The 124,473-nt window shown below is 38.3% G+C and overlaps 3 protein-coding genes and 1 long non-coding RNA gene across 8 annotated transcripts; 2 read left to right on the top strand and 2 right to left on the bottom strand.

Annotated features, from left to right (window-relative positions):
* Positions 1 to 19,127: 19,127 nt before the first annotated feature.
* On the top strand, positions 19,128 to 31,356 carry SDE2 (spliceosome associated SDE2). The gene is made up of 7 exons (XM_007436391.4): positions 19,128 to 19,260; positions 20,898 to 21,015; positions 21,824 to 21,935; positions 24,090 to 24,259; positions 24,831 to 24,939; positions 25,584 to 25,935; positions 26,499 to 31,356. Exons 1-7 carry the CDS (start codon positions 19,153 to 19,155, stop codon positions 26,712 to 26,714), a joined length of 1,185 nt encoding a protein of 394 aa, XP_007436453.1. The 5' UTR covers positions 19,128 to 19,152; the 3' UTR covers positions 26,715 to 31,356.
* Positions 31,357 to 45,241: 13,885 nt separating this feature from the next.
* LOC103066233 (left-right determination factor 2-like) lies at positions 45,242 to 49,610 on the bottom strand. Its single transcript, XM_007436395.2, has 4 exons — positions 49,343 to 49,610; positions 47,789 to 48,032; positions 46,754 to 46,993; positions 45,242 to 45,914 (listed from the first exon to the last, which is right to left on the bottom strand). The coding sequence occupies exons 1-4, from the start codon at positions 49,608 to 49,610 to the stop codon at positions 45,575 to 45,577; spliced, it is 1,092 nt and encodes a 363-aa protein (XP_007436457.1). The 3' UTR covers positions 45,242 to 45,574.
* Positions 49,611 to 65,234: 15,624 nt separating this feature from the next.
* Positions 65,235 to 115,155, top strand: TMEM63A (transmembrane protein 63A). 5 transcript variants are annotated; one of them, XM_088146068.1, is made up of 24 exons: positions 65,235 to 65,418; positions 66,555 to 66,799; positions 68,443 to 68,637; positions 69,180 to 69,253; positions 72,569 to 72,623; positions 76,347 to 76,384; positions 77,782 to 77,924; positions 82,073 to 82,124; positions 83,398 to 83,506; positions 85,790 to 85,860; positions 93,117 to 93,197; positions 94,751 to 94,874; positions 95,815 to 95,948; positions 96,291 to 96,428; positions 98,865 to 99,018; positions 99,707 to 99,813; positions 101,766 to 101,852; positions 103,144 to 103,203; positions 104,250 to 104,412; positions 105,733 to 105,838; positions 109,283 to 109,450; positions 110,144 to 110,259; positions 110,471 to 110,536; positions 113,709 to 115,155. In XM_088146068.1, exons 3-24 carry the CDS (start codon positions 68,452 to 68,454, stop codon positions 113,862 to 113,864), a joined length of 2,388 nt encoding a protein of 795 aa, XP_088002194.1. In that variant the 5' UTR covers positions 65,235 to 65,418; positions 66,555 to 66,799; positions 68,443 to 68,451; the 3' UTR covers positions 113,865 to 115,155. The 5 variants fall into 5 exon arrangements, with proteins under 5 accessions (XP_088002194.1, XP_088002220.1, XP_088002207.1 ...); XM_088146094.1 differs by having other exon boundaries at positions 68,446 to 68,637; XM_088146081.1 differs by having other exon boundaries at positions 66,607 to 66,799.
* On the bottom strand, positions 101,922 to 106,761 carry LOC148217148 (uncharacterized). The gene is made up of 2 exons (XR_015797123.1): positions 106,717 to 106,761; positions 101,922 to 102,236 (listed from the first exon to the last, which is right to left on the bottom strand). It is a non-coding gene; the product is annotated as an uncharacterized LOC148217148 (long non-coding RNA).
* Positions 115,156 to 124,473: the final 9,318 nt, after the last annotated feature.

A 124,473-nucleotide genomic window follows, 5' to 3' on the forward strand; every position in this document is an offset into this window, starting at 1 on the left:
TTACACCCTACTACTATGTGTTGGACTATCTCTGAGGCCTCTCTGCTCAGTCTGTACCTTGAGCCCTGTCTAGAGTGGTAGACCTCTGCTTCTATGGATCTGGTGCTTAGTGCCTGTTCTTGTGCTGCTATGATCAGTGCTTCAGTGCTGTCTTTTAGTCCAGCCTTTTTCAGCCACTAGTAGAATTTCCCAATGTCAGCCACCTCAGCTATCTGTCGATGGAACATCCCATGCAGGGTCTTGTCTTGCCATGGTACTTCTGCTTGAACTTCCTCCTTTGTCTGCTGTCATGTACTCCTGGGTTTCATCCAGAACAATGGTTTTAACACTCACCAAACCTCACCTGCCCTCCTTCCGGCTGGTACACAGTCTCTAGGTGTTGGACATGGGGCGGAAACCTCCGTACATTGTGAGGAGCTTCTGGGTCTTCACATTGGCAGCCTCCATGTCCTCCTTTGGCCAGCCTACTATATCGGCAGGGTATCTGATGACTGGTAGGGCATACATGTTGATGGCGTAGAACTTGTTCTTCCCATTGAGCTGGCTCTTCAGGACCTATCTTATCTTTTGATGGTACTTAGATATTGCTGTCTTCCTTGCCTCCTCATTGTGGTTCCCATGTGACTGTGGGATACCAAAGTACTTGTTGCTGATCTGTATGTCTGCTATGTGGCCCGCTGGTAGTTCCACCCCATCAGTCTTAACTACCTTCCCTCTCTTTGGTACCATCTGGCCTCACTTCTCCAGTCCAAATGACATCCCAATGTCCTCACTGTAGATCCATGTCCAGTAGATCAGCAAGTCGATGTCTCGTTCACTCTTAGCATACAGCTTGATGTCATCCATGTAGAGGAGGTGGCTGATGGTAGTTCCACTCTTGAACTTGTATCTGTATCCAGTCCTTGTGATTATCTGGCTGAGGGGGTTCAAGCCTATGCAGAACAGCAGCAGGGACAGTGCATCACCTTCGTAGATGCCGCACTTGATGGCCACTTCCGTGAGGTGTCTTGAGTTGACTTCCAGTGTTGTCTTCCACAGTCCCATAGAGTTCTTGAGGAAGGTCCTTAGTGTCCTGTTGACTTTGAGTGCCAGGGATTCACAGATCTATGTATGTGGCATTGAGTTGTAGGCTTTCCTGTAGTCAATCCAGGCTGTGCTCAGATTGGTTTGTCTAGATCTTGAGTCTTGGACAACTGCTCTGTCTATGAGCAACTGGTGTTTTTTTGAGCCTCTGGTGTTGTTCCCAATGCCCTTCAGAGCTGTGCTCATTTACTGGCTCATATGGTCCTATAGCTTGGCGGCTATGATGCCTGATAGGACTTTCTATATTGTGGGGAGCCAGGTTATTGGCCAGTAGTCAGATGGTGCTGTTCCCTTGTGGGGGTCTTTCATGACCAGCATTGTCCTTCCTTGTTAGCCAGTCTGGGTGGGAGCCTGCTGCTAGCAGCTGGTTCATCTGTGCTGTTAGGCATTCATGCACTGCTGTTAATTTTTTTAGCCAGTAGGTGTGGATCATGTCCGGGCCAGGTGCTGACATTCACATTCTTGACCTGCTGTTGGATGTCTGCTACTGTAACGGTAACTGGTTCCTGTTCTGGGAGATTGCTGTGGTCTGCTCTCAGGTCCTGCAGCCACTTTGCACTGGTATTATGTGTCTTCTCTTTCTCCTATATGTTCTTCCAGTACTGTTCAGTTTCTGCTGTTGGTGGCTCTGCTGTTACTGTGTTCTTGCACTGCAGTTGGGCTTTATTGTGCTTTATATTGCTTCCTGTTTGTTCTTTTAATCCTTATTTTTGCTATACATGCTTAGAACTGTTTGAAGTAGACTGGTCTAGAAATACCAGTAATAAACTAAAAGTAACATAAATGTCCTGCCCATAAGATGTTTCTCACCACCCTATTTCAAGATTCTCAAGATGTTCCTTCCCATGTCAGATTTTTCTCTTCTTTTCTTTTCCAGGGCATCTGGGCTCACTTGAAAACAAAGCACTGGACTGCAGTCTCCTAACAACCTGATTTTTGACGAATGCCTCTGAGGTCTCACACACACACACACACACACATACACACACACCACCTTCTCCAACCCCCACATAGACATACAGTGGACAACCCCCTAATATCAATATTTTATGTCAAGACAGTAGCTAATGTGATGTATGGTTTGAATGAATAAAACTCAAGTTCAGGTATTCACTCAGTTATGATTGTAACCTTGGGAAAATTAAAAAGTTCTAATGATCAGGCTATCATTAATGGAGTACTGTTAAGATAAATCAGATGAGTGTTACAAAGCTTGTGCTATACAAATATCTAACAAAAGAGACATTCAAAGGTATGGCTTTAATCTGTGTGGAATAAAGGATTTATAAATGCATCCATTCATGTCACAAATATGCCCGAGGGAATTTGGAAGTGTGGCAGGATGATGATAGGACTCCCAACTCAGAAGGACAGCAGACCTCATCTACGTAGTGCTGTGCTTTGGAGATGCTTCAAGTGACTTGGAGGCAATAACCGGACAAGCACACCAACCTTTAGTCAAGAATTTAATGCTGGGGAGGAACACAGATTTTGTCTTTCATTGTGTCTCTGCTTCAGAGATGCTCTGTTTATTCTCCACTAAAAAACAATCAAAATATTGCAGCATCTATTTTTTAAAAAATTAAAGATACTTAGAAAGATAACCCCTTGACCATCCTGTTGCAACAAAAACACAACTGTTTGTAAGACAGCCTTAGTGTTAATCAGTTAATCCACCTTTCTGGATTTGAAACACATTGACTCATAAACTAATTACACACAGGCTGGGTTCACATAGCATGGTAGGCTTAAATGTACTTGGCTAATTTGTGGCTCAGTACACTGTAGAAACACAACCGTAAAGTCTTGTGGTGCCTTAAAGAGTGCAATCCTGCACAAATCTACTCACAAATAACTCCACTGAATTCAAAGAATATTATTCCCAGATAAACTGATTGCGATCCTAAATACACCAGGAAGCAAATCGCATAGCCCACAGAGGCACTTACTACTGAATATGTATAGCTGTGACTGCACTGTAATGTACAAATTATCACATAGGCTTCCTGTGGCTGACGTAGATGTTGGTCTAGGAAATATACTAGCTATTTCTTCTTTACAAACTGATCAGACATGCATTTCTTAGGGGAAAAGAGGTAGATGCAAGTCAACATTTGTAAAAATAGGAGTTTCTCTATATGAAGCAATTCAAACCTATCAAAATAAAATAGGGGTCTTTTAAAAAGTAAACCCTGAGCCTTTTGCATTTAACATTCCTCTTGGTGATTGAGGGAATCCAGTTTACAAGACAGTGTCTTTTAACCTCCTGGTCCCCTTAGAAATCCTCTTGCTTTCAGAGACTTTGTTTAGGCTGGGAGGACTGTAGCCTTAAAGCTTCCTAGTTTGCTTGTTGGATTCCCTGTCTGACTTTTTATGTTCATAGTAAAGCTGTAGTAAGGAATGAGATTTAAAAATAGAAGAATTCCTGTGGGAAGACATCCCACTACAGCTCAATCTGCCAGCTTCCTCCTATTGTCAAGCAATGTGATTTTTTTTCCTTTACAGTCTTCGCGGGGGTGCCTCTATTCGAGATTCCCGCAGCCACATCTCTTCAATTTGCAGGCCCCTCATTTCCTCCCCTTGGTTGACCTCTGCAACGAAGCTGTCAAAAGCTCCTGGAAGCGTCTTTCGCGACTGCTTGGCAGCCAGTCATTCAGCAGAAAACCTGCCCCACATTAGAGCCCAGCGAGCCCATGACGTCACCCCGAGGGCTTACTTTCCATAAGAGGACATCAGCCTGGGCGGAGCTTTTCGTTCCATGGTTGCTCCTGCATTCGGCCGCCTCCTTAGCGCAGGCGCTTGGAAGCCTCTGCAGCGCGCGGCTAAGTCTGCCTCAATAGAGAGAAAGGCGATGTCTGACAGGCTCGGGGAAAGTAACGCAACGTGCGTTTATCCTTGAATTCCTGTTGAAAAGCCGTGGCGCACAAACTGAACACAATCGTTACTTTTCCGAATAAAGGGCGATGTCCCGGGTTTGCCGGAGATGGAAAAGAACAACCGCTAAAATATTTCAGCTCCATTTTAGCGGTAATTCTAATCAAAGCATCACATTAGAATCATAGTGTTGGAAGGGATCTTGGAGGTCTTCTAGTATGATTAAAAAATAAATAAAATATGCCCTCTTTCCATGTCAGATCTCTAAAGTTCCACTCCATACAAAGGGAATGTCTCCATTTTGCTGTTGGAAGCTTCTCCTTCTGCCTCATTCCTTTGAATTAGGAATTACTAAGAAAAAAAAAAGTATTTCTGTTTCTGACCTGCACTGGAGATGCCAGCCATCTAGCACAGCTTCTTTCTAAAATCTCTGCCAAAAAGGGGACAGCTGCTGGTTCCAGATGCACAGGGCTAATCATAAGGGAAGGTATTTAGTACTGCAGGGAAAACAATCCCACGTGATGCTGGAATAAACATGAAAAAATGGGCCTGGATGTAAAACCTGCACACAGGAAGGATAGTTGCAATCTGGTCCTGCGCAAGCTTAATTCAAACAGCTTATTTGCACCTAAGAGTGTACCTGAAACAATTAACAGTAGCAATTTTAGGCATATCTAATCTCACAAGGGATCTGGCACTTGCACTCTTTCTGAAAGCTAGGTACATTTAATCCTGAGAAGAAAAAGTTGAGGGGGAATGTGACAGTGCTTCTCAAATACTGAAAGAATTTCAGAGAGAGACTATTTACTCAGTATCATCCAAGACAGCAGGATTCTAAATAATAGTCTTGGGTTATAGGAAGGCACATTCTCTTTAAATTATAGGAAAAATGTCCTAAAGGCCAAAGCAGTGGAATGGTAGAACCTAGGAAGGAGGCAGCCTTTTTTTGCTGGCTGTGTGCAAGCAGAGGCTGAACAGCCATCTGGCTATGATGCTTTAATTTGGATTCCTGCACTGAACAGGAGCTTGGACTTCGTGGCCTATCTCTTCCAGTCCTATGATCGTGTGATAGAGGTACTTCCTCTATACTGTATCAAAATGTAAGTAGACTCATAACTTTTTCAGATGTATACAGCGGAGGAGAACACTTGTAACACTGGAATGAGTTCCAGAAAATGCAACTGCATTCTCAGAAAACAGAGAGGTTCAAAAGTTGACTTGAGGAACTCCAGAAGGGGAGAGACGAAGAGACTGGTACTGGTTATACTGAACTGTAATCTCTAACAATGAAACTAAAGTTTAGGTACTGTACTGTATTTTGAATAGATGATGTGAAGGCAAGAGTCACAGAGAAGATTGGAAAAATGGAAGGACATCGAAAAAGAGGCCAAAAGAAGGCAAGATGGCAAGATGACCCTTCCTATCACAATGACCCAAGCAGGAGCTTAGGAGAACTTGAAGAAGCCATTCTTCACTGGCAATCCTGGCAAAATGATTTCCATCATGTCACAGAGTTGAAAGTGAATGAACAACTGAACAACAACCAAATGTGTCTTGGGGGGGGGTGTCAAAAAACTCAAGATAGAGGCTGCGATCACCTAAGGGTGCTGATAAGAAAATAATAAAGGGATGTATGTGGCTTCCAACATGCAGTAATGGCTGCCATCTTATTTCAACTGCAGATGCCACTGACAATATAAAAGACAGCAAGAGCAAGTGAATGTTCACTGAAACCTATAGTAAGAATGGAGGAAACAGAGCAATAGTATGTAGTGCTGAATCAGAATAACACAATCAGTTATTTGTATGGAAGCTAGGATCAATGACATGTCCAGCCATTTTGTACTTCTATGAAGACAGTATTCATCAGACTTTTTCACACACAATTCCATACATAGAAATTATTTCCATGTAGAGAATTGTGCAATCTCTCCAATTTCTCTATAAGATATGCTATCTTGTATGAAGTTATTCCATACATTTGGTGAAAGAAAAATAGGGCTTTGTTTTATTAAATGTTATAAACTGATGTACTTTTAAAATATGGGTAAAAAGTTAAATGTTGCTCACTAGTCTTATAAAGGTTTCCTACTTTAAAAAATGTCATGTCTATATTTAACTAGTAGTTTCTAATATTCCTAGAATCTACATATGTCTGAACTAGCAGCAATAATTTCTAATACAACTTTGTTTATCTGATATTAAAAATAGTTTCATTTTAAAGTTTAGTTTTCTGTTTTTAATATGTAAGAAAAACTTAATATTCTTTTTTTGCAGTCATTATTTGAGATTTTACCATACAATCTATTATTCTATATATTATATAGCACATGTGGTAGCATTTAGCCAAACCTGGCTTATTGCCAGAAAGCTATGCAAGGTAGGATCTACTTAATACTTGGATGAGACCAGAAGGAAATCGCAGGGTTACAGGCTAGCTGGGAAGTCAGAAAAACATCCTTGAAAAGGACAATGGTGAACCTCTTGTAATGCTGCCAAGAAAATTGAACTTGACTCAAGAGAGCTTTTACTTTTACATTTTTGTAAGTTTTAGTTGTGTTGCTCTCCTGTTTTATGACAATTTTTAGCAAAGGGTTTTCTGTAGCAATCTATTTTCTTTTTCTTATTTGTAATGCTGATCAAAGTCTGTAATAATAAAGAAATCAAAATTTCATAAGTTTGCATCATATGTGTGTATACACACACAGAATTATTATCAGTCCCAATCAATCCACTGCAGCTGAAGGTTATGGACCATAATCCTGGTCCAGTGCAGGTTGATAGATAGATGTTTAGCAACTTCTCAGCCTAGAAATTAGAGTTACTAGCCTAAAGTCACCCACCTGGCTTCCCTACCTAAGAGAAGACTGGAACCTGGGATTCCTCCCTGCTTCTAGTGAGGGACTTTAACCACTATTTTATTTTTATTTATTTATTATTAAATTTGTATGTTGCCCATCTCCCCCCAACGGGTGACTCTGGGCGGCTCACAGTTAAAATCAGAAACCCCATCAACAATTAAAAATCCCCCATAAATAGTGAAAATAAATAATCCATCAAAAATCAAATCTAAACAACAAACCTTGTACATAAATACTAAAAACATTCAAGATGGCGGGGGAGGCAAGGTCAATCACCCCACAAGCCACCTCCACTATACCACCTTGGATCTCTCCCACACACACACATATACACACCTTGCCTTTTTCCCCATAATTCATCAATACCATCTCAGAAAACATGTATTACATATTAAACAGATATTTAATATTACTGTTAACTAATAATAGTAATATTAACATTTCTGTTTAATATTGTCATTTAAACTATCAATTTTCTTCTGAAAGTATTTTGTTAATATTTTCATTTCTCAACTTTCTTTTCAAATTTCTCAACTTGTTTTACTCTGAAATACATATGAAAGATTGATTGACTATCACCACATCAAGCTTATTAGGAGTTTGTAATTCTACTGAATATGGGGAAATTCCACTGAAAGAGTAAAGGGAAATTAACTAGCCTGTCCATCCAGGCTTGCTTGCTCATTCATTCATACAACCCACTCTAGTCCTAAAGGACTTTACTGTACACAGCATTTAGCAATCAAAACAAAATGTAAGAACATAAAGTTAAGAGAGGGAAGGTGGCCTCCATGTTGCCTTTGTCCTTTTAGACTTGTATTTTTTTTTCCTGCAAGTCTGGCAAAAAGCAAGATAAAGCAACAACGGGGCTAGAGCTCATGGATTTGGGCAGAAAGCTAGGATCAGAAAGCTAACTGTGGTATTGATTCTGTCTTCATTTATGGACTGAAATCTGGGCTCTGTGATCCTGTTCTGTGTTTTGGGGGGGAATCTTGTGGCTGAGGGAACAGCTAGCCTTTGAATTAAAAGTGAGATTAACTTCATCAGAAAGCAATTACTCATTCCTTGTTTTTATTTTCAACTTTCTTCTAAGTATCTGACCGTATTATTTATAACAAAGATGTAAATTCTTAATGAACCAGTGGTGTTCATTCTGGGAAAGGGATCTAGTCCTTTAGCATGTGCCTTCCTGCCAGAACAGGCTATTAAAGAAAGGGGGTTGCTACTTGCCTTCTCCCTGGTAAAGTGGAAGAGATTATTTATCTGGACTAAAGTGGTTGGTAGCAGTTTATCTAGCCAGTTCTGCTCAGGAGTTTCAGGAAGGGAACAGCAGGATTGTAGGAGGAAGATTTGGAGATGGAAAATGCAGGACTCTAAGTCATATCCCATCCATGCACATGCTCCATTAAGATAACACTATTAACAAACAATTCTATGTTAGAAAAGTCAATATGTTGTATGCAGATATGCTGGACAGCCAAGGGGATAAGTCTTAGCAATGGCAGAAGCAGCTATACTTGGCAGGTAACAAACTATTGCTACCAACAGAGACAAGTGAGCTGTTGCAAAGGTTTGGCTGCCTGGAGATAGATATTAGGCTGAAAGGAAGTCAGTGTCTGGAATCAGATTGTGCTAAGCCCTAGTTGCCAAAGTATGGTTTACTGAATACATCATAATTCAAAAATCTTGTTTCAAGTTCAGAATACAACCATCTTCAGTTCAGGTTACTTCTGAAATGATTGAAACTGTATCAGCATACCTTTGGTAAGGTTAGGGCAATTAATTTTGATCTCTAAAGAGCTGTTTTGAGCAATTTATTTTGAGTACCTCATGGTGTACTAACCACAGTCATTTAGTTCATGTGATATACTTGGCTCTTAAGAAACTATATGATAGGATCATGGAGTTGCAAGAGGCCACTTTGGTCATGAAGTCTAACGCTGCTCCTGCAGGAATCCAAATCAAAGTCTCCATCACTTGAACACATTCAGTGAAGGGGAGTTCATCACTGGTTTGGGTAATTAATATGTAATATGATCCAAACAACTGTTAAATTCAGCAGTTTTTCCAACTTCTGTACTACATTTATCTAGAAATAAACTTCATTGAACTCTATCTTATTTCTGAATAGACATACTGTATTTAGGATAGTACACCTCTAAGGATGCATACAGTACTATTAGATACATGCCCAATTTGTCCTTTCATAAAGATGGTGCTTCCTCAATTACAACACAATGAAGAACACTGTTTTAAAATTCAACCCCCAACTTAGAAAATCCTTGATAGTAAAGTAAGTCCCACAATGTTTAATGGGATTTACTCCCAGGTAGGCGCATCTTCAAGCTAAAGGATCCCCTTCTTTCTCATAACTTAAAGGACTGAAGATGATGCATCACTCAACCCCCTTCCAAATTACAGTACATACCTTAACCCTATCTTCTGTATTGCTCTGAACCTTTCTACAAGCAAAACATTATGTCACAGACAAATGAATATCAAGAGCTGCTGACTGACCATGGATTGTTTCTGTTACCATGCAATTAAGTGAATTGTTAAGCACTGTGAATTCAAAATGGTGGAAAACTGTAAAACAGAACAGTTATAGTTCATTTTATCATCTAAAACTATTGAGTTTGGTGAATGTTTTAATTATATATATATTTAAAAGAATATAGGAAATAGATTATACAAATACAAGTACAAATTTAAACAAATATAAAAATAGATAATACAGATAAAGAACCAAATATAAGCAGTGAAATATGGGCAGATAGCCAACAAATCTGAAATCTCATAGAGTATAACTATGCTAATGCATCATTAAAAACTTATATTATACTACCCATTAATACTATACTAGCCCTATTCTTCAATATTATTCATTTTCTAATAAAACATGTCCTTATTAAACTTTAAAGATACTTGGTTAACACAATACAGCTCATTAAAAAAGAGAAAAGGAAGAGAGAATCTATAAGTGATAAACAATACATTAAAATAATACTGTAGATCATACAGTATATAGATGATATGTCAAACTGAGATATAAACACTAACATCCAAGTTCTGTGGTAAATTCTATGTATAAAGTTATAATCTAAAAATGGTTTCCAGATAGAATTGAATTCTACATCAAATTTACTTTTTAAATATGAAGTTATTCTATACACTTGAAGCATACCACAATTTGGTTACCCATTCTTCTGAAGGGCAGTTCAAAGATCTTTTCCAATAAAAGGCATATAGAATCCCTGCAGCTGTTAACATATACAATGTCAATTCAATATATTTTGAAGGAATATATGGTTTAGTGAAATTTAACAAAAACATCTCAGGATGAAGTGAGATTACAACTTTCATACTTTGTTCCATTCTACAATGAATTATTTTCCAGTATTGTTGAGTTTTGCAACATTGCCACCATATATGGGAAAAAAGGATCCAACTTGTTCACTACCTTTCCAGCATTTTTTAGAAAAGGAATTACTCATTTTAGCAATCAAAACTGGAGTGATGTACAATGGTAAAACATGTACCAGTTCTGAGTATAATATTTAAGGTAAATATTCTTTTTCAGCTGAAATTCCTAATGTTGTATCTCTATAACTGCGTTCAAATTCTGCATCCATTTAATCATAGAGTTTTTGACTTGTTTGGGTTCTGATTTAAACAGGTAGTCCCCCATTTAAGAACGAGTTCTGTTCCCAAGGTTTGTCCTTAAGTTGAATTTGTATGTAAGCCAGAACAGTATTGTATAATTCTGTATAAGTAGTGTGTTTCGCTAGGAAATTATAAATTGTGCTTAATATTCAATATTTTATAGAATTTTCAAATTCAGTCAAATTTCTCAATGTTCCACCTTTTGCTGCTGTGCTGCTTATTTGAAAATATTGGAACCAATTAAGTGTAGAACACTGTGTTAAGAAACTCGATCTTTGTCCTATTAACAATAAAATTTTGCAATCTAAATAAATGTCTCTTCACTTAACAAATTTATTAGTGCCTTCATCTTTGTAAAGATAAGACATTCAATGGCATAGCAAGAGGGGAGAGATCTGGACCTTTCCTGTACAGATAATCCTCACTTACCGACCACAATTGGTACTGGCAACTCCATTGCTAAGTGCTGCTGTTGCTAAGCAAAAAATCACATGACTGCATGGGACTTATGTCATTTCTGCTTCTGTTAAGTGAATCACTGCAGTCGTTAAGTGAGACATCACATGATCACAACTTGCAATTTCAGTTGTGTGTTCACCATCAATTCTGCTTGTTGGAAACTGGTTGTGAAACTTGCAAATGTCTTGGATTGGATACAAGATGGCGGCCGCCAGCGAACGCCGGTTGTTGCCGCTGCATTAGGGGGTTTGTAGTTTTGACCCCTTTCCCCCCGGGACTTTCCATCTTTTAGGGGATGGACTGGGTGAGGAGGAGACCTCGACGGGGGGGGTTTACCCCTTTGGTGTGTCTCCTTGGGCGCAACCCTGGACAGAGTGGCAGGGTGCGAGCAGAGAGTGGCAGTCACAGCGGAAAGCAACAGCCTCGGACAAGCCTCAGGCGAGCTCTGGTGCGGCGCGGTCCCTGTATGGTGTGTCGAGCCCCCGGAGTGGAGAGCTTGGCTGGTCCTTGGCATGACATACCCCAAGGGGGCGCCAGTGTAACATGGCGAGCCAACTGAGCCCACGTGGGTGTGGCACAGCAGAGAGAGCCCTCACAGACCTTGGTGTGGGCAGCGACCTTCGGCGAGCCTGAGCCAACGGGGCCCCAGAGGGGTGCAACAAGCCGCGGCGAGTCCTAGAGAGCTCTAGCGCAGCACGGGAAGTCTTGGCGAGCCCTAGCACAGTGCGGCGAACTGCAATGGACCCCGGTGCGGAACATCGAATTCCAGGTCTAGAGGCCCAGTAAGACCCAGTCGCAGTGGACCCAATCCAAGATCCAGCAGATGCAGCAGACCCTAATGTGGCACAGCGAGCCCTAGGGGCCCCTGGAGCAGTGCTGTGAGCTCCAACGACCTCGGGGCCACATGTTGTGTTTTAGTGAGCCCCGGAGCAAGGCAGCAATCTCCAGGGATGTGGGAACCCACAGGCAGCTGGAGTCCTGGGAACTTGATGGTCTGGCGCAAGGACGCTGGGTGGGTTGAGGGGGCCGAGGCCGTTGTGGACTTGGAGTCCAGCTGCGGAGGAAGATCGTTGGCATCAGAGGAACAGCTGGACTGGGGAGCAGCCGGACAGCAAAAGAAATCAACAGCCCTTGGTTTTAAGACCAGTAAATCGGAAGCTTTCCACCCCCACCTACCGCCCCCAGGGCCAGTGGAGAACCGCAGGGTCCCTCCAGTGTGAGTCTGGGACTCCCTCCCAGGAGTGAGAGTCTAGGAGGGAGTATGGGGAGTGCATGAGGATATTGGGGTTAGGATCCACCTTCTGGGTGGGAGACAGGAGATGCGAGGGAGTGAATGGGAGGTCCACCCTGCCAACTAGTGAGAGAGGTCATGCAGGGTGGCAGAGGGTGTGTGGGAGTGTAAGGTTTGGTGGGGGGTGGGTCCTGGTGGCGCCGAGAGCGTGAGCTTGTGTGCCAGGGTGACCCTCCCTCACCTGTGAGTGTTTGGGTGTGAATGAGGATGAGTGGCTGGAAGGAGGGACCCTTACCCCGGGTTAGAGAACCCAGAGGTTCAGGAGTGGAGGCATCTGGGCCTACAGCCCCTGGGGATTATGCGGTGGGGTACTCTATCAAGGTGGTGACAGGTAGGGGACAATATGGCAGGAGCTGGAGGGCAAGCCATCTTCGTGGAAGACGCCCCCGGTGCATGTTACCGGTGGTGTGTTCCAGCCCTCCTGGCTCATTTCCAGAGCCTGGTCAGCAGGTTCATAGGGGCCCTGGCCTTCGGCTGCTGCTGCTTAATGCCAGGTCGGTTAACAACAAGGACCCCTCATATGTGACTTGACCATCGAGGAGGGGGCAGACCTGGCATGTGTTACTGAGACCTGACTGGGGCCCAAGGGGGGGGTGCCCCTCTCAGAAATGTGCCCAGCTGGGTTCTCGGTGTGGCACCAGCCGAGAGGCCAGGGCAGGGGAGGACGGGTGGCTGTTGTGATCCGGGAATCTCTAGTGGCCTTCAGGGGCATTGCTCCACAAGTTTATGGCTGTGAGACACTGTTTATTAGGTTGGGCGCCTATGAACAGTTGGGAGTTCTGCTATTGTACTAGCCTCCCTGCTGCGTGGCAGCCTCCTTGCCTAAGCTGCTGGAGGCCATCTTGGGGCTTATGGTTCTGGGGGACTTCAACCTACCGTCCCTGGGGCAGTCTTCGGAGGCGGCTCGGGAGTTCATGGCTACCATGGCAACCATGGGCCTGTCTCAAATTGTGCGGGACCCAACCCGAGACAGTGGCCACATGCCAGATTTGGTTTTCTTGTCTGAGCAATGGCAAAGTGATCTGAAGGGAGATCTACAGTTTTCCCCGTTGTCATGGTCAGATCACGTCCTGGTGACCCTCAGTTTCTCCTATACCATCCCCCTCTGCAGGGAGGCAGGACCCATGCGATTGGTCTGCCCCTGGCGCCTGATGGACCCGTCAGGGTTTCAGAAGGAGCTGGGGGATATTCCCACGGATCTGCTGCACAGTCCAGTGGAGGCCTTGGCTGCTGCCTGGAATAGGGAAGTGGCCGGGGCCTTGGACAGGATTGCACCTACGCGACCTCTCTTGCCACATCGGTCCCGACACTCCCCGTGGTTCATGGAGGAGTTGAGGGTGCTGAAGAGGGTTAAGAGATGTCTAGAGCACCACTGGAGGAAAACAAAGACTGAATCTGACCGAACACAGGTTAGAGCCGCTATCAAGGCCTACCTTGTGGCAATAAGAGTGGCGAAACGCCTCTACTCCTCCGCCCTTATTGCATCCGCAGAATGCCGCCCGGCGGCCCTGTTTAGGATCACTAGGTCCCTCCTTGGTAAGAGAGATGTGGGGGTTCATTTGCAGGGCTGTGCAGAGGAATTTTCAGAACATCTGCAGGACAAAGTCGTTCGGATTCGTTCCAAGTTAGACTCCAAGCGTGGGGCAGGGTCTGGGGAGACACTGAGGGACTCTTCTTACCCAGTTATCTGGGAATGTTTTGATCCTGTTGCTCCTGAGGAAGTGCACAGGATCCTGGGGACTGTGAAGGCCACCACTTGCCATCTTGACCCATGCCTGGCTGGTGAAAGCAGCTTGGGAGGTGACATGTGGTTGGATCCAGGCAATGGTTACTACATCCTTGCAGGAGGGAGTGTTTCCACCTGCTTTTAAGGAGGCATTGGTGCACCCCCTCCTCAAGAAACCCTCCCTGGATCCTACTGTACTGGACAATTTTCGTCCAGTCTCCCACCTCCCCTTTTTGGGGAAGGTGATTGAGAAAGTGGTGGCATCACAGCTCCAAAGGGTTCTGGAGGAAACAGATTATCTGAATCCCTTCCAGTCAGGTTTCAGGCCTGGATATGGAACGGAAACGGCATTGGTCACACTTATGGATGAGCTCTGACGGGAGCGGGATGGTGGAAGTGCGACCATCCTTGCTCTCTCAGCGGCTTTCGATACCATCGACCATGGTATCCTGTTGGGACGGCTCAGGGAATTGGGGGTGGGCGGCACAGTCTTGTGCTGGTTCGCCTCCTTTCTCCGGGGCCAATCCCAATTGGTGGTGATAGGGAGCGAGAGGTCCCATCCTTGGCCCCTCCTCTGTGGGGTGCCGCAAGGTTCGGTTCTCTCTCTGCTCCTTTTCAACATCTACATGAAACCACTGGGTGAGATCATCCATCATCATGGGATGAGGTATCATCAGTATGCTGATGATACCCAACTATACATCTCCATCCCTGGTGAAGTAAGTGATGCTGTGGCCACCCTTTCGCGGTGTCTGGAGGCTGTAAGGGTCTGGATGGGGAACAACAGGCTTCGGCTGAACCCTGGTAAGATGGAGTGACTGTGGGTTAATGGCTCCTCTGTTTCCGGGATTTTGTCATCTTTGGTGCTGGATGGGGTGGCACTGCCCCAGACAGACCCAGTGCATAATCTGGGGTCCTCCTAGACTCATGGCTCCTGCTTGAAGAGCAGGTGGCAGCCATGGCAAGGAGGGCCTTTGCACAACTTTGGGTTGTGCATCAGTTACGCCCTTTCCTGGATCGGGATGCCTTTCGAACAGTCACTCACACCCTTGTTATCTCCCAGATAGACTACTGCAATGCGCTCTACATGAGGCTACCCTTGAAGAGTATCCGAAGCTACAGCTGGTCCAGAATGCAGCCGCGCGGGCTATTGTTGGTGCCCCAAGGAGGGCCATGTAACGCCTCTGCTCCACAAGCTGCATTGGGTGCCAGTTTGCTTCCAGGTCCAATTCAAAGTGTTGGTTATCACCTTTAAAGCCCTACATGGCATGGGACCAGGTTATCTAAGGGACCGCCTCTCCCCTATGACTTCAACCCGTCCCACCCGATCACACAGAGAGGGCATGCTTCGGACCCCCTCAGTGAAAGAACTTCAACTGGCAGGGTCCAGAAGGCGGGCCTTCTCTGCGATAGCCCCTGCTCTTTGGAACATCCTGCCTCCGGAAGTGCTATTAGCCCCCACACTCCTGGCCTTCCGTAAGGCTTTGAAGACCTGGTTCTGCCACCTGGCCTGGGGTGGGGTGAGAATACCTCAAGCATGGGGATGGCTAGCCCCATAGAGTTTTCTGCCTTCAGCCTCAGATTTTCCATCCTCTTGGTCTCTCCTTTTTAGTAATGTTTCAAATTAAGATTTTATGTGTTTATATATTTTATGTTCTAATGTTTGTTGTGAATCACCCAGAGTTCCCCCATTGGGGGGAGATGGGCGGTTGAAAAATTTAATAAATAAAATAAATAAATAAAAACAGCGATCATGTGACCATGGGACGCTGCAATAGTGGTAAATTAGTCGCAAAGCTTTTAACTGTTGTAACTTCAGTCACTAAACAAGACAGATGGTAAGCAAGGACCACCTGTATTTATTGCAAACATCCAATGGATTACTTGGTATTGCTTAGTCTCTTATGAATTGTTTATTTTTATGTGTATCAATCCAAATGTATCTGTGCAATCCTTCTGAGAGAACTGCCCTTTCCACAGAAGTAATGGAACCAAAAGGAAATATAATCCATTCTGAAATTCATGTTAGGCAGCTAGCATGATAGTATAATCTGAAGTTCAGAACTGCTAGATCACCTTTTGAATCCTGCAAATACTTAAACTTGACCCTTGGCCTTTTATTGGATCATATATAATTCCTTACTTGTCTATGCCAGTTCAGTGTGGTGAATTTTAAAAGGTTTCATTTAGGTATTAGTGGACACCTGTCAAAAAAAATCATTGTAACTAAGGGTGCATATAGCTGTGCAATTATTATGTTTAGGTAGTCATATAATTATCTTCTCCACATCAAACTTACAAGAAACCAGTTTGTAAAGTTTGTAGGTGAAACTACTTTGCACAACACTGTTGATTAGCCATTGTATTAATGTACATATATACTTTCATGCATAGATACACACTCCTTGGAGCAATTTTTCAAGAAAGGATTTGAATGTTTTAAACTGATAGGCAAACCCAAAACTCAATTATTTGAGAAAAAAATAGTAAGGCTATATCTTTATTAAATGATTCCTCATTTAGAAGACTTCTAAGTGCAGGGGAGGAAAGATGGTTCAGAAGTTTACACATGATCTTCCCTCACATAGCTTCTCATAATAGCTAGGTAGAGGTGGAGACATTAGCAATTTATTTTCTTTTTTGGTGGAGAGGGAATGAGGTTTTGTTACTCTGAGACCTATGAGCATGACACTGATTGCTCTCACCAGTTAGTCAGCTGGAAGGAACATAATTGGGTCCTGGTAATCTCTACAGGTACTCAGCATTTGAAGACTAGGATAAGTTATTGCAGTCAACTTCAAACTGCTTTAGAGGGCTAGTAGTAGTAGTAGTAGTGATGTGGAAGTGTCCTATGAGGCTACCAAGAAGGCTTTTTCTCTATACTTCAGATGTTGCTGGAACAAAGCAGCAGTTATTTACAGGGTGTCCTGTTTTACCTTACAACAATGTTTCTCAACCTCAGTTTTAAATTGGGTGGACTTCAACTCCCAGAATTCTGGCTGGCTGGGGAATTCTGGGAGTTGAAGTCCATACAGCTTAAAGTTGCTGAGGCTGAGAAACACTGCCTTACAATAAGATAATAAAATAATAAAACATATCTATATATATAGATATTAAAAATTACCCAGATGGCATGCCAATCCCTAGACAGAATGAAGAGCCAGCCCCCGACATTTTATTAAACTGACCTCTCAAACAAATAATAGGTAGTCCTCTTGAGCATGTACAATTAGCTTTGACACCTCTCATACAACTGAATTTGGGATGTTCTGAGGCATGTTCCCCAGTTCTTTCAATTTTTAAAAAAGAAATGAGTAATTGGCTGCTACATACATTTATCTTGTTTTGAATCGTATGTTAGCTGCCCAGAGCTGCATTTTGCAAGTCAGGCAACCATACAAATAAATAAATCACATTAAATCATGGTTTGTTGAATAATCCATGGTTGCCTAGCTCACATACAAAATGCTAAGGCATAAAATCATGTATTTATAAACCACAACTGCATTTACACATTGCACTAAGTCAAAATCAAACAAACCACATTACAGTTTCAGATGGCATCTAAGTTCAGTTAATGTCTCCTTTTAAGGATTCAAATTCAAGGTATATCTACTTTACAACTGTTCTCATTAGGTATACAACATCTATTTGTTTAGAAAATCATATCATGATAAGCACTGGTATAACATGAACTTAATGGTAGATCAAGGTCTTCAGAGCCTTTATGTACACTTGGAGCATTTATTTTATATGACATTTTTATTGTTTATTCTTGATCAGATTTTTTGGGGTGGATTGACTCTAAAAAATATTTTCAGCATTAGAACTTGAATCTTTCCTGTAATATTTGGCAACTACCTCAGACTGGCTGTTTTGAGTATGTGCATCATGGTTTCTGCATACTTAGCAAACATCACCAGTATTCATTATTTTGAGATTAACTTTTAACTGCAGAGAGGACACCCACCACACCTCACCATAAGTAGTCATTAGTGAGTTGATCTTTTATCTGCAGACTGTTCCACTGTCCTGTAAAACTACACACATTTGTGCCCTGCTTCATTGTTTTTAAAAGCTGAATGGCCAGGCTGTGCGCATGTACACACTTGGGATTTGCAACCTTTGACGAAAACTGATAGGATGAAGGAGCCTCAGCTTGGCTAGCAGCGCTGTGTAATTCGAGTTGTACTTTCCCCTATTTAGTTACTTCTTCGTGCCTTGGCGTTTAAACTCATTCTCCAGGAAAGGCGGCTAGCTAGCTCACCGACAGCTTCGAATCAGCAGACTGTATGCATGGTCTCCGAGACGAACACAATCGTTCCTCTTGTCGCCGTTGCAATTGGCAGAGTGACACGAGCAGCCTTATTTGCTATGCTACCGCCTGAAAAGAGATTGAGAGGCTGAGACCGTTGCTCCCAAGCTGACATTGGCAGTGAATATGGCGTTTGCAAACCAACACAACACAATGAAGTGTGTGGGCACAGAGCGGTGGGGAGGGAGGAGCAGAGTGCTCCATTGCGGGTTTATAAATATCACAACTGCCCCAATTTTCCGCGCCTGAAACCAGTGAAAGACAAATTGCAAATGCTGCTGCACTAGGTTGCATTTTCAATTCAGCCTCAGCTTGGTCACTTTTAAGAAGCAAGACGTCCATGACGGTAACAGCACCGAGGGACTTTCCCGCCTTCCGCCCTCTGGCTGATAAAGCAACGCAAAGAAATTTCCGTGCGTTGTAGAGCAATGGAAGCTTCGAGGAGCAACGAAATGTAAACAGAGAAGGTTGATGAGCCGACAGTCTGCCAAGAAAAACCAGGCGGATAATATCCTGCTTTAATCTCAAAAGGGCAATAACTCGATGAAGCAGGAAAAGCGGTACCTCCAGGCGCTCAGCAACGCCATTCCACCCATTCACTCCCCTCCCCTGTTAGTTTCCCCCATCCCCCACCCTCTTTATCAGCCTCCTTCAGGCGGTATTCACGGAAAGTCTCTGCGCATGCGCGCACATTCCCCATCGCTCCCTGTCACGTGGCTGGAGGAGAACCTGCAACGGAACTCTTCTGCTGGCAAAATTTCTTATGCCCTACTTCCTGTTTACTTCGTAGACGTCACTTGGGTGTTCTAATAAGCCCTCCCTTTCTTGCGTCTTGCCGGAAAGCAGGGAGTTTGCTTGTGTCGTTACAGGAAGTCAGAAAATGGCGGTGTTGGTAAGGGATCCCTTGCGCTCGAAGGTGCAATTTGTGATGTTGCCAGCTGAAGACTGGTCAGTTCGAGATTTTCTCCGCTCCTGGTGCCAGGCGCAGGTAAATGAGTTCATATGAAAGAAGTCGGTGGCGTAGGCTCCCCACTGTACAAGGAATGTTTCTCGTTTCTTTCAATGTCGCTGGAATAAACAAGTTAGGGGGAGCAGAAAGTTCTGTGTTTTCTCTTTCAGAGCTGAAGGTGATCATAAATCACCTTTCCCCAGCCTGGTGTGCATTTATTTATTCATATAGGTAATAGGTAATATAGGTAATGGGCAGATTTATATAGGTATTCTCAATCCCTGGCCACAATAAACATTGTTGATGTGATACTACTTTTATGGATTGTATACATAAACTCGAACGTTTTCTTTTGTTAGCTAACCTAAAATGATGGGTCGCCTAGTTTCATGTTTCAATAGCTAATGCAGGTTAAAAGCCACAAGATTGTATAGGGTAATAGAAGAAATCCTTTCATTGTCATTATTTTAAGTTGTCATTAGGAAATGACTAAAGGAGGAACAAGTATGGGAATTTCTTTATTTGAACAAGTGCTACTTTTAAACAGAAAGTTTACCAAGTGGCTTGTATGATTAAAAAATAACTTACAACCTTATTCAGTAAGTGACTGTACTTCTAGTCGCAAATGTGATTAGTCAAATAGTGTTTCCTTTGTATAACTTTAGTAGCTTTTTCTCTGTCTCATTCTTCCTGAGAATGTGGATAGTTAAAAGAATAAATACAGGTAATTCCCAGTTGAAGAATGAGTTCTGTTCCCAAGGTCTGTCTTTAAGTTGAATTTGTATGTAAGCTGGAACAGTGTTATTGTATAATACTGTATAAGTAGTGTTGTGTAATTAACTTGAACCATTGTGTATAACTCGAATCATTGTGTATTTAACTCAAATTTTGCTACAGTAGGCTCCGTTCTTAACTATGGGTTGTCCTTAAATCTGGCATTCTTAACCTGGGGATTACCTGTATATAATTTTTTAAAAAGTTGTTTATTCAACTTAAATTGCCATGGACTCTGGATAGTGAATCCTGAACCAAAAAGGAAATCTTTAAATCTCCTTCAGATAGATAGACAGACATTCTTAGAATGCTTTCATAATTGTGTAGTTTGGTATCTTATTAATTTTCCAGTAGAGTAGAATTATTCCCCAAACAGTGATCCAAACCACAATTTGTATGATTGTGTGAAGGATGTACGTTTGTGTGATATTAACATTTCCAGAGATGTGGATCTTTAAACTAGCAAAACTTACAAAGATTATATAGGGTAAAGATTTTTTTTTAAAACTGTTGTTTATACTAGAAAAAAATGATCTGCTACGGCTGATTAATTAGGTGGAACTTGCTTTCATTTTTATCTTGTCTGAATTCCTGTTCAGTTAGTGAACAGTGTTTCATTTCCAGACATTAATGGTGACATGGTTGTTTTTTTGCCCATCTTCTTATGATCTGTGAAGCATGGCTTTGTGTACACATGCTTTGTTTACTGTGTCCTACATAGATAAAGAACTAGGTTTTGTACAATCATCTTTTACTGTTTAGTGATTTGCCAATGTGCTGTCTAAATAATCTGTTTGAAATTAATGCAATTGCTCTTTGCTGTAGACGAAATATGTATTGAAATAAATATTCTAATCTTAGTATAATTCTCTTTTTCCTTTTTAAAATATCATTGTTTTTAGGGGCTTCCTGAAGATCACTTTTATATAAAGTGTAATGGTAGATGTATTAATTTTGAAGGTGTACTACAAAATGGAGCTGTTTACAGCGTGGAACCAAGGTTATGTGGTGGAAAAGGAGGTTGGTTCACTGCTGCTTTTGCATACTAAACAATATAGTATATTTCTTTGTTAGATGAATATCTCACCTTTCTTATAGGTGACAGGTGTAACAACTCCAATTTTTCCACATCAACAATAATGTGAAATAGGCTTGATTGAAAGATAGTGACTGACTCAAAGTCATCCAGTGAAGTTCCATGATTGATATTGAACTTGTTTATCTTAATCATGATGCACCGGGCCATGAAGAATATAGTAGTAGATCCCTGTTCAGATTGTGGATTCCCAATTAAAGGTTACAGAATTAAGAACAATTCAGAATCTCCAATATATTGTATACTGTACAATATATACAGGGTGGGAGACACAATGCATCAGTGCAGTAAGGGCAGAAGAAAGAAAATAGTCAAATAAAAAGGGGAGAGGGAAATATATTTACTGCCCATATTTTTATGCTAAACAAAAAACCTGAGTAGTTTGAGATAATGTGACAGTAAGAAAACAAGGTAAGATGACAGTCTGATCTTGACTATCTTGCCATTATAACTTTCCACTGCCAATTATTTTCTAGCAATTATTTCACAGTTCTGAAATATTTGGAATCATCTGAAGTATAGCTCTGAAGTGGGGCTATGGCTAAAAACTTACCATGTATTTAAATCTGTATCTCTGATTTTGTCTAATGAAGGATTTCTGAGTCTGGGTAAAACAGACTAAATAATATATAAAAGGATTTATTATTGTGTTGCATTATATTCTGACTCTTGAAGAGTTGATGTCTCTTATACTTAGATTTTTGTTGCTGACCTATTTTAATTTCTCCTTAGGTTTTGGATCTATGCTCCGAGCACTTGGTGCTCAAATTGAGAAGACAACAAACCGAGAAGCTTGCAGAGATCTCAGTGGAAGGAGACTCCGAGATGTTAATCATGAAAAAGCGTGAGACATTTAATTAAGTAGAAAACACCTGTGCTTTGCTATTGCTATTGCACAGATTTATCAAAAATCTTTTTATAATTATCCATCCATCCATAGATACCCATCATGCTATTGCTTGTTGGAGTAAGCAACATTATGCAGACATCAGAAAGGGAGTAAGATATACAGAACCAAAGAAATTAAAGCCCTGAGATAAGAAAAACATAGGTAACACTCATTTACACCAATATCATTCACTAATCAGATTCATAACTCTCTGTCCTTGCAGGCTATAATTGTTTTCACTATATTGATACATTGCTTCATGCATTGCCTTTTGTTCTTTCAACTTCTGATGTCTCTCTTTTTGAGGATCTCAGCTCAATCCAATTACAACTTTCTCCTTTTCTTGATCTTCCCCTTTGTCTGACCTATTCACTTTTCCTTCATACTGTTTTCTTTTTCAGTTCTCATTCATTTTGTCTGTATGACCAAAGCAATTCAAAGTACAGTGGTACCTCTAGTTACAAACACCCCTCCTTACGAATTTTTCAAGATACAACCAGCTCTGGCCCCAAAAATTTACCTCGACTTGCGAACTCGCCTCGACTTACGAACCGGATCCGCAGCCATTTTCCGCCCGTTCCACGTGGTCCGCGGCCATTTTCCGCCTGTGCCACGTGGTCCGCGGCCATTTTCCACCCATGCCACGTGGTCCGCGGCCATTTTTCTGCCCGTTCCACGTGGTCCGCGGCCATTTTTCCGCGCCTGACACGTGGTCTGCGGCCATTTTCTGCCCGTTCTACGTGGTCCGCGGCTGTTTTTCCGCCCCTGACGCGTGGTCCGCGGACGCCGGAATGGATTAACGGTAATTACATTGAACCTTATGGGAAAATTTGCCTCGTGTTGTGACCAATTCGAGTTGCAACCAGAGTCGCGGAACGGATTAAATTCGTAACTCGAGGTTTCACTGTACCTCTTCTGTACTGCTCATTCGCTTTTGTATTCAATCCACATTTATTTAGCACCTATTCTATCTTGATCCTATCTTTTGTTGTTGAATCACACTGTTCCTACTACATTTAACTTACTTTTGTGTCTCCTAACATACCTAAGTCTCACTTCCACATAACAAAATGGGTAGAAGCATACTCTTACAATGTCATTTTTACTTATGACAGATATTCCTTATTCACAGGCTACATGCTATCCTATCATTTGCATGTCTTAAAATTTCTCTATCCATTTTCTCCTATTAATGGAGTGTATAAATTCATTTATTTGTATATGTATAACATTCAGATATTCACTCCACTATCCCTGTTAAATATAACAGCCTTGGTCTTGGATACATGAATTTTCATATCATCAGTCCTTTGTTTCAGCCAACAGCATGGAATCATGTGCCATTTTCTGTTTCCATCTACATTTTTTGCCTATTTCAGTCTTAGCCATTCCTTGCTTTCTTTGACTACATTTTTACGATTATCTTTCTCTCCGTATGATTGATGTGCCATCAAGATGGTGTTGATTCTTCATGACCTCTTAGATAAATTTTCTCTCTCTATACATTAAACAATATGTTATCTTCATTTTTGCAGCAATCATTCTTCAAAAATATTTAACCTGTCTTTCTTTAGAGAATATTACCATATATAAGGGCACAGAACCTAAAGTATGCCACACTAGTAAAATAAAATAACAATAAAGTAAAATAATAATTATTTTATTTATTTGTTTATTATTAAATTTATATGCAGCCAATCTCCCCCAAAGGGTGATTCTGGGCAGCTCACAAAATCAAACATCAAAAACAGTAAAAAAAAAAAAAAAACTACATTAAATTGGCTAAAAAAGATCATACTAGATAAAGACTATATACATAAGATTATAACATTATAATAATCAAATAAAAAATTACAGTGAAATGAATTAAAAAGCATCAACGCAACAGAACAAAAGAAGCCTGTACATTACTTTTAAATACATGGGCAAATAACTTGGTGCCAAAGTATTCATATTGTAACCTGTCAAGCTTCAGCAGTAAGGGTGTTCCAAAGACAGATAACTTCACCCATTGTGCTGTTCTGTTTGGGGTTTCTTTGTTTTGGCATCCATAGCTGAATTCACCCATTGAAATAGATCCAATTTAATATGGATTTTTCTTTCTTACAGGATGGCTGAGTGGGTGAAACAACAAGCAGAACGGGAAGCAGACAAGGAACAAAGGCGTTTAGAAAGGCTGAAGCGAAAGTTGGCTGAACCGAAGCACTTTTTCACTAACCCAGATTACCAGCAGCAGTGCCATGAAATGGCAGAGAGACTTGAAGATTCTGTCCTGAAAGGTAGCACTAAAGTGATTTAGTCTCTATCCTGCCTTGCACTTTTGGATGGTTGGGCTCTTAGATATTTTTAATTAAATGTCTCATGAATAAGATAACCTGGTAGATATTGAATATCTTCTGTATTTTTCTCCTTTTGTTTTCAGGCTCTGGCCTCTTGTTCTCTCTGCTTCTGAGTACTTAACAATGCAGTTAGCTTGCCTGTTTCAGTATCATCTGCTTCCATATTAAAGCAATTTGCCCAGTCTGGCATTCTCCATAGATATTGGATTACAACAATGAAAAAGACTTACTGACCTTTGCCATGAAAAGCAGCGGTAGAAAATGCAGCTTCCTCGAATAATATAGTGGAGGAACCCCCCCTCACTTCCCTCACTCATGTTTGCATTATGCAGTTAGCTGTGTGAATGATTAATAATAAATTGAGCAAAAGGACAGAAGTGAAAGATAAGCTGCATCTCAGGAATGAAGCAAAAATTAAAAGTTCAACTTTTCCTTAAATTCTTGGCTTAAATGATTTAATGTCCATATTTCATTTAACATCCTAAAGGTTGAATGCTTTTACTGTTTTCAGGTATGCAAGCTTCTTCCAGCACAGTGGTGTCCCCAGAAAGCAGTGAGAGTCGAAAATGGACCACTGACTCTGGAAAAGGAGCACCACCAGAGAAGAAAAGGTGTTTCTGGTAAGCACCACAGTTTAAGAAATAACACCATGTGATAAAAATGGCAAGAAAAAAAATGTTTCTTACCTTAAAGTTGGTGGCTCTTGTCCTAAGAATTCTAAGTGGTTTTCTGCTTGTGGAATGGGATTTTCTGGCCTCCTCTGCTTGCTAGCCTATGTTATTGGAATCGAGGCAATAACTATATTATAGCTGTCTTCCATAACTGTTTAGTACATTTACTTTTTTTCTGTTGATGCAATGTATTGTAAGGAAATTAGAAGGTAAATTATTGTGTCACTCTGTAGTGAGATGGGTGGTGACAAATTTGAAATATAAATAAATAAAAAATAAAATTTGTGTTAAAAAATCAGGATAAAATGTTCTACTGGTATACTGCCTAGAAACACTCATTTCAATATTGGAATTATTGAAAACAGTCTATTGATAGTCTTCTGTCAGGCAGAATGCTTTATCTTGATTTTAAAACATTTTAAAATTCCATATAATTCAAGAGCTTCACCACTATTGGTTTTACATGTATTTTTGGTGTTGGAATTTGTGTGCCCTACAAAATTATGGGGCAGATACATTTTTTCATATCTCAGATTCTGTTTCATTGTGGAAATTATATTCATGTTTTAAAATGAACTTGTTAATTGTGACAGGTTAGGTATAGAAGGGTTGGAAGATCCTGACAGTTCAGAGGATAATAGTGATGATGATGAAGATGAATCTCCTAGTATGTCAGGAAGATGCTCCACAACATCTGACAGCCATATCAGTGTGACCGACAATTTAAATGAGTTTCCCAGGAATTCAGAGGATTCTGTAAGCTGCAGTTCAGGCTCTGATGAGAAGTCAGAAGATCAAACAAAGAATAAAAAAGATCTACTAGAAGATCCAGCTTTCAATACAATTGTAGCCAGTGAGAAACATAAAACACCACAGATTCTGAAGGAAGAAAAGCATGCAAATGTCTCAAGTACTGAAAAAGCTGCGAGTCAATTTCAGCATGCAGTAAGTATGGTTATTTTTGATTAAGTATGTGATTCTTTCTCTGCCTGAATCCACTGGATATCTTTATAAATAGTGCATTTTGAAAACTTCATTCCATTCTTGTCAGTTCATTATCCATGTCACTTACAATATTATACCAAAGACAAAGTAGCATGGAAGCCAGATCAAAGTACAAGTAATACTATTCAAAATTTAAACAACCCCATTTCCTCTTCATCCCCCAGTCTTCTCTCTTTCTTCAACATATAGATGGCATTTTGCAGCCATTGAGCCATTCATCGTTGGAGGTTTTTTTCCAGTCTCTAAAAATGGAGAAATAAATTGACTACTGTATCAGTAACAAGAACTAATTTAATTGTCTTTGCTATTTAGCCCCATGTGCAAGAATATTTTAATTCATAAACCTTTAAAAAGGAAAGAAGGCATACAGAAGCCCCCAAAAGCCATCCTATTGCAGAACTGGACATTGCAGAATCACTAACATTTAATTTAGCTTTTGTTCAAAAGATAACTTGGCTTTTCTGAGATACACATTTGAAATATTGTATGTTTCTGATTCTTAGGGTACTTCAAGAATCAATCTGCTGGAATTCAATTCTGTTGCGGAACTGGAAGCCTTAGGGCTAGACAACCTAAAGTTTGAACTGTTGGCTTTGGGACTAAAATGTGGAGGTACCCTACACGAAAGAGCAGAACGACTTTTTTCAGTGAGAGGTCTATCTAGAGATCAGATTGATCCTGCTTTGTTTGTTAAGCCTTCCAAAGGGAAGAAGAAATAAAAATGGTGGTATGGCTTCCTTTTATACTTCAGGTTTTTCAACATTCTTCTCATTCTGCTGTTTTGTATAATATCTTTCAAAAGCCAGTGTAAATTTGTATACCCTTTAATGCTTTAAGAATAATTTTTGTGATGATGGCTAAAAGTACTTGTTAGTGGACATCTTTTTTTTTTTAATTTGTTAGTGCTTAGTAAAAGACTAGTATATTTTATATTCAAGTTTAAGTGAAAAACAAAATAGTATACATTTGTGGAAAATGTCAAAATATTTTATGAAGAACATTTTTTCAATTTTTATACAAAAATTAAATGCAATATTATATGTATAATTAATCAAAATCAAACGTACGGACACCGTTGAATCTTTTTTGATCAGTATTTAACTCTGTAATTTTGCTGTAAGAATTCAGATGGACAATGAAGAATTGTTGCTATCAGTGTGGGTAATTGCCCATCAGGCAGCTTTTATAGTAACAGTATTCAGACTTTGGAAGCAAACATTGTTCGGGCCTTTTTAAACAGTCAAAACTGGGTGGTTTTTTTAATAAACTACATTGGAATTATATATAGGGTCTCCTTTTCTTAATTAAATTAAGATTATTAAAATCTTAATTTGGTGACAACAAAGACAGGGCACTGATTACCGTTTGAATTATCTAAGGGCTGATTTGCTCACAGTCATAAATGTGGATTGAACTAGGGTAAAAATACATGAACAATCTTATCTCCTCCTGTTATTTGTTCAATAAAAGATGGTACCATATCTACAGAACTATGACAATGTGATATTTTGGTTAAGGTCTTAGACTAAGACTAGGGAGATCCAGGTTCATGTCCCCCTTCAGCTATGACTTTGGGCCAGTCACTATCAGCCCAACCTATCTCACAGGATGGTTGTTGGGAGAAAAGTGGAGGAGAGAGTGTTGTATGTGCTCCATGAGCTCCTGGAAGACAGATGGGACATAAAGAAACAGGATTAAATTATATAGAACAGACAGTGCTAGGTATATTGATCTTCTCTTGCATCTTGTTTTCTAATAAAGTCACATTGGCTTACAGGGGTTCCCAAGTAGTTTTCCATCCAGGCATAGAACAGCTGCATCCTGATGATGATTATGATTACGTTCCATCAAGTCGTTGTCAACTCTTAGCAGCCACATAGATAGATTTTCTCCATGAAGATCTGTCCATAGGTGCCTTGCTTTAGCTGGGCACCTGGGATGACCGTGCCTCGGGTGAGCCTGCTGAGAATATATACTCTTGGCATACACTCCCAACATTCTTTGCTCATCCCTCTCAGGAACTCTCCCACCCCGCCACAATAAGGCAGCACAGCAGGGCTTGTGGGGAGCTCCATCCTACTTTATATTATCTTACATTTAGTGTATATATAGAGTTGTACAGAATTCTATTTTATGTTTGCTTTTAAACAGTGATAAATGTGTACAATTAAGCTTCTTAATGTATGTGTTGAGAAATGACTCTGCAAACAACACGTGTTTCTGAAGCTAGGTGGCTGGGAAGCTGCATTCAGAAGGGGCCTGCATGCATGTAGATTAACTCTTTAGGAAGAAACCAACAATACTCGAAAGAGTTAGATAGCCACTGTTGCCTTGTAAGAGAAACATGAAATGCTGCTTTCTTTGGACAAAACTGAATTCCTGATAGGCTGCTAAATATGTGAATTGACCAAAATGCTGTTAGCAATGTCACTCCAAACAATGGCTTGGCACTGGAATAGTCTAGGTATGGCTATTTATAGGGGCTGTTTAGGAGCTGGGTGTGCAACCCTTCCCTTTCCATTGCTGAAGGCCTGGGTGAAGAGCCAGGTTTTCATGGCTCTTCTTAATAAGAGCAGAGTGGGGGCCATCCGGATCTCAGGGGGGGAGCCTCATTCCCGATGGCAGATGCTGCTACAGAGAAGATGCACTTCCAGGGTCCCGATAGATGAACTTTAATTGAAGGAACCCAGTGTGCACCAACCCGGCAGGATTAAATTGGCCAGGGAGATGTTATGGGAGACAGGTGGTCCCTCAAGTAACCAGGCCCTATGCCTTGTAGAGCTTTATAGGTAACAACCAGCACCTTGAATTGCATCTGGAAGCAAACTGGCAACCAGTGCAGCTCATAAAGCAGAGGTGTTTTATGGGAATACCAAGCCATGTCCATTATGTTTGTGCTGCCACATTCTGGATCGGTTGAAGCTTCTGGGTGGTCTTCAAGGGCAGCCCCATGTGAAAAGCATTGCAGTAGTCAAGCTGCGAGGTGACTAGGGTGTGAATGACTGTCTAAAGGGCCCCTCGATCTAGGAAAGGACACAACTGGCACACCAGATGGGTTTGTGCAAAGAGCTTCCTGGCTGCAGCTAACACCTGTCCTTCAAGCAGGAGCTGCAAATTCAGGAAGACCCCCAGATTGTGTACCAACCTTGAAAAGGGAAGTGCAACCCCATCCAAGATAGAAAGAGGGAATATAGAGCCACTCAGTCACTCAGTCTTGGTAGGATTGAGTCAGAGACGGTTCCTCCCCATCGAAACCCATCCAGCCTCCAGACACTGGGACAGAACCTTACGCTCTTATACCACTTGTGGTAAAGGTAGATCTGAAAAAAAAATTAGAGTGCAGTTAGAAATACAGTGGTACCTCTACTTACGAATGCCCCTACTTACGAAATTTTCGAGATACGACCAGCTCCGGCCCCAAAAATTTACCTCTACTTAGGAACTTGTCTCTACTTACGAACCGGATCCGCGGCCATTTTCCCTGCTGCCACGCGGTCGTGGCTTCCTGTGGGCGAGATCGCGGTAGCAAGGAGAGGTTCGGTGAGGCTTGTGGTGTGTTTTGTGGCATTTGGAAGGTTTTTGTGGCGTTTGGAAGGTTTTTGAGGTTTAAAAATAAAATGCATATGTTTCAGAACTGTTTAGCCGTATTTACATTGAACCTTATGGGGGAAATTTACCTCGGGGTGCGACCAAATTCGGAGGGCGGATTAGCCGTATTTACATTGAACCTTATGGGGAAATTTGCCTCATGGTGTGACCAAATTCGGAGGGTGGAATGGATTAACTGTATTTACATTGAACCTTATGGGAAAATTTACCTCGACTTGAGACCAACTTGAGTTGCAACCAGAGTCACAGAACGGATTAAGTTCGTAACTAGAGGTACCACTGTACTCTTTTGCAGCTGCTTGGGCCTGTATATATGTGCATTTTGATACTTTGTATATATAAATTTAGTACACACATATTCACACACTTGTATGTATGTCCAGGAAGATCCACTCACAGGAAAAAGTGATTGGCAATTGCTTTCCTGGAATGGAAAGGTGGGAGGGCCCAGCAGTAGGGGAATTGCCCAATGCAAGGATGTGGTTGCCTGCTGTTCAGACTGATTACCTTGCAAGCTCTTGCCTGTTGTCTCAATCCAGACATGTTTTTAAGCTGGTTTCGAGTAAAGTTAGCATGAGTACAGGACAGGAGCAGTTTAAACAGTAAATGTGGATATGCCTTGGGAAAGGTGCAGAGAAGGAGAAAAGAGGGCATGATGTCAGAGCAGCTCACAAATCAAGCTGCACCCCTTTCTCATGCCTGGTGAAAGAAACTAAGCTTGTTAAAAGCTAATTGGGTAAGGACAAAGAAGGAAGATACAAGGCAAAGTGGCTGAAAAGAATAAAAGCTGCAGGTACAGACTCTGAGGAGTCACACTGTGAAAAACATAAGAGCCATTTGGAAATAGAGTGACTTAATGATGACTCACAATACTAGTTCAAATATTGATGGAAGAAATCGAGATCTAAACGCACCCAATTATGGACTGTCTGGCAAGGAAAAGACCATTCCCATCTCCCCCAGTATTTAGCTCCATTATCAAATCCCTGTTACAACTACAGTTTCTCTAATATTCAAGCAGGATCTACCCTCCAATGCCTTAACCGCATTAGATCAAGTCTTTCTTTCTGGCTTTGCCTGCCATGGGAAAGCCATTCCAACAGCCTTTGAAAGGGTTACCGTATTCCCTCTCAATCTGACCTTATTCTTCTTTAGTAGGGGACACGAATCTATAAACTTACTAGTTTCAGTATGGGAAAACATAAAAATCTGGACTTCTTTGTTAAAAACAAATTAGTATTAACTCAAGTATCAATGATTAGGCTGATAATGAATTTTTATGTTTACCTGCATCTTAATACAGTACTGTACACAGATTTTAGACCTGACTTTTAAATGCGATGGCAGCTTTTTGCCATTAGAGGGCACTGGGCACCAACTGAAATGGTGAATTAGTAGCTGGCTTACAACAGCTTGATCATAGTTTATTTGCAGGGGCTAAAGAGCGTGTTGACTTTTCTATGACAGGAGCCTGGTTTTTGGAACAGCCTCCCTGCTAAGATCAGGCTGGCCCCCATGGTGTGCTCATTTCAGAAGATGCTGACAGTGGAGCTCTTCTGAAGAGTACTTGCACTGTCTGGGTTTTTGTCCTGTTGTCAGCTTGGCTTTTGACTTTGTTTTGGGATGTTGTTTGGTTATGGATTTCTTATTTACAGTTACCATAAACATTTTATGTTATGTATTTATTAACTGCCAGATATTCTAGTGGATTATGTGATTTACATGTCAATCAATCAATCAATCAAATAAATAAATAAATCAAAAAGTATCCAACTATTATTTACTCAGAGTTTCTAAACCTTTGATCTACCTAATGAACACCTTTCTCCTTTTACTTTAGTAACTGAGTTACACTGCATAAAGGTCTTGAGACCAGGCTATTGTGGGGTAAGACCTATTTATTTATTTACTGTACTTTTGTACCTCCATACTCCACAAGGACTTGGAAAAGCTTGGAGGTGAAGAAAAATAGATAAAGCAGCAAAATAATGTTAATTAAAAGTAAAATATTTAAAAGTCTGACAACTGATAAATTTAATTTTTATCAGTTTAAAAATGAGTCATTAAAAAAGCAAAAAAATTGATGCCCTAAAAGCCTAACAGTTACAAGTAGTCCTCAACTTAAACCACAACTGGAACTGGAATTCCCATCGCTAAGCGATGCGGTCATAAAGTGCAATGCCACATGATTGCATCAATTAGTGACAGCAATCCCAGCACTCCCCATCGCTGTTGTAACACCAAGATGTGTGGGTTAAGTGGGAAGAGGTGGAAGTCCCAGGTAAGGAGCACAGGGGTGCTGTGGGGGGTGGGGGAGGGCTGCCGCAGGCTGTGCACGGGTTGGGGGAGGGGGTGCTGTGGTGTGGTGTGGTGCGAGCTCAGGAAGGCTGGGGAAGGAGTACACTGCAGCTCAGGGGTTACTTGGCACGCTGTGGCTCAGTGGTTCCAAAAAGCCCCTGAGCTGTAGCACAGTGTGAAGCCCAGCCCCAGGCCAGCCCAACAATGTGGTGCAAAGTCACCGTGCCCTGGGAAGCCCCAACAGCGTGGCACGAAGCTGCTGTGCTCTGGGAAGCTGCAGCAGCGCAGCACAAAGCCACCACACCCTGGGAAACCCCCGCCACCCCAGCTCAGTCCCATCTGCAGTCATCCTCGCCACCCTGTATTCCAAAGCCCCTGTTGCCCTGCACTCCATCGTGCCTGCCTTGGCCCTTTGTGATGCAGCTGATGGCCACATGAGGCCAACTTCCCCAGGTCTTGAGAGGAAACCACTATGCACAACCTTGGGAAGAAAGCCTCATTGAGGCCAGCAGCTGCCTTGCAAAGGGCCAGGCTGGGCATGCTTGGTCAGCAGTGGGAGCAAGAAGATGGCGAAAGTCAGCTGTGGCAGCAGGGGCTGTGGAGTGCAGGGGTCCAAAAGGGCATAGATGGGGGGAAGATGGGGGGGAGTTGAAGCACCCCTGTGGTTGTAAGTGCAAGTGGGCTGCCAAGTGCCCGAATTTTGATCATGTGACCGCAGGGGCACTGCAATGGCTGTAACTTCAGGGACCAGTCATACGTCCCTTCATTCAGCGCTGCTGTAACTTCAAACTGTTGCTGAATGAAGTTGAGGGCTACCTGTATGCGCAAACAGACATGAAGTTCAACATTTCAGTCTAACAAGGTCTGAAGATTAAGAGGATTTATTTTCCTCTTACAGCTTCTGTTCATTTAGCAGCTGTTGGGAATGTTATAGCTGGACACTGAAATATCTAGTAATTATACTGGTATTTTAATAGCTAGTTTTAACAATGTGTTTACTGATTATAATCTCTTTTGAGTGTCTTTTACAGATTGATGTACCAGTTCAGCTGCTAGACATTTAAATATCTGACCTAAACAAAGAGGTAAGGCCCATACCATCATAAATGTTATCTCCTTCTACCTACCAAAGAAATTCTGGGAACTTAAACTGAATAAGCATACACCTCAATCCATCACTTCTGGAACATCTGCTCAGTATCTAGTAAAAAAAAAAAAAATAGCAGCTTCTATACTGTTTCAAGGGCCAACTTCATATATACCTTAGAAACCCAGGAAGAACATAGGAGGGGCTGCTGGGTTGGGTGCTCCATGCAAGCGCAATACAATCGGGACAAGGGTGCTGCCATCATTCACAAGGATTCCATCCATCTTTCCAGCCTCCCACTCTTTGCTTTGCCAGTTCTGAGGCCATGTTCCTTCTTCTGAACTGTCAGGTGAAGGATAAGGATTCTATTTGTTTGGTGTATTGGTCACCCCACTGCCTAGTTGAGTTCCTACTTAGGCTGATGGTCTTAGATGCGGTGGAGACATCAGAATTTCTTTAATATTCAGCTGAAGGTGGCTTGATAAGTGTGATTCAGGATCTTATGGCTGTCATGGAGTACTTGAAGCAGGTCATACCTTTGATCTGGTGTTAATCCTCAAGGAGAGTGATTTGTGTACAGGGATCCCAAAAGTGACAGCCTTGCCATGGACAGATTACCTGGTGAATGTTGGTTGCTGTATATACAAGGGTGGATTCCCCATCAGGTTGGTCCACTTCCCAGAGGTTAATGGTTCCAGTTGGCTTCCAGGTGGTCTGGGGAATGTTTTCTTGAATTTGACTCCCTACTCTATCAGTAGTCTGGTTGAGATGTAGAATAACAAGACTTGTTATAGTGACTTCCAAGTGCTGCATGTAAGAGCCCTTATTACCTTATGATACTATGTAGTTTTGGGCAATGAAATAGAGGACAGATGACTTGAGTGACTGTGGCACAGGTCTAGGGATGAATCTGATCAAACTTTCCATAGGTGCTATTATTATGCCTGGGTTGCAGTGATTAGGTAGGAAAATAACTGATCAGATTTCTTTTTTTCTTAATTACATTTGAAGACACTTGGCCATTGGAGCTTTTTATGGTGAGCACTGTAGTATCATATAGGCTGCTTTGTGAGCTGTTTGCATGGTTCTTCACAGAAGAAATCACTTGGATCCATGCCAGGATTAATGCCACTTTGGGCACTACTGTATATAAAATATCCAGTATATTGTTACATCAGAAGCCTAGCATTCTTCTAACTCAGTTTCATAGCTTGTCTCTTGAGGAAAAATATAAGGATTTTGCATTTGGATTTTGTCTGTTAGATTGCTCCCTGGCTTAGCTTTTAAGGACTCTAAGTACTTGATCCTGCCAATGATTTCTGAAATTATTAGTCCTTTTCTTCAACAGTCAGCATTCCCTGCCACCTTAAAGGAGGTGATTAAGAGGCCTTTACTTAGGAAGTTCTCTTTGAATCCAATTATTTTAGCAGTTATCAGATGGTGTCCACCATTTAGCCAGGCTGCAGCTCCAGGAACTCTTAAACACATTACCTAGATCCTTTGGCAAACAGAGAGCTTGAGTCACTCAGGTGGATAATCTGTACTAAAAGAGAGACAAGTCTCTCTCTCTCTCTCTCTCTCTCTCTCTCTCTCTCTCTATATATATATATATATATATATGATTGCTATAACTGATCATGGTAGGTTATGGGAGCACTTTAAGAACTGGAGGTTAGAGGCACCGCTTTATGGTGGTTCCACTCTTCCCTCTCTAGGAACAATCAGAAGATGAAACTGAGAGACCAATTCTGTAGTTGCTGGAAAGAATTGTGGGTGGATTTGGAGCTAATTGCCATCAGAATGCAAACACAGCTATAGTTTTCATTTCCTAGAAGCTCAGGATTGTATATTTGAAGAACCTCTGTGTGATAGTGAGCTATTAAAGATGGATGTGGGAGAATAAACTGCATCTGAACAAATTATAGTTGTTGCTAATTCTGGGATTGGAGTTCAGGATTTGGGAGCTATGTCTATTCTAGAAAGAATCACTTTCTTCCGTAAGAAACAGCCGGAGGATTCTTCTGGATCCGGCATTGTTACTGGACAGCACATAACATGTCTGGTGGTGGTGGTGGGGAGCTCTGGCTGATAAACAGTGGTGCTCCTTCCTGGAGGAGAAACCAAATAAATTCTCTTAAATTTTACCATATAAGTGAGCTTATATGGTAAGATAAACTGCCACTAGAGTAATGGCAACTTCACTCCTTGTTATACTTCAGAGCACAGCTCAAAACATAACTTTTTCAAACAAATCTTTTACAGTTCTGTACCTTTTAATGATGCTATTGTTGTTTTGTCTGTACATAACTTTGTAAGCTACCTAGAGCCATTGAGATAATTGTTAGATTAGTGTGTCCAAACCTGGACAACTTTCAAATTTCTGAACTCTAACTCCCAGAATTATGAGTAATGGCCACACTATTTGTGGAATTCTGGGCGTTGAAGGTAACACACCTGGTCATTGTCCAGGTTGGGAAAAAATACCCTAAATGGATAGAGAGATAGTCATTTGGTAACCCTAATCTATAAATTACAGAGTGAAATTATGTTGTTGTAAATGTTAGAGTTGTGCAGCATTTCAAATTCCGTTCTCCAAAGATTTAGAAATGTGATTTAGAGCACACTGGGTATGCAGGTAGTCTTTTTGCAGGCCCATGTGGCCATCCTTTGCAGCTGTTATGTGATCCTGGGAAAAGACAGAGCTGCTTTAAAAAGTTGCAAACATTCTCATCCTGCACACTCTAAAAGCACTTTTTTGGAATCAAATCCAACACATTGCACAACTTTAGTCATTATGTGGCTTAGCAGAAAGCAACAGCAGAAAAATAAAAGTTCCTAACCTATATAATTACCAGTTATATAAATCAATACATCCTTAATCTTTTAACATGTGTGTGCACAATATGTAAGAGGTACAGAATTCTCTTGCAGGAAAAAAATAACAAAGCACATTCTGTGGTATTTTAAAGCTTAACGTATTTATTTTGTTTTGGTTATAGCAGAATAATGGTAATTTATTCAACTAAGGACAGCAGAGAACATTACTGACTGAAAGCAACATCTTCCAAATGAGATATTCTAGAGTTTCAGCAATTTCATCTTTGAAGGGTACACTTTTCTCTGATATGTGCATGACTGACAGAATCCACCCGTCAAGGATATGGCATGGATTGCTGAATAAACTATGTTGACTTTATTGAAAAAAATCACATTATGGCTTAGTATGATATAGATAACACGTCAGAGCCATGTGCTAGCTTTTCTTTCATGCTAGTGAAGAACATATGTTCATCACACAGTACAAAGATTCTCTTCTTAATGTGTTCTAGGGCTAGGTCTTAAAAAAATAGATTTGGGGACCAAAATCCAATGAACTGTTGCTCTGATTAAGACCTTTATTTGGGCTGGATTGTTTTTCAATGCCTGGATTTGCACATTCTGCTAAATCACAGTCTATGTAAACAAGGTTTATTGAATAAGCCATGGTTGGTTGTGTTCTTCTAACACAAAAAGTAATAAACTATAGTTGGTGAACTATAGTGGTTGGGTTCATACAATCTACTAAGCCCCAAACAATTTAATCAAGCCCAACACTTAGGGCCCAGAAAACTGAACAGAGATAAGTTCAAGCATCTTGCTAGGGCAGCAATTGTCTGTCCCTCTTTGAAGAACTTCACCAAATTCCCAGTGCTTGGAGGACCCTTGATCTCTTCTAGTTTACAGCACCATCATATGCAGGCTTTCTTGCAAGTAAGTGTCACTACTTTCAATGCCATTTACTCACCAGTGAGTGACTGCAGCCTTAATGTGTATGTGAAAATTGAAAGTGGCAAGTGTCAATAAAGAATCCTAAAGAGAAGGAAAGGATATTTCATGTTTAAAGCTCAATTAAAAAAGAATTTGTCCTTTACAATTCATGACATCCCGGTGAAATGGAAAAGAGATATGTAGCAATTCTTACTAGCTCTAATCTTTTGCTAATTGCTTTGTTTGTCTATTAACTATGACATTATACATCATTGGTACAGTAATACTGTAGTTCTCCAAGCAGAGGTTTCAGTGTGCAATTGAAAGATAATAGGAGTTGTAGCCCAACCAATTTGAAGGGCACAGAATGGGCAAAACTATTTCAGACTATTTTTATGTCTGCTCATAATGCATATATTTTTTAAAAAATTACTTACTGAAGGAGCATAATATAATCCCCCCCCCTTTTTTTTCTTTTACTTTTTGAAGGAGGATAGTGCTTCAGTTAGATAGCAAAAGGTTTTCCATTCCTGGATTAAACTAATAATTGCATTTTTTTTTAATTACTCAGGGGAATATTTTAGCTAGAGCAACCATATCTTAGCTGCAAAAAATTGGGTGACTATTTGAGCAAACTCCGGGAGGCAGTGAAGGACAGGAAGGCCTGGCACGATATGGTTCATGGGGTCACGAAGAGTCGGACACGACTTAACGACCGAACAACAACAATAATTCTCTGGGAGCATATATATCAACTTGGCCCATGAAAACAAAATAGACTACAGATGGACATTCAACTGCAAATACTTCTAACTGCAGTCCTTAAGTACCTGAAGCTGGCTGTTGATTTGCTTTTTTAATGTCCTCACCCTCCGCCAAAGCCATGACCTGTTACTCAACTGGAAATATTTTTGAGACAGAAAAATATATTTTTCCCTGGCTATGTTATTTTGTAATAGAAAATCACTGTCCCCTTTGCTCAAAACAGTGTCAGTATATATGACATCTTTCAAACATGTTCAAGTAGGAATTTTGTAATTTTTTCTTCCATAACGGTGTTGTAACTACTTGTAAGGTACATTTCAAGACTGTATTTTGAAGAACTTAATCAAATTCCTTTAAAAACAAATGCACGCATCTTTTGTCCATCCACACATCTTTTGTTTGCCCTGCTCTTTTGCCAGAGCTCCAGCTGGTTTGAACAGCAGCCAAATGGAGCCACCCTGATTTTCATTTTCGTTCGGATGTGGATTCAATGTTTGTTTTGTGCTCACACTACTCATTAGAGCCACCGCTGGAAAGCAAGGTGCCAGACAGGCCTGGCAGGGCCTCGTCAAAGGAAGAGAAGTGGGTTGGGGCAGCACTGATAGAAAAAGCCTGATGTCCCTCTCCTTACAGAAAGGCTATGGCTTTGGCAGAAGGGTGAGAACATTAAAAAAATAAATTAGCAGCCCACTCCAAAACTGGAGGTAACTCAAGGACAGCAATATGCTTCATTCCCTAGTTACATCGAAGGAAAAAAGAATAGAGAATAGGGCAAAGGCCAGAAACAAGTAACCATGTCGATTCCAAAGAAAGGATGTTAAATAGTTGAAAAATATATGTAGCTTTGTTGCTCCTGTTGTTGTGTTAAATCATTATTTAGTATTGTAACAATGATGTGAAAAGAAACACTAATCCTGTCCAACCCTGCTACTGTCCCATAAAATAGTTCACAGTGCTATAAAAATGTACATATGGAAAAACTATTTTTAAAATACATACTGTTTTAGAAACAAATTGTTTACTAACTTACCATACTCTTAGACATAAAGAGTAAAAGCTCCATATATTTGATATTATAGGAAGATATAGGTCAGGCTTGCTAGCCCGGTACCCTCCAAATGTGTATGGATTACAATTTCCAGAATTCCCAACTAGCAATATCTTTCCAGTCTGCGAAATGTAGTCTCAATGCACTAGGACACATTTATATACCCTGATTATATGTACTAATATCAATCTCAGTTCTCTTGAATGTTAATCAATATAGTCAAAATAGACCCTTCTATACCTAGGAAGAAATAATGGAAAAAAGTGGGAAACAAAAAAACCGAAGGAAGGAGTAAGAATGGGATGGAATATTCTGAAAAGGAGCTGTCTGGGCTGTGGCATTTTATTACAGGTCTCTGCACTAATTTCTGATATCATACCCTGGTGTTTATTTCTGTTATGCTCGCCTTTCCTTCAGAAACTCAAAGCAGTATACAAGGTTTCCTTCCCCATTTCATTCTCACAGTCACCTTGTTAAGAGAGTGTGACTGAAGACAAGATAACTGGTTGAGTGGGCAGCTGGTGAACGTTGGTCTCCCAAGACTTAGTCCAATACTCCATTTTAAACTGATGCTGTAGTGGCTGGATTCCCATATTTTCCTAAGCCATAGCAGGTGATTTGCTAGGTTTCAGTATAGAATACAATATAAAGGCAGCCTTTCGGATTAATAGACCATTATTTATGGCCTAGCACGTTATGTGAATGAAGCCCATTGTGACATTCAAGAAACAATGGTTAATAGACTTAATTTGTGAACCTGGTCAGTGTGGATCAGATTTCTCCAGTTGTCTGTTCTCCAGTTGTATAGGGAGAAACTATACAGTTTCTGTATAGTTCTATATAGTTCTATATAGGTTAGCAACTGGCTAACTATACAGTTTCTGTATAGTTCTATATAGTTCTATATAGTTCTATATAGTTCTATATAGGTTAGCAACTGGCACTATGCCATGCTAACTCTGAATTTTGGGAGTAGTAACTCCAACACATCTGGAGAACATCAGACTGATATAGAACATACTGTGAACTTGGTGAATCTATTGCCTTGTTTGCTGCCTGTTCACACTCATCTGAATTTAGGCTGTCAAACTGGAGGTATGGTAGGTCATGAACCAGTCCCAAACAGGAGTTTGTCATTCTCAGCCCCAGTTTTTAAAGTTTTATAAACTTTATACACTTTTCACTAAAGGGAAAAAACCCCTCATAATTGTCTGAAGTTCAGTCATAAAGTGAACAGCAATCTAGCAAATGCTCAGTTCCATTGGCACTGTAACCAGATGTAGTAACCTAATATGTCAAATTGTGAGGGAAAATATCTTAATTAGTCCAGCTTTTTAAAAATATATGAATGTTGGAGTTTCAGAGTTACATAGATTAATTTTGAGGCAAACTGAAAATGCAACTGAATTTTAAACACATAAATAAAGCAACAGAGTTTCCAAATTCAGCATGTTCCTTCACTTCTAATGGTGGCCACTCATGTTGGCTTTAAAGGGCAACAGCACTAAATAGCACTCATAGATGATTCAACTATCAACCACATTTTTTCTCCACCTCCACCTCCTCCCCCTTCCTCCAGAGTCTGTTGACTTGCCTGATGAAGAGTTCTTGAAATTGTAAATCTTCAGTGGTCATAACAAAGGTATTGTTTCAGTATGGCTTTTGGATTTTTTGTCTGATGATCAACATAGTTATATGTTTTTCTTTCATATTTTTGTTTACTGATTTTTGTGTGCTGCCCAGAGTTATGACTGAGTTGGGTGGCCATATAAATGCTTTAAATAAGCAAACAAAGCTGTTGTTGAGACACTTCCACACGACTGTTTTACTCCCCAATCCTGCCAAAGCAGTTTGAAAAACAGACCTGCCAATCATCTAGAGTCAGCCTCTGAGTTCTGAAATTACAATAACCAATCAGTGCCCTCCTCCAGCTGACCAATTTTGTTTATTTATGTGCCTTCAAGTCAGTATTGACTTCTGGTGACTGCCTTGGCTAGTCCCTGCAGTTTTCTTGGCAAGTTTTTCAGAAGTGGCTTGATTTGCCTTCTTCCAATGGCTGAGAGAGACTGGCCCAAGGTCACCCAACTGGTTTTGTGCTTACAGCCAGACTGGAACTCACAGTTTCCTGGTTTCTAGCCTGGTGCCTTAACCCTACAACAAACTGGTTTGCCCAGTTGACAAATAGGGACATGCAAAAACTCTCATTCCATCAGTGCTCTATTTCTAGGCACTGCCAGTCCTTGAGCACCAAAATTCCCCTGATCCCCAACCAAAATTGAAATGAAATACCTAGCTTCTTGTCCAACTCCACACTTTCAGCCATGTATATGCATTTATCTGGTTGTCAAAAATCTGAGTGTCTATAATGGGAAGAAATTGCTTGGGTATCAAGTTGCCATTCCTCCTATATTAAAATCCCATTGAGAGTTGTGAAGGTGGCATGATATGTCATTAATTTTGCAACTAAATTCTTTCCCAGAATCCTTCATCATGATGGCCTGCAACTCCTTCCTTGCCAAGAGAACAGAAAACAGAACTACTGTAGTTTCCTCACTGAAATTGCTGGAATTAGCTTTTACTCTTATAATACTTGATTTAAGCCAAGACTTAAAAGGCCTGAAGCGCAGGAGGAAAGAGTGATGAGGTAAGATCTTTCTCTAATACAGAAATGGATGGTCCCAAATTTGTTGAGTTTCACTGTTACAAAAAGAAATTGCTTTTTTGTTGTTGTTGTTGCAATTACTGTTCTATGGCAAGTGAGCTAGAAATATTGTTTCAGCTGCTGAACTCAGGATCAGAAGGCCAAAGCAGCTTTTGAACTGGATTCCTTGCTTTTTAGTCACAACTTTCATAGCATTTGCATTCAAAATGCAGGTCAGCAGAAGACACTTTTCATATATTTTATTCTACTGAATGTTTGTGGGGAGTTTGCTTTCTGGCTGAATGAGCTGACTGATTCCAATGAGTTTACTGAAGACTAAAACACTTTCATATAAACCTTCACTGCAATGTTGTCTGCTTTAAGAATAGTGGGACAAGACTATTCCTCCAACTCTAGTTCCTTTCCAGGCATCACAACACAATTCTAATGATTATGGCTGTCCAATGCTTCAGATTCAGTTTGAGTGTATGGGAGCACCTGCCTGCAATTCATTAAAACAGCTTATCCTGGAGAAAGGTGTGCTTCTTTAAAAAGGTGCAACAGAGTTTGTGCCCATGTGTTTTTTCCAAACGATCCAACAGGCATGTCTTCCCCTTCCTTTCATATGATTTGCAAAGGTGGAAGAACTGTGTTTGCTTATGTTGACAATTTCAGAATGCAGTCCTTTAAGCATCTACTTGAAGTCTCTCATTGAACTCAATAGGTCTTAATACCAAATGAATTTAGAACTGCAATAGTTTCATTGATCTCACCTATCAATAGAGACATCTAAATCTGCTTTGTTAATTTTGAATTTGAATCTGTGTGCTCATACCCTTCCAACTATCTGTATGCCTCTCAGCCCAGCTGTTAATGCCATGGCTGAGAACCTGTGGACCTTGAAATACTGCTGAACTACAAGACCCAGCTGTCCCAGCCAGCATGTTCAGTGGTGAAAGGTGCTAAGAGTTGTAGTTGTAGTTCAACAACATCTGGAGGAATATAGGTTCCTATTCCTGTCTTATATTACTTACTTACTTTCAACTTTTCTTATTTGCATTTATTCCTTTTACATCTCTGAGTTACTTTTCTGCTAGAACTTTCTGTAATGATCTATCATTGTAAAATTACTTTACCAATAAATAATATATTCTTTAGGTGTTTATGAAAGATTGAAATAAAAAAATCCATTGTGTTGATTTTATATTTTATTTTATATTATGTCACATGTATACAAATTAAGAAAAAAATCATCAAGCACAATGTGTATATTAAAAATAGTACTAATGTCAAAAATATACTTAAGCAAATCTTTTTTCACACAAGTCCCACTTACAGGATTTCTGATTCTGTGTTTATTTATTAAGCACCAGGGTTGTGCACAGTTCAAAAATGATTCAGAAGTGCTTCAGATCTCAAGTGAGCACAGCTCTGCTATTCGTTAAAGTAGCACAGCTGTTTTCAACCTTTTCTGCAAGCCTTAAAAAAGGCACAGCTAATGAGTTGTCTCTTCAAATCATCTGCACCTTTATTTTCAGCCTCAAATAGTCTGAAAAAAAGTTGGGCTGCTTTAATGAATGGCAGCAAGGTGGCATGCTTATGCAATATTGGAAACATTTTCTGATTTTTTAAAAAAATATGCACTGCCCAAATAACACACACTCATTTCTAAGAAGACACATACATGAATTCTGTATTATTTACAGATAAGTGCTTGTTGTGGTTTTGACAATGTTATTATGGTTATTGGTTATGAATCAGATGAAAATTCAGCTTTCTGCTCAGCCGTGATTTGTGGTTAATTATACCTCATAGTGAGCATATCTTTGTCCCCACTTAGCCAAAGTTGAGTACTGTTGTCTCATTGACTACAGCCAAAAACAGGTAGGAAAGATTTAACTTTTCCAATAAAATCAGTTGGACTTTAAATACTTAGATGCCATAACTACTGAGGTCTGTCCATGATATATAATAAAAATATAAAACCAAGTTAAAACCAAGAATATTAAAAATGAGTTAAAATGATAAATAGTTAAACACCCATTTAAAGAGATGCATTTTCAAGTCTTCTTAACAAAGAGGACAATATGGGATGCAGCCCAATGAAACTGAGTAGCAACAGGAAGTAGGCAATTCTGTTCAGATTACCTTAGTGAGTGAGGTAGAGATCATTCAGAAGGCAGCATTCTTTCTTGTAATATAAACACAAATTATCTGGAGTTTTAAAGGTAATAAGTAGCACTGTGGAACTCAGCTGCAAACAAACTGCCAGCTAGCATAAAACCTTCAGAACAAACATACAGTAGGGTCTCTGAGTTCCTCCAGGTCATAGGCTATATGATTATACTTGGAAAGCAAACAAGACATTGATTCTACTGTAGAGTGTGTTTTTAACTAACTGGAAACCATGAGTACAGAGTGTTTCAAGTGAAAAAGCACAGGGTGTTTGATCACCAATACAAATTATTCATGCAAGCTTTTGATATAACAAGGAAAAGTGTTTTCACAATCCTGCTTAGAGCAAGAAGATAGTAGAAGGTATTATTATCTATAAGAGTGCGAATTCATGATACAAAGGAGTTTAGAAAAATTGGTAAAAGAGATATAGAGATACATGTATATATTTAGCTATTTTTATTTTTTTGAACTGGTTTTCTGTAGCTACTATTTGCTCACTGCATGATCATTTGAATGATTTGCTTGCATTTATATAAATACTTTAACATTAACTTTCAGGCTGGTGACATTATGAGAAATTCCTAATAATATATTATACCACTTTCAAAAGAGCAGTACCATTCAAAATACTGTACAGCAGTTAAAGGTTGACTGAAATAAAAAATATCTTCAAGTTCTCTTGAAGATTAATGGGGATGGGTTGAATTTATTCCTCAGGGCAAGGAATCCCAAACTGAATGTTACACTTTCCCATAAAGACCACTGCTAGGTAATTTATTTTTATGAATCAATTCTCGTATTTCTGGTACTGTACAGACAGATCTTGTCCTACAGAAGGCAACATAGTTCTGTGTCAATTTTCATAAACATGATTTTGGTATATATAATTTCTCCAAGGAGCTTATGCATAGGTCAGGAAATCAAGATATAATAATTAACAAAGACTACATAGTAGATCTTTAGCAGAAGTGAAATTTGAAACAAGGACTTCCTGGCCAGTGCAATATATTGACTCTCCTTTCTCAGAGAGGCTTTGGCTCACAGGATTGTAATAGTTCCAGCTCCAGACTTACTGAATTGCTCATATATACAATTCCATTCCCAGCATTCTAATGTTACGTTTTAGTGTGATCAAGAAAGAAAAATCATGTTAAGGATATGCAGATGAAGGGGAGCAAGCTACATGGATGATATCCACTGTAATTCTCCATTGCTTAGAACAGATAGACTCCAATTTCTGCTCTATTGGTATCCCCAATACACCCCTTTACTCTTCTTATAGGAAACGAATAGCTGCCATTCATGTCAGTGGGAGAAAATGACACTGTACTTAGGATGTTCTTGCAATACAGGTAAACTTGTCTTCTGGCACTTATGACCTGGTCTTCACTGATAGGGATCCTGCAGGAAATACAAAATGAGTCTGATGGGAGAGTATACACTTGCACTTCATCCATTGTGCTTTTTGCAGAATGTTGGTCCTCTCCACACAGAGTCCCAGATAGATTAACAAAATATATATTTTGTTAACACATGCAAGGACTGCCATGGTGTCAGTAAAAGACCCATCTGTCTCCCAATCTTGTCCCAATACCAACAGTTTTACACTAGCATCAACAACCTGCTCTGCAATGGGGCAGTAGTTCTCCCTAGGAAACTATAGCCTCTGCCAAAATTCAGTAAAAATGTATCTTCTTCTGAATCCTGTTATTTGGTGGAAAATCCAAAGTTGAACCAATTTTGGTAACATCTGTAATTGTATATTACAGTACAACTGGGAATAATCCCTCACTTGCTTCTTTGTACCAGCCATCAAAGGAGCAGTTCTGAAGGGAGCCTAAAGATCAATGATCCAGACAGAACCCAGCTTGAATATTTCCATCTTCTATATTCCATACAACTCTGACCAGGCAGAGCTTTCATTTAATTTTCCCTTTCCCCAGTTCCATTCACTTTTTCTAGCATCTTGCCTCATGAAGAAATCTGAAGATTTTAGAAGACTTCGTACCTTTGAATTTGCCTAATCCAAGCGTTGCCCTAAAATAGATTTTGGAATTGTGCAATGAATGTGTCCACGACCAGCAACCAGATTCAGTATGCCACAGGTGATAAATGGTTTGGATTCAGAGCAGTAAGAGTTGTGCTTGCAGTTACAGTGCTGAAGCAGAAAAAGAATTCCTTGTAACTGACTAGTTGTGAATGTTTATTAGACCACCGCTATATTGTCCATGATACAGCCACATTTTTCTACAATCATATTAGGGAACTCTGCCACTTCAATTTCTGTGTAGTTTCCCTTTTTGACAAGATACATCATGGGAAGAGGAGAACTCTCCACCACAGCACAGGTTCTCTCTCCATAGCCAAAATGGTGCAGCAAATTCTTGGGCTGCCAGCAGCTGCCCCCACAATGGTAAGCTTGGTAGCCAGCTGGCTCAATAATCCAGTACTGAGTCCAGGTCAGCTCACGGAAATTGATATAATGCTCTTGCCGGCAGCAGATAGACCTCTCCATCATACTTCCTTCTCCACAGTCCCCAGGTCCTCTGTTAAAAAGCAGAATCAATATTCATCTGAGATGCAGAGGACTGGACCCAGTGAAAGTTTTCAGCAAGAAACAGACTGACACTTACAAAACTCTGGGCAAGAACAAAAATGTCTCTTCAGTTGTTTTAATTATGTTGTCTATTTATTGATTACATGCTCAACTCCCCTAGCTTTTGTCACACACACTGTTTCCACATGTTCCATTTTATCTTCTAACAATTATGTCAGGCAGATTATGATGACTCATCAAACATCACCCAACTTGCTTCTTGATGATCAAGGACTTGTACTCTAAGCCACTCTATCTTCTGCATCACAATCATTTAGTATATTTACTGTAGTAAATATACAGGTGATATTTATCCCTAGTAAGGTGTTATTTTAATTAATCAAATACTGACTAATTCCATCTTTTTTCCCACTAGCAGAAGCATTCACAGATGCAGTTCTGCTAAGGTATTCCTGTTCATGGAAAGCGTTTGTATTGGTTGTGAAATGTGAAATGATTTGTTATCCTTCAAGATTTACTCAAAAACTACACAGGGTGTATGCCAATTCTATGCACATTTGTTCAGAAGTAAGTAAGCAATAATTCAAGGTCGTACCAACTTTCTTGAGAGACTTGTTGAACACAGAATTATTTGCAAATGAACAAGGCAAAGGACATGCTAAACAGCTGCTATCCTGAATAACCTTACACAAAATCCAGCTGACTTTAGTTTCAAGTAAACATAGTTCAGCATAGGTTGGAGACTGCCAAATTTTTGCCTGGGATTTTTTCCATCATGAAATACAGAAATGAAACACTATCACCATACAGTTATAACATGATACTTACCCATATTCTTCCAAGTTAAGAGTGTAAAGGACCAATTCTGGTTTGCCCAGTGCCTTATCTGAAGGATCCTGAGATGTAAAGCGCACAACTTTGGCCATTTCAGAGGCATAACTGCCTATTCTTTCTCCTTCAATCCAAATCTCCAGGAGCATTGGTCCAGATGTTTTTGTTTTCAGCCAAAAATGCACAGCCTGTGTAACATCAAAATTCCTCCAGCCAGATTCCATAATGGGAACTAATCTAAATTTTAAAAGCATGAAATGTTGAGCTGAGCCTAGAGTATTTCAGTTAATGCAAGCATACTATGAATAGTAGTATTTTATATATTATTTAAATATAATATTAACAGTAACAACAACAGCAGCTTCTAAAATTGGCTTTTACTCTAATTTCCTTCTTTCCAGAAAATATAAAAAATGAACATTTTAAGTAGTGAGAATATAATGATGTAAAGGAAACATAACATAGGCAACTACTTTATTCTAGGACTATCATATCTAGACTGCAAAAGCCTGGATGACCACTAGATGGCACCAAGGAGACCCAGAAAATCTTAACTTTTTGCTATCATCTAGTGGGTTATTTTGATCTTTGAAGCCCAGAACTGATAGCTATACCTTATTTGGAATTGGACTATTTGGTACATCTAGCCCAATTTTGTGGATGCTGTCTTGTTGCTCATCAGTTTGAGACCCCTGGCTTAATCTATGCTTCAAGGCCAATATCATCATTTCTCAGGAGAACAAGTGGCTGCATTCACGTATCAGACTGAATCATAGTATTGCAGATTACAGTGGTTTAGAGCAACATAGATGTACACATTGCTCCAATTTGTAAACCATTATTTATTAACCATAGTGACTGAATTCATACATTACATTAAGCCAAACACAGTATGTGAACCAGCCTATATACTAAAAAAAAAAAAATGAAGCACAGAAACAATTTTTAAATTATACAATGTTGATTATGCAATTTCAAGCTGGCTGTATTGGAGACAAAATAATCTTCTCCTGCTGCAAAACACTATCATACCTGGAATCAATTAAAGAGGTCCGGTTTGTGCCATTATCTTGAAGCTGCACCCAGTACACGCTCACCCTTGCATTCATGACTGGTCTTTGTGAGTGCCTGCTGGGCAGATGTTTCTTCTCCAGGGGCTTTTTGAAAAGCTTCAGTTCAGCCATGGTGACTTCACTGTTTTCTGGGATCCTGCCCTCCATGTCAAAGATCAAGTTCTGACGGGTGGTGTCTGAATAGAGAATGTCTCCTGAGATATCTGTGTGTATGGAAACAGAAGGAACACTTTTAAATAATTATTTCCAACCCCCTTTCCAACAAGAGGTATACAGGACATACAAGACATTCTTAGTTCTCAGGAAAAGTGATGTTTTAATTATCTGGTAGAGATTATGGGAGTATAATCCAACACATCTGGAGGACACTAGATTATCAAAGGCTGTTTTAAATAACAACAACATGAAATAGGTCATTTGTTGAAACCCCAGAAAATGGTAGATGGACATCTAAACATCCAATTCCTTCTACTTCTTTGTTACCATCTTGCAGCTGTCAATCCTTCCTTTACATAAACACAGTACAAAAATTGGAAATAATGGTCCGTAAGGACTGTGTCAACCACACATATTTACATCAATGAAAAGCTTTATTGTATTCACCCATGACAGTGACTTTCTACTGCTAGCTTCAACAACAAATGGAAGTCATATAACATTATCTGCTAAGCATATATTTAGAGAAGATAAATGTACTCTAGATTTGCTTTCCACAACCTGGTACCCTCCAGATATGTTGGGGAAAGAGTTTCCAGGCAACATAATTGTTAAAAAAAAGTTGCTTTAATGATCCATGGTATTTTTTTTTCCAGTGGATGGCCAGGCATCATGTATTTTCCATGCTTTAAAATAATACATGGGGCAACTTTCACTGCAAACTAAAACTTACAATTTTCTATCTCTTTCCCTTTGTCAACATTTCTCATGGTTTGAGCCACCAAAACAGTGTTTCCTTATGTATTTACAGTAGATCCATAACATGGGATTTCTGTTTGTTTTTAACACAGTATGTGGTTATCTGTTTTCATATGATATTCAAAATGCTTTTAAAAGCAGGGATCAGCCTCATTTAGGAGAAAATTTCCTTAAACACAGCAAGTATTTCTTCTCAGTAATCACATTTAAGATTGTGTTACCGTAAACAGATGCAGAATATTCAGTATTTGTAAGGAAAGCGACATAAATTAACTTTATGAACAATACTACAATATAATAATACATTATTCTTTAATATGTATATTAAAGAAATCTGTGTGATCATGCTCTAATCTTTAAAAATGGCTATCGACACTACTTCATCTCCCCTTTATGACAAATAAATTAGATTTCCAGACCAATTTTGAACTTCAAATTTCACCTTTGAGGATACATTTAGCTTAAAATGTCTTAGAAATTCTGTTTTCTGTGGTTTGGATGAAATCTGTTAAGCAGTTGGTATTGATAAAGTTTCAGATTTCAAATGGGGATGGAGAATTTGCTTTTAGCTTCATGGAAACATGACAGCAAAATTTACCTGCGTTGCCTGGAATTCCTCTCAAGATACCAGCTAAACTTGGCAATGCTCTTCGTTTCACACGGTGCCGCTCCAGCATGGATATGTATTTATTCCTTATATTCTCTGGAATCACTAGATTCTCCAGGTCGGTCCTCTGAAGAGCAGGGACATCTGGAAGTCTCAGTTTCTCCAGCAACATTTGCTTGAGTCCTTTCTGACTAAATCCAGAAGTAGTGGCAGCTAGGAACAGGGCAGAGGTTAAGGCCCAACTAAAACTCACAGCCATCCTTTGCCTATCAATCAAATGGGGAAAGACTCCCTAAATCACTCCTCTCTCGGTACAAGCTTTTCTTGGCAGAGAAGAGATTGCGCTGCGAAGCTGCAGGCTGCCTGAATGGGAAGGAGAACTCATACAATGCCTTTATATAGTGAGTGGGATACCGCTGGCATAACAAATTCCACAAGCAGAAGTGAGGCAGAGGAGTTGGAAGTGTTACATCCCCTTTGATACATCCAAGCCATGGTCACACCTTCCCAAGTTTGTATCCCAATACAGGGATATTGAGAAACGTAGCTGTTCTTACTTCATTTATATTTTCCTCCCTATATAACCCCATTCCAGAAAAGATGTCTATACAGTGGGATTTATGTTGCTGGAATAGCCTTTTGTTCTTACAGTAAATACATGGATTTGTAGGATGGCAGGGGAAGAAAAATTTAGCCACCACTTAAGGGAACAGCACACTGATTATGTTTTATTATTAGATCCTGTTCACCAACTACAGATTGTTGTGGAATCAAATGGAAATGCAAGTTCCATTTTCATGAAACTTTGGGCACAAACTATGGCATATACATGTATTCCCCAAGGGGTGTTCCTAGGCCACTGACATGCAGGCTGAAGATCCTGGACTTCTATCCACAGTACATCTGGAGAGTTCCAGCTTGGGGAAGACTTCTGTATCTGACCAGGAAAAAAACATCTTTATCAAAAGAGATATTAAAATAATATTTTCGAACTTTAAGTATATGACATATGTGCATTTTTAAAAGCATGTTTGCTCTGGTGCTGTTGCAGATGTAATTCGTTGTTTTTCAGAACTCAAGCCTGTGAAATTGTATTATTGCAATAAGACCAATCAGTACAAAATTATGTCACTGAGGAGAAACAAAAGTAAAAAGTAGCGGCTCCCTCTACCCACCCAGCAAACGTTCAATTTAGGAAAGCGTACCTTTTTGTCTCTTTTCTGTTGTATTTCCATTTATAAAAATCAAAAAGTTATTTCCTCTCTCCAACTTTAAGCCATTGAAAAATAATAATAAGAATTCTCAGATGGAAAGCTACTTCAGCATTTTGTTCCTGCAGATGTACTGTATATTAAAAGTCATCAAGCATGGTCTGGGGTTACAGTTACTGCACACAGTGTTTTCAAACAGTTATGAAATCTATTGCTTCTGATGCATTACCATAATGATTAATAACCAGAGATTGCCTTAGCTTCTACAAATTTCTCTACTTCTTGTTTAAAGTCATCCAGTTTGGTGGCCATATCATTCATGCATCTAATCCTGGAAAAAGACATAGCTGCTCTAAAGAGTTTCAGAAAGGCACTACTTTTGTGATCCTCACATTCCAAAGCAGCTTTTTGGAAATGAATCCGAAGTGCTACACAGCTCTAAGAAATATCTGGATCAGCATATTGTTCCATAATGGTCAGCCACATGCCCAAGAGAAGCCCTCATCCAGGACATGAGTACAACAGATAATCCCAGCAACTGGCATTTGGAGACAGGAGTAATTGTGAATCCTGAAGCAGCACAGGGCCATTATGCCTAACAGCTATTAATCCCCTACCAATTTATTTAATCTTCTCTTAAAACCATCCCCACATCTTTTCACAGAAAATTAAATCATTAACATGCTGAATCGCCCACCATTCATTGGGTGGCTCAGCTTGTGTTGTTACAAGAGAAGAAAATCTTCCTATGGAGTTTCTGTAAAGAATACAGTCTCTGAGTCACATTCAGCTCCTGGAGATTTCATAAAGACACCAATGTCATTTTCTTGGCAGCAGTGTAGAAGGGATTTGCCCCTGCCTTCTTCCAGAATGGTGGTCTGACTTCCTGGTCTAGCCTGCCACCCTGATATTCCTTGGTCGTTTCTGGTTGAAACACTAACCAGACCCAACCCTGCTTAGGAGCCAAGCCCAGGTGCTGCCACCTGCTGAGACCGGCTTTACCTTGGTCACGCAGAATTCCACAAACCAGTATTCATCCCCTTCCATCAAAAAAAGACCTAACCTGGAAGATGCTCCTTTCCCAACTCCACGACACCCATTTTGAAATGAAAATGCCAATGTACTGCACAAGAGTGCTGCTGTATTCACATGATTGGTTTCTGTACAAAAGAATTTTGAGGCAATTTTATTTTGAGCTTCTTTTCTATTGGTCCTTTCATGCTTCTCACCCCATCCAAGTAACAGATGCAGCTGAGATGGAGACTCCCCTGGACCGTGCTGTGCTTGACAGCACAACAGAGATGCCCCAGGCCAAATTGACCTACCCAGCTTTTTTGTTAAAATGTCCAGATCCTTTTTGTTTTGTTTACCCCATTCCTTAGGATTTTAAGAAGGGAATAGCCCTGCAACTGCAAAAGATTTACCTTCTTATTTATTTTGCATAGCCACCTGTCTCACAAGTGTGATTCTGGGCGGCTCACAATAATTAAAACAACAACAGCAACAGTAGAAAATAAATATACACAATAGCATACAACTAAAACCACGATTAAAAATTCAGTAAAACATAATCACAGTCAGCTGGTGAATATAAATCATACATCTATTTAATATAACCATTGCCAAGGCTTACCGCTACTGCCAGACCCCCAGGCACAAGGGCCCAGCTAGGTCTTCAGGCCCTTCCTGAACATGGTGCCTTTATGTGAATAGGAATTCCAATTCTCATTCATTACACAGAAATATCTGCCTTGCCCAGATGATTATCATGGACCGGTTTCATACATTATGCTATGTATATAAGAAAAGTATTTAAATCAAAAATTGGTAACTTATTCTGGGGAAAAAGATGTTTGTGAATTCTAAAGTTTATAAATAGAATCCTTTAGGAGGAAGAGCAGTATGTCAATAAAAATTATAAACCTATTTTTAGTATTGATAATTAAAAGGCAATTACAATCATTCCAACTTCCCTTTCTTAACAGATTTTGTTAGGAAGCATAGAAGCAACAGATAAAAGGAGGAAAGGGTTACAAGCAGAAAGACAATAATGTCCGCATGATCCCTTGTAAAATGTTGCATTCAGTGAAGGATTGCACAATAGAAGCCTTTTCAGAAAATGTGCAAAATGTAGATTATGCTAAGGGCTAGGCTCAGGACTTATTTCTGAACAAAGCTAGTATCTGCTTAAACTACTGTTACGCCTATACCTCTTTCCTGGAGTGCAAATATAGTTCTAAATTATCTGTTTCTTTTTTCATTGGCTTGAATGGTAAGTAAAGCCAAACCTTTGGGGAGTGATTTTGCAGCTGGGGTCTTTAGATTAGAGACTGTCTTCTCCTATGTGTGATGTCCAGTCTAATACAATGAAATCTCTTTAGTGTTAAATGTGTATTGGAAGCAGATTTATGAGCACCACAGGTAAAATAAAATTATTAAACAGACAGCTGAAGTCAATTAGAAAAAATAAAATGTGGATTGAAGAGGGTTTCACACAATGGTGATTATCTGCTCCAATTGCTGGATTTACTATGCCCTTTTTGCCATGCAAACAAGAAAAGGCAAGCATTTTGTAGGTGAGTTTTCTGAGCAATGTGTATTGGAATCTACAGGGTGGATTTAAAATGTCAGACAAGGGATTTAAAGTGTCTGTTTAGAATGAAATATAAGAGAGAGAGAGAGAGACAGAATGATCTCATTTTCAGCCCAAAATTACAGGTAAAGTTTACGATGGCCATGCCAGTAAATTAAAGATTATTCTTTGATTGTGTAACTGAATTATAAAGATTGTGTTTGCTGTATAATTAACCACATGCTCTTTTATCAATAAGCCTATGCCTTAATAAGGAATTGTGATTGGTTCAAGTCTAATTGTAAAGATGTTGCAAGATCAGCATAGTGGACATTTTACATACATTTGAATAGAAAGTAGGAGAGGGGCTGATAAAGCATTCATTTACTTAGATTCCTATTTTTTTTATTGTTTGTATGCCTTAATAGGAGGATGTTGGAAGATTGTCATTCTCTCCTACATGGACCTGATATTGTGGCTCCAAAATAACATTTCAGATGTATATGAACCACAACAATATCTGTTGCGATTATACAATGCTGTGACTAGAGAGGTTAAATATTATGTCCCCCCCCCCCAAATCTAATAGCCTTTTGAAAAAGCTACTCTACAGTATATACAATGTGTGGTGCTGTTTGGCTCAGTACCATGTCCACAAACTTTAAAGCTCTTATTAGAGGAAATGGAGGCTGCAAAAGACTTGTTTTTCAGTTTGCCGCTGCCTCTTATTCCCAGACCCCGGTCTATCATCTCTCTGCTGTTCCACACCACCTGGAGGAGATTCCCCACCCCTGCTATACTGAATCAATCTCTTTAATCCAGAGCACTAACCACAAGAGCAAAGGAATTGTTTTACATGTAACGTATTAAAGCTTTAAAATATTTATTAAAGTATTGTTCTCTCTTAAAGTCATATTTAACCACCAAAATTCACGTAAGGCTGCACATTAAATAAGTTGAGATATCAGTGGCTCCAATTTTCCCATAACGCTTCCAGGGGCTATCAAGACCTATTTGCAGATATAAAAACATATTAAAACAATGACTAGGACCATCTTTTCCAACTGATTTTGCTTCAAAGATCTTTCTCTGAGTGGCTTTGCCTATAGTAGTCTTTTGAGTACACAATGAAAGAGGGCCTTCCTTTTCAGGCACAAGAACCTATGTTTAATGAGGGCGGGGTCTGAGGTTATGCTGCTTTAACTTGATTTGTAGTATTTGCAACTCTCTTTTGACTTTGGCAGCTGTTGCTTTGGTTATGTATTATATAACTAAACAGAGATAAAGTAAATAGTAAAATAGGCACATTAAGGGTTATTCATTTAAAACAGTAAATTAGATCAGGGGGAGAAGCAATGCTGTGGGTCCCGTTGGTCACAGAATGTCTTATTGTGGACCCAGGAAACAGACCTTTTTTGTTGCTGTATCTGCCCTTTGGAACATTGTTCCCCCAAGTTTAGATTGGCCCTGATCCTGCTAGCTTTTTGGAAAGCTCTCAAGGTGTGGATGTGTTCCCAGGCATGGGGGCCAGAGTGTTAGTTAGAGCCAATGTTGTGGTTATTATTTGTCTTGACTCTTGCTTGGGTTTCATGTGATGTTATGGTATTGTTTGTAAATGTTGCAAACTGCCTAGAGTTGCTATTGTGAAATGGGCATCTGTAGAAATTGAAGAAATTAAATACACAAATATTTTATTATGTATTTCAATTCTAGTTTGCTTTTGCTGAAGATTGAGTTAGATATACAACCCCCTCTTTCTTTCAGTTTTTACAATTTTAAGATAGATTAGACTAAAATAATTGGCTGACTCCACAAAATGTATTAAGCCAAGGTCTTAAAGTGATGATTCATTGAACAACGATCAGGATTGCATGTAATGCTAAGCCTTAATGGGTGGAATCACATACTACACTAAGCTAAAAACACCCAAATCTCATCATGGCTGCATTTTATGAATGAACCAGATCATACCACTTGGCCCCAAGGCTCCCAGTGATCCTCCCATCTGAGTAAGAACAGAGCATAGATTCTCCTGGCCCATGTCTGACAGTCCCTTGGATCATATATTGCCTTTTAAAAAACAAACAAAAACAAAAGCAACACGAAAGTGTTTTAAAAAAAAGAGCACATTTTATCTTCACATAGATTCAAGGGTTACCATGTTAATTGAGCTCCCAAATATACATTTAAAACAAAGAATTCACATTTCATGCTATATTGATGATTCAGTGGGTTGAAAAAAAAAATAGATGACCATTAGAGAACAAAGGGATAATTGCTATCAGGTGGTCCTTCAGCTTTTTGGAGCACAAATCTAGTAGTCCTATTTTAAGGGTACTTAAATAATAACAAAAAATACCAAAGAATGTAAAAGGTTAATGACATGGAATCATAGAATTGGAAGGGACCAATGAGGCCACTGACTCCCTCTGCTCCCTATAGAAAGACAATTAAAGCATTCCTGATACATGGTTTTCAGCCTTCCTGCTTCCGTTGTTCAGTTGCTTCCATCTTTATATGACCTGATGGGCATTACTTTGCTAGGATTACATTTCAGTAACTGCTTCTATAAATTTTTTTTGAATTCATGGTTGTGCCTTCAGTGAAAGTATCTAGCCACATTTTCTGCCAGCCTCTTATTTCATTGCCTTTGATTTTTCTGGGTCTTCTCCAATAACTCTAACCTTTGCATTACGGTTTATTTAAGCTTTAGCTTCATTATTAATGCTTCCAGCGAGCAGTCTGGTTTTACTTCATGTAGTATTGAATTAGTTGTTCATCTTGCAGTCCAAGATATATTCACCTCTTTCCATTAGCTTGCTATTATTGTGTTCACAATTCCTTGCAATATAAAGATAGATGCTGTATTCTGCTGGATAGAGGAGAGAAAAACGTTCAAAGCAACTGGTATCAATGAAAAACAGCACATCAAACTTTTAACTGTATACAGAATAATGTAAATAGCAATAACACATATTATTGCTCTGTGATTGACTGAGGTACTATTATAAACTCACATTACTTTAGCATTTATTTATTTACAAAGATGTATATACTTGCCAGCTCCTAAGACTCTAGGCAGTTTACAAGTTAAAAATAAAATATACAGCATCTACAGAATAAAATGATGGTAGCCTAATAGTAACAATCAGACATCCAAAAATCAGTTACCAGAAACCCACTGAAACAGGACTCTTTAATGGAATAAACATAATATGAAATAGTTATCAGACAACTCACGACAGATCATATCACAGAAGTATGTTACACCTGAACAGGAACCTTATCTGTAAGGTAACCTGCTACTTTTTGGCCTATAGAAATTTTGATCTATATAAGCATCCAATGCAATAAAAGTGAAACTACAGCATAGACAGTATTACTTGAGATTGCTAGAGAAGGATCACATTTAAAAAGATTCCTGTGTGAAAAATACATTTTGCAACTACTCTGACACAGAAATTCTCCTCCAATCCACATTCTCGTGTGCCAGTTTTTAGCTTGCAAGTCAATTTTCCAATAGAGAAACATTCCAAAAGATTATTTTCCTCCAAACCTTAAAGTAGAAAAAATCCTTTCTGTTTCCATCACCTCCTTCTATAGTATATGGCAGAACAGGTCTTGCAGACTGGCTGTGCTTGGGCAGGCCAGAGGCTGCTGCCGATATTGGAACAATGCCAGGTTCCCTGTAAATTCCTGCCCTAGAACTCCTGGCTGGCAACTGAAGATTGGAAATGCAGCTCAATTCCTTGGAAATCAACTTAGTTTGTCTTTGACTTCTTTGGATATCGTTCTCAGTGGATGCAATTAGGTCATTAAAAAACTTGAATTTTGTGACTTGGAGATTGTACTGCACAATTAAACCAGATAAAAACAGCCATTCAGCAGGGCAAATATACAAACTACAGTGTGGAATTTTAACACATGATTAAAACAATAAAGCAATACTATGAAACAATATTAAAAGAATTAAACCAATTAAGAGGCTTGAGTAAATCCCCTCCTAAACGGTAATAAGGAAGTGGCTTGCTTTAGCTCCAGTGGTGTTTTTCTTCATCATCATGGGGCCCTGCAAAATTAATGGCAGGTATCAATGTATCTGAAGTGATGATCTAAGAATGCAGGATGGAGTATATGAGAGTAGTCAGTCCTGCAAGTAGGAGGAAACAGTGGTAGGAACCATGATAACTGAAAGATTTGTATATTCGTTCGTAGATCTGCCTCTTATCTCTCCACCACAGCAGGCTCTATCCCCCACTACAAGAACAGAGGTGCCACCATACATGTATTCTACTGTAATGTATTGTAGAATTTCTAGCTCAATCATAGACCTCATGAAGCACTGAAATTTTTAAAAAGTGAACAACACAGCCTTTTCCCACCAGGAAAAGGTAAAATAGTTTCACTTAAACTCTACTACAATCAGTGAGGTTTGTCATGGTTTCTAATGAGCTGTAGCTCCAATCTTCAATGGAACCCGAATAAGTTTTCTTCTACCAGTTTGGCTAGGTTCTTGGTTTCCTATTGTATTTTGTAGCTTCAACAGCCAACAGCTTCTCCCTGTAATTCCAACTCTGTTGACATTGTATTTCTCCCCAGTTTTTCTTATTTCAACAATGGGAAAGTAAGAAGAGCTATACTTTAAAGGTCCTGCAAATAAAACAGAAGCCTCTACAAGGTGTTATTTGAATGCATTAATAAAGACCTTCAAAGGAAATTGCCACAAACTACATGCTAATAAAAGACAAGTAATTTGCAATCACTAGAAGGTGTTTTCTCAGTCACCCTTCAGAAAAAGTTCAATCAGAAGAAGAATGGCAGAAAATGCTCCCTGCTAAAGATCTGTGAACTATTACTGCAAAAGCAGCTTAACTTCCCCTCAAAGACTGTAAATTAGGGAAGAGGTAGTATTTGTAGTGATCTTGGTGAAAATCAATGGCAAGGAACATCTACCCCAAAGATAACAGTTGCATTTATACTGTATCATGTACAATTAACAGTAATATCTGTTTAGATATGAAAATATTCACTTACGGTAAATGATCTATTCTTAGTCGCTCAAAGTAAATAAAACTAATGGATGCAATGAACTAAACTCATGCCCTATGACAGACATTTATGGAAGGTGGGGCAATGAAGATGCATGTGTCATGAGGTCATGTTGCAAATGACACAACTTACATACTTGAGGCTTATATCACAGTGCAAATACTAAGCTGTATCCTTTGCACAGCGATACAATGATACACCAGTTATCATCGTGATACCATCACGGTCGGTTAAAGGCATCAGTGTACAGTATCCCACATACTAAGAATATTGGCACCAGGTTTTCCTATTTCTTAAAGGCCACAGTAGCCACTTAGACACCGAAGAGAGGAGGAAAATCTGCATGAAATGTATACAGTGTTTGTTAATTGATATAATGAGTACAAATGCTAAGATAATGCTAGAATGTAAAGAAATACAATACTATAATAGGGAAGATCATGACCTTTCTATCTTGTCATTCACAATCACATATGAAGATGGCTGAAATGGTACTTTTCTCTATAATATGGGACATATGGTCATCTTATTTAGATTGGAGGCAGATTCTGGATGCAGGAAGATCCTTTCAATTAAAAAAAAAAAGTAGAGTATACATGTTCAAGGGTCATTGCCTCTAGATTCCACATTTTAAAACATACATTATGAAAAAGAAACTTTGCACATGCCTAGTAGAACTCAGCCCAATGTGCCAGAATTTTTGTAAATAAAATCTGGCTACAAAGTACAGAATGGTGTATAATCTCTTAATCTAAACGAAAATGTTTTTGTACAATAAAAATAGTTCCTGTTATCAATCCACAGGAAAGCAAATACTCCAAGGACCCAATATGTTGCTCATGTATTAATGCACAGTTGCTGGTTGCAAAACATAATTTTTATCTTTCTTCTTCCCCTCCTTCTAGCTGAAGTTTGATAACAAATATAACCCAACCCAACCAATCTATTTTCCATGTTATGATTAAAGAAGTGAAGAACATTAAGGCTTGGAAACATCCCAGAAAAAGGAAGACAAGAACAAAGGACTTGTCTGAAGGTGGCGGAGGAAGTAACAGCAAAAATATTCAAAAGAAAACAAGCAGCAAGGAAAAACAAGAATTTGAAAATGACCCCCTGAAATATTTAATACTTCTGAATACACAAACTAGAAGAGAATGACAGAATTCATGAGTGAGAAAAAGTTTAGCACATTTTCATTCTGTGCTTCTTGTGATAATAGTCCTTTAATTATATATCATATAATTCTGAAATATAGACAGTGCCATTCAAATTGACTGAAGTATCAATGGAATCTAAGGCTATTTTATTCATGGGCAATGTGGGATTATTATGTAGGATTTTGGGGGTAGAGTTAGATTGATTTGGTCTTCTATATTTTCTTTTGAAAAAAGGAACTTTTCTATACCTTATCAATATAATTCACCTAACAATTTTTAAAAATGTATAGGCATATTGTACATACAGATGGCTGTCTTCCTTATCTCTCTTAAATCTCCCTCCTCTCCTTCCTCTTCCTTCTTTTTTTGACATGACAATCTAGAATAAGGTCCCATTGGTAATCTCCTCTAGCCCTCTATTGCAGGCGGGTTTGGGGGGCAGAGAAGGGGGGAGAGCAAGAGAATGAAACCCTTTTATGCTACAAAAGTATTTTCAATCCTGAGCATAAACAGAGCAGCACAGAGAGTTCTGGAAACTGGAGTTAGGCTTCCAAATGTATCTACTCAATGTAGGATCAGACTTCTGCATACTTAAAATGCACTGCAGGGATAGGATGAGTTCCCGTTAGATGATCTGGGAGGCATAGACAATATCTGTGTTACTTTTGAGTGTAGAAGGAACTCTCAAGGCAAGTTACAGTTTAAAACCATTTAACATCTTTAAACAGAAAAATTAAGAAAAACATTTTCAAACCAGACCCTTAAAAATCATCTTACAGATTATTTACATCTAACAAACATAACATGTAAAGGAATTTTCAGAGGAGAAAGATTTAAAAGGAAGGCACTGTTAGGAAAGTGAATTAGTCATATTAATTAGGATTTTAACAAGGAGGGATTTAACAGATAATCTGGTCTTTGTTTCACTTTCACCACTGAGGAGAAGAAAGTCTGTAATGGAAATATTACAACCACAGGGAGATGTTATGGGATAACACGTCATATCACCTGCTATCTAAAATCTAAGGATATATGCGCTCCTCAGGGGGAGATTATCCATAAAGGAAAATCCTGCTGGGAAGCATAATAGGAAGTTTACCCTGAAGTAGGAGTGTACTATGGATCAGTAATTGAAGCCACATGTGGACAGAATCACACATGTAAATGTAAGTAATTGCACACTTAGGCCTTGGGTGTTAAGATTAGTCAAGTGATAAGTGGATTATCCAAAATAAAATGAAAGATTTGAATATTTTATCTGTATAATAGATTTTGCCTCTAGATTTCATTTATCCCTAAGACTGAAAAATAAATATTTGGTAACTACTGAACCACCTATATGGCAGCACCAAGCTGACTTTGACCAATTCTGGAAAGATATACAGGGCCAGAACTGGTTATACTTGGATGGCAGTTATGGACAACTTGGCTATCCCAAGCTTATAGCCTACACTGAGGATTTGAGGCAATGAAAGTAAGTCCAACCATTTCCCAATCATGCCAAGAGAACTGCACAGACATGGACATGTAGTCACCAGGAGCTGATGCAGACTCAAGGGAGACTTTATCTTTGAACTATAAACAGATGTTGATTTTGCCAACAGAATAACAGGCAATTCAGTTCAGACTCCAATTTATAAGGTCAGAAATGGAGGAAAGACCGATGTGTTGGTGGAATTAGCATTTAGTTTAAAAGCTTTTTATGCACATTAGTGGGAAGAATCCAAAACCAATCCTAACCAAAATGTTAGCTTTCACCTTAATAAATAGCTAGTGCAGAAGATCTAAAAGCTAAAATGGTGACATAAACGTAGGAGTGAAAAAGAGGGACAGATCACAGGGAAGAATGCTTAGAGATATACTAGCTTTATAAAAAAAGGTGACAGAAAGGCTACAGCCCAGAATGATACTTGGCAAATGATGCTAAGAACAATAGAAAGATAGATATGCTGAAAATAACAGAAAAATATGCTGAAAATAAAAAGGAAGTTACTTCAGATATGCTGAAAATAAAAAGGAAGTTACTTCAGATATGCTGAAAATAAAAGAAAGAGAAAAAAGTCTTATCAGCTGTTGTATGGAAATAACAAAATGTAAACAAAAAAAAAAGGCAGAACTGCAGTATTTCCTATTTCAGCTCAGATACTTGCATTATTCCCTAGAGTGGCACTGTGCCTATCCTAGTGTCACTGTGGATCAGCCAAATGGATTTCTTTCCAGTTCAACAGCCCAATATCTGTTTTGCAGTCTGAAACACTGGCAGTTTTACAATCTAACAAAGTTAGTAAAAAAATTAGGTAAGATTAATTTGATAAGACTTAGTCTTGACAAATTGAGCTGACTTCTGGTAATTACTGCATGAGTTCTGCACAGAATCTAGAATTTCAGACTAACCAGTCTGTAGCTCCACGGCTCCTCTCCCTGCCACCCACCCTTGAATATGGACACATTTGCCCTCCTCCATTCTTCCAGCATTTTACCCCAAGATATTCTAATTAGCAAGCTATTTAAGTTGGGCTGGATGGCATGACAATTATGTGGATATATAGATGATTAAAAATGCTCTGAAAGGTTGCTGATATCTGGATGGAAGTACTGAATGGGTGCCACAAGGTTCAGTCCCAGGACCTGCATTGTTCAACACTTCTATTAATCACTTAGATAAGAAGGTGGAGAGAATGCTTATCAGATTTGCAGATGGCACAAAACAATCTTGATAGGTTACAGAAATGGTCTAAGAGTGGCAGAATGAAATTTAACAAATAGAAATACAAAATGTTATTCACCAAGGAAACAAAAATCAAATTAATAGGTGTAGAATGAAAGCTATCTTGTAAATAACACTCATGAAAAGGATATTGGAATAACTGATTACAAAGTGAGTCAAATAGTATTATGTGGCTGTCAAAAAAGGACAAATGCTATTTTAGGTCAGATCAGCAGAAGCATAGTTTCTAAATCAAAGGAACAGTTCCACTTATTCTTCATTGGTGAGTACATCTTCAGTATTTTGCCCAATTTGGGGCATCACATTCTGGCCATTTTTCCACTAAAGACATACAGCATCTTCTAAAATCACCCAGCCATCACTAAATCAATAGAAAGCCTGTCCTCCTTAGTGTTATATCAACATAACAATGGTTGGATGACTCTAGAAGATGCTCTAAGTCATTAGTGGGAATCCTGCCTAGAATTCAGATAAACTGAAAGAAGTTCAAAGAAGGGTAATAAGGTTCATAATCCAGGGACTAAAAGCTAAGTGCTGCAGAAAGAAATCGAAGGAGATGGAATGTTTAGTCTTAAGAAGAAAAGACTGAGGGAGAGTTATGATAACTTTTTAAGTACTTAAAAGAAAGGTAAACACTGTACCCCATCATCCAGAGACAGGATACAGAATATAAGACTTAACTGCTGAATGTTAGGAAGCATGTCTCAAGAGCCCTGTGACAATAGAATCTATTACCTAGAGGAAGGGCAAGTTCCCTTCTCGTGTATGTATTTAAGCAGGGGCTGGGCAGCCTTCTGTCATGGATTCTTTAATTTGGATTCTTGCACCAACCAGGCAGTCATATTTGATGGCTTAAATGGCCACTTTCATAATTCTATTACTCCTTTTTGCTGATACATATCCATCCTACACACGCACATACACAATACAATACACATAGCATGTATTACACTGGAAATGAATACTTTTTTTCCAGGTGAAGGGTCACATTTTGTTTCTACAGAATGTTTAAGGAGCTACCTATGGAGAGGGGAGAGAGAATGAAGATAGATGTTTAAATCCACCTTTAAAATCAATTGATTTCTCCCCTTCCCAATTGATCTTTAAAATGAATAATTGCCCTTTTTATATGTTAATGTTATTTTACCATCTGACTGACTGACTGTCTGACTCAATGATCACTGAGTTTTCTTGACTATGGAAGCCAAACATCTGCTAGAAGACACAGAGGCATTGAGAGTCAGTTGTTGGAAAGAAGGAAGTTACAGCTATCAGTGATTGCAGTTGGAATACAACAGTAGAATAAAAAAACAAAGGCAAGGGGGGTCTGGGGCCACATCTAAAGCTTATGTGCAGCTGGCAATTGTGTATCCCCAGAATAAATGAAAAGCTATGACAGCTAGTTTGGTGTAGTGGTTAAGGCAGTGTTTCTCAACCTTGGCAACTTTAAGCTGTATGAACTTTAACTCCCAGAATTCCCCAGCCAGCATGCCAAGCTGAGTGACCTTGGACCAGTCACTCTCTCTCAGCCTTAGGAAAGAAGCAATGGCAAACTACTTCCAAAAAATCTTGCCAAGAAAACTGCAGGGACTAGTTCAGGCAGTCGCCAGGAGTCAACAATGACTTGAAGGCACCAAAATTCTTAAATTATTCATTTCTTTGAGGCTACCTAGTAAATCCTAATTTACTTTGATGTGAATTCCACTTAATTCATTGGAACTTACAGTATTTCTGAACACACATATAGGGCTGTATCAGTTGAGTTTCTAGTTGATGTCTTATTCTCATTTATCTTTTTGCTATATGTCGCAATGGTAAATAATATCTGCCTCTCCTTCTCTATACTCAGACTTGGGCATTGAGTATACTGAATGTTGACCAAGGACTATGACTGTAGATGATTTAATACTACTCACCTATGGATCATTCAAAATACTAAGGGAGATAAAAAGGGTATTACATTGGCTATTAGGAATAATGCCTTTTTAAAACCATAACACAGAAAGATAAAAACCAGTAGAAAATTGACAGATACCAATATTGTTAATGTCTACAGGAAGAAAGCAGCAAATTGGAAGGTGTCTCTAGATATCACCACAAAGGTTTCTGCACTAGTGATTTATAGCATCACCCTGCCGTTCCTGGCTTAAAATAGGCTTTATGTTGCCACAGGAATGGCTGGGTAACACTATAAAACATTTGGGTGGATATGCTCAAAATGAGTGGGCAGGCTAAAAATATTAAAGCACTAATATGCAAATGCACCTCAGAAACAAAAATACCTGTTGTCTATTTTTAAAGGAGGGCCGATCTGAGAAACAACATCTAATATTGTATGTTAGTATCTTGGCAAACTGTTGACAAACTGTGTGTTACTGTGGGAAAACTCTTTTTGAAGGTAATTCCTCATGCACCAGATGAAGCTGTTTTCACAAAAACCTATGTCATAAAAAATGATGACTCTTAAGCATGAGACAAATTCCTTTAAATATGTTATCCCTTTAATATCCATCTGTAGCCTATTGGTGTTGTCTCTGCTTAGTTACAACTTTTAGGCAAAACACCCTCCATTATTGCAACATCACAGCCTCTTGTCTTAAGCCAGGATCCTTACCACTATGATGGGTCAGTGGGTGGGAACCTCTTCAGTGTTTGCTTAACACAGCATTTCTCAACCTTAGCCATTATAAGACCTGTGGACCTCAACTCCCAGAATTCCCCAGCCAGCATCCAACTGGGGAACTCTGGGAATTGAAGTCCACAGGTCCTAAAATGGCCAAGGTTAAGAAACACTGGCTAACAACTTCCAAGCCCAAGCCAGGACAGGGAAGCTGGGAATTTGGAGAAATCTGTGTTCTCCACCCCGCGCTAGAAAATGGGCATCTGCCCACTGGCTTTCCCTCACCGTTACAGATCCTACTCCGCTGAGCTGTACTGTATTAAAAGAAGCCTGTCTGAAACCGGGCTTCTCACGCCGGAACTGAACTCGAGTTCCTAGAGTTTTGGCATCCCCTTAGACGGCTCTAACTATTTTAGAATTCAAAGCGAGTTAAGGCCACCTTCTACGAAGGCTGGGCTTCGCCTTGAAAAGCGTAAACTTTACGAATGTAATCTCACGGATACGTCGGGGGAGGGAAAGAAAATATCCGCTCGTGACAAGCAGGTTGCGCCATTGTGGAGACAGCGTCCGCCGCACGAACCAGCCTCCCCAATCTACTGAGGAAGGAACGCAGGCAGGCAGTTCTACAATACTCGGGCCCCTGGAACGGCGGCGCATGCGCGGCTTTCCGAGTTGCCGTCTCGGAGAGCGGAGGCGGCCGCGCCGCGCCCTCTTGGTTTTCCGTAGCGCGGTAGGTAGCGGGCTGGGCTGCCTCTGGCCGGAGCGGGGGCGGGAAACGTTCTCGTTCAGGCCCCCGATCGGCCGCTCTGGGCCAACCGTGGGAAGCGGGAGAGCCAGGGTACCTCGCAATTAGGAGCTGCGCAAGGGAAAGCGAGAGCTCAGCATGTTTGAGAGCTGAGAGAGCGAGAGCAGCTGTTATCTCTTCCCCTTTGGCTGCCGCGTCTCTCGACCATCCAGCTGCTTCCTCTCTCTTTCGGGAGAAGTGGACGGACCGAGGGTGGAGCTGGCTTGGTCCTGGGCCTTCGAGCCCTCCCTGCCTCCTGTACCCTCATTTCAGTGGCCTCAAGCCACTCCCGTAGTCATCCCAACCTGCCACCTGTTTCGTTGTTCTGTTCAGAGGGGTTTGTTCTGTATCGCTTTGCTTCGCCCTCCTCACTGTCATCCTGCCCTGGCCATCGTTTAGAGTTAAGGGTTGTTTTTGCAGAGAGCTACCTGATCGGGGCTGCAAAATCCGGATGACCAGTAGATGGCAGCAAAAAGGAAATCCTGCCTCTTCTCTGTCGCCTTAATAGTTGGCCGGATTTTTGTACCCTAGATCTGGTAGCCCTGGTTTTGGTGGCTGCAGCTTTTCCTGCTACTCCCTGTCCTCCAAACCCAGTTTAACAGTTGCTTGAAGTTCAAAAAGGAGATTCATTGAAGCGGAAGACTACACTTGTTGAACTTCTGTTTAGTGAAAAATGATGTTAAGGAAAGAGGAAATGCAAAGCAAGGTTAGGCCTCTAATTCATACTTTTATTTAGTAAGGCAGAATAATGTTATTCTACTCAGTACTGAGACATTTTGTGCAGCGATCTTTAGTTTTTTAGTCCAAAATGAGCAAGGCATTAGGAAAACTTTAGTTGTGTAAGCTATCATCTGTAAATACATAAATATGTTTATTCTGCCTTTAAAGAAAAACTGGAAAAAGGTGGTAATTAAATATAACCTTAGCAATTACCAGTGACAAGTGGTGAAAATAACTCCCTTCTGCCATCTGCAGGAATTTTTGAAATTATTTTTGAAAAAACTGAAATTTCAGGCAAGAAAAAGTGTTAAGCTATGTTTTTTCTCTTGTGGAACTGATGGCTAAAATTATTTTGCTTTAAGGGTTCCAACTTCCTGACGAAGCAGTTAGAATCTTGTTATGTTTCTACGACAGGGAAGAACCACGTTTTCTAATCACGTCACCCATCGATTTGCCTACAATTTATTATGGGTGAACAGCCTTTCTCCAGCCTGATCTTATGGACTCTTTAAGAATTCACTGCATGAATGTCTTATTTGGATGATACGTTCTGGTATATTCTTTCTTTGACATCACAGTGCTGGAAAAAACAACAACTGAAGCTGAGGTAAATACTGAATTGTAATTACAACTGTAAAATTGTGTTAGAGGAAAGTTACTTTGTACTTCTTAGAAATATTTATTAATTTATTTTACTGGGCTTATAGGCCAGTCCAGTTATAAATGGTGTACATCTGTATGGTATACATCCCAGCTGGGCTAAAAACAACAATATATAAAAAGCAAATCATTAACATAATCTGTTAATCTGATCAGCAACATCAGTTGATTAAACCAAAAAAATGGGGAGGGGGAGAACATTCCACTACCAGCAGGAGCAAAATTCTAGCCCCCAAGGCTTCCTAAAACACCTATGCTTTAATGGCCTTTCTGAAACTCAGTATAGAAGGGCCTATTTGCATATCTGCAGGGTGCTGTTTTACAGAGGGATGGCAACAACTGAGAAGGTTCACTTCTATGATCCCTGGAGGTGATATTCCCTAAGTCATTATTTCTCATTGTTTCTCAACTTTGGCCACTTGAAGATTCTAATTGCTTCATCAGGACTTCATGCAGGTTGGGGAATTCTGGGAGTTGAAGTCCACACATCTTCAACTGGCCAAGGTTGAGAAACACTGCCCTAAATGAAGGGACCCAAAGAAAGCCACTTGGCCAGATCTTATAAGATAGGTAGAAACTATTGGGAGTAAGTTCCCCAGATAACTTGGTCCTGAGCCATAAAGGACTTTAAATGTGACAACTAGGACCTTGCATTGTACCAAAGAGCCAACTGGCAATCAGCGCAGCACTCAAAGTAGTGGTGTTATATGGGCAAATCAAAGCATACCTTTCAAGTTTCTGCATACTGGACCAGATGTAGATTCTGAATGCTCTCCAGGGGTAGCCCTCATAGATTATATTGCAGTTGTTCAGTTAGGTGGTGACAAAAGTGTAAGTTTCTGGAAGTAGAGCCTTTTGTTCCAAGAGGGGTCATAACTGGCACATAAAATGGGGCTGTGTAAAGGCCTTCCTGGCCACAGCTGCCACTTGCTACCTGCTCATCAAACATAATGTTCAAATTTTTAAATGGATCAGTCTTTCTGGAAGTGGTCTTTCCCTTACAGCTTTAAAGACAATTTGATACTTGGTGGTGGTTGGAAATGAGCAAGTTTCTTCCATGCTTGAAGGGCTATGAAGACTGACTACAAATAGGCGAAAACTATTATGTCAAGGTTTTTAGCACTTCAGTTAAATAGATTAGGTAATTGCATCACTTAGATGTCAGAAAGTACACTGGATTAAAGCCATAGGGCTGGTTGTTTAGCTAAAGTATAGAGATTGACTTATCCAGCCTGCCTCATCATGAGTCCTAGTACCATTGAAAATATTAAAAGTAAAATAAGAGGGTCTGTACTTGCACCTTCTTCCAATCATAATTTCTTATTAATCCTTATGTATTTGAGCATGGACAGATTAGGATTCACATGCAGGAATCTAGTATTAAAATGTTGTTGCCATGATGTAGGATGTTTATGTTTGGATCTGCTAAATGTTTTTTGAAACACTTAATGGGAACTGGTAGTTGTTTTAAGTTGTGCTTATAGTTAAATAGCTTTTGTTCAAGGTAATCTTGTTTTCTTTTTCCTGAACTGTATAATCTGTGAAATGTATTTTTTCTGCTATATTTGCTTTATAATTTCTTTTTCAAAGTAGGACAACATGATTCCTTTCCTGACTTTCGATGTTGGCCGTTCGCGTCTGGTTCACTTGTTCAATGGAACAAATGATACTTTCTCTCCAAATGGGACCTACTGTTACAGCTCTGCACGAGGAAGTACTGTACTTCAAGGAATAACCTTTGGTGGGGTCCCTACTGTCCTGCTGCTTGATGTAGCTTGCTTTTTGGTAGGTTCGTTTTATTTTTTGTAGCTGATTATTTTTCTTCCACGTTGTTGTCTCATGGCAATTTGAAGAGTGAATAAGCAGTTTATTTCATTTTGCTGAAATATATACATATAGCTTTGATGAAGAAGGGCTGCAATATTCCCCTCTTCCTGCTCTGCTAGAAGATTGCTGAAAAATAGGGTTTGCCATAGCAATTCTACTTAATCCTCTTGAATCTGAAAACTTCCACTGTAGTATCTGCCAAGCTAAAGGTAGCATCTGTTTGTTTGATTTTTTTTCCTAATGCAATTTAATACTACTCATGTATTTATTATTGCATCTTTATATCTCCAGCAGCTATAGTATTACATAAGAAGGGCATTCTTTTACCCTTTAATGCATCTTCATTACCAAATATTAGATTACTTTGTGTTGGTGTTCTACTTGATCTTGAAGCTTTTATATTGTCTAAACTAAAAATGGGTTAACATGAAGTGGAGAAAACATATAATTCAACATGAATATTAAACCTTTAATTGATACTCATTTTATTTACTTCCTAGATATTGATGTTGATATTTTCCTTTATTAGAAGAAGACTTTGGGATTATGGTCGCATTGCATTAGTATCAGAAAGGTAAAAATAAGATGTTGGTGCCTTACATCCTAGTGGGTGCTGTAGGATGTAATGATAATACAATGCCTTTTGACTGCGTAGAATTTGATCAAGTACAATAAGTTTTGTGATACTTAGAATATATCAGTATTCACTAAAACAAATTTATCCCTGCTGGTTACTAAAGAATTAAGCTTAATTCTTCTTAAAGATTAATATGCTCATAATTGGAAGGAATCTGTGTATCTTGTCATATAATAATCATTGATAGCCCTTGTTTACTATTGTAAGATGCCTTAAGTATTGAATGTATATTCAATAATGAATCAAAATACATTATGTAATTCAGAAATGAGAACTTAAGCCTTTTGGTAATGGAATGGGCCTTAAAATGGCAGAACCTAGAAACAGTATGGGGTGACATATAATATTATGTGAACAGACTTCTTTGCTCATAAAATAGGATTTTGCCTTGTCCTTTTATGTACCCCATCTGTTCCAGAGTTAACAGTCCTTTAGAGAGGGATAGAACATGTGGAACCTGTAAGTACTGTAATGCTCATAACCCCTCAGTGGCGCATGCTGACTTTTAAAATGAAATAAAATACTATTTTTAAAAATATGAGCAAAATGTGAGCCAAATTTCTGAAGATTGTGTTCTCACATGTTTTCTCATTAATGGTTTATATATTGTATTAAGAATTTTGATTATAATAGTAAAATCTAATGCAAACTAAACTTAAAAGAGAATACAAAGAAGTAAAAAGTACAAAAAAAGAGAAGGGAAAAGTAAGAATATAATAAAAGAAATATATAAAGAATTGACTTTCAACCTTCATCACAAGTATAAACACATTTAGTGATTCTTTACCCCCTCTAAGGTAACAAACATTTACTCTTCATCCCATATCCCACTTCTTATCTATAAACAGATCCATAAAACATAACTTTTCGGTCCTGGTGTCAGCAGAAAGTCCATAAAGGGTTGCCAGAAATTACAACGTATCTTGTTTTAACCTTGATCAAATAAACCAAGTTTATTATACTCCTTTGTTTTACTTCTAACAGTCTTAATCTTTAGTTCATTCAAGTATTGTCATAGGATTTGATTTCTCTTCATTTATTCTTTGTCCCATTACATCGAATTCTTCAAGGCTTTAAGAAGCCTCTTTTGTAAATCCAATAGGAAAAAATTATCCAGGTCGCTCTCTTGGTTTATCATTTGTATTTCCCTTTTAAATTTTAAAACCTCAGCCAGTTTCTTTTGTAGATCCAGTGAAACATCCTTTTCCAAGTCATTCTCTTGGCCTGTCAGTTGTAAATCCACTTTCAATACCATCTCTATCTTGTCAGATAAAATTGTTCTACATCTGTCATTTCTTCAATAGCATCTTTTGGTCATAATCTATCCATAGAAGCATTACTGATATTGTTGATATAGTGGCTACTATTTTCTGACTCTATTCTTCAAAAGTCTCCTTCAATATTTTCATTGTTATAACATTTTGCAACATTTTACAGGCTTGTAAATCTTTCTTCTACCTAAAAACTTTAGTCCCCTCTAGTGTCCGGTTTTTGAATCAAGAAATTGTTCATCTTTGTTGTGTCTTATGAAAACCAAAACAGAATCTATTTTCCATGAGAAGCTATTTGTTCTTTCTAATTAATTCCAAAATCTTATTGAAAACATTTCAATATTTCAATTTTATCTGGATCCTTAATCCATTTATGACTTTCTAAGATCAAAATCTTATATAGCGTTTTATTTATTTATTTATTTATTTATTTATTTATTTATTTATTTATATTTCAAATTTAGACACTGAGAAGTGGCTCTGGGTGGTTCACAATAAAACAAATATTAATTAAAATACAATAAAAACAATATAAAAATACAGTAAAAATAGAATAAAACCAAACACATTCTCAAATAATGATATGTTCCAAGAGTTCCAATTCTTTAAATTCTTAAGCTTATGATTAAAATTTTCTTTCATTTGGGATTGAAGGCAGACTCACCTGGCATTTTCAAATGTCATTCCGAAGGTCTCTAATAGTTTAGAAGTACAGTGGTACCTCGGGTCATGAACGCTTCTGTTCACGACCAATTCGGGTCACGAACAGCACCGTTTGCAAAATTTGCTTCCGTTCGCGAATGCCGGATCAGGTGACGAACAGGATCCACGACCATTTTCCCTGCCGTGACACGTGGTCGTGGCTTCCTGTAGGGAGGGGGACTCTCCCTCCAAGCAATAACCGCCTCCTCACCCGCCTTCCTGTCCTCCACGCCAGAAGTCGCGTCGAGCAAGGTTAGCGTTCTCTCTCTTCGTACTGTACTTTGTGTCATATTTTTGTGGTTTAAAAAAAAAAATACATATGGTTCAGAACGGATTAACCGTAATTACATTGAACCTTATGGGAAAATTTGATTTGGGTCGCAACCAAAATTGGTTGGCGACCAAATTCGGAGGGGTCAGAACGGATTAACCGTATTTACATTGAACCTTATGGGAAAATTTGATTCGGGTCGTGACCAATTCGGGTCGCGACCAGAGTTGCAGAACGAATTAAGTTTGTGAACCGAGGTACCACTGTAGTTAATGAGCAGTTTCTGAAAGTGATTAGAAAGTGGTTTGTGAACTTAATGTCCTTTAAAAGTTTCTGCCGCAGTTGGTCAAAGTAGCAGAAAACCACTGTCCTATGGTCTCCTCACAAGGAGCAACTGTCCAAAGCACATGTGGACAATCTCTCGTCCTCTCCTTATCCAGAGAGGTTCCAAGGGACCGGTCTACTCACCAGTTCCTTGGTCTTTGCCACAGTCATTGGCTCTACTTTCACAGAGCTGTCTTCAGTTCGCCATACCTCCCCCAGAAGTCTGTTTTCTCATTAATGGTTTTGAAGATTTTTTTAAAAAAATAATGTATTTGTTCATTTATTATATTTTTAAAAAGATCTAGGCATCTATGTCATGCAGTGCCTGCTGCCTAAAAAGTTTTAACCTCTGCTATAGAACATATTTGGCATGGGAAGGGGCTGAAACAAGAAGGGATGATCCACTTCCTAGATCTCTTAAGGTTAATGAGTAAGAGGAATTTGAGAAATGATAGAGAGATAAATAATTGTGAAATCTTACTCTGGTGCTTTCATGTACTATAGTGCGTGTATATGTTGCATATTTTTGTCATTTTCAGAATCTTAGCATCTTTTATTATAAAAATAATTTTTTACTTCTGCTATTTTTATAATTGAATGCCTTTATAAATAAGTATTTGAGATTATTATATTAGTATAAAATTCTAATATTGAAGTCCTTTAATTTTTTTCTATTGAATCCAGGTTTCATGAATTATCTGAATCCTCCCCCATTCTTGAAGAACCTGATTCTGATGAGGTCAGTTGCCTGTTGGATTAAGCATATCACATTTTATTATTCATAAAATAGTACCACTTAGGATTCTTAGAAATATTTAAAAATGTGATATATTTTTTATAGCTCCCATCTTCTTCCAATACTTTATAGACTAGCTTGTGGTAATAGGGTGCTTTTCTTTAAACCTTAATATTTTACCAATAGAGAATTAATGTTGTAAAGAAATGTCATTGTGCAGTTACATAATACTTTTAAACTAAGTATATGCAGAACTCACTATTTTAGGAATGGAGCGTCCAGAGTGTTCTGTTTGTTCTCTGGACCACATTGAACTTCCTTTGGTGTGAGAATCACTCATTCATTCAGATTACAGACTCATCTAAGAGAGTGGAAAGCACAGAAGCACTTCTGCAATGTGGACTCTTAATGTCCAACTCCTTTTCATTTCACTATTTTTGACCATTAGGAACTAGAACTCTAATCTCTCCTTTCCATGGTCCCATAGTATTTGGGATAGATTGGCTTCATATTCACAGCATACACATTCATTGTTCCAAGAAAGATCACATTTGACTCTCAGAAATACCAATTCACTATTTGCAGGACCTAAAGCTCCCTTCCCTCTCCCCTTCAAAAGTCAGCAGAACATTGTCCCTGTTTTAGTGGCAAATTCTCTGATTATGCTGATGTTTGGGGGGAAGAGGAGGCATTCCTCTGGTAGCAGGTAGGCTTCAATTGATAAGACTCTGGCAGCTGAAAGGCATGCTCCCAACATTACTGAGCGAATTTGTACACAGAAGCCTTGTTAGGTATAGGCTCAGATGATGGATGCCCTTCAGGATAACCTCTCCTGATTCATCCTGTCCCTTTTCCTGGGAATGAGAAGTGTATTACAACATATATTTTTCCTTCCACAAAGGAAGTGATGTTGAAACTCTGCCATGACAGCAAGCTAGTTATATGCTTTGGATTACTTAAGACTACCCCACCTTCTGATCAGAAACTTTTGGTGGCTTGTGCCCAAGCAGATGTCAAAGCCTGTATGTCTTCTTGTAAACCACTGTCAAGCCTTTAACAGCCAAACTAGCCAGTTTGTTGCACTCCTGTTCCTCCCATGGGGCCATGGGACATGGTTTCATTGGATTTGATTACTGACCCACCACTTGTCAAAGGTCTGTATGTTATACTGGTTGCCATTGATCTTTTCCTGAAAGATCTTTCTGCACCAGAGGCTGCTCATTTATTGCCCATGTTTTCCAGACTTATTTCAGATAGAGGTATTCAATTCACAACCCATGCTTGAAGGGCTCTTTTTCAACTTTTTAGATGTTAAACTTTTTTTTTCAGCACATCACCCACAGTCTGATGGTGAGTCAGAGAGGACAAATGCTACCATTGGTAATATCTTTGTTGTAATGGGGCCTATCAACAAAACAATTGGCCTAACCTATGCTGGAGTTTGCATATAACAGCTCAGCTTATTCTTTCATTTGCGTTTCAAGCGTCTTATGGTTACCACCCATGTCTGTTCCCAGACTCTGCCATACTCTTCTCCATCCTTTAGGCACTTCATGCAACACATCAGCTGCTAAAGGAACAACTGGATTTTGCTTAAGTTTCCTATAGTATAGGCATACTGCTGATCATCATTGCCAGAAATGCCTTTCCGCTGTTGTTAGAGAGTATGCATTGCTGTCTACCAGTTTTTACTACTCTCATGTCTGTCCAAGTAATTGGCACCACATTTATTGGTACTTTTCCTGTATCAATTCTGATCAACCCAGTTGCCTTTTTGCTTTCAACTTCCAGCTGTGATGAAGATGCACCTGGTTTTCTACCATTCCTTTCTGGTCCATCAATACTGTCCATGGCCCTTATATTACTCTGAGCCACCTCCCTTCCAATCCCAGTTTTTGCAGGAGAAAGAATTAGAGGTGGTACATGATAGAAATCCCCATGTCAGCAATACCCTCTCTGGACGAAATGGAGATTCCTCCCACTTCTGATTCTTTGGAACTAAGGAGCTAATGGAGATTCTTTTTCTGCTAATTTCTCCTGGATGGTGCAAGAGAAAGGAGGACAGCTCTTTAGCCTCGGTGGACTTGTGGAGAGAATCAAAGGAAGAATCACAGATCCTTCCTGGACCAGTTACCCAGGAAGGGAAGTTTTGAAGGGGCAGATTGTGCAAGAGCAAATATTTAGATGATAACAATCAGACAAACTGATATCAAACCAGTCTGTTACTAAAAAAAAAAAATAGATTGGCTTCTTCCCTATTATATTGCGCAGCTTGGAGAAAGCACAAGAATTTGAATATTGCATCTGACACAGAGCAGTCATTGGAATTCTTTCCTAATGGCTTCTTTAGCTTTCTGCAGTAAATCTATATATCAGAAGTTCTTACATCTTTGAGTGCCAGGACATCTGTATGCCCATTCCTGGAACAGGCCATTACTTTTCTGGAAGTGAATCCTCTACATTGGAAGCAATATGAAATGTTCTGCAATGGTTTGGCCACAAAAAAGGTCTGTCTTGAACTATGTCTGCAATAGCACAGATTGCTTCCAGTTTGAAGGATTCACTTCTGGAAAATTGCCAGTATTTCTCCCCCTGAAATGGTCAGATCATTGCTATCCAGAGGAAATTTAATGTGGTCCAGGAGAGGAATCACATTCTGGAAATGGAGAGGTCTGCTTATTTTAAATTATGACATGATTGAAGCATTAACTCAAATTAATATCATTTTATGATTTTCTTCTAAAATAATATAACTGATATAAGTATATAATTATTCAGTTACCTATCCAATAATGATTATGTCAGGAATCATTTTTAATGGCAGTTTCACATCACAATAGTTACACCTGCAATTGTTTTTTTCACAAGATCCAATTGACTCTGAGGAATATGCATTATTAAAATATGGAATAAAGAGTAATCTCTTTGAAGTTAGAGAAATAGGAGACACCATTGTGGACTATATTTATCCAATTATTTTAGTAAATGTAATATATGTAATTACTGGGGCAATCCTATCTCTGATGATTTCCATTTCACTGAAGATTGTAAGTTCAAGAAATGTGATGATCCATGAAGCTTCCATTTGGCAACTTCTCTTAAATATTGTGGCAGGTAAGAATGATCCAGGAACATCTCTTAGCTGTGCTCCTGAATGGTCAAGACAGAATCAAATTGCTGTTAGGGATCTTTGGTGCCACCAATTCATAAAGTTTGTTTTTTGAATTTCCTTCTACCTGTTTGGATCAATTCAGAAGTGCAGAATTTAAATTGCCTATCCTTGGCTTCTCCCTGAAAAGTATAAATGGAATTCTAGAATAATCTAATATTTATATAATTACCATGTTCCTTCAATATTTTTCTAGACATTTCAAGCCACACTAAATATCATTGTAGCAACTTGTTTGACATTATTAGGAGTTCTAGCTCTAACCCAGAATTATCTGTTCTTGAATTGTAAAATTACTAATATATATTTTCAGGAAAGGATTTCTTTTGTTAGGGAAATCACATAGAGCCAGGCCTTCTGTCTTTGGAATACATTCCCCATTGAAGCATGACTTGCCCTGATACACTGTCTTTTCAGCAGCAATTTTTCAGAGGGTGTATTGCAGTTGGAAAGAGGTAGTGAGAGCCACATTTTACAACAGGACCTCTGCTAATAATTCCATTTAAAAGACTGGTTTATTTTCAGAATAAAAGTTCCATAAATATGTTTGTTTCTAGGGGTTCTGTTCTTGGATGGTCTCTGCCTTTCGCATGCAGTGAGTATGCACTAAAGTTGTGATCTGAATGTTTTGCTTAATATTGTTAAGAAAATGAAAAATGATTTGTATTTTTCTCTATTTCGTTGTCCTGTTCACTGATTTTTTATGCATTAATGTTAAGATGAACCTTATACATTCAGTAAATAAGAACTGTAACTATTAAAAAACCGTATTGCTATTCATACTATTGTTCATACAGTTTTGGTGCTAGTTTTAAAAGTACTGTATTTTAGACTCAGTTTTTTCCCTTAAAAATATGAATCTGCTGTGATTCTCTCATGTTAGAAAATTACTTATAATAATTATTCTTTTTAATGAATCAGTAATTAATGATCTAGTAATATACATGCACTAGATTACCTGACTAGGATAAAACTTAGGTGGGGCTTTGTATTTTGTAACAAAAAGTGCTGTTTCATGGTTGAGTGCTTCGGTTAATATTCTTATACAGAAATGCAATGAATATCAAGGCCTTTTTGTATAACTCTTCTGAATCAGCTGGAAATTAAGTTGAAACTGCTCTAAAGATTTTTCTGTGATCAGTATTGCTGCATTTTGCTTTAAGGTAAAACAACTATTAAAAATGCTGTATTTTAAAATTTTGGTGACCTTTTAGTTTTTTTAGCATCCAATACAATTCTTGGAATGTACAGGATAAAGCCTAATCGTTCTATTAGCTGGTTCAGTTTTAAGTAGGAATTTTATTTTATTTCAACATGTAAGACCACTTTAACCTAGAACAGCATTTTAAGAAGACTTTCATTTACTATGGGCTAAGAGAGGACAAACAGGTATAATTTAAAAAAGCAAGAGCAGAGTAGGCTCATCTTTTTCATAACAGATGCACTTTTACTTGCAACTTTTTATTGACTTGATTATTAATTTTTATGTGATGCAGTAGCACTATTTTGAGTCTCTTAAAAGATTCATAATTAGTTTGGGGAAAACAAGGCTGCAATTTTAAACAAGAAACACTCAGAAGTAAAAACCAAAATATTTACAATTCCTGGCACATAGGAGAAAAGTTTATTGGAATAAAATGGTATTTAGAGAAAAATTGATGGAAGGGGATCTATTGCATTCATGGGACAAACCATTCCATAAAGTATATATAGCTGTTGAGAATATCTTCTGTATCAAGCATGCTTCTAACTAGCTGGGACACAGAAGGATAGTAAAGTAGAAAGCTGCTAAAATAAGGATGTAAGTCATTATAACTTCAGAGATAATAATTTTAATAGTATCTGACTGATCATTTTAATGTTTCTATTTTTATAGCACCATTTTACTAAACATCACAAGCATTTTTGATTTGTCCCTATGTAGTAATTCCCTTATTGGTTAAGCAATTTGCAAATCTTGATGACCGACTTGTCCTTTTATTTGTGGTGCAGTGATGAGGAGATTTATGAAAAATGTGGGCATGATGCCATTACTTACCTCGCCTTTCAGCGCCATCTCATCTGCCTCTTGATTGTGGTCAGCATGTTGTCTTTGTGTGTTATACTTCCTGTAAATCTATCAGGTGACTTACTTGGTAAGAAACTTTTTAATGATTTGGAACGCATATGTGCAAAACAGAGCAATCTGGCTTAGCTATAGAAGTGGTATATCTGTAACTTGAAGTGTTCTGTCACCTAGAGTGCCTTGAAGATCAAGCTCCATGATTCATGAAACTATGGAAAAATTATCTAATGAGAATTATATCTTTAATAATAAAAATGCCGTATTCTGTAATTTAATTTCGTAGATTTTGATCTCCTGAAATGACTTAGGCATCTAATAAACAGTTATTTAAGTACAAGTGAATGCTTCTGTACTAAATGGTACATCTTTCTTAGTGATGACATACTTCTTTTGTACCAAGCAGTAGAGGCAAGTGGACATGTATACTGACATTCAGTAATTGGAATGTTCTATATTTCAGAAGTTAGATTTTGATAATACACTAAGTTGTTCATTATTTGAAATGCTCAGTTCACCATCGCTCGTTTAAAAGAACGAAACCAAGGCTGTAGGCTAACTATTGATAATTGAAAATAAGTGAATTCTGTTAATTTGTTCATACCAAATATAGTAACTGTAGCAGACTTTTTATTGTAGGACAATACTAAAATGGAATAACTTTGAATTTAGAACAACCTGTATTTAATTTTTTCAGTATATAGACAGGTATGGGATTAATGGATTATATTTTCTTGGCAAAGTGATATACTTGCTATTCTTCTAGTAGTTCAGGGAAACTGAAACTGCTTAAGTTAAAATATATGCTTCTCTTTTCTTGCAATGCATAAGGATTGTGGAGTTGTAAGTAGAAATCAGTAAGTATAAGAAAAGAAAAAAACAAAGTTTTTCACTATTTCTGCTTACAGTTGCTGAGATAGCATCACAGGAATTGAGATATTTGCAGAATGTTATATTGGGATATATCTGGGTGGATGGCCATGTAAATTGTTAATGGACAGAGGAAAAAAGATTGTCTTTCTGTCTACAGTTTCTGCCTCTCAAGGAGAGCTTGTAAAACCATGGAGACCTTGTGTTCCATATATTTCTGATACTTTTGGGAACAGAGTAGCAGAGGAAAGAGGAAAAAAAAAATCTCCCTCCCCATGTTGTTTCTCAGTTTTAAAATGTGTTATATGGTTGTTGCAAAATTATTCAGTTTCAGAATTTCAGACTCTGGAATTTTGCCAAAGTAAGGAGCATAACACTGAGGAGAAGAACCATGTTTATTGCAATGATCATTGGGTGCCTGCTTTACAAAAAAGAGGGACCCTGAACAATGGAAAAGCAAAGATTTTTTAGAAGTTGAGGGCTACAAGGTGGGAAATCCTAGGGGTCTGATTGGCTGGCCATTTGGGGGAAGCTGGGCAGGTCTTTGGCCCTGTACCTGGGCAGGTCTTTGGCCCTGTACCTGGGGACAGTGTTGTTAGGCAAAGTGGGCCTTTCAGGAGGGCACCAGAGCTGAGGAAGTGGGGCAAAGTAGGCCTTTCAGGAGGGCATCAGAGCTGAGGAAGTTCATTGTCAAGGATATGGAATGTTAAGGTCATCAGCTGATTAGAAGATAGAAGGTTGGGGTTTCTCTAGGTTGCCACTTCCTTGTAAGGGTTGCCCTTGGGCCTTGTTGTAAGCTGGTGGGGAGGCTTCTATTCTTTGGCCTAGATGGGATTGCAGGGGGGCTTTGTCTGGGGGAGGGAGGGTTAATTTGGGTCTGATGGGATTAGGCAAAGAGAGGAACTGGGTTTGACCTTGGTCATATCCAAAACATTGGGGGTGGGGGGGAAGGGGTGCAGTCTCCATTTAGTGTGTTGGGTTTATTTTTTCCACTACACAGATAAGTTTCTTTTCAGCTAGAGTACCTGAAAGGAAGACCCAGCTGATATAAATTCAGTTATTTGTATACTTTCCCTTCCAAGGAAAGAACACAGAAATGGAGAGCTAATGTTGTCTGTAAATCTTAGGGGAAGAGAACAGGTAGTAGAAAACTTCCTTCTGTTTAATTCTGTGTCCTCTTCAGCATGAGCTTGTATAATGGTGTTGCCTGTTAGAAGAATCATGAAAACTTAATAAAGTGCAAATGTTAATTGCCAGAAGGACAACTTAGATGGAGATGGCACAGTGGATGTCTTCTACTTAGTTCCATTTTGTTTTCTATATATCTAGATTTTTACTAGTTGTAGAACATTAGCTTTGGTTGCTGTACTTTGCACCAGCACTTTTCTGTTGTATACATTAATACTTATAGTCATGAATTCTCTTTTCCCATTGTGAAGCACTCTTGACCCCTTCTTGAGTCTGCAAAAAAAATACCAGCATGGCATTTGCTGTCTCTGTTGTTGACCTCTGTTCTTCTTAGATTGTCTCTGTATAAAGTTACTGCATTCACCTGACTTCCCTCCAAAGTAATAGATGTCAAAGCCTAACATATTTTCAGTAACTTGTAGCTCCCTTGCACAGGATAGAAATAAGGAGAAAACACTACTTTAATGTTGATATAGTTAAGGATGACCTGACTCTGTCTTGATCATGGGTTGAAGATGAGATGAAAGTAATGTGTCATGTCAGAAAAAAGATGTTGCCATTGAATGTCTGTGTTGTGATTAGGTGCAAATGAGGACAGGCACTAAGTTTAGACTTGTTACAGTAATTATAACAATTATTAATGCAGACATATCTACTAGAAAGGGCTAATTTCCAAAAAAAATGAGTGTACTGGTTTGAAAGGAAAAGTCAAGGAACACCAGGGCTTGGCAATAAATAACAATCCAGACACTCAGCCCCTTATTCAATACTTGACTTGACTTGGCAGAAGACTCTCAGACTTGACTCAACTAGAAAATAACCTTTATTGGAGATAAGAATGAAGTCTTAGCCGCAGCAGTTGATTGACTCTTTATATACTGCAGTAGCTAGAGCCTATATATACTCTAGAATTTAAACTCAAGGTGTTTCCCTCCCATTCCTAATTAACAGATATTTGGCTGATCTTGTAATGGACTTGGGAATTAGCTGAGATATATTTACAGAATAGTTTTCTTTAGTCTAGGAACTGCTAGTTTGTGCCTTTTCATGCTTGAAGATTATTTAAAACCACAGTAAACAAGTCTCAGCTAGACTGTATTTTACAGTGTAAAAAAGATTAGTCAAGTCCAGGAAGAGGCCACTATGACTTTCTAGCTTTCAGGAGTATCCAGGAAGATGTGAAAATTAAAAAGTTCCCTCAGGAAGGAGAAAGCCTGTCCTAACAACAAGAACAAAAAGGGCATATGCTGGTAAAAAAAATTATAAGGCAAACAATAAGAACTTCTTGAAATACATTTGAAATAGAAAACCAGCCAGTGAAGCAATTTGGCCACTGGACAATAAAGAAGTGAAAGGATATGGAGTTTGCTAAAAAAAACCCAAAATTCCTTTCATCTGCATCTACTACTGAAGGCATAGGACAAATACCTGAGCCTGTATTTACTTTCTCAAGGAGAGAATTGGAACAACTAAAGCTGATTGAGATAACAAGTGTGGGTATTTTAAGACACTTGAGAGAGTACATATTAACACATAATAATTCCTTATGGCATCCACCCAAGATCTTTAAAAACTCAAATAAGAAATTGCATAATGAGAAATTCCTTATGAGAAAAGGCTAGAACATCTGGGTACACTTTGGAAAAAAAGTGACAGCTGGGCATTTTTGAGATGTATAAAATTATGGAGAAATTGAGATTTCTGTCTCTCTCTCTCTGTCAAAACACTAGGACTAGGGATCATCCGATGAAGCTGATTAGAAAGAGATTTAGAACAAACAAAATAAAGCACTTATTTATACAGAGCATAATTAACCTGTGGAATTCATTAGCACAAGACACCATTAACTAAAAAGTGATTGGATAAGTTCATGGAGGACAGATCTATCATGGGCTAATATTTTCTGTGTTGGAGGAAACATGCCTCCAAGTACCAGTTGCAAAAGAAGGGCATATCTCCATTTTCTCCATCTTAGAGGGAACTTGTTAGCCACAGTACTGGACTAAGATGGTCCTTGACTTGATTCAGCAGAGCTATTTTATGTTATGTTCTTAAACAAGCAGCAGAAATAAGATACATTCAAGCCACTCTATTTGTATAATATTTAGTTATTTGCAAATAAATAAAGGAAACATACTTAAAATATGATCTTCTGCCTCTTAGATAAAGATCCCTATAGCTTTGGAAGAACTACTATAGCAAACTTACGAACAGGGTAAGTAATCTTCAAGGGTTTGCATCCTATATACACATAATATTTTCCTTGAATATTCTTTGCTTTTCAGTTTGGACAGTATTTTTTAATCATGTAGTAGAAGAAAATAAGATGTGCTAGACATGCACTGGAGACCAAAATGTAACAACTATACTGTTATCAATAGCCTGATTTGCAGTAGACATTTGCTTATATAATGTTATTTTAAAATATATATATTCCTGATGCCTTTCGCACTGTCACTGGAATATTTCAAACACTATCAAGCTCTTTCTTTGAATCCTAGAATGTGACTTAAGTGTCATGAAACTTGGGAAATGTAGTTCCCAAAGCCTAAGAGTAAAATGGAGACCATATTTCCATCCCCTCCCAATAGTTGCTTCTATAGGCAGCTTTGTCTGTGTATGAAGAGTGTAGCTAAGTGGGCTACCAGTAGAGGGATAATATTTGAATCTGGGCTTAGGAGTTTTAGAGTAAACTAAGGAACCAAATATATGAAGACATGTTCTGAATTCTGTATTCTTACAGTATATTTGGGGACATTGCTAACTGTAAATGTTACTAAAAATAAAGCATGCTTGCCTCAGTTTATAAAAACCTGGAATGCTACAAAAGAATGTACTTGCCACTGAAATGCTTATTTAAATAGCAGAACCCACCATTTATTTGTTACAGTATGATTACTGGAATGATTGAAGTACTTATTTGTGTATGAATTAATGAGCATAATTTATAAAATGAGAACTGTTTATATAAATAAATGTGTGCTCTTGTAAACCAAGAATTCAGACTTAATTCATTTAAAAGCTTAGATCAAACTGGAAATGACTGAGGCAGGGTGCTATTAAAAGATAAAGAAGCTCCAGGAGTCAAGGTCAACAGATTAGTTTCAAGGCTCCTTAAATGCTGACCTTTCTCAATAACTTAAGCCAGTGTTTCTCAACTTTGGCAAGTTTAAGATGTGTGGACTTCAATTCTGAGAGTTGAAGTCCACACATCTTAAACTTGCCAAGGTTGAGAAACACTGACTTAAGCTATTAATCAGCATTTAGGTTGAAAACCCAGATAGTGAAGTGAATGCAAATTAAAACATACATAGGGGCTCTTGCTGAAAGTGACTCAAGGGCAAACAGGAAAATCTGAAACAGTCAGGTTGAGGCAATGTCTAAGTAGAAACCCAGGCAAATAAGTGAGGCCATGATATGTGTAGTCAACATAGATATTAAGCTCCAGTTATTTCATTTCTAATTTTCTGAAACATTCTACTCCACAGGAATAATCTTCTCTGGCTGCACACAGTTTTTGCTGTGATTTACTTGATTTTAACAGCTATCTTTATGAAACATCATATGGGTGCCATTAAATACAAAAAAGAAAGCATAGTAAGTTTCTATAAAATTAAAAAATGCTTAACATTTGCAGAGCTAAATCAAAATCAGGAAGGGAATTGATTGTGAAAAATTGCTTCCTGGCAAATTGTACTTGTGTACCTGTTTCTTTATTGAGAGGGGGATGATGCGGGAGGGGTCTCCAATATGGGACAAAATAATCGCCTAGTCATTTGGTTTTGTAGAGTCTCTCAGTGGTATTATGGAAGGTCTGTTCAAAGTGAGGATAATGCTTCTTGCTCTCACTCCGATTTTTCTCTGTTAACAAATCACCTGTATTTTCTCTGAGATACAGCTGTTTCATAAAAATGTTTCTTTTTAAAAGAAAATGTAGTTAAGGGGTGCAAAAAATGCATATGTGTGGAGGACAAAGAGGTCACAATTCCCATCACCACCCCCTTTTATACTGAACTTTTAAATGGATTGATCTGTGCTTCTGATGGGGGATTCATTTTAAAATTATGACCTAAAATGTTGCCAATTAAAAGAACATAAAAACTATAATAAAAGTGAGCTTAGATGGGACAATTTGTTGGAATTTATTTGCATATACATTAGTATGGGTTTTTACAATATTAATGTTTTTGTGTTGAATTATGTAGTTGCCTTGTATGTTTACAAACAGAAAAGAAGGTAAAAATAGGAAGTTCAAGCTGATTATAAAATCTGAGTTTTCAAATATTCCAAATTATTCACTATTATTACAAATCCATACACAACTATAGATAGATAGGGTTGAATTACATTTTAAATAATAGTAACTCCTCATAATAGGATGAATTTCCCTGAACTTCAGATATTAGATGTAGGGATATTATCTTTTTTTTTTTCAAGAAAAAGAAAAAACTGTTGTTTTATTTTTTAGCAAAAGAAAGAAAGAAATTTTCATCCCAAGTTGACACTTCCAAGGGAATCAAGTATGCTGAGCCTAATATGAATGGGTTTAGAGCTTTTTTGTGCAAAGCCTTTCCTATTTGAGTACTGCCAAAGTACATATCTCCCTATGTTTTTAATGTACAGTTACTACAGGAGTAGTGTACAAATAACGTATTGCATACAGATGATACTGGCCTAGAAGTCCAGAAAAGTTTACAAGAACAGATGCAGAGATCAGGATATTAAATAAGAAACAAGTGTTGTTTTTTAGTTTTTCTTACTTGGCACCGAAGTCATAATATGTAGGAGTAGGGGGCTGAATATGGAGCCAACAATAATAGGACGTGAACATCCAGCACTATCAACAAGCATATAGTTTTTAGTAGAACCTAGTGAAGGGGTTCATAGCCAGCTATGGCCTGCGTAGTCCCAGTCAAATTTGTGGACATCTGGATTCTACCAAAATATTTTGAAGTGCTCTTGCTGCTTTTTCTGGAGAGAGAACTAGCAAAAAGCAATTAAAGGGCACAGTTCAGTGAAGGAGTACTTCAACATCTCTTCCCCAAAGCACCATGATGAGACAACCATTTACTGTGATTAGAATGTAAACCTATCAGATACAAAATTAAATTGCTGCTGCTTTTCTCCCCCTATGAATGTTGGAAGTGTCATTACATCATAAGGCTGAGCGTTTTTTTTTCCTTGGGCATTATAGTTCCCATCATCATCATCATCAGTTGGCTTCTGGGTGTCACATGGGATATATTTAATAATACAATAACATCACTCTGCATGGAGGGAAATATTTTTAATATGTTTTTTTTCTTTTGTTTAACATGGAGTTTAAAACTCAAAAATAGCCGTGTTAGGGTTTAACTCACCTGTTTTCAAGCTTTAAATTGTCAAAAAGAAAGAATTGTACCATTGGAGTATGTTGGGTTTTTGTTTTGTTTTTGCTACTGAGTATTAGTAATGTTATTTCTATGCGTTCTCCAGGAACTGCAAAATGGGAGCTGAGAGCCATATGTGGGCTAAAGTACTTCTGAAGAAATACATCATTCTTTGCAAACACAGTAGCATATTATCTGTATCCCTCCAAATAATTTGGGGTAGGGTCAGATTCAGATCTGGTCTGCTTAGAAGGAACATCACTTTGATTGAGTTATCTCTTGAATCCAATTCAGCCTACACAGATATAACATGCAATCAAATCTGATACACATCCCTAGTTAAAAAAAAATCAAGCTAAATTTAATGTAATTTATAAATTTGTGTAGGTTAAAGTAGGTCATAGAATCATACAATGGAAGGGTTAGAAGGGACCTTGGAGATCATCTAGCATGTCGGTTTTCCTTTCAGTCTTTCTCTGTGGTCTAAGAAACTAATATTTTTGATATGTAGGTGAAGCGCACATTGTTCATAACTGGCCTTCCCAAAAATGCCAGCCAAACAGCCATCGAAAATCACTTCAAGTAAGTTTAAAAAAAAAACAAAACTAAATTCTTTTTTTATATATAAAAAGATTTGCAAATTTAAGTTTTTTTTAATTGTAATAGTTCAGCCATGTATACTGAGAAATGAGTATTGTAATTCTTCTATTTTCCTTGAGGATATTCCAGTAACTGGATTAGTCCCTCTGTGGGCAGCAGGCAGGTGCAATCCATGGGAAGGAGCTGTCTTCCGTACCCCAGACTGGACCTCTGTGACATTGGCTCAGGAAATCGGTGCATAGCTCTGTGCAGCTCTGTGGTTATTTTAAAAGTTATGCCTGTGTTTTAGTCAGGAACAGAATTGTGCGCATGGAAATAGGGAGGTAATTATCTTTTTTTTAACATTCCTCGCAGCCCTGAGATTGCTTACCAGATTAAAAAGTTTTAGCAGACTATACCACCATATTCTGATTAGAGCCCTTTGTCCTAAATTTCCCACATCTTCTTTTCCAGTTTTTCATATAGACAGAGCAGCCAGGATGAAGTGGATTAATCTGGTTAAAAGGAAAGCATTTGATTTGCTGATATATTCATTCCCAGCGGCATTTGTGGAGATGTTCACCATACCAGTTATTAACACTCTGGTTATAGATCTCATTTCCACACGACCACTACCTCCCCCAGTATAAACAAAAGCATAAAATTCTACAATGCTTGCCAACAACATACCCATTAAACTCTTAGCAGTAAAATAATATCTCATTGACCGTCTAACTTCCTGATCCCACCCTCCTGCTGTGGAGCACATCTGGGGGCAGGCCCAGTATAATCTCAGGGAGGAAGGTGCTCGATGGCCAAATCCTGGAACACTTAAATGCAGAGAAGGCTTTGATATCGTACACTGGAAAATTAGGAACAAATTTTGCTAAATATGGATTTCTTCCATTATTATCAATGGGCTCAAAATTTTGTATTCTTTGTTGTTACAAATGGAATTCGTAATTAAAATGTCCTCTGGAACCCATTAGAAGTATTCTTTTTTCCTCTCTTTAACTTGGAATGAAAACCACTGGCCTGCCCAACTAGACAAACTGGTGTTAGTTTAGGTACACCCATGGCTGGAATTAAGGATAAACTGTTATTGTATGCTTATGATATGAAAGGGGTTACCCCCCTTTCATATAATAAGCATACAATAACAATTGGGCAAATTGGGCAAATTATGGAAGCAGGTCATGTGATAACGCAAGCCTTGCCTCCTTTGTAAGGCTGTCATGATGTTGCACGAAGGTATGAAAAGGGCAGAGTTTATGCATGACGCTGCTTTCATCATTTTGACCCAAACCATCAGTTCTGTGGACGATTCTGACCTTTAGTCTATTCTACAAGCTTTATGCTTTCTGGTAGATGTCTGTTTGTTAGGCCAGTTCCTTCCTCTTATTTATGATCAAATCTTCCTTTTAAGATTTAAACACTGAGGGGATATGTTAAATCAATCCAGTCTGTTTCAGGGAAAGAAAGAGAGGACCAATTTGACTGAGACTGTATGTTGGTGGGAGAGAGGCTAACCTGAGAGCTTTAGAATGCTTTCCAAAAGAGACTGAAAACAGGAATTCATTAAAAGGCTCTTTTTACCTAAAGATTATTTTTTCTTAAAAGAAATCAGCTTGCAGAGCTGAGTATTTGTATTTGCTTCAGAAATTGGTTGACATTACACTTGTTCTATCTGATATCTCAGTATCTACTATATTGAGGCAGCCATGGATGATTAAGTCATGGGACTCCTCATTTAAAGAGAAATTATATCCACATTTTTTGGAACTGGAGATTAATCATCCTCTAAGTACCTCAGACACACTCTGAGAAAAGCAGTTTTGTAGGATAAGGAAAAGTGTGAGATGCTGTATCTTGACATAAACCTATGCCAACAAATTTGTTTAGCTGACAAATAACGGGAGGTTAATAATATAAGCAGAGGAAAGGTTTCCAGCACTTGAGTAATGACAGTGTATAACATACATAACATTTGAGAAGATAGTTTTGTGCTACAGTGAAAGTGGTTTTGTGCTAGTAGTAATTTGCTCTTGTTCTGGGCCTGGCAACAATATTGTTTAAGATAGTTTTATAATTTGCAGGTGGCCAGGATATTCAGGTTTAATTATTGACAGTGTAGATACTGTCAGGTTGCTGTAAGGAAGAATATAGTTCTCAGTGTTCGAACTGTGCAATAATATTTGGATGTTAGTGGTGGACCAAGTCTTCCTTTTTCAATTTCAGAATTGGTTTTGGTAAAATGATTTAAAATAATTCTACAAGTTTTTCTTAACCTATGGTCCTCCATATTTGTGGATTGCAGTTCCCATAATTCACAGTTGATACTGCTTTTGACTGGACTGATTAGAAATTCTGGGAAATGTAGTACAATGCAGCTAGAAGACACCAGGTTGGAAAATGCTGCCCTAGAAAATCAATCCTAAATCTCACCTTTAGTAATATAATCCATAGCACAATTAGAGCCAAATACCACCATTGCAATTCTTAAGGTGCACTATCCTCTAATATTTCTTCATTTCATCAAAAGGTAGGGTTCATTTTATCCTAGAACAAAGGTTCACAATTGAGCATGCCAGAGTATATGCCATATCCCTAACTAGGCCTTATTTTTTTTAAAAATATTTTTTTATTTTTACAACAAACACAAAACATACATGAACAAACAAAAACATAGAAAGGCATAAAAAAAGCATCTTCCATTTTATACCGTGTGTCAACCAGTTACCAACTCGTTGGTGCCCCTTTCATAATCTTAAATTCTCATATCATCTATTCAAAATATACTTGTATACTTATCAATTAACAATTATTAATCATTCATAGCTAATCTATAGAATCATTTATTACAAGAAATTTTAACTTTCAATAGGATTAGTAATACATTTTCATCTATCGATTATATGTGTATATATATAATAATTAATATCAAATTTCTATTATAAAATTTCCTAATCCATTACATTACTATATTTTCTCAGTGTCATATAAAATTACTTATCTTCTTACTCTAATTTCAAATCTCAATTTAACTCATCTCTGCACATTCCATAATTTTCAATAACTTCCTCCTGCATAAGTACTTTTTAATTTTTCCAATTCTTAAAAGTTACAGTTCTAACCAGTATCAGTTACAATATCAGTTACAGTTCTAACCGGGTTACAGTTCTAACCAGATTCTTCACTACATGTTTCAACAAAAATGTCTCTAGTTTAAAATCTATATGTTACTATATTCAACCATGTATAAATTTTAGTCTAATCTCTTGAAACATTTACAATCAAATACAATTTTTAACTATATATCTCAGATTTATACTTTATTCCAACGCTTGCATAATTTTGAGTTCACCCTTTTCATTCAATATCCCAAAATATCTAGCTGTTTATTCCTTTTTCTATATTATTGGATAAGAGAAAGCAATAATAAATGTCCTTTCAAACATTCTGCTTTTTGAAGCTTCTGTCAGTTCCATCATTGTTGTATTCCCCTCGTTTTTTCTTTAAACATCTGAAGTAGTTTCTTTCAATATTGTTTTACTTCTTCTTTTTGTACATTCTCTTAGTACGATTTTCCATTATAATCTTGTATAATCTTTTTCTCACCCTCAGGGCCAAGAACAAGTCTGTCCCTCTTCATTTATCAGTTGATTAACCCTTTTAATTCTCAGTTTATAAGCCTCACAATAATTCTGTTTAATGTTTCTGATTTCTTGTACTATTTCTTCCTTTTCCATTGATCCCGTTTTATGTTTAATTAAGTCCATTTTAGCTTTAATATCTTTTTTTCTTTTTTTTTGCGGGAATTTCTGCAGCTCTTCTTCCAGTTTTTTATAGTCATCCTCAATAGTTTAAAGATCTTTTTCTGCATTGTGTTTCTCGTATAGTTTATTATCTTGATAAACCTTCATTGAGTCAAAGGATTCTTTATCTTTGTTCTTGCCAAAAATAAGAAAAAAAAAAAGCAAGAGGAGAAAAAAAAAAAAAAGAAGAGGAGGAGGGAAAAGACTAAGTCTCTTTAAAAAAAATCCAACTGAGGGGGGAATGGAGAGCAAAGCAGAGCTTCTAGCAGAAAGAAGAGCTACTGCCACTAATCAGGGCTCTTGTGACTAGCTCAAACTTTCCATCTTGATATTTTCAAAATCGCTTTCAACTCCACTTTCTTGTTTATAGTTACGGATGGCACCTGTATAAACATGCACATCCCACTATCTTTTTAGAAAGCACAGGGTCCTTGAGCATGCGTCACAATAGAAGAAAAAAAGCACTATGTCGAGCCTCTAGATGGCAGTGCAACTTTCTTTCATTTACTTTCTCTTAACTCCACTTTCCCCATTTCAAAATCAAAAAGTATAAATTTCTTATAACAATAAAGAAATCTTAAAAAAAAGGCTTAAGATAAAGAGTTATTGAGTATTAAAAAGAAAAAGCCAATCCAGTTAAAAATATATTTTTTTAAGAGAAAAACATCTTGCCAATTCCACTAAAAAGGGAAAGTTGAAAAGAAAAAAAAATTCCCCCCCTTTTTTTATAAGGCTCGATCTCGCCGCTTAATCCACTTTTCTTCACTTTTAAAAATCTCTTTAAGTTACTTAAGGTGTTCTCTAAGAATAGTTGAATAGTAAAAGTCCATCTCACCCAGTTGACACCCCTCTCTTCCTTCTTCCTTTGGAGCTGTCCCGGCTTTCGCAGCCATTTTGGCTGCCTCTCCTCCGCCGGCTTCAAGAGCTTCTCCCGGGATCAATCTGGGACTTGCGGCGTCCCTGAGATCCGCGGGACGCGCCCTTTGCGATCGCCATCTCTACGGGACGGCTTAGGTCCATCGGGACCGTCCGGGGGAGGAGATATCGGCTGCGATCCTGGGAGCCCAGGATCGCCCGCCGTATCGCCGCGACGCCAGCTCCGCCCTCTCCTAGGCCTTATTTTAAATATTGTCAATTTCACTTCAGAACTCCAAAATCATATATCTTGAGAGGAAATTGCCAAAATCTCATGAGTTTCAGGGATTTTGCAAGATTTCAGATTTTTTTGGGATGCTGAGGTAACCCTGTGAGATCATGCTGTAAGGGATTGTCCACCCTTCCCTAGAATGCTCCCACAATGCTTTGAGTGTTTACTAGGATTGTCACTAGATAAGGTAACTGTTTCTAAGGTTTGTTAAATTTTAGGACATCAAAAGAATGCTAGTTTGTATTGTTGCTGCCACCAGGTAAGGTTTCACAGAGCTGGCAGTGGTAGCAGAGGATACTAAAAGTAAATCTGTTCTGAAATATGTCAGATTTGGTCCAGTTCAAAATGGGCTTGAGGCTGAACTACAGTACTGTGCAAAAGTTTTAGGCAGGTGTGAAAAAAATGCTGTAAAGTAAGAATGCTTTCAAAAATATATATTGTAATTGTTTATATTTATCAATTTACAAAATGCGAAGTGAGCAAACAGAGGAAAAAACCAAATCAAATCAATATTTGGTGTGACTACCCTTTGGCTTCAAACCAGCATCAATTCTTACAGTTGCGCACTTTGTACACTTGCACAAAGTCAGGGATCTTGTAGGATTAGAGTCAGGTGTATGATTAACCAATTATACCAAGCAGGTGCTAATGATCATCAATTTCATATGTAGGTTGAAACACAGTCATTAACTGAAACAGAAACAGCTGTGTAGGAGGCTTAAAACTGGGTGAGGAACAGCCAGACTCTGCTACTAAGGTGAGGTTTTGGAAGACAGTTTCATGTCACAGGTCATACACCATGGCAAGACTGAGCACAGCAACAAGACACAAGGTAGTTCTGCATCAGCAAAGTCTCTCCCAGGCAAAAATTTCAAAGCAAAGGGTTTCAAGATGTGCTGTTCAAGCTCTTTTGAAGAAACACAAAAAAATGAGCAACGTTGAGGACCGTAGACACAGTGGTCGGCCAAGGTGTGATGGAGGACTTGGATGAGGAGATTCAAGGTCATGGGGAGAAGAATTTCAAGCATCTCCTCAGCCCACAGCCTGAGCGTGTGAAAGCAAAGAGGATGAGACTGACACCACCCTAAGGAATTCGTAGTGTTTAGTTGCAGACTTTGGGAGTTAGAGTTTGTCTGGTGAGATTCTGTCTAGCAGGTGTAAGCTAATAAAGTAACTGAGCAATTCCAGAACCATCCTGTGGAGTTTCTTGGGCTGAACCTAACACAAGGAAACTTAATGCAGCAGATGAAAGACACATCATGCTTACTTCCCTTTGACATCGGAAGATGTCCAGCAGTGCCATCAGCACAGAACTGGTGGAAACCAGTGGGAGCCAGGTATACCCATCTACTGTCCAGAGAAGTCTGGCCAGAAATGGTCTTCATGGAAGAATTGCAGCTAAAAAGCCATACCTCCAACGTGGAAACAAGGCTAAGCGACTCAAGCATGCACGAAAACATAGGAACTGGGGTGCAGAAAAATGGCAGCAGGTGCTGTGGACTGATGAGTCAAAATTTGAAATATTTGGCTATAGCAGGAGGCAGTTTGTTTGCCGAAGGGCTGGAGAGTGGTATGATAATGAGTGTCTGCAGGCAGCAGTGAAGCATGGTGGAGGCTCCTTGCAAGTTTGGGGCTCCATTTCTGCAAATGGAGTTGGAGATTTGGTCAGGATCAATGGTGTCCTCAGTGCTGAGAAATACAGGCAGATACTTATCCATCATGCCATGCCATCAGGGAGGTGTGTGATTGGCCCCAAATTTATTCTGCAGCAGGACAACAACCCCAAACATACAGGCAGTGTCATTAAGAACTATCTTCAGCGTAAAGAAGAACAAGGAGTCCTGGAAGTGATGGTTTGGCCCCCCCAGAACCCTGATCTCCACATCATTGAGTCTGTCTGGGATTACATGAAGAGACAGAAGGATTTGAGCCTACATCCATAGGAGATCTGTGGTTAGTTCTCCAAGATGTTTGGAACAACCTACCTGCTGGGTTCCTTCAAAAACTCTGTGCAAGTGTACCTAGAAGAGTTGATGCTGTTTTGAACGCAAAGGGTGGTCACACCAAATATTGATTTGATTTGGGTTTTCCTTTCGTTGGCTCACTTTGCATTTTGTAAATTGATAAACAAACAATTACAATATATATTTTTGAAAGCATTCTTACTTTACAGCATTTTTTCACACCTAAAAGTACTGTACCTAGTTTTGTATTGTAAGCATATTCTTTTGAAACTGTTTGCTTATCCTCCTATAATTAATCTCTGGTAATTTAACTACTTTTTTTTCCTTTTGCAGAGAGGCATATCCAACTTGCAATGTGCAGGAGGTACAGTTATGTTACGATGTAGCCAAACTCACTTACCTGTCCAATGAAAGGTACCTATATTCTGGAGAAAGCATCTTAGTTTAATTGTAAAGTACATTAATTACAGTATGCTTCCTGTGCCAGGGATGATGATCATAAATGCTGATAGTCATTATTAACCTGTCCCCAGACTTGTAGAATCATACCTGAGCTGTAAATACTTATACAGCTACATACTCTATAGAGATCAACTTTAGAGGACATCATACTAGCGCTCACAGTAGAGTGATTTCATTTGTTAAATGTCTGTTTCTCACAATGAAATAATTCACACATTTTCTGTTGAGTCAATTTGCTCTTGTTCTGAAAAGTCACAATGGAATATATCTATTGTGGAAGCTGCATGGTGTGTACTGGATTTATTTAGATATTGGATGGCCTTATCAGTTAAGGAGCTTGCTGAACAATCTTGGATAAATTCTTTCTCAGCTTAGCTTATTTATTTGGAGGGTCTGTATTCTGCCTACTGACTAAGGTGCAATACAATATCTTTCAAATGTAACAAAATTAAGATAATTATTTGAGAAGGTCTATATATATATAGAGAGAGAGAAAGAGTCTCCCAGGTTTCAGATGTTGCCTACTACTCTGCTTGCAGATCTTTGAGGAAATGACATTGTGGTAGGCAGATGTTACTCTCAGATATTGTCAGAGGGCAGAATTTCTTCATCTAGGCTGCTTTGGCTGATACTTCTTAAAAATATGGCTCTAGGTGGCAGGTGCAGCAGAGATAGGGGTGAAAGAAGGGTGTTAACAGTTTTTAATTGTACCAAATGCCACTGCTCTTCTGGGTCTCTGGACACTTGAAGGGCAATATTCTGGCCCAGAAATGGCTGCTGGAACAATTAGATGTTACACCTTCCTTCAGCAGGGCTTCTTCATTGAGATGCTGTTGTTCCAGTGTGTCTGAGATGATAATATGAGGAATGCCATAGGGGTGGAGACTTTTTAAACATTATGTGAAGTCTGGAGCAGAATGTCCATTTCACACCCCACCCCACCTATGTCAATGTAATTTTTTTCTCCATTGTTTTTGTCCATTGAAATCAGTGGTCTGTTAAACTAGAATGTGGGGTTCTATTTTAATTTATTATTATCTTATAAATTTGAATCCTGAACTTTGAAGAGAGTTGCTTCTGCTGCCCTCCCATGAAAGACCTTGTGTAGGACCACAAAATGTTTAAGCATACTTTATATTTTTTATAATATGACAGATGATCTATTCTTAATAATTTCTAATACATTAAAAGTGTACAGCTTTCAAAAGCTATTAACGTAATGTCTCTGAGGGATTTTCTTCCTTCGTTTCCTCTGGTTACCAGAATCAACTGCAGGGCTTAAAAGTAAAGCTTATATAAATAATATCTATATGATTAAGCCTGCATAATTCAAAGAAGAAGTAAAAATATTTGGAGTATGTGTGTTATATGTGTGTTATCCACTTAGATGTATTGTCTGTCATGTGAATATTATTTGTGAACATGAGTGCATGCATTTTAAATATACACTTCATTTTAATAACAAATTCCTTGCCATATCACATGTGTGTATGTGTTTATACCAGAAAAAAGGCAGAGAAGAATGTGGCTTATTATACCCAAGCATTTGAGCGGCTTGGTAAAAGATATCGCATAAATACAAAGCCATGTGGTCAGTTCTGTTGCTGTGACATCAGAGGATGTGAAAGGGTAAGAAGCTGTTGCGTTCTTTGGCTAAAATATTAAATGCAGTATATAAAATTAGGTAAGGTTTGCCATGCTTTCTTCTTAAGAAAAGACTAGTACGAATTTAAAACAGTACTCCTTTCAAAATTCATTCAGTTTAAAATTTCCTGTGCTAATCTGGATCTATGCAATCAAATAGGAGTATTGGGAAATCTTTATTTAACAAACCTGAATAAAATAAAGCAGGATCAGTTTTCCAACAGTAACTTATATTCCATAATATTTGTAAGGCTTTTTTTTTTAAAATTAGAGTGCTAACTTTTCAGAAGTTGATTTCTTACTATTGAAATATATGAGTGTGAAACTACTAATCACCTAGGTTGAGGAAAATCTAAGAATTTTCCTATATCATGAATTTCATTTCTTTAAGAATTATGGAGAAAAGATTAGAGGGTTGTTTTTTGAAAATAAGCATATATATTGTCTGTATATTCCTGTATGTACAAAAAGAGAACTTAAATAGCCTGAGATTCAGGAATGTATTATATCTTTGGTGCTTAAACATGAATGCATTATTTGCAATGTTCTTTTGAAGAGAAAAGCCCAGGTGAATTGCTGAACTACTTTGGATCTTTTCTATTACTATAATTTACTGTGAGCTCTCAGGTTTTTTTATTTTGTGCTTCTGTTAATTTCATGGCTTCTGTTTTGACTTCTACTAGTATTGTGTAGTTTAACGTATGTGAAAATATCTTCTTGAAACACAACAGCAGTGGAATCTGCTTTTTCTTTATTTTAAGAAGGAATAATTTGGATAATTGATTTCTAGCCAGAACTATAAAGAGTTCTGTTGAACCCCCATAGCAGATTAAAATAAAATAAAAAGAAATAAATTGAACAGTGAAATAGGAATAAGTATGAACACTTGAATATTAACTTGTAACAGTACCCTGCTTTTCAACAGGAAGATGCTATAGATTACTATACTGGAGTTACCCAAAAATGTATGGAAGAATACATGAAAGAAGAAGAGCTAATTTATGATAAGCCATTGGGAATGGCTTTTGTAACATTCGAGAGGATAACTATGGCCTCACTGTGAGTGCGTATTTTTAATTAATTATTGCTGTTAATTATTTTAAATGGAATGAAACATCAGTCTATCCCTACTTATATCTCCAAACCTATTAAATCTTATTGGAAGGCAAAGGATAGAATTTGACTCTCTTTCTCTCTTTTTGCTATCATTTGATTAGTGAAATGGACCTCTTGATTGAACTACACTGCTTTGAATAGGTTAATCATTACATTTTTCAGATAGTAGTATTTTAATTATTTTTTCATAATATTTCTTATTTGTGTGTATGTACAGTCTTTAAAAAATATTGATTACTATGCCCTAGTCAAGCATAAAAGCTAAAATGCTTAACTTTACTGTAGCATTCTTAAAGATTTCAATGCCTGTAAATGTCAAGGCTTTAAGTGCAAAGGAGAACCTCAACCATCAGCCTACAGCAAAGATCTTCAGACTTCCAAATGGAATATTGCATATGCTACATATCCTCAGGATGTTTGTTGGTAATGTATCTTATTTTTTTCCATTTTAGTTCATGTGTAAATGAAATAAATTTGATACTGTTATTTTTTCTAGAAGATGAATGAAATTTATCTTAGCTATTGTCCGTATTATTGTCAGATTATTTGCTTATGAAACCTGACATTGGTAGAGTATCTTGAAAACAGTCTCAAAACAACTATGCTGATGTCTAGGCTAAAAATATAAACTAATTTAGTGCATAATTTATAAAGGGTTAAGGTACTGTGGTGCTTCAACATTTGTGAACCCTTTTGAATTTTCAGTATTTCTGTGTAAATATGACCTAAAACATGATCTGTTTTCTGCACAAGTCCTAAAACTAGATAAAGAGAGCCCAGTTAAACAAATGAGTCAAAAACATACTTGTTTATTTATTGAGAAAAATGATCCAAAGCTACATATTTGTGTGTGGCAAAAGTGTGTGAACCTTTGCGTTCAGTAACTGGTGTGCCCCCCTTGGGCAGCAACAACTGCAAATAAATGTTCTGATAACTGTTTATCAGTCCTGCATGGAATTTTAGTAAGGCTTGGAGGAATTTTAGCCCATTCCTCCTTACAGAACAGTTTCAACTCAGGGATGCTGGTGGGCTTCTGCACACAAACTATCAGCTTCAGGTCCTTCCACAACATTTCTATAGGATTAAGGTCAGGACTTTGACTTGGACATTAGAAAACATTAACTCTCTTCTGCTTTAACCATTTTTTGGTCATATGGCTTGTGTGTTTTGGGTCATTGTCTTGCTGCATGACCCACTTTCCCTTGAGCTTCAATTCACAGACAGATACCTGGAGATTTTCCTGTAGAATTTGCTGGTACAATTCAGAATTCATAATTCCATCAATGATGGCAAGCCATTCTGTTCCAGAGGCAGAAAACAAGGCCCAAACCATGATATTGCTATCACCATGTTTCACAGATGGGATAAGATTCTTATCTGGAATGCAGTGTTTGCCTTTTGCCAGACATAACGCTTTCCATTCAAGCCAAAATGTTCTATTTTGGTCGCATCCATCCACAGAGCATTCTTTCAGTAATCTTCTGGCTTATCCACATGGTCTTTCACAAACTCTAGATGGGCAGCAATGTTCTTTTTTGGGGAGTAGTAGTTTTCTCCTTGAAACCTTGCCATGCACACCATTTTTGTTTAGTCTTCTCCTGATGGTGGTCTCATGAACATTGACAATCGCCAAAGCAAGAGAGGCCTTTAGTTCCTTTGACATTACCCTGGGGTTCTTTGAGACCTCCTGGAGTATTATATGCCTTGCTCTTGATGTGACTTTGGTTTGTTGACCACTCCTGGGGAGGGTAACAATGGTGTTGAATTGCCTCCATTTGTACATTATCTGCCTGACAGTGAACTGGTAGAATCCAAATTCTTTGGAAATAGTTCTGTAACCTTTTCAGCCTGATGAGCATCAACAACTGTTTCTCGGAGGTGCTCAGAAATCTCCTTTGTTTGAGCCATGACACAGTTCCACATAGCTGTGTTGTGAAGATAAGACTTTGATAGTGAACACCCAAATTCTGTTCTTTAAATAAGGCAGGCCCTCCCATACTCACATCTGATTATCATCTGATTGATTGGAACACCTGACTCTAATTTCCCCTTCAAATGAACTGATAATTGTAGAGGTTCACATACTTTTGCCACACACAAATATGTAGCTTTGGATCATTTTCCTCAACAAGCATCATGTTTTTGATTCATTTGTTTAACTGGGTTCTCTTTATCTAGTTTTAGGACTTGTGTGGAGGACAGATCACATTTTAGTCATATATATGCAGAAATATTGAAAATTCAAAAGGGTTCACAAACTTCTAAGCACCGCTGTATTTTGCAGGGCTCCTATGCTCTGCTCCAACAATGCACATGTCTTACAGTCAAGATTGAGCATGCAAATCCTTGTTTTAAAAAGCTATCGTTCAGCTGATGAACTATTTCAAGGTATGTGAGTGAGAACTAATCCATCATAATGTGAAAGAAATCTAGCCAGATTTTATTCATGAATCTAGATGGAACTTAAGCTTTAGTCTCTCATTTCGAACATGCTGTTTTCCAGAGATGTGGGAATTTTGATCAGAGCTCTTCCACTTCTTGGTAAAAAATTATTGCAGTGGGGACCCTGGTGGATTCTTCAGTAAAGGCTAACAAATGCTAGCCTTTCTCAAACATTGTGAGAAAACAGTGCGTATATGGGGGTGGGTGGGTATAGATGATGGGGTTGCACTGGGGGAAGCAGCAGGCCACGGACAGGCTTAAGCAGTCTCCTGCCCATTTAATCCCCACCTCAGACCATGTTTACCTAACTTCTTCAATTTTACATCTTTTTATTTTAAATAAAACACGTCCTATCCTTAGTGCCAGTTCTGGAAAATAAACATTGTTACTGCTGTCTTCTCTATTCTTGCTTGGCAGGAATAATCTCTCACTTCAAGGAATGCGTTGGTGGAGTAGATGGCTTTCTATCAATTTGCTCCTCTTTATTGTTCTCTTTTTCTTGACAACTCCTTCCATCATTATTTCAACAATGGACAAGTTCAATGTAACCAAACCTATTCATTATCTTAATGTGAGTAGCGCACTATATTTGATTTTGATCATCTGTACTTCTTTATGATCTCACAAAAGATTTAGCCCTGTGGTGCTTTTTCTGCCTTTAACTTTCATTCTAATTTATGTAAAGCAAAGGAAAATATAGATAAGATGAAATGCAGCCACATTTAATAAACACTGACACATATTTCTCACATGAAGGCAAGCAACCTTCATCTCTCAAGTCCCAAGTCCCAATTTTGTGTTCCCTGGTACACTTGCCAGAATTCATTCTTCTGCCATGTTGAAATGTAAAATTATATCTTCAGTAAGTTTAACATTGATTAAAATTCTGCCCTTCCCAAGAAAGGGACAATCCCAGCACCTTTCACTTTGCAACATGCCAATCTTAGCCCTTAGACTCTTCAAGAATTATTCATGTCACTTCCTAATCACCAAAAGTTTTTCATCCTGTTTTAAAGGATCTTGCTTAGAAACTTGGCTTAATTACCAAATGCTTTTAAAAAATGGTAATCTTTGTTTTTGGGTTAAGCTGCTATGCAGATGTTGTTCTCTTTCCAAATCCTACCTGCTATGAGTATTCTTTTCACAAGACCAATTTTATTTCAGTGGTTGCTAAGCTCATAAAATAAACACATGTAGCTCTGTTGCATTCACGACAAATGTGCAGAACTGGGTTATATTTCTCTCTCTTCTTTCCTCAGAATCCTGTTATTAGCCAGTTCTTCCCAACAGTCCTTTTGTGGTCCTTTTCAGCTTTGTTACCAACAATCGTCTATTATTCAACAGTGTTTGAATCACACTGGACAAAGTAAGAGGACTTTCTCTTTTAGATCATCAAATTACATTGGAAGATTTAAAAGGAAAGGCAAGGGAGAATATTCAGAATTTGTAGTAACAGCTATTTCTCCCACATTCTTTTTCTGCATAGTACTACATTTAGCTTTAAATAAACTACAAAACAATAGCTATATTTATTATTATTTATTTACGGTCCAAGACCAAGTTACAAAATTTAAAATACAGCACACCATTAATACATACATGCGTAACAATACATACATATATACTTGCTTTAGGCCTAGAAAAGACCCTGGTAGAACTTAAGCAGAGGGTATGGAACTTAAGACATTCAGATAGTCAGAGCCAAGCTTTCCCATCTCTCTTACAAATTGCTTTCTCCCCTTGGACACTCCCCAATTACTGCCATAAGATTCTGTACACCCCACACATAGAAGGATCTTCTCCCCAGCTCATATAGATGCTCTCCCTTCTATGGTGACAGCTGGTCGATATGCCAAACTTCCATATTGTATTTGTTCAGACTTAGAGATTGAGTCTGTTTCACACATCCTTTTAAAGTGCCCACTGTACTTGCACTGGTGATCAGAGCTAATACACCTGCTCTTGAATTGTTACACATGTATGTATGTACATATTATTTATTTATCATATTTATAAGGTCGCTCATCTCACAAAGTGTGATTCTGGGTGGCATACAATAAAATCTATAAAATAACAATTAAAAACTCTTAAAAACTATAATATAGCATAATATTATGATTAAAAGGCAAGGAGAGAGCAACAGATTTTAACAACAATGGACCCACCTCAACAACTCACCATTCCCTTGAGACCCCCAGGCCTCTTGACACAACCATGGTTTGAGGGACTTACAGAAAGTTAACAGGGATGGGGACAACCTCATCTTGGGACCATGATGTTCCACAGGTCGGGTGCCATGTCAGAAAAGTTCCATCTCCTGGGTCCCACCAGAAGTAACTCCTTAGCAGATGGGACCCACAACATACCTTTTCTGATGGACCTGATGGGACAGGCAGATGTAATCAGGAAGAGGTGGTTCCTCAGCTAATCTGGCCCCATGCCATGAAGGGCTTTAAAAGTAAAAAACAGCACCTTGAATTGGTCCCGGAAGCAAACTGGTAACCAATGTAACTCACAGAGCAGAGGTGCAACATGTACCGTTCTAGGGGCACACATAACTGCTTGTGCCACCACATTTGGTGCCAACTGACACTTCCAGGGACTCTTCAAGGGCAGCCCAATGTAGAGCACATTACAGTAGTCCACCCAGGAGGTGACCAGGGCAGGAGTGGCAGTGAGCAGAGCTTCCCGATCCAGGAAGTGTGCTGCATTTTAAATTTTGTGACTTGGTCTTGGACTGTAAATAAACAAATTATTTATTTTAACATGTTGCCTTTTAACTGAAAGCAGTCAACTAAATGATTGAGCATATAATATTCAGTGTATAGCTTTTCTTTGGTAAATACTCTGATTCAGTATTTGACTTACAGATACTTAGACTGAAGGTTTTTTTTTTATGTGGAGGTGATGGAAACCAGTGTAAAAACAGCATCATATATAGCAAAATAACAACAACAACAACATCTGGAGCACCACTTGAACACCATTGGCATTGACAGAATCACCATAAGTCAATTGCAAAACACAGCTTTACTTGGAACAGCTTACATGCTGCAAAAATACCTTTAACACCATCAAACAACATCTGCTTATCCCAGGTCCTTGGGAGGGACTTGATAGTGGATAAAAATGCCAAATCCAGTCTAAACATCTGGCTGACTGCAACCAACAATAACAACCCCATAACAACCCAGAAGTAATTTATTTCCAAATTTTAAACATTTCCATTTGTAACTGTCAAACGTAATAGGGTAGAAAAAATTATAGACCATGTTTGACAACATGCAACTGTTGTTCAATCATTTTCTTTTTTAATAGGTCTGATGAAAACAAAATAATGATGTACAAGATTTATGCATTTTTGATCTTCATGGTGCTAATCCTGCCTTCACTTGGTTTGACTAGGTAAATTCTAGCTTCCTGAGTATGAGAGGTTTTTCTTTTCTTCCCCTTCCCCTTCCCCTTCCCCTTCCCCTTCCCCTTCCCCTTCCCTCCCTCCCTTCCTTTCTTTCTGAAATATGCAGCATTGAAATATCTGAAACAATCCTTGTCATGCCAAAGAAATTTGTTAATTTATTAATAATTTGTTAAAATAATTTACATAAACTATGTAGAAATAATCAGTATCTCTCTACATTTAAGTGTTTGAGATGCAGAATTCTTTTCTTATATAACATTTTGGTTCGTATCTGTTGTTTTTATATTTGTGTCCTCTTGATGGCTGAAATCCAGAATTGCACAAAGGGCTTGGCTTTTTCTTCTACAGCTTTCCCACGCCTTAGAAATCTTCTGTGGGAGGAATATAGAGGGTGGGCAATCATTCATAAACATCTAGGATCTATTGATGAAACGATAACAACATAAACATCTTACATTTCATCTAATAGCTTTTCCAAGGTTACAGATGTAGGGACAGAGGAATCATTCCTAAACACTCATGGCATTTCAAAGATCACTGTTAATTCTGTTCCACTGAGCCTTCAACCCTAATTGATTTTTTGCTGTGTCCATCTTGGGGAGGGGGGTGGGTTGGTCTGATGTTATTTTTACTTTTTACTCCATCTGAATAATTCCATCAAGAGTAGAATTTCAGATTTTATCCAAAAGTTTTCCCTAATTTTATTTCATTTTGAAATTATAATTGACTTTAATTGGATAGAAGGTTAAAAAAAAACATGATACAGGTAGTCCGTAGTTTACGATGGCAGTTGGAACTGGAATTGCCACTGGTAAGTGACATGGTCATAAAGCGCAACATCACATGACCGTGCCCCTTAGTGACGGCAGTCCTGATTGCCATTGTTAAGCAAATCACTGCAGGTCATTAAGCGAGGACGTCACATGGTCACCATTTGTAACCCCCTGCCGGCTTCCCCATTGACTTTGCTTGTCGGAAGCCAGCAAAGAAGTTCACAAATGGTGACCATGTGACCGCAGGATATTGTGATGGCTGGAATTCTGAGGACCATTCGTAAGTACCATTCATTCAGTGCCTTTGCAAGTTTGAACATTGGCTGAACAAGTGGTTGTAGCTTGTTTTTTTTAGCTTTTATACTTTCATAATACACATGGTGATGGTAACGTGACAGTGAAATTAATACAAGATTTTGAAATATTAAATTTGTTGAACTTAATTTTTCTTTTCTGTTTGATGCTGTAGCAAATTGGAGAAATTAATACCAAATATTTCTTTCAGTCTGGATTTCTTCTTTCGCTGGTTATTTGATGAAGCATCTGAATCTAAAATTAGATTAGAGTAAGTATCTAAAAGAAGCTTTCATCCTTTTGCTAACTAGCCAGGATATGCAAACAGGCGTCAAAGGGCTGCACATGCCCCTGTATGCCTTTTATGCAGCATTAGAACCCTCTAATGACAATTGCCAAAAAAGGTTTAATACATCTTTTTTATTAAAGTGCCTCATAAACTCACCCTAAAACCCAGGAAAAACTGGAGCCATCCACACACATAGGATGTCTCTTCTACATAGAACCATTGCTCCAGTCACTACAGCCTTTCTGCTGTAGTGCAGTCATTGATCACAAATATGTTGCTTGCAGTGATCTATCGGTGATGCTCAAAGTTCAAACTATTGAAGCCCTGGCAAGGGATTTATATCTGGGAAAAATGAAATAGTTGCTTGAAACCGTCAGCCAAAAGTGAAGGTTGAGAATTACTTCATGCATTAGAAAAATAGAATCAGAGTTAGCAGATACTTTTTAGATACAATTGCCTCATTAATGGGGATTTTTAAATACTGTAATGCCACCAAAAGAATGCCCTAGGGCAACCTATTCAACAAGATTCCCCTGAGAACTAATGTGTGTGGTGTGGTGCTTAAAGTGTTGGGACTAGAACTGGGGAAGTGCAGCCTCCGACATGGACATTCATTGAGTGTCTGGGCTGGTCATTCTGTCTGAACCCTGCCTATCTCACAGGGTTGTTGCTGTGGGGAAAAATTGGAGAAGGGGGTGCTATGTATGGCATCCTTAGATTTAGGGGGAAACTGGGACAATTTCCTTTGACCTCAGAGGAGTTTGCAGTATTTTTAAAGTTCATCATTTTTTCCTGTTTCAAAATTCTTCCACCTCTCTTAAAATAAAAGAGTATATAGAAAAATCATGACCATGTGTGCAAATCATTGCTGGATTAATTTCATGTATTGTGAGTGGACATCTAAAACAATACTGGTCCTTGTTTTCACTGCTGTCACTCAGGAGAGAAAGAAGGTGCTCACTGTTCACTATGGTGTCCAGATAAGTGAAAAATCTGAGATATATTGCATGCCTATTTTTTCACTGCAGGTGTGTCTTTCTGCCTGATCAGGGAGCTTTCTTCGTGAACTATGTGATCGCCTCATCTTTTATTGGCAATGGAATGGAAATATTGCGTTTGCCAGGCCTTATGATGTACACAATTCGCATGATGCTGGCCAAATCTTCTGCTGAGAGAAAAAATGTTAAGCAGGTATCAAATCTTTCTATCAGATAAAGCATTTTACATCTAATTCTTGCATTGGAGTGTTTCACATCTTTGCCCATTGGGTTGCTGTCCTTCATCCCGAGACTCTTTGGCTTCTTAGTAGTGCATGAAACATCGATACCATAAAAGCTTCTTTTCTATACTGCATAAAAGGTATCCTTTACTGAATTTGTTCTTTCCAGTTATTCTAGTAGACAGAGCTAGCTATGGCAGAATGCCCCCAGTTATGGTCACCTAAAGACAGAAAAATGATAACAGCAACAATAACCTACTCAAAGAAAGAATATACCCTGGTATATCCTCCCCTGCCTTCCATCCCAGAAGCCAAAGGAAGGAGCCATCCTTTCAAGCACCTTCCCACAAAAAAGGCTTCAGCCAAAACAAAAGTAACTACATTGTAAAGAAAGATTAAGAAATATACAGACAATGTGGCTATCTTGAATATTATCTCCCAAGGACATGTTGATGGATGTCAGTTAGTCACCTTCCTAGTAGAGTGAGCAGTGACCATGTCTCGAACAGCAGCCACCTGAGATTCATATGCCAAAGATATGCAATTCCTAATCTACCTGGAAACAGGGAATATAGCTAAGGCAATCCACCATTTTGTCAAGCTTTACAGTGAAGGATATACAAGTGAATATCTGCCCATGGTAAGAGCCGGGAGCTGTTTCATGAGCAGACTTAATTTTGTATTTGTTTGAGTTGTCCCTAAAAATCAGTACATGTTGGAAATGAGGATGCTGCTGAAATTAGTCCATGCTAGGTAAATGAAATGTATACTGTTCTTGGACTCCAGCATATTCCAGATGCTATCTACCATTCTTCTTGGACAATGAGCTTCCCACTATAAGAGCTGTTATCTGTAGAATGTTTAACAGGTTCTACATGAGCCTCATTGCCCGAAGAGCTAGGGATAGCCACCACCAAAGAGGTGCATTCACCACTTTTGGGGTTTTCCTGAGCAATGGTGGCCTAAAAATTTAGGGAACGAAGGAATGGGCCTTTGCCCATGGAATAGTATCTGTGCAAACAATGTTTGGCCCCTGAAGTCTGGCCAAAGTTTCAGTACTAAATTTTCCCATCTAAGGACCTGAAAAAGTCATTACAAGTCTAGATTTTACATGTAATTATATTCTGTTATGCTAAATTAAACAAATAGCTTTACTTATCTTCTCAGGTCTCAAAAAATGGCTAGATGAAGAATTGAATGTTTCTGGTGTTGATGCACATTTGCAAAAATCAGTGTCCTTAGAGGTTTACATGGATTGTTTTCATGTTTAATGTGTTCTGATTTTCTTGTAGCAACAAGCTTATCAATTTGAGTTTGGAGCAATGTATGCTGGAATGTTATGTGTATTCACAGTCATCATGGCATACAGCATTACTTGTCCTATTATTGTCCCATTTGGTAAGTTGATAATGAGTTGGGATTGTATTATAGAGCAGACAGAAGTGCCAGATAGTTGGCTTGGGAATGACGTTGAGATTAATGCATTAGTTACTTTTTTAAATCCTTTTGTTATAGTTGAAGTGAATATTTGCCTTTTCATTATGAAGATGCTTAAAAAGACTGTTTAGTTTAAATTTGGTAGGAAGCCTTGTCAAATAAGGAAAAGAGATAAAGGACATCAAATCTGTCTGAGAGGAATGGAGCAAGTCCCCTGCTTACCAATCTATATGGATTTGAAGCCACATCTGGTAGTTCCACTGATTGAAAAATTATCATTTTGTGTATCTTGAAAACACTTTTAGAGATCTTAAAGAAATTGAGGATTTTTAAAATTCAACAATAGCATTCACACCATTAATAAAGTATTATGAGTTATATCCAGTTTTGTTCTGCTGATGAATGTTTTTTCCTTCTCCTTCCTGCATGCCTCCATCTTCTGTAAAACTTGGGTGTATAATAGTTGGAGGAAGAAATCTACTGATATAATATTGCTTTTGAGGACTTTGAACTAAAAAGCAATCCAGGACTTTAAACAAGGAATCTAGACTGTACATTTTACATTCTTGAAAAAAAATAGAATAAAAGAGCATTACAGCCTATTACAAGCTAAACAAATAGCATGAAAAAAGCAACTGAAGATAATCTGGTAGATTTTAGATAATATCATCTGTAATGTAATTACAGATGTTTCTTATGGCCACTGCTCATAATTGGAAAGAATTCCAGAAACCATGCTTTGTGTGTTTTTCCTACCTTGTTTGTTTAAGAACACAGGCTTTGGGACGCAGAGAATGCTTTTTTTTTTTTTAATGTTAATAATAAAAAGTTGAATTTACCTTTTGATAGCCTTCTAGTATATTATACTCTAGCACGCATCTTCCATATCCATACCCAGAACTTCTCAACAGCATCCATAGATGATGGGAACTGCTATCTAAACAGTATGAAAGGAGATAGCTATTTTGTAATGTTTGTGCAGGTAGTGAGAAAAGATACCCATGATGTCAATTTTTTGCATTTGTTGTTAAATTGCCTTTCAGCATTGTGGACTATTAACGTGTAATATTTAGGTTGAGTTTTAAATGATAATAACACTTGTTTAGAAAACAAGAAAATGTTATGACCATGAATCATGCTTTCCATCCAAGAGGGAATGTTAATAGGGTTTGCCAGAAATAAATGTTGGAGATTACCCCAAATAAAGGAAACAGTGGAAGAAGAGAAACACAGCCTGAATGATTGTATCAGGCACAGTAAGGAACCACTACAGTTGGAAATGTGTAAATAAAAGCTAAAGAAAACCACAAAATCAAAAGAAGATTACAAAAAAGAAGCAACTAAAAATCACATTAATGACTGAAATCTAATCCTCTTCATGATCAATGTGTACATGATATTGAAAGAAAATCAGATCAAAATTTGACTTGGTGATGGCTGAAAACTAGAATTTTTAAAAACAAGACTGAAGGAATGGCCATGGCAGCACAAGAACAGATTACACAAACATCATCAAAGCAGAATTTGAAGATATTTCAAATGATAGCAAAAGCCAATTACATAAAATCAAAGATGAAACTGTAGATCACCTCATTATTGGCTGTAGCAAAATTGTTCAAATGAATACAGATAGTCCTTGCTTAATGATGCTAATTGGGTCTGGAAACTCCATCGTTAAGTGACACGATCGTAAGTAGAAAAACCATGTGAACGCTGTGCTTAGCACCAGCAGCACCAGCAACAACACCGGTTGCTGTTAAGCAAGGACCTCACATGACTCTGACCTGCAACTTCCTGCCAGCTTCCCCATTGATTTTGCTTGTCAGAAGCTGACAAGGAAGGTCGCAAATTGCAATTGTGACCAAGGGGACACTGCCACATCCGTAAGTATAAGAACTGGTCATAATTATTCATTCAGCAACATTGTAAGTTGGAACAGTCACTGAACAAGTGGTCGTTAAACAAGGACCACCTGTATAAGCAGTGCCATGGTGGAGTTTCAAAAATCGTGCATTATGTAAAAAGTTTGGCTTTACTGTTAACAGAAACTACTTGAAAAAAAAGTGTGGTTTATAGATGTAGCAATACCAGGAGGCAGTCAAACTAATGAAAAACAGGAAAAGTAACAAAATATCAAGATTTTCAAACTGAAGATGAAAGACTTTGGAAGAAAAAATCAACTATAATACTAATAGTACCGGTAATTGGAGCTCTTGGCTCTGTACCAAGAGGAGTCTCCAAATATTTGGAAGTTTTAAATTTATCAGATTTGACACTATTGTCTTTACCAAACACACACACACACACACACACATGGAACTTCCTACACACTACAATGATACCTCTGTGATTCCTAGACTCTTGGTTAGAACCTGAATCACTAGAAAATGCCCAGTCTAAAGAATGTGATATTTGTTGGATGAATAGATGGCTATATACTATTTAGAAGTAAAATTCAATGTTTAGATTGCATTAAATAAATAATTGCCCTCTAGAGGGTGGATTGTGCCATACTACTAAGAAGCTGATTGGCTTTACTCATTGGGGAATCACAAAAATTCATTTTAAGAGGTCATGGCACTGTTCTCAAAGTATTTTTGGATAAAGTATAAGCAATGCTTATTGTGATAATAGATGTGCATTGGTCGAAGACATGAATTTGTGTGCATTTTTGTATGCAGAAAATGCAGTGTTGTTTGGTTGAAAATTTACAGCAAATGTGCAGATTGTATGGTACAGTGCAGATTATAGATGTATCGAAGACCAAGGTAGTATTTGGCAAGAAAATTTGAATGAATCATGTCAAAAAGGATAGTTTACAAATGATAAATGATAAAAAGTGAAATCAGCACATACTAGTAGAATTTTGATAGGAACATTACTTATGAACAAACACGTAATTAAACTCATAAATAAAAATGAAAAAAGGTAGCTTACTACTTAGTTGGGATTTAAAACAAAACTCTGCCATATTATGTCAAGAAAATATGAATGAAAAGATCACATATAGTTTTTTTCTTGTACCATACTATGCCATCCTATGAGTGAGAACTTTGATGAAATCAAAGCATATCCTTGTCAGAACACGGGTTTTGCAGTTATATGTGTAATCTATGTTGATTTTTTTTTTTTTTTTGGCTAGTTCTAGTGCATAGAGCTAGAAGATAACTTTTTTGATGTCTTGATTTGTACAAAGCAAAAGGAACCCTGGAAATCTTTGTGTTCATTTTTGAGACTTAATTTATCACTAGAAGTTGAGAGTGACTTGAGGTCTTTTGGGTTTTGGTAGAAAGTTTTGTTAGAAGGAGCTGAGCGTGACTTGAGTCTTTTGAGTGTTGGTAGAAAGTTTTGTTAAAACTTTTTATAGCCTTCTTAGTAATTCTGTCATCTTTTTCTTATTTTCAGGGTTAATTTATATATTGCTGAAACATACAGTTGATCGCCACAACCTCTATTATGAGTTCCTTCCTGCCAAACTAGAGAAGCAGATTCATATTGCAGCTGTGAGTCAGGCACTAGCAGCTCCGATTCTCTGCCTTTTTTGGCTGTTTTTTTTCTCATTTTTGAGATTAGGTAAATATCTGTGGCTCTCTGAAAAAGAATGAAGACATTGCAGCAGATAAATATTTTACATGATTTGTCATGGATGTTCTGGTAATCTGTTGATATATACTTGGATAAGAACATAGGGGAACAATACCCTGAAATGTAGGGATAGAGGAACAACTAAAGGGGTGATTGTTTGTTGCTGTGGTCCTTTGAGTCAATCCAGGAGCAAGCCCATGTAGTTTTTGTGACAACATTTTTCAGAAGTGGCTTGCCAGTACCTTCTGCATAGTGAGCTTTCATGCCTTCAACAATTAAAACTAAAGGGAAACACAGAGCTATTCACATAATTGACTTTAAAGTCTGATTTATTTGTTTATTTGTTTAATCAATTTATATGGTGATCCGTCTTGCAATAGTTAAAAATACAATAAACAGTAATATACATACTGGCAACCTAGTACTGTATGTCATTAAATCATCAGCAGATAACACATCAATCTCACAGACTGTTAAACTCCCTACCCCCATGCCCAAGAAAACCACCATGTCTGTAAAGCTTTCCAAAATGCTGCCAGGGTTGGGGCCAACCAAATGGATATATTGCTACTGGCATTTACTGTCTTCACCCACCTATGTCACTGCTACAATTGTACCACTACCTAGCCTATCCTCCATCTGACTTTAGGTTGACAGATTTTTTTTTCCCCTCTCTTTTAGGATTTAACGCACCTACGACGTTACTTACATTCTTAGTCGTATGTATAACAATTGTTGCTTGCATAGCATACACCTGCTTTGGCTTGTTCAGGTATCTGACTCCTATGCATTATAAGGTAAATGAATCAAACTTCATTTAGTTTTCAAAAAGCTGTATTTTAGAAATTAATGTTCTTGTTTTAAACACATAAATGATGTGTTAAAGGAAGGAACCCAATATATGTTGATGAATATGAAAGTTATTTGGGTTGTAGAATTTTAAATGTTATACTGAGCACATATTTTTAAAATTATTTAGGTTTAACATTCTTTTGTTGATACTTACAGGAAGAAAAATATATGTCCAGGGATAGAGAAAATAAAACTGATTTCACATCAGGTCCAAAATCTTCTGTAAGCATTTATCAGAATATAAATATTATTATGGGGGAAAATAAATATTCTAAGAAAGGGCTGGTGTGCATTAGCAAGTTCTGAAGTTGCAAAACATTTGCATTAATGATTTCAGTACTAAGAATTTGTGTTTTGAATTCTGACCTGTTGGCAAAACATTTCTCTGCAGAAAAGGTTTTGTGGGCAACTGAGACAGGTTTAGACACCTGTTCACTACATAATAACACTATATGTGATGCTCAGTTTTGGTAATATTTCACTTGGCAGTCATACCAGTGTTCTTGATGTGTATAATATCAGAAAATACTGTTACATGCAAGGGCAGTTGGCTAGGTAGGTGCCATTGAATCAGGTGTAACCCCTAGTGACTATGGAGTGATAAATGTTTGCTGTCTTGAATTGTATGTGGTGATAATCCATAGTCCTTCCAAGGAATTCCTTTAATCGCTTCATACTCATCCACCTTATCTGTTGTCTGCCCCTTCAGCTTCCCTCAGTCTTGCCAAGTATAGGAGTCTTTCTACTCTACCGTCTGCTTGCATCACGTGCCCAAAGAATGTGAGTTTCCAGTTGCTGGTCACTGCCTCAAGGGAGTAGTCAGTCTTTATTTGGTTCAGGAGTCATTCATTAGTTTCTGCAGTTCATGGAACTTTTAGTTGCTGTCTACAGATTTGTAATTTAAAAGTTTCTGTCTTCCTTCTCTTGCTCTTAATGTCTTTTTCATAGCCATACATTACCACTAGAAAGATAATTACTTTAAACTATTCTGATCTTTATTATTGTCTTTATCCTTCTTCTGATAGTCTTGCTGTAATTAATAAATGTAAATCTCAATAAATATTTTGCTCTCTCCATACTTCATCTTATGTTAATTATGCGATCTCGTGTCCATCTACCTTTTCTGAAACCCTCCTGTTTGTTTGGCATTTCTCTCCATCTACAGCTGCATTTTGAGCATAAGTTCTTAAGCAAAAGTTTGCTTGCATGAGGAATTAATAGTGCAATCATTTGTATGTTCTCTTGCGGCCCTGCCTCTTCTGTCTTCAGAATATAGTTACATATACTGATTTTTTGCAATCACTAAGCCACATAGACTTGTTCCCTATTTGTTGACATAGAGCTGTTTAAAAGGCTCTTCTCTTGCAGCCATAAACAGCTCAGTGAGTATTTCATCTGCACCTGCTGCTTTCCTATTGGACAACTGGCCTTTTGCCTGCTGCATCTCAGGTTCTAGTTTGACTGGTTCTTGAGTATGCTTTCGCTCTGCAAATGCCTTGTCATTCATAATTCCATTTGTAAAGGTTTAACTATAGCCATATTCCTTTAACCTCATTTGCTCCATTTTTTTTTGTGATCATAAATATTCTTACATTAGCTGAAATTTTCCTAATTTCTCTGATCTTTAAAAACATATTATTTTCCTTACTTTTGTTTACTGCCTTCCTGGTTGAGGAATTTTTCTTGTCCTTTCTTGATTATGAATGTCTGTGTTCAATTGTTGTAACATCTTTTTACCATTTTCCTCCTCCACCTTTCTCTTGGAAAGGTGGCTTGTTCTTAAGTCACTTAGATTTTTCCTAGAATTTTTTTTTTCATTATAGTGTTTTCACAGTATCTCTTAACTCTTCCAGTACATCCTGAGGTTCTCTTTTGTATAAATAAATTGTGCTGAAAGTGTTCCTGTCACTGATCTTATATTCTAACTATATGTTTTCTAAGACAGATTTTGTTGGTACAGTCATTCTCTTTATTTATCTAAGTGTAATGATGTTTGATACCAATAATTCATGATCTGTTCCATAATCTGCACCTTCAGATGTCCTGGTTGACTAGGATGGTGTAATGGGAAACTCTAGTTCAGATCTACTCTCAGTCATAGAATCTCACTGGGTGACATTGGGCCAGTCACTTACTCTTAGCACAAATTTCACAAGGCTATTGTTAGGGGGAAGAATTGGAGGGACTGCCTTTTGTCCCTGGAGAAAAGGCAGGATATAAACCAAACAAGTTAATGTTTCTGGATATCAGCTGATTCTAATAAATATTCTGGTGCTCAGTAGATTCTACCCAAGTGTATACTTGACTACATTCTTTTGGAGGATCACTGTCACCCCATCTCTACATATGGACTCATGCCCTGAATAAATATATCTAACTATCTAATTTAGTGACACATTCTGGTTCACCTGTGTTCATTTATTCCTAAAACATTTTTTAAAAGATTTTTTATCCCACCTTTATTATTTTTATAAATAACTCAAGGTGGTGAACATACTTAATATTCCTTCTACCTCCTATTTTCCCCACAACAACAACCCTGTGAGGTGAGTTGGGCTGAGAGAGAATGACTGACCCAAAGTCACCCAGCCAGCTTTCATGTCTAAGGTGGGACTAGAACTCACAGGCTCCTGGTTTCTAGCCTGGTGCCTTAACCACTAGGCCAAACTGGCTTTCTTAATTTTACACTAATTTTAATAGGCTTCATTTGCAATCTGACAATTTTCATTTTTCCTTAGTTCATGCTTTTCACATTATATGTGCCCTTGTAAAATGAACACTTAGTAGTGGCATCTTCAATGCCTAGGTTTATAGCTTTGGTGTGGCCATATCATTAACACCAGATTCAGCGTTTCCCCAGTAACTGGAAGGTCTCTGTGTTTGGCAGTCATACTTGCCTAATTGTTTCAGCCATGTCCATACAATGTTGTTACCAACAATATAGAAATGGCTTTTCATTATCTTTTTCTGGGTTTGATTCTGGAGTTTCTTCTTCTAGGCAGGATAACTTCCCTCATGTCTGCAGAATCTCACCTGCCCCCACCTATGTTGTGATCTTAGCTTTACTTCTCCCTTTTCAACCCTTCCAGTGAGAACAACCCTGCCAAGAGCTCAGGATCATTGAAGCTACTGAGCCCTCCCACCATATCAAGGTGGTAACTCCATGAGATGGACAAGAATAGGAACAGGAGTTAAAAGTGCTTGGCTTACAAGATTTGTGAGACATAAATGTAGCCTGTAGAACTGTAGTAATGGAGTTTGTGTGTGTGTGTTTTATTCCTGTAGAAAGTGCTGGGAAGTAAAATATGGAGTGAATTAAGATTAAACATCTTAGGTAATTAGGAATAACAATTGTCTTGTTTTTTAATTATATGAAAACCTCTTACCATTCCAGATGTATGTTCCTCGTGTTCTGCAGCGCATTGCTACTGAAAGGACAGTTTTATCTTCCATAGATGATGTGTCCTATGGAACTATATCAAGAACAAGCACAGTGAGGGAAGATATCCTTTGTGTCTCTTATGCTGAGGGACCAGTTGAAGAGATGTGAAAAATGTGTGTCTTGATATCATGAACTAACACAAGGTGGCACACTTAGCCCTATTTCAAAACAGATTTCACAACTATGTTCCTATGTTGCAGAGTCTTCTCTTTGAGAAGAAGTGTTACCTCTTCATTTAGAGGGCTAGAATTTATGAAGCTAGATTCAGGGATTTTCACAAATATACTATCTTGGAGTAGGTAATTTTTATAGGTAATCACTTCTATTGTGGCACTGCATACTGAATAAGAATGCTCAGAAAATAAATTTGAGCTTATTTAATTATTTGCCTTTATAGAAATATTTGTGGGCAAGTGCTAGAGCACTGGTTGCTAAACACTTGAGGGGTTATGTCTGAAGGAACATCTCTTTCTATTAAAAATGTAGGAAAAAATAGATAAATATAAGCTGGGAATATTTTGACTATCTTCTAGTACCCCCATAGTTTATCAAGTTGGCAGTATTTCTTCCATGTAAGGAGGGTTTTTCTACAAAAGTAGAGAAAACATGTGCCAAAACCTAAAGGACTTGGGGATAACAAACTACATTTGGCTGAGAACTGTTATATATGGGATTTGCATAAGTTAATTTTCTAGTCAGTTTTAAGGGCCTCACACAAAGGAAGCTTACCTGTCAATAAAGGATGTGAACATTTTATCATTTTTAATCTCTTAGGTTTATTTTTTTTAAGAATCTTTAAATCTGCTAAAGTATCACAAATATGTTACACTGTTTTTGAATTATGAAGTAGATAAAATTTTTGCAAGAAGTCATGTTAAATTTAAGTGTAATTAAGCAATCACTTTCAATAAAATACTGAATTCAAATACACATTTATCATTGTTCTTACTGAATTTTGAAACTATCTTTTATAAAATATTGCCAAGTAAATTTTACATTGGTGAGTTCAACTGCAGTGGAGTTCATGGATCTGTTCCTTAATTTTCTTGGTAACAGTATGGAAATTATGTGTTGTTGCCTTCTTCCAGGATGTTTTTCCAGTTTCTAAGAGCTCATCTTTGTGTCCTACTTGTCAGTCTACACACACACTTTACTAATAATTTTTGACGAATGTGTCCTTCCGTCTCATCCTCTGCCCATTGCTGAGCCTATTGCCAGTTTGGAAATGGTGTTTCCTTTCTTCAAATTCAAATATCTTTATTATGGTCTTTGACCAGCCTTTGTAAAAATAAACAACACAACAATTTGTTATCAGGGGAGGAGATAAGCAATAAAACAGTAAAGCAACATAACTAATTAAAAGTTTTATGCAATTGTATTACATAATAAAGATATTTGGCCACCTGGTATGTGAGTGTCGAGTCAGCATCCTTTAAAAAGTAATAAATATAAAATTTATCAGTACAGCCCTCAAATTTAGAGATGAATGGAGAGATTAGAGCACGTCTTGGGGCATCATAGTTTCCTTTCTTCTCCTAGCACAAAACTTCCTATGTGGACAATCTAGGTTGCCTTGAGGCTAAGCCTGGGGATGATGCAGTTTGGACAGCTCAGCTGCAGTTGGTTTGGCAAGTTGGCTGTTAACACCCCTCCTCATCTGGTTGTTGATCCCTTTGCCTCCATGCCATTTTGGTTTGAACCGTCGGAGAGATGGGTTTTATTATATTGGTTTTATATTCTTTTGTTTGATTTTGATTGGGCTGTTTATTTTATTGCTGTGCACTGCCCAGAGTTATAAATTATAAGTCAGGCAGTCTTATACATTCTATAAATAAGTATCTGGTTTTTTTCTCTTGACACTTGAATATCAAACTCCCAGGATACGGATAGCTCTGTCAGCCAGGAATCCTGCCTATTTTGCTTGTGGGTATGTGAGCGTGCGCTTTTAAAGTAGGGAAAGCACATAAAGATAAACACATATGGAATGGGAAGAGGGAGATAAAGTGTTTTTTTTTTCTTTTGCTTGATTCATAGGGAGACTGGTTTCAGGAGGGAGAAAGAAAAGATTGATCTGGAGGCACAATAGCACTGAGAACTTCTTATACAATCATTTTTTTTTTTAATGCTGAACACAGTATTACAGCAACACAATTTATATAATGTACTCTATTTATCTCTAGGAAACGGATTTCTATTAATTTTTCGAATCCCCTTTTATAGCCATCCAAGTTACTGACCATCACAACATCTTGTGGTAACAAATTTCACAACCTACCCATGCACTGTGTGAACAAGTGGTTCTGTTTCTAAATTTTCCAGTCAGCTTGATTGGATGACTCCTGATCTGAGTACTTGAGAAAAGAAAAAATTATCCCTGTCCTGTTCCATGCTAAGTAATATTTTATACATGCAGATAACATGTATAACATCCCTTAGCCTTTTTTTCAAAGATTGGAATACTAAATGTTCTAGCCTTTTCTGGAAGGGAAGGGGTTCAACCTCCATGGTTCATTCTGGTGGTCATCTTCTGCACTTTATATTGATACCTTTCAAAAAGGTGCAGTTCTATCTTGGAGCTTAGCAGTGACATCCACAGGGATTCAATGGCAGCAGTGCAGTCCAAGCCTGCCCATTGGTACATGCATGCAATGACAGTATGCATTCAAAAGGAATGGGTCTTTGCTCACACTGCTGCAACCATCTCCTTGCTTGTTTTGACCCTCCCTCCCCCAAAGGATGCCTCTAGAGCTACATTCTACTTTTCTATGTTCGTAAGCAGGAACACCTTTTAATCCCCTGAGGTTGTACATATCCTTTAATTATGTAAGCAAAGAGTATATGTAAACTCTTGGCCTATCCAAGTGTACACAGTCATATCTTTTAATACCTTTTGTTTATAAATAACCATCCTCCAGTTCTCTAAGCAGAGTATACTTAAGCTCTTTGCACAGTGCAGGCTTTCCCCACTTCCATCAACATTTTTTTCACATTTGGATTTGTCTTGGACTAGGACTTAGACTTCTAGGGAAGAAATGGCAAACTGAAGAAGGCTCCGCTAAAATCGGAGCTGACAACTGCGGCAGAATGAAGAGCTGGTGAATAGACTGCCTCTTCGTAATTCCTCTCCAGACAAGGAGACAACTTGAGATTGACCACAAGTGCTCCATACAGTTGTTCCTCGCAAGGAGACCACAAGATAGCGGTCCCTGGCGGATTTAGAGCTCTGGGAGATGAAGGAATAGCCATGTTGCTCAAACCACAGTTGGCGCCTTCAAAAGGACACTGGATTCACATACTTCCTTTTCTAATCACTTTTGGAAATTGTTAACTGCTTTTCAGTTATTAGGCACCTTTGGATTGACAAGTTTTATAGCACCAGGTGAGTTTCCTTCAGTCCTTAGCAAAATAAGTTTTAAATACATATTTAAGGACTTAAAAAATATTTTTTTGGAATAGCAAAAGGGTGATTAGAACTTTGATTCTGGAAAGTTACAAATGGAGTAAGGGTCCAGATAGATTTGAAATAAGATTTTGGATTTAATTATAAGAATCCTTTCCATGGGAAAATGCTTTTGTTTTGAATTATCTTTAAAAAAAACATGATAGGATGAATCTTTGAAGGTTGGACACTAGAGGGAACCAGAAGGAACTAAAGATTACAATTAAAGGAGAAGAACACTTAAATTTGACTTAGTAATATAGAATGAATCAAAATATTTTAACATTGGACATGTTGAAGGATATTTTTGAACAATGGACTCAGAAGTTAATTTTAAGAGTGTCTGCCTCTATAGATAGACTGTGTTTAAAACATGTTATGAAAGAGGAACAAGTTTTAACTGACAAGATTGAGAGTGATCTGAAAGTGGATTTAAAAATGATAGGCTACAAGAAGGATATGGAAAAAGATGCTACACTGGACACACAAAAGAAACTGGCTGATATCTTAGTAATTAAAAGGGATATACAAATAACAACCCAAGAGAGTGACCTGGATAATTTTCCTATATTGGATTTACAAAAGAGGTTTGTTAAAGCTTTGAAGAATTTTGTGAGAAGGGATGAAAAAAAAAAAAGCAAGTTCTAAGACATTATTTGAAGGGACTAAAGATCAAGATTTTTAAAAGTAAAAGGAAGGAATATAAAGTTGGTTTATTTGATCAAAGTTAAAATAGACATGTTGTTATCTCTGGTAACCCTTAATGGACTTTTACTGATCAGGACTGAAATAATGAAGCTTTAAGAATTTGTTTATAGATAAGAGATGGGATATGGGAAGAAGAGATCGTTTGCTGTATTTTAAGAGAAGATGATCAGTTACTAAAATTGTTTATACTTGTGATGAAGGGGGAAGTCATTTCTTTATATATTTCTTTTTTTTTCCTGTATTCTTCCTATTTAAAAAAGGAAATCAGCTGGTTTCTAAAACTCAACTTTTAAATGGTCCTCTATTTCATGTTAGTTGTAGATGCTTTCTTACATCTATATAAATAAAATCTACCTTTCTCTAGAAATATAGACACGTGCCAAATATAACCTGATACATTCCAGCAATATAAACTACAGTTTATCACTGGTAATTTACATTCCAAATGTTGGAAAGTGATGTGCAGTTAAATCATTAAAGAATTATTTGATAAATAAATTAGACCACAAGCCTTTTTTTTTTTTTTTTAAGAATTACACAATTGGTTAGAATGCACTTTTCATGTTTTGTAACAGCTGCCCAGAGACTACTTTGGATAATTTGGGCCAACTGCGAAGAAGTAAAGCTGAGACAGCAAATAACCTGGAAGGCAACTGCCCTGAAAAACTGTCCTCTAAATTTGATACATCAAAAGTATCCATCCTTGTGTAATTATTCTACTTATTTCAGATATGTCAAGTAGCTGTAGGAGAGGACAGTTTCCTATCAGTCTATGTAGAATGCAAAGTTCTTTGGGGCAGCTGGAGCAAATGCAGCCCACCCATTTTCTCTCATGCAGGCATGCCAACAGATCTGGGCCTCATTCCTGTCCAACCTGTAAAGGGGTCTCTTTGGAAGCATCTGAATTTAAGCCAGCTGTCTTTCTACTACCTAAACAGAGGCATGTTGAATCCTCATGATAGAATGGTGGTGTGAAGGGGGTGTGTGTGTCTATAAACGAGCTGACAATGTGTCAAAAGGACTCTTCCCTATTTAGTTTATCTCTGCTCTAATTTGTCTCAAATATGAATGAACTTATCTGTTCCTAATCCCAACTAATTCAGTTGGGCTCTTCTTTTAGGGTTTTTTCATTTGATATCAAGGGTTGCCATGAAGATTTGGAATGACTGCTTTAAGCCCCTTTTAATTTCAAGTGGTCAGGGATATCTGCAGGAAAGGGATAAAAAAAATCAAGATGGCAGTCACAACCGTGCAATCGAAGCCGCACCCTTTTTTAACATCCATCGCATGTCAAAAGAGCCGGGGCTTTGATTGCCCTGTTGTGGCTGCCCTCTTGACTTTTTTTTGGCTCCCCTGAGAACATTTCTGAAAGTGATTCTGGAAACTGCTATTTTTAGAATAAGACTAGGATTTCTAACAAAATATGCACACAGCTGTTTCTCTAACAGAACTTTTGATATACTGTACACATCAAGCTACAATTTCTACTTCGAGAGAAATTATGTCTTAGAGTCCACCAGTATATAGTGGAGTATAGAATTACATCCTCCTGTTTAATAATCTCTGTGTTGTAAGACCCATTTATTTGAATGTGAGGCAGATAAAGTGGCCTTCCCTCTCTGTGGTACTAGATCCATATGAAACCATTTCTGGGTGGTTCATCTATTAGTTGAATAGTGCTAATTCTGTCTTGGAGGAGGTTGAATTTCCCCTACAGCTGGGATTGGGAATTTCCAGAGGCTGTTGACTATAATTGCCACTGTCCCTTGCTATTGGACATGGTGGTCCTAAATATTAGGAGTTACAGTTGAACAAGTAGAGAACTACAGGTTCCCTATCCCTGCTGTAAAGTATCAGGTGCATAGCTTAAGGATTTATTATTGGTAGAAACACAATTATTGCTAGTGGCAAGAAGTTCCTATCTTCAGTTCCTGGTGTTCCAAGTAGTTTTACCTTAAGAATTGTAGTTCCATCACAGTTGAAGGATATCAGATTGGGATGGCTGGATTAGCCCATCCCCACTCAGTGCCATAAATGCTTAAACTGGTCTTTGCCAACCTTTCCCTGTGTTGGACCTTCAACTCCCATAGATTCTTAGAGGGCAGTTGTAGCCCAGTATATTCTGAGGGCACCAGGAAGGCTGCCTTAAACTCTTAAGGGGAAAAGCTTAAACTTCTGTTGATTCAACTATAGTAATGGCATTGAGTCAAGGTTATTACTTTTTTTCCCCTGACAGGTTCTTCATCCCTAACAGCTACATAGAGGAGGATAATACACCTCTCTCTGGGCTGGAAGAATAGCTTCAACTGTTTATGACAGAATTTACCATCATTAGCTAATCAGCATCAGCAAAAAACTAAATGAAATGGAGAACAAAACATGTGGGATAAAACCAACCTGGATAGATTCGTCAATTCTCTAAGGAACAAGCAACCGAAGTTTAGAATTTGAAAAGAAATCAGAGACAGACAACTTTTATGCAGTCAAAAGCTGCAAGAATGGAGCAATTAGAAATGATCAATTGTCACAGAAGTGTGTTTTTCCTTCATTTTCCCTTGCACTTAAAAAAACCTTTTATGGTATGTTAAACCTATGGTGACTTAAAACACTCATTTTAAGTACTCTGATTTTAGTATTCTGATATTTAGAATTTCCAGGTGAGGGGCATCAGAGGTCAAAAAAGTCAAGAAGGTGACTGCAACCACTCAATTGAAGCCCCACATCACATGCCTCACATGGCAGGTGTAAAATGGGGCAGCTCTTCAACCCCAGAGTCACAGCCACCATCTACTTCTTATATTTATTTCTTGCTTTTAGAAATACATACAAATCCTTGGATAGCTAGAGAGCAGAAAGAAAAATAATCATGGCAACCATTTTTTAAAAATAGCTCAACTCTTTCTGTGGCAAGCCTGATTTATGAGATAGTGACCTTAAGCATGACATTCTTATTGTCTCCCTTCCCACATTCACAATACTCTTGCAGCTGAGGCAGCATTGAAATGGAAACTCAATATTCTAAAATGGGGCCTCACTCGCTGGCCTCTTTTAGAGACAGAAGCCCTTTGAACCGCTGTAGAATATTAACGAGAGCCCAGCAGCCAAACGTAAGCAAGTGTTCATGCTAAGTCACATAGGCTCCAATGGCCACATGTAGACAGAGTTAATTAGGTATGAAAAGGTTAGGAGAAGCCTTCCAGGATGAATAGAAAAGACATGATCGTTTTATGAGAATGTTTTTTCCCATGTTTCAATTTTGGATACTGTGAAGCACATCCTTGAAAGGGACAGTCCAGTGTTTACAGAAAATGTGGCTCTATTAAACATAGCTTAACGAGCCACGTGCCCCAAACTGCGCTACCTTTTTGAAATCTTGGCTTCACACATAGAAAGTGGACTCTGCCACTTCTTCCTTCCCATGGGACTTGCTTAAAGCAAAATGGTTCATTGCAGAGTGGAATTACAAACAGCCTTGGGTTTGACTAGCCTTGAAAAGAACAAACATGACTTTGTCACTCATCTAGTGCTTTAGCCCCCCCCCCAATGTTTCCTCATCTAATTTTTCAAAGGCTGGAACAGGGTCCTGCAGGGCCTCCAGGTTGGTGTTTAAGCATTAAACCAGTTTGTAGAAAGCAATCTAACTAAAAGGGGAAGCCGTTAGAAGTACATCTGAGCTTCTTGACCTTGACCTGACTTTGACCTGTTTCTTCATGCTGGTTGGGGATGATGGAGCTTATAGTTCAAAATATAAGGGAGTGCCCCAACTGGCAGTGGCTTGACTCAAACCAATTGGTCAAAAAAAATTTTTTGTACATCTTTTCATTGATGGACCTAGTACATATCACATAGGAGCTATGACTGAGTTTTAATGTTAATGGAAAGTAAAAAGGGATTCACCTTTTTGCCCCCCCCCCAATACAATTATTGAGGATCAAAATTCCCAGATTCTTCAGCAAGCATGATAATAATCCCAATGAATTCCACATTTCAAATCACAATTAAAATATTAATAGTCATCAGTTTGGTTGTGTTAATTATTGATACATAAAATTAAAATGGATTGGAATAACAGTTCAGTCTTAGCCAGGTTTATATTGAAGTATATCACTTGAGGCCCTACAGATTGGATGGACTTACTCTGTTCAAATAAAGTTTGTTCCCTTCTATGTTTATCTGGAATTGCAGGTGTTGTAGGAGGAGATCTGTGTTAGTCTATGGTAGCAAAAAATCAGGAGGAGTCTGGTAACATCTTTTCAGAGTAACCAATTCATTAAAAGGCATAAGTTTTTGTAAACTACAGCTTGCTTCATCAAATGCATGTATCTGATGAAGTGAGCTGTAGCTCACAAAAGCTTATGCCTTTCTGATTCTTGTACATGATGGAAAGCTTTATTTCTGGCACCAGTCCAATAACAGAAAATAGCAGACTTTCCAGGTCTCAGAAATTATAAAAACTTTGGCTATCAAAGAGAAAGGTACAATATCTGCCCAACTGTACAATATTTACCATCATTATTTTCAAGGGCATTTCAAAAGGCTAAATCAATTTAAACTCTTAAACTTTGGACTGGACTCATATTTAGAGTGGACCTATTCAAATCAATAAGATTTGTTAATCATGATTAATACCTCATGAATTTCAATGAGTCTAATGTTAAGTACATCTGAGCCTGGCTTTACCTATTGCTAAGATCCTATCCTTTTCAGTCATGATCTAATCCATATTGTCAAATCTTCCAGATTTAGCTGTGCTACTCTTTCCAAAATTTAGGTAAGAAACATGCATGATCTTTCCATGATGTTTTAAAAGGATAATTCTAGATAGGCCATTTCTTTGCTGGCCTAAAGAACAAAATGTACAGAATATAAATATATACTACCTTGTGATAGTCAACACATACATACTATCTTTAATTACATAGTAGAACAGCTACCAGCCCATCCAGCTCCCCAGCATGTTGTACTCTTTGCCTCATTGTTTGGGGGTCTTTTTCACAAGAAAAGATGGTGAGCACAAATATTGAGTGGAGCGTGCAGTGGCTCTCCCTCCTTTCTGGGACTGCCCCCCCCCGCCCCCACCAAGAGGTTGCTGCTGAAGGCAGAAAATAAAAAGAAAGCCTCCCGCACTTTTATTGGAAAGCAGGTCTGGCAACCATCGTTCAGTAAACCTCCTTTCCACTTATTTTGTCTGTAATATGACAGATCTGTCTAGTAGGAAACATCAATTTCAGTTACGCCATGGCTCTGCTACGTAGCCAGAGCACATGCTGGCCTGTGTTCTAGGAAGATGACCTCATGCCTGAAACAGGAGATCACGGTTAGTAGATGGAGCCAAAGGAGGGCAAATTAAAGTCCTGGGAAAGGTAAGAAGAGAAAGACATACGGATAAATAGAGAAAGCAATCTCAGATGATCCGAGTCTACTGCTTTACTAATTTGTCTATCGGCTATTGTGAAAAAAGAGCAGGAAGACTATAGGAAAAACGAAACAAACAGGAAGCTGTTTGATACTAAGCATGTTCATTAATCCATTTAACTCAGTATTATCTCCATTGACTGGCAGAGATTCCTCAGGTGTTTTTCTCAACCCCACCTGCAAAAGTTTGGGACTGGAATTACTTTAGTTTCACCAAATACAGATCTGTTAAAAAAAAAAAAAAAAAGACTACTAAGATCTTAAAAAAGATTTTGCAACAGATCTATGGTGGGGTAGGACTTCGGTCACAGATGCCATCTTGATTTTTTTTTGACACCCCCCCCCAGCTTCCCTGAAAGTTTTACCTTCTTTTAAATCCTACTGCCTTTTAGAGTTCTCCTTTGTTTTTAGGATTGATTGATTGATTAAATGTATATGCCGTGTATATGCCACTACATTTATTGCCATGTGCATTCGATAGAATAACATGTATTCACTGTTCTTTTAAGAACCAAAAAGCCCAGATTTTGAGTTGCCCCCAGAAGTATGCATAAATAAGATTTATTTATACCTATTCACATACAAGCTGCCTTTAATTCATCAAATACCACCTCCAACAACTTTAACTGCGTTATTCTGTGTTTCAGGATGATCACACTAAAGCCATATTTATAACAGGGTCTAAAACAACAGAAATATTAAAGTCTGAAAACAACGTATTTCAAATTCTGCCTTCTTCGGCTGCTTGGATGTGACTCACAAGATCCTGTAACTGAGATCAGAAATATAAAGCATTGAAGATGGAAAATATAGACCTGACACCTTAACAGGCCTGAGTCTGAAGGATAATGCTTGACATCACTTATCTTCAGCGCAGCAGATGCTACTTTTTGAGATATTCCATCTCCACTCTTCTAGGATAAAAGGCCTTTGATTCGGGAGGAGGGAGAGGAGGCAGGTGCAGCAGAGTGGGCTAACCCAGGGGAAGTTCCTCCTCTCTATTTTAACACCTGTCTTTTTCTGTTTAGTCTGCTTCATGAACACATATACAGATGTAGCTGAAATGAAATGCACCAACAGTGCTAGCTAGGATCTTTGGCTGCCAGAATTATCCATTAAAAGCTGCTTTGGGTCAACACCAGATTAGCTGTTATT

The sequence above is a fragment of the Python bivittatus genome, unplaced genomic scaffold (assembly GCF_059951505.1).
Source record: "Python bivittatus isolate LINGU-HERP-01145 unplaced genomic scaffold, Pbiv_v1 ctg000020_np1212, whole genome shotgun sequence".
NCBI classification, from domain to species: domain Eukaryota; kingdom Metazoa; phylum Chordata; class Lepidosauria; order Squamata; family Pythonidae; genus Python; species Python bivittatus.

Coding starts and splice junctions, on each gene's coding strand:
- SDE2 (XM_007436391.4), top strand. CDS start 19,153: ATGGCGGTGTTGGTAAGGGATCCCTTGCGCTCGAAGGTGCAATTTGTG. Junction 21,016..21,823: donor GTTATGTGGTGGAAAAGGAG/GTTGGTTCACTG, acceptor ATTTCTCCTTAG/GTTTTGGATCTATGCTCCGA. Junction 21,936..24,089: donor GATGTTAATCATGAAAAAGC/GTGAGACATTTA, acceptor TCTTTCTTACAG/GATGGCTGAGTGGGTGAAAC.
- LOC103066233 (XM_007436395.2), bottom strand. CDS start 49,610: ATGGCTGTGAGTTTTAGTTGGGCCTTAACCTCTGCCCTGTTCCTAGCT. Junction 48,033..49,342: donor AGGAATTCCAGGCAACGCAG/GTAAATTTTGCT, acceptor CCATACACACAG/ATATCTCAGGAGACATTCTC. Junction 46,994..47,788: donor ACCTCTTTAATTGATTCCAG/GTATGATAGTGT, acceptor TTTAAAATTTAG/ATTAGTTCCCATTATGGAAT.
- TMEM63A (XM_088146068.1), top strand. CDS start 68,452: ATGATTCCTTTCCTGACTTTCGATGTTGGCCGTTCGCGTCTGGTTCAC. Junction 110,260..110,470: donor TGACTCCTATGCATTATAAG/GTAAATGAATCA, acceptor TGATACTTACAG/GAAGAAAAATATATGTCCAG. Junction 110,537..113,708: donor CATCAGGTCCAAAATCTTCT/GTAAGCATTTAT, acceptor TTACCATTCCAG/ATGTATGTTCCTCGTGTTCT.